This window comes from Engystomops pustulosus, chromosome 6 (assembly GCF_040894005.1).
Source record: "Engystomops pustulosus chromosome 6, aEngPut4.maternal, whole genome shotgun sequence".
NCBI classification, from domain to species: Eukaryota; Metazoa; Chordata; class Amphibia; order Anura; family Leptodactylidae; genus Engystomops; species Engystomops pustulosus.
This window is the reverse complement of record NC_092416.1, coordinates 130,992,286-131,136,464: the sequence shown is the minus strand read 5'-3', so window position 1 is coordinate 131,136,464 and position 144,179 is coordinate 130,992,286. Positions and strand designations below refer to the sequence as shown.

The 144,179-nt window shown below is 42.2% G+C and overlaps 3 protein-coding genes across 5 annotated transcripts; 1 reads left to right on the top strand and 2 right to left on the bottom strand.

Annotated features, from left to right (window-relative positions):
• Positions 1-26,414: 26,414 nt before the first annotated feature.
• On the bottom strand, positions 26,415-34,586 carry OCSTAMP (osteoclast stimulatory transmembrane protein). The gene is made up of 3 exons (XM_072113632.1): positions 34,534-34,586; positions 28,787-29,834; positions 26,415-27,078 (listed from the first exon to the last, which is right to left on the bottom strand). Exons 1-3 carry the CDS (start codon positions 34,560-34,562, stop codon positions 26,779-26,781), a joined length of 1,377 nt encoding a protein of 458 aa, XP_071969733.1. The 5' UTR covers positions 34,563-34,586; the 3' UTR covers positions 26,415-26,778.
• Positions 34,587-43,523: 8,937 nt separating this feature from the next.
• Positions 43,524-76,134, bottom strand: SLC13A3 (solute carrier family 13 member 3). Of its 2 annotated transcripts, XM_072111028.1 has the most exons (13): positions 75,986-76,134; positions 69,415-69,680; positions 66,161-66,324; positions 65,080-65,149; positions 58,922-59,107; positions 57,090-57,215; positions 56,904-56,999; positions 55,415-55,519; positions 51,397-51,494; positions 49,183-49,295; positions 48,880-49,041; positions 44,572-44,709; positions 43,524-44,454 (listed from the first exon to the last, which is right to left on the bottom strand). In XM_072111028.1, the coding sequence occupies exons 1-13, from the start codon at positions 76,094-76,096 to the stop codon at positions 44,281-44,283; spliced, it is 1,809 nt and encodes a 602-aa protein (XP_071967129.1). In that variant the 5' UTR covers positions 76,097-76,134; the 3' UTR covers positions 43,524-44,280. The 2 variants fall into 2 exon arrangements, with proteins under 2 accessions (XP_071967129.1, XP_071967130.1); XM_072111029.1 differs by lacking the exon at positions 57,090-57,215.
• Positions 76,135-103,275: 27,141 nt separating this feature from the next.
• LOC140064290 (proline-rich protein 29-like) lies at positions 103,276-110,296 on the top strand. Of its 2 annotated transcripts, XM_072111026.1 has the most exons (6): positions 103,276-103,437; positions 104,871-104,961; positions 105,201-105,316; positions 106,603-106,802; positions 107,595-107,665; positions 107,759-110,291. In XM_072111026.1, the coding sequence occupies exons 1-6, from the start codon at positions 103,369-103,371 to the stop codon at positions 107,788-107,790; spliced, it is 579 nt and encodes a 192-aa protein (XP_071967127.1). In that variant the 5' UTR covers positions 103,276-103,368; the 3' UTR covers positions 107,791-110,291. The 2 variants fall into 2 exon arrangements, with proteins under 2 accessions (XP_071967127.1, XP_071967128.1); XM_072111027.1 differs by lacking the exon at positions 107,595-107,665 and having other exon boundaries at positions 107,759-110,296.
• The last annotated feature ends 33,883 nt before the right edge of the window (positions 110,297-144,179 follow it).

Sequence of the window (144,179 nt, the reverse complement as noted above, 5' to 3'; positions counted from 1 at the left end):
ATTGGGGCAGTATTAAAGTAGTTATATTCTTGTACATAGAGCACAGTATTATAGCAGTTATATTCCTGTCGATGAAAGGGTAGAATTTAGTATATTCAATATTAAGTTTTGTTCTTGTAATAGTGGTACAGTAGCTAGGAGTACATAGGAGACAGTATTAATCTCTGTTTTCTCTGTGTTATACATGTATGAAACTGAAGAACGGTAATTAAAACTAAAATTTGTTATGTGGCTCTGAGTAACATTTTGCGAACTCCACCCACATCACATGACACTGCCTACTACATTTGACTCCATCCACAACAAAGGGCAACAGTTAGAATTTTTTCTAGTGCCGCTTTCATTTCCCGTTTCACAGACACTAGCATTACACTATCCCTATGAGGGTTCAATGCTGGATTATTTCTCTTATTTTACAGTGTTTTTATTACTATACCAGTTACCATTAGGGGCCTCTCACTGCCTCAAAATGTTTTCAGAACTTACTGGGGCAGATTTACTTACCTGGTCCATTCGCGATCCAGCGGCACGTGCTCTGCGCTGGATTCGGGTCCGGCCGGGATTTATTAAGGCAGTTCCTCCAACGTCCACCAGGTGGTGCTGCTGCGCTGAAGTTCCCTGGAACGCACTGGAATACACCGAGCCGAGCTGAGTGAAGGTAAGTGCAATTTTCGCAACATTTTTTTTTAAAAAATGCGGCGGTTTTTCCGAATCCGTCGGGTTTTCGTTCGGCCACGCCCCCCGATTTCCGTCGCGTGCATGCCAGCGCCAATGCGCCACAATCCGATCGGGTGCGCAAAATCCCGGGGCAATTTAGGGGAAAACGGCGCAAATCGGAAATATTCGGGTAACACGTCGGGAAAACGCGAATCGGGCCCTTAGTAAATGACCCCCTCTGAGTTCAATAATAACTCAATAAAGTCAATCACATTGAACTTCCCTTAGCAATATATTGTAAAAAGTATCAGATTGGCATCTCTAAAAAGTAGTTTATATTGAGAAACTACTCAGCAGCAAAACTTAAAGCTATACTGAAAAATATTGATTAAATTCTCCTTTTGCATTACACCTCTGGCAAGGTGAAATACAAATTGTTCTTTAACAAACATTGGAGCCTCAGAGTGGGCTAGCAGCCGATCAACGTCCCCTGATGAGGTCATGTGGGTATTGCTCAAATTAAATATGGTGGTGTCATTGCCCTTTAAAACCCAAAGTTTTTTGGATACGCAAATCAGTCTTCAAGTGAAATGGAGGCAGGCCCTATTTCCTGTTTTGCCTACACGCAGTCATCAGATGGGCAAAGTCTTAATGTCAATTTCAAGGTCAACCATTTGGGTGACATTTAGCTTCTTATAAGTATGTGAAAAGGTAGCATAATGGCAGGAAGTGGTTTAAGCCGCTTTAAATGCAGGCTACAACAATCCTTTTACAAAATGAAGTAGTGTTCAAATATAAGTACATTTCAAAATACTTAGTCTCAATAGTAGAGGAGCTGAATAAGAAGTAGATCCAACCAAGGCAAGATACAGAATGTGACCCTTTCAACCCTGCCAGCAGCGATCCGTCCTGAGATACAACATGGATTATAAAAAACCTCTATCCTGAATCTTAATGTTTGGGTTATTGATTTCCACAAGAAGCAGACAAACAACACATTGCTGATGAGGCATGCTCAGACCTTCAGAGATAGAATGCAGGCAGCAGATATGCCAATAAATAATCAATGTTTTATGTGTTTGGTAAATTCCATGGAAAGCGCAAACAAACTTCCCAATATGTTCTTTCAATAGTCCATTTAGACAACCAAGTACTGATGATTATAAATGCTGAATTATTTAGCAAATCCAAAATTGCTGGCATAATACCACTGTGCTGCAACCATTATACGTGAAGACTACTTTTCTGTCTTTCATTATTCTATTTTTGGGGAGTTTTCCAGGAATTCTGGAAAACTCCTTGGGCCCCGTTGGAAGTGCCAGGGGTCACAAGACCCACTTTGGCAAATAAAGTGCAACACCCCTGCCAATGCATAGGAAAAGGGGCAGTTGCGAATTAGGCCCTCAACCTGTTAGAACCCATCTAGTGAGTCTGATCAACTCATGAAGGGGTATTGCAGTAAGTCTTAGCTAATTAGCAGCTGTAGATTCTGCCTGAACAGACAATGGTTAAGTGGATGCGATTCTGTCTACCAATTGTATTGCACCATGGACACTGCAGTGTGATAAGAGAGTTAGCCACCATCTGACCAGGTTATAAAAACCCCTGGACAGGGAAGGGCAAGGTAAGTTCTAATCCAGTCAGTTCCAGAAAGAGCTTGGAGCACATGCTCTGACCACAGGCCTCTTAGGCCCTAGCTCCCACTAGAGAGCACATCCTGTCACACAGAGTGAAGAGAGAGAAACAGTGTCAGTCCACCATCAGGGCTAACACTCAGCTAATCCAGGATAAAAGCTGCAGTTTCCACAACTGGACACAGCTCCCTCCCAGCCTGCATCTGCTAGCAAGCTGGTGAATCAGTTCCTGAGGACCACTCTCGATGACCACTCCAGTAATATGGAATCTCCAGTAATCCGGAATCTGTTCTGGCTTGTTGCCTGCAGTTGTTCTAATAAAGAACCGTAAGTTATTTTGCACAACGTTGCCTCTGTCTGCATAAGGCTGTACCACCACGGGCTCCCCATCCATCATCCAGGAACATATCTTACGGACACTCAGGGGTTGCCCCAGGGAGAAACCATTGCATCAGCCTCTCCCTCCATATTTCTTGCACACACCACCTGCTGGAGACCTGCCAGGCTGTAGTTCAGCCCTCCAGTCCCCATACCAAGAACCGTGAACACAGGGTGCCTAGGCCGCAACCGCCAGCCACTCCGATATTCTGGGCCCCAGCTGCCTCCAGGTGGGGGATGTTGGAAAAGGCTATTTCAGCATCCTTTGTTTCTTTGGGGTTAAAAGTGATTGAAGATATCCACCATTTATCTTTTAAGTAAGCTAATATAAATAGAATGGGGGAATGACATAGTAGTCACTTGCCTTACAAAACAGTTCCCTGTTGTTAGAAGTTCATTGCTGTTGCATAATTATAGAGGAATGATGGAACATTTCCCTAGTACAGTGAAATGTTTCGCAAGAAAGTTTCCAGATTTTTTTCCTTCCTATCTTTTTCTCTCTCCTTTGATTATTGTTCTCTAGTTCTGATTTATAAGAGCATAAGTAGATGGAGGTGGAGACTCAAGTTCTCCTTGTCTAAGAATACCCCCATCCCTGTAATAGATGGTACTACCGCCAGGAACTACACATCAACTGGCTCTCCTCAAGTGTGGTGAATGATATCAAACACAACAGAGGGGATTTTATGAGGTGGGGAGAGCTTGACTATCTACAGGATTGACAATAATAACGAAGGCAACAAAGGTAAGACTGCACATGGTATGTTCGTAGTATAAAACAATGGAGACACATAGGGGCTTATTTACTAAGGGTCCATGGATCGCATTTCCATCTGACTCCCCGGCGTTTTTGGGATTTGCGCCAATGGGACAGGTATTTAGCAGGGGATTGTGTCGGATTTTGGCACCGGTTTTCAAATATCTACCAGCATGGCAGTGAACAATTAAAACTAATAACCTTTATTTCACTTAGTTTAAAAAATCACCCATCTGTGGGTGCTGAAACACAAAAAGCAGCACAGGTTATAAATACACATACAGACACCTATAGCCAGAGGTATCCTATATCTGTGATAGATGTACAGGGGTACAAACGTAACAGGTAAGTAGAGGACCAGCAGAATATAAATCGACAGCCTTATACACTCACCGGCCACTTTATTAGGTACACCTGTCCAACTGCTCGTTATCACCGTGTACTATAAAATGCATACAGCATACCGCCATGTAGTATAAAATGCATACAGCGTATCACCATGTAGTATAAAATGCATACAAAATACCGCCATGTAGTATAAAATGCATCCAGCGTGCCACCAATGAGGAAAAAAAGGCACACAGCATGCCACCAAGTATTATAAAATAGATACAACGTACCGCCAAGTAGTATAAAATGCATACCGAGTACTGCCATGTAGTAGAAAATAGAAGCCCTGATAAATATCACAAATGCTGCATATACATACAGCATATATACACATAAACAAACAGTAGATACAGTATATACACATATAAACATATAAACATACATACACATACATATATACACACATACATACACATACATACACATACATACACTCACCGGCCACTTTATTAGGTACACCTGTCCAACTGCTAGTTAACACTTAATTTCTAATCAGCCAATCACACGGCGGCAACTCACTGCATTTAGGCATGCAGACATGGTCAAGACAATCTCCTGAAGTTCAAACCGAGCATCAGAATGGGGAAGAAAGGTGATTTGAGTGCCTTTGAACGTGGCATGGTTGTTGGTGCCAGAAGGGCTGGTCTGAGTATTTCAGAAACTGCTGATCTACTGGGATTTTCACGCACAACCATCTCTAGGGTTTACAGAGAATTGTCAGAAAAAGAAAAAGCATCCAGTGAGCGGCAGTTCTGTGGGCGGAAATGCCTTGTTGATGCCAGAGGTCAGAGGAGAATGGGCAGACTGGTTCGAGCTGATAGAAAGGCAACAGTGACTTAAATCGCCACCCGTTACAACCAAGGTAGGCAGAAGAGCATCTCTGAATACAAAGTACGTCGAACTTTGAGGCAGATGGGCTACAGCAGCAGAAGACCACACCGGGTGCCACTCCTTTCAGCTAAGAACAGGAAACTGAGGCTACAATTTGCACAAGCTCATCGAAATTGGACAGTAGAAGATTGGATAAACGTTGCCTGGTCTGATGAGTCTCGATTTCTGCTGCGACATTCGGATGGTAGGGTCAGAATTTGGCGTCAACAACATGAAAGCATGGATCCATCCTGCCTTCTATCAACGGTTCAGGCTGGTGTTGGTGGTGTCAGGGTGTGGGGAATATTTTCTTGGAACTCTTTGGGCCCCTTGGTACCAATTGAGCATCGTTGCAATGCCACAGCCTACCTGAGTATTGTTGCTGACCATGTCCATCCCTTTATGACCACAATGTACCCAACATCTGATGGCTACTTTCAGCAGGATAATGCGCCATGTCATAAAGCTGGAATCATCTCAGATTGGTTTCTTGAACATGACAATGAGTTCACTGTACTCAAATGGCCTCCACAGTCACCAGATCTCAATCCAATAGAGCATCTTTGGGATGTGGTGGAACGGGAGATTCGCATCATGGATGTGCAGTCGACAAATCTGCAGCAACTGTGTGATGCCATCATGCCAATATGGACCAAAATCTCTGAGGAATGCTTCCAGCACCTTGTTGAATCTATGCCACAAAGAATTGAGGCAGTTCTGAAGGCAAAATGGGGTCCAACCCGTTACTAGCATGGTGTACCTAATAAAGTGATCGGTGAGTGTACACTGGTAATAGAAATGGTATAGTAGTCTTACCAGTTCAGACGCTGTGTGTCATGCATTGATGTTAAATCCACTTGTCCAACAAGTTATGCTCTGTGTTGCCTTGTACATAAAAATGGCCGTGAGTCTCAGGATGCATCCAGGTACGTTCCTGCATATAGTAGGACAGATAGTTGGGTTTGAAATACACCTATTTCTGTCCCTGACCCCAATGTGTACGAGCTCCCGGCCTTACAAGGGCAGTACCAGGTTTTGCCCTGTTCTAATCACCCAGCATCCCCCCTCCCTGACGCGTTTCTTCCTTCTTAGGATTCATCAAAGGGATTTCTGGCAGAAATGCTATCATAAAGTAATAATGGGACACCTATAGTGATCGGAGGTCCCTCGGGTGTGTTATTTAGTGGGTGCCTCCAAGTGTAGGATCACCCTCTAGGTATCCTGTGTGGAGGCCTGGTAACTAATCCCTGGCTGGTCTAGTGGGGATGAATTTCCCGGCTTTCATGCGGCAGGAAAAGGGGGCGGGCCGTCAGGCAATCCGACCGATTCGGACTCAGCGCGGGATTTAACATTCAAATTGTGTCGCATACAATGCACTTACATACACCGGGAAAAAGATGATCAACTCCGGCGGACCTGAGCGGGGAAGCGACATATGCAGCATATGGGGTGCACAATCTTTCTCATCAAACTTCATTCTCATCACACAACGCACATCGGGGAACACGCCAGGGATGGGTAAGTAAATGTCCCCCATAGACTTGTATAGCAACTGTATACTAAAAATGGTGGTAATCTCAATCTATCCACTTAAGGGTGCTCGATTTTTAGGAAAAACTGGGGAATAAAAATGGTTGCAAACATTTCCACATCCTGCCTTGTGGAAGGAAGGACTTTCTAGTTTGAGGAATAAATCAGTACAAACAGGTAATAAACTTTGATTTTCTGTTTTTATTTCTTTATGCAAATTGCTTTCTCTGATCTAAAAATATTATCCAGTTTATTTCAGATCTAAAAGATGGCATCAAGGATAGAACATGGATGAAAGGGCGTCGACGTTGTGGCAGGGAGATAACACAGCGCTCCACTTCCTGCTGGGTTTATTTATTGAGAGTTTAAATTGTAGGATGTAAAAAGATGTTTACTGACTTTTAAAGTCAATTAAAATGGCCAATTACTGATAACAAAATCTTACATATGCAAATAAGATCAGTTATCAATGGCCTCCAAAGGCCCTTGAATGTACATGCTCACAGCACAGTCTCCATAATAACCGCACAGTTGCTATCACTTCTTTCAAAGATGTACTGGCCTATCACAGTTAAAAAAATCAAGTTAGAAAAATCTGAAAAACTCCATTATTAATATGTGTTATGTTACCAATTTGTCCTGTGGTGGTCCCTAGAAATCTTAGCAACCTCAAAGGGGTTAACTGCCTCTTTTGTATCTGACCGTCGGTTACTGAAAACTTCACCTACTGCTAAGAAATTTTTATTTACACGTTATACTGAAGATTGCATTAATTTCTACAGAAAAATATTACAAAATGAATTCTAGCAATAGAACTTTCCAATCTCTTATCCCTGCTTGGCAGAAATTCCCTTCAGGATTAATACCATAAAAATCATTTTTCATATATTTCTACTGTAGTTGTTTTACAGTGATAATCATATTGATTGGTTATACACAGTTTTTACAGAGCATTTCCATTGGGTTCTTGTCACATAGTATCTTGAGGACTCTATTGATTAGATAATTCCTTTATACATTGTGAGGATTAGAGGATACATTGAAATCCTCACAGGCAGTACAGCATTTTGCTGGTGTTAACCTATGTTCTTTCCTGGAGACACGTCTCCTGTATAAAGCCACACAGCATGCACACAGGGTTCAAGGAATCAAATACAGCTCAATGCGGTAAAGAAGTTCTCCTGATCGAAATGTTTCTTGCAGCAATCTTTGAATGCTGTGTTGGAAAACTTTGCTAAGTAAAATCCATATAGAGTTCAGGGAGATATAATTGGATCCATTAAAATTTACTGTAGCTGTTATAGCTCTGTGTGCAAACCTTATTAAAAATCAGTACATAGTCTATGCATACATTGCTCAGTGCAACTGAAAAGTATATGGTGCTCACATATTTAATATGCATCTGCAGCATATAACCTCATTGAATGTATTGTAATACAACAGTAAGAACTTTTTGTCTCCTTATGTAAACAAAAATGTGTTTTGGCTGTGAGTTAGATGCACAAATTCGCCAAAAAATGTGCTTACTGCCTAAATAGGGAAGGTCGATTCCAGCCCATCTTTGTGACCCTGGCAGTCACTACCTATAGACATCTGCTGGGTGAGCAGCGCTTACCCACCAATGTCAGATGGGCAGCAAACAACAGCACAAAGAATAAAAAGCCCACAAAAATGGGTCCTCAGTTGTCTCAATGACATACTTTTGACTTTTGTCCACCAATCATCTTCTTGCTGGTCTTCCTCCTTTTCTTTAATCATCTATGGGGCTAGATGTTGGCACAATAATGTCTATAAAATGACTCTCCAGCCGGGTCAACCTTGTTTTCGAAAAGGTTGGGATTATTTTTTCTCAAGAATCCATTTATGTTTATTTATCAAATTTTGTGACCACATGTTATAAGTGATTGTGACTTGGAGAGGACTATAGTTGTGGGGTCGTCCATTGAATATGGAGATTGTGGGGTATTAATGGCTTTGAAAAATAGTTGTAAGTAGTGGCAGGATTGTCGTTTTAAACCTTTTTAGGGATTTATTCTTGTACTGTCCATTTTACTTCATAAGTATTCCAGACACATCCTCAGAATACATTTCCCAATGAGGTTTTTTTTCCAGAATAATATACATCCAATGGGGACCTCTTAAAGATGGAAAATGCTTTTTCAAAGTGTTTTGGATATATGAAGCACTTCAGCCATTTTCCATACTCGCATACAAAGCAGATATGAATAAATCATGCTCTTATCATTTGCATAAGTAGATGAATATGCAGATAGAAAAGAATGGGGATTGTATGGTTAAACTTACATACAGAGCAAAAAAGGAAATGAATGTTAATAATGAAATAAACAGGCCTCATATAGCTTTTAAGGGTGACTGGGGTCTCCAGACAGTCTTTGCATTTGAAGATGACAATCCATTGTCCATTTTGCTACTGAATCAAAAGTATGAAAGAAGGAATCAGTTTGCAGATTGTCATTAAGAATTTTTTTTTTATAGCTCCTATGCATTTCTGTCACATAGACAGAGTCAGAGTTTGATTCCTTGGGCTAAATAGGTCAAATTATTTTAGAGACCCGCCAATCAGACAATCAATCGGAAATTGGGTTGTCATCTGCAGACACTCTGGGGTCCAGTATTGGATTGGATTTACATTAAAGGTATACGCAAGACCTCACTGAAACCCATTGGTCAAAAACAAAAATTCACTTTCATTAGTTAAATGCTAAAAAATACAAATATTTGTAATCTATCAAAAACTTCAAGGTGGGTTTAAAAATCTACAGCTGGTGTGGAAAATGAATATCTCACTTGTAAGAGATTATAGATGGTGTCAGAATAGATTGTGGTGAACAGTATTGGATTAGAGTATGTTTCCACCACTGGATCCTCTAGTACTTTGGTTCAACATCGCTAAGAGACTAAAAACACAACTTGTGTGGTCAGTTTCTGAAGCCATCCTTCCTTCAACCAAGTGTTACTTTTTGATAACACATAAGAGGACATTTATTGGGTTTTGTAAGACAGCTTTCTAGCGCACAAGCCCTAAAATCAAAGCAATTCCTAGTGAACCGCCAGGAATTACAATCATTTCTCCTTTACCCCACCTCCAAGGTAAATGGGCATGGAAGGGTGTGAATGGGTTGTGCGCCAGGTGTTCCTGCCCCTGAGCCTGCGCACTCGCTATAGCCTGTGACCATTCAGGCCTGAACGGTCGCTGGTAGTAGCGCAATTCTATGCCAGTGTAGGAGCATCATGATGTCTCCAGCATGGTGGAGGGGCGGGACCTATATTATACAATGGTGCATGTTGCACTGGTGTATGTTAAACATCCCGATTGAGTAGGGTTAACAAACTTCATTTATTGGTGATACATGTGGATGCTTTTTAAATTTGATTTTAGTATGGACCATGGATAGATTCATTCATAGTGAGGCTAAGGTTTTCATGTTCTCTGCTCGTTTTAGGAGCAAAGAGAGGCAGGGAGCTGGTGGTTTATTGTGTGTGATAGATAAAACATTTTCTATTGTGAATTGATGGAAAATATTCTCATGAAAAATACATTTAGCCATCAATTTACCTGACTTCCCTGCACACGCAGATGACATGAATATTTTATCAGAAGCCTATATTTCAACACTCTGAGAAGTAGCTGAGAAAGTTGGAGCATCAGTAGTGTACAGAGGAACGATAGAGAAGTTCAAGAGTTACATATCAATTTGTAATGTGCCTCTCAATGGGGTCTTTTTACATCATCAAATCCACTCTAATTAGTCTCAAAATACATACAATGATAATAAGAAAGAAAAACTATGAGTTACCTTGGTTGCTTTTCCTTGTTGCCATAGTGATCAGTCTCATCCCGGCTGCTGACACATGTTTGATAAATAGAATCAGTAGCATCCACAATGGTTGACATGGTGACCAGTCCGTGTCTATCAAGATTGTGGCTTTCTTAACAAATATGCAATTTCTTGCAATTACACAATTTTTGTATAGCCAGGCAGTGAGTTCACTGTTATGTTGTTGCCTAATGCAAATATTGCTTTTTCTCCAACATTTAGCCTTCTACAAACATTCCCCTTCTGTTTTACACTAAGTCTGCAATGTTTCTTTTTCTTAAATAGACCCATAAGTCAACACTAGTATTGCTTTGCTATATCCAATGTACCATCATACAACTCTATATGGTGGTGGCATAGGGGAGTCATAGTATTCAGAGGTGGGTACAAAAGTGGTAGGTCTATAGAAGTGGGGGAACAGAGTGTTATATGTTAGCGGAGAGGGGCACAATTGGGCTACTTTGTATAGGAATGGGTGTCATCAATGGGAACTGAATTGATAAATGTCACTAAGTTTTATACGTGTTAACATTTGCCACATATTATTATAAATACTGATTAGGGATGAGAGGACCTGTTAAAGGATTTCACCAGTGACAAGTCACTGATCTGTTGGGGTCTAAGTCATGAGACCCGCAGATCACAAGAACGCGGGTCCATTGTACCCCAGATGAACAGAAGGTTAAGTTGTGCAAGCTCCGGCTGCTCTGTTCACCTTTATGGTGCTGACAGAGAAAGCCTAGCGTATACAGTGTTATACGTGATTATATTTCACAAATTTCTGTTGCATGGTGTTATACACATGCTGCGCCTCTCAAATACATTTCTCTAAACTTTTAAAGGGTTCCTCACATGGGTTACAATTGACCTTTGGCCCTTTCAGGCTCCAGGACTCAGATGCTACCACAGTCCGTGCACCCACTAGCTTTGGCCTGATTATCACTTTGTTAAGTCTGTTCATCTTCCCCAGTTATTATTCCACTAGGTTTCCAGGAATTCTGCTCTATAGCAGCTTCAAAAGGGCAGCAAAAGTGAGTTTAATTTTATGAATAATATTATTTTTACAACCTTCTGAATGGAGACTCATTTGCATATTGAAATGCAGTGACTAAAAGAATAATTAGCATTTCAAAGAAACATTCATTATATAAACAAACTGATGCCATAACAACAAGATCATATACACTAGAGGCACAGGTTAAAATACTGTGCACACATGGCTGTCAAGCCCACCAGAGTGTCTCCTGCTGTGATATTGGCAGTGCCCTTTGGAGGATCTTCAAATAGGCAGCATGGGTGCGCCCAGGGCCTTTATGAAGATCCGCCATTGGTCGGAGCAGCGGTCTTCATCTTAAAATAAAAAACCTGTATACCTACCTCCGGCTTCTTCTCCCCGTGGCTCTGGCTTCTCCATAGCCTTGCGCATCATTATGACATGGCAGTGTCGTGACTCCATGACTTCATAGTGATGTGCAAAGGTAGGAAGAGGAGAAGCCAGAGCCACGGGGAGAAGAAGCTGAAGTATAGAGGTTTTTTATTTTCAAGAGGACTCTGCTGTGGATATGCATTCTACATTTTACTAATGGTGGAGGGGGAACTCTGCAGTATACATTTGTGTAAAGGGGGCTCTGCTGTGGACTTTTCTGTAAAGGGGGCCTCTGCTGTGGAAAAAAATGTTTCTCATTTTTTTAATTGTGGTAAAATTAGGTGCTTTGGCTTATAAGCGAGTATTTACAATATGATGGGGAGTTCAGCTACAGAGGGCACAGAGGCTGTGGCACCCAAGGGTGGCAGTCCAGATCTCCTGAACTGTCTGGGATATCTGGTCTGAACGGTAGTAGGGGTGGATGGTTTCATGCAGTTAGGGAATGTGATTGGCTTTCCTTAGGATAGATGGGTTATAGGAACAAGTTTGAAGCTCATCATTAAATGACATTTATGAACAGTACTTAAGTCCTAAAAACCAGGCAATTGTTGGTTTGGAAGCTGGGCGGGCCCTAGTCGGGTGAACGGCACATTGCCCATGGGACACTGAATTCTTCACTGGCAGTGCCTTCCAGGACAAGGTGCATTGAACACTGGGGTAACGGAAATGCCCAATAGCTAATTGCAAGGTGGGCCAACAAATCATAATGCCCTGACTAAGGTATTTACTATAGATACAGGATGAGGATAGTAGGTACATTCTTGGCTTGTTAAGAACTATCTGACTTCAACCCCTTAAAGCTCACCTGGGTAAGTAGGGAAATGTGTAGGATAGAGCCTTGTTTTTCCTGCTTGAATTTTGGATGATTCTGTCACTACATATATTTTTTTAACATCTTTTCAATAAAGCTATGATGTTTGGTTTTTAAAATAAATCACCTGGACCATCTTTTGATCTGGAAAGTAATTTTGCATTATCCATTTTTACTACCCACTTTGCAAAATTTTTTACATTTTTTCATTTAAAGAACTGTAAGAAGGCTTGTTATTTGTGGAACAAAATGTACCTCAATTTAATATTTCATGCAATGTACTGAAATGAAGCAAAAAAGATATTTTGAAATGGAATACAACTGTTAAAATAATGCAGCTTTATTTATGTACTCAAATGATATATCTTCTTTGGTTCATAGAAATCTCAAATGTATGCAGGTTTTATTATCTTCAAAAAATGCAGGTTTTATTATCTTCAAAAAAATTAAAGTCTTTCAGTAGAAAAATGTTGCAATATCGGATTGTTCTGACACCCATATTTTTTTTTAAACTTTGTTACAGAGAGCTCTTTTAGATGTTAATGTTTGTTTTTCCAAAGTTTATCGCATTTAATAATTATATATATATATTTATGTATACATATATATATATGTGTGTGTGTGTATGTATATGTGTGTATATATATATATATATATATATATATATATATATATATGTGCGTGTATATATAATTTATTTATTTATTTTTTTATTTTTTTATTTTTTTAATATAAACTCTAGGGAAACAAACCAAGATGGCAAACTAGTAAACTAGGAAAACCACCCCAGATAGCAGATCCATATAAGTGCTGTGGTCGTGTTCAGCCAGGGGAACTAAAAGGTTTGATACTCGCAATCAGTCGCTTTTATATGCAGTGCACATGGAAGATGTCTGCTATGTAAGTGCTCTTCATACAGCTTTGATGTGGCACTATTACATGTTGTTTAGTTGTTATGGGTACCTTCACATATTTAGTATGTTTCTGTAACGGCCCGCCCACTACGTCGGCCATCACCCCCCTTTATGCCCCCTGCTTGCCCACATGGCGTGGAGGTGGTGTAGTCGCTGTTAGAATCATAAATTCTTGCATTGCGCAGGAATTTGTGATTCTTTCATTGCTTCTACGCCAGAAAACTGGCATAGATGCAGTGATAAATCTTCTTCTCTGCGGGCCTTCAATGCCCTCCAGATGTAGGTGAACTATGGCCAGCTAATCCTGCAATCCAATGTCTATATTGGGTATTGCAGATGCATAACATCTGCCTGGGAAGGAAATGTTTACATTTTGACCAATAGGATGTCATGTTTATTAATTGTTAATTCCATGTTGTAAGAAAGTCCCTGGTTGGATAATGGAACTTGACACCTCCAAAGGAAATATAACAAAACCTCTTGTGGCTGGAAAGTTCTAGGTCTGTGGACATTAGATCCAGTGATGAGAGGATGTGTGTGTGGATGTAGATGTAGGCCAGCAGATATCAGGCCTACCTTCAAGAGCCTGCCTTAGAGGACTGTTTTTGGAGTTCCTCATCTCTCCAGCCTGAAGCTACTTAAACCAAGTTGTGAGCACCTTTTGCCAAACATAATCCAACTAGTAACCCAGACCATTTAGACTGTTGCCTTTGTTGAGTTGGTGTTCCGGAATAAAGGAACCGTGATCTGTTTTTTCACATCCCTTGTCCGAGTGTGATTCCTTGAAGCTGAATAACATCATAACCTTCCCTTCTACCATCTACCTGGGAAACCTTACACATACAAAAGCTTCAGGAGAGCCCCAGGAAGAACTGTTTCCATCCACCTGTTGCATCTCTCTCTTTCTTTCAATCAACCTGCCAGACACCTGCACAACGTGGACGAATCTTGTTCCATCTGTACCACGCAACTGTGACCGGTTCTAGCGCTATGCCCCGCCCAGCCCAGCTGGTACCAAGGGAATCCAGCTGCACCCAAGCCAAAAGATCAGGCCCCGGTGGGGGATGTTGCATTTCTTATCAAAGTCTACAACCAAATATGCAGAAAAAATATCTGTATAATCCATATTGTGTAAGACTGGCCTAAAGGTAATTGGTCTAGATTGTGCCCAGACTTCATGGGGAAAATCCACAACCTAATGCAGTACCTTTGAAGTCTGTTATACATAATATAATGTATACTCATATGCAATAAGGTGGTAACCTTTTAAACTTACACTAATGAGCCTGCAGGGCACTGAGGAGTGTTTCCAGAGCCCCTCAGTGCTGTAGCTTTACAGGCTGTTACAATGAGCCCCTCCTGCTGTACCTCCTGCTGCTAAATTATGCAGGCAGAGTGAGAGAGAGAGAAAAAAGGGGATTGGGTGAGACATGTTATGCTCATTGTAACAACCTATAAACCTACATAACTGGGGGGCCCTGGGGACATGGATAACAAATATAAGACAATTAGCAATCACAGTACCTAAATCTATGAGTAAGTGTTCCGGGTTCAATATGCTAGATTTTGATGGTAATTTTCCTTCAAAAATATGTAGCATATCTTTTTTTTGCTGCAGATTTTGTCTGGATTTCTATTGAAATAAATTTCCAGATAAATCATTGATCAGGTGGTTATTCTGATTGTCACATCGGCTCTAAAGGAATTACTTCTCTTATAGTCCTCTTCCCCATTTTTGGCTTATTAACACTGTTAACACTGATTAACATTGTAGAATTCTAATTTAGGCTTTATGGATCTGTCTGTATTTATCAGCCCTTATGAACAACTATATATAACATCGTAATTCCAAGTTCACTAGAGTATTGTAATAGAGACTTAAGACTCAGGGAAGGCAGACAGGACAGTGAACCATAAACTGAGACCCCACACTGTCACCTGCTTGCTTGCCTCTGTGTATCCTAGGAGATAAAGGACAACTTGAAGACAGTCCCTTCTTACATCAAAGTGAGTACACAAAGCAAGACTCAAAAACCATCCACACAAAACAAAGGTCAGGTGTATCAGTCAAAATGAAAATAGAGAATAAGGTATGAAATGAGAGTCAAAAGGAATAGTCAAAAATATGCAAAACCAAGATCAATAAAACAGAAATATTAGAAGTATAGTGAGTAGACAGGACACAGGGAGCTCAGTAAGAAATATAACCAGCAGGGGACTAGCTGTCAATACAATCTACGTAAGTGGCCAAAGAGCCTCCACCTCAGGTCACTGGAGCAGAGGTCTGTCCATCACAGCTATTGCTGGGGCAGCAACACTAGCCACAGTTCACACTGGAATATCAAGCAAAATACACAGTGGAAAGTCAACGCACCCTAAGCCACATTCTGCGGACAGAAGAAGATGATGGCATGGATGTTACAAGTATAGCTGCTTTTTGGAGGAGGGCTTCACTATGACTCCCAGACTGGGGTCATGCATAGCAGGGACCACTGAATGATGTTTCAAAGTGTTAGTAGAACATTTATACAGGTTTTGACCATTTGGAGAAGATTTTTTCCCACATAACCTTGTTTAACTCATGGAACATTCATTTTATACCATATAAAGGTTATATGTATAATATACTTCATGTACAACATGTATAGATCAATATGAAAATATTCTGAAATCCCCCTCCAGATTAGCAGAACTTCCCATGGACATTCATCAAGGTGTTTCACACATGTAGCAATGACACATCATTCAATTTGAAGAACTCAACATCTTTCTTTGTTATCACTATAGGGTTGAACACAGTGGAAATTTATTTAAAAAATTTAAGTAAAGAAAACAACAACATTTTTTATTATAACAGTGATGTCCTGAATACTCAAAGATCATCTTTCATAACTGCACAAAGGAGCATTGTCACTTTCATCATTAACCACACAGAAATCATTCTGAAATTGCCATACAAGATATGATCACCCCTTTAAAGGGTACATGATGACAGGTTCCAATAGCCTCTGGAATGTTGATTTCCAAAATGCCTTTGCCGTGCATCTAAATCTTAATCCCATCTCCATACTTCTCATTCAATGTCTTCCCCCTCCCACAGCCTCTCCCCCGCCCTCTACCCCCACTTACATCAGCTCTTTAATATAAGCAATTCCCGTTTGAACTGCCTTCTCCCAGGGCCAACCACCCACTGCTGGCAGGGAGCCAGGTAATGTTAAAGAAACAACTGAAAAGCAGTGTAATTTTTTAAGGCATTTTTTTTTAATCAGCATGCAAGAGGCTATTGTCACCTGTCAAGTGGACTGACTGAACCACCACGAGCAATAACATAAGCCAACACCTAGAAGTCAGAAAGGAGGTCAGGACTGGCAGCACAGGATCAGAGTCAGTAATGTAGAAGAAGGTCAGGGCAGGCGGCAGAGAATCGAGGTCAGGAAACAAAATGGTGGTCAAAATGGATAAACCACAAGAGTCTCAATAACAATGCTTTCTCTAAGGCAACTGGGCACAAAGATCTTGCAGGTGTCATTGGAAGAGGCAGGCTATATAGCAGGACAGCGGCTGGCCCAGTGGCAATTAGCGGCGCATTGGCCCTTTAAATTTCACATAGCTGATTCATGCACACTTGGAGGCGGGGACATGTGCGTCGGACCACAGGTGCCGTTGCTGAAGCGATGACGGGTGAGTACACCTGCAGCGGTCACAAAGAGGCCCCCGCCACATGGAGGCACATGGGTGCCCCTGCGACCCGTGACCTGGGTCGCAGTAGAACCCTATAATCATGTAAAGATGACCTTCCTGATGACAGGTTCCCTTTAAGGATGTGTTGTGTGTTGGTACATGAATTAATTTGAATTAGAATTTTTTTTTTCTTTTTTCCAAATATAGCACCATACCTGGTATGCTCCATAAAAAAGTGATATAAAAGTGACTTGAACTTGAACTACATAAATCATGCCTGGTATTGCGGCTCAGTGCTATTGAAGTGAATTAGGTGCAATATCAACACAAAACCTGTGGACAGTTGTAGTATTGTTCCTAGAAGAAAGCGACCATGTGTTTCTATTACAGGACTACACCTAATCTGATCTAAGGTTCAACACTCCATGGGAGTTGCAGCTCTACGATGTAATATAAATCTCTTCTTCTCTTCTAGCTCAGCTTATTGTTCCCATTTTATATACTGCAAAACCTTTCCTCCATCTCACTAATTCAAAGGATGAGCTGTGACATTTACTTTGCTTGCATGGATAAGTAAATAGTATATAAAGAGATAATGAATGGCTACGGGGATTTTGCAAAACAAAAACAAATGTACTTAATCGAGACGCAGGGTAGATGGAGCTGTGAGCTACATCTCACACTAATAAACCCATCAAACAGTCAAGAACAAGTCATAAGCTGTAATCAAATGTGATCCAATCAGCATACCCCGAAGGTAATGGATCTATAGGCCATGTTCATTATATGGATGACTTCTTTGGACCTGAGGGATAGAAAGAGCCAGGATTATTTATTTGTCCACAGGGTCTGGTATAGTAACGTTGAACTAGAAGCAAATTATAACTAGGTTCAGTGTGTACTTGGTCTTATATAATGCCATGTGACTGTATGCGGCAAGAACATCTAGTCTTCTGCCAAAGAATAGGCAGGGCAAGCAGGGTCCCAATTTATAGTTCTAGTATCCACCTATGCAAGCACTGGTCCAGCAAAATGTATAGAGAGAATACAATCTGAAACCTTACAATAACTGTAAAATGAAAAACTTAGATGCCTGCATATACCAACCAATACAGTCTTTATGAGTAAATGAACTATTTTTGCACCCAGCCAAACACTGGTTCGCTCTTTTGTTAGCTTTGTGTTTGAATATGAGTTGATTTGACTATTTTTACAGGTTTTTTGTGTAAATGAACTATCTTTGCAACCTTCCAAACACTGGTCCGCTCGTTCATTTGTACCTATACCAACCAATTATGGAACAGTTTTTATTTTGTTAAACATGTATTCCCATTTCAGCAAATTATTATTGTTTTTATGCTAAAAAGTAATACAATTTTCCAATATACTTTCTGTATCAATTTCTTGTGGATTTCTAGATCTCTACTTGCTGTCATTCTATGGAAAGCTTCTATGTTTACTTCCAGTGGATAGAAATCTGACCATGGTCACACAGGTGCACGGCTTGTTATATCACAGTGAGTAATCAGGGCTGTGGGTTATGAGGAGCCGTGCACCTGTGTGACTATGGTCAGATTTCTGTCCACTAGCAGGAAAAATAGAAGCTTTCTATAGAATGACAACTAGCAGAAATCTAGAAAACTGTAAGGACACAGATACAGAAAGTATATTGTATAACTTTTTATCATAAAAAGAATGTCATTAATTCGCTGTAATGGAAATACCCCTTTAAGTGTTCTTGAAAAATAAGAGCTCTTCTGTGATTGGTTGCTCTGTGCAACAAAGCCAGTTTTTCCTTCAGACAGTTTTAATAAATGGCACACCGTAAATGTAATGGTTCAAAAATAATAAACAATAATGTCAATACAGATCTAATAAACACATTACTATATCTGTGTTGTGACATCTATTTGTTATTATCTCTGTACAATGCCATCACAGTGGCATTCTTTGTATTATGACTGTACTGAATTTATTATATCTGTACTGTGACTTCAAAGCTACTAGAGTCATAATACAAAGATAGTAAGCATCAGGGATAATAAGAGAATGATGTCACATTGAAGGGAAAATAAACATGATTATGTTACAGTACAGGGATAATACACACAGTGATGTCATAGTTCAGGGAAAATACAGTGATGTCACATTACAGTGATAATACACTGTGTAATACAGTGTAATAGCACAAGAATCATAAGCAGAGTAATGTAAAAATGTAGAATTAATAGCATAGTGGAGCCATAGTACAAAGATACTAAGTACAAGCACAAACAGTCCAGAAATTATAGCAGTGTCACATTACAGAGACAATAGTGATATCACAATACAGATGCAACAGTCACAGTACCACAATAATAAAAATGCCGAGGTAATCTTCTTATATTTGTCATCCATGGCCTCCTTTCTTCTACAATCAACAATTAAAATTATGCTAATAAGCCCGACGGGCTCTGGGGGTCAGCAAACATTAGACTGTGAATCTACAGCACGGAGGGGTTCTGGTAACAAAATTAAATTAAAAGTTGATTTTTAAAGGAAGCAGTCCATGGATAATAAAAGATTACAACACTTTTAAATTGTTTATCTAAATAGAACGCATAATGGCTTGGTCATGGACACATTAGGGCTGTATTTTTGGCATAGCATTAACATTTTTAAAGAAATAATCATATAAAACTTATTTAGGGACGTTAGATATTATTTATTAGAACTTACATCAAACTACAGGCAGTATCTTTTCTTTCCATTGTGGCAGTGCTAACCTTTAATACACTTACAATTTAACGGGGAGGATCTTCTGACACTTGTGGACAGCAATGACTGGCAATAACAGGGAAATCCATGTACCTGAAAGTTAGAGGAAGTGAAATCAGGTAAAATGCAAGGAAGAAGCACTTTGTTTTTAAACGAGCCATGAAGAACTATGGTCCTGTTTCAGAGAAGAAAAAGTCCCAGTAATTTTAAGAACTTTCCGGGATATAGAGGAGTTTTTGGTTTTCCCTTGGTAAATATAATTCATGAAAAGAATAATTATTAACCAAATTGCTGCAAAGAAGAACCCCCAAAATTGAAATATTGTCTTGAAATTTGAAATGTATCTAGTATTATAACTGATATAAGTACGGAATATACTTTCTATAATTAATGACAGTTTCATATCCATTACCTTCCAAAATCCATAAACATGACAATATATAGTCTAATGTGTAGACTACATCAGGAGAAGTTAAGCAGATTATCATATACACTGTTCAAAAGAGTAAGGGAGCACTTTATAGGTACTTATTGGGGCTTTTGGATGTTAAACCACACACAGGTTCTTGTGGATCAGTGGCTTAGTTTCCATAGTTTTCCATTTTATTCTTGCTACAAATCGAGGCCACAACAATATTTTAACCCCTTTGCGCACCACCAAGTACAATAAAATTGTGGTGCTGAGTTCTCTCCACACCCTCATCATCTATTACACAACTTACACCCCCTCTAACTGCCGCATCTAGTGCTGGCACTGATTGCAGCACTAAAAGGGGTTGTCCACTTACAGCAAATAATTGATATGTTTTGTTTAAGGAAAAGTTATATAATTTTTCAATACACTTTCGGTATCAATTCCTCACAGTTTTCTAGATCTCTGCTTTCTGTCCTGCTTTAGAAAGCTCCTAAATTTACTTCCATTGGATAAAAATCTGTCCATGGTCATGTGATGGACACACAGGTGCACGAGCTGTTATTATCACAGAGAGTAATCAGAGCCGTGTGATATAACGGTTTGTGCACCAGCGTGTCCATCACACAACCATGGACAGATTTCTATCCACTGGAAGTAAATAGAAGAAGCCTTCTATGGAAGGGCAGAAAGCAGAGATCTAGAAAACTGTGAGGAATTGATATAGAAAGTATATTGGAAAATGGTATCATTTTTCCTTACGCAAACCATATCAAATGGACAACTCCTTTAACCTGTTAACTGCTGTTAACAGCTCTGGCTGTGGGCGCCACCATCTCAGATGGTTGGTGAGCCCCCCAGTGACATCATCGGAATGCTCAGATTGGTTCCCATGCCAGTCTCAAAGAGGCTATCTCTAATAGCCTGCTGATGTTAGAGTTTAGCAGTAAAATTGCAGTGCATTGTATGGGCAATAAGACCCTAGAAGGGGGTCTGAAATAATTGGAAATTAAAAAAATAGAACACATATAAAAATTAACAGTAAACATCATAAAAATGTTAGGTATCATTAGCATGTCCCACAAAAAAATGACACTTTACATAGGACCATACACTGAAGTATGAAAAAGTAATTGGCCTCCCTTTTTTGTAGCCCATTCACATTTATAATGCTCCCATTTCAGTTTCTTACATGTTTATGTTTTTCCCTTTTCCATTAAATCTTCCCCGTCTTTTCTTCTCGTTGTGAAAATAAAATGGTAGTTAGCATTCCCCAGCCTCGCCTCTCCTGTCTTCTATGCCTTGGCTATGCACAGGTCTCCAGCTGGTGCATAAGAATGGCAATGACATATGTCCGCCTCTGCTATAAACAGCACAGGATGAGTCTAATGGTGGAGTCGAGAGCCAACAACTCCCTGCTTCCACATCGATTTCAACACCTTTGACCATCCGCGTCCTGCGACAGTCCTGCTAAGTCCAAGCTGGTTGGGAGAGATGTGGATGAGACATATCAAATGCATTTTAATGTAAATGTAGTATTTTTTATTCAGACCCCAGAGTAAGTATAAGGCTATTTAAGTCACTTACAGGTCCTTATGGACTGGTGGCTTGAAGCCTCTGACAAAACCCTTTTACATCACACATTGCATCTTCAGGTTGAAGAATTTTCATGTTCTAAATGTGTAATAAATGGTCAATGGAAGCCAAATGCTTCCACCAAATTAGAGCTGGATTCCAAATCACCCTAAAAATCTAAATAAAAATTACTGTCTAGTTTCTAATGCTTGTAAACTACTGGGATCAAATCTGCAGCCATTCTGCTAGTGTGTGAAGTTACCCTAGCTCTGGGATCAATGCTTTATCAAGAGCTGTGTTACTTTGGTGATATGAATACATTGTAACTGGTGTTTCATCAGAAAGGTTTCACTTCAAGAAGTATTTCAGCTGAACACATTTAAAGCAATATCTTAATTGTCTGAAGAGTCTCTGGGACTTCCACTATGTTTGTCGCAAAATCCATTCAGTAATCAGACTGTGTGAGGGGACAATGGTTCATTTTTCCAACAATCTTAGAAATGTGCCATCTGCTTCTTTTGTCCATTAAATTCATGTCTGTATGGAATTATAAAACCTCTTCAGTAATTATATTTGGAGATTTTCACAGGGGCCAACTATTATTGCAAAAATGACTTTCTAAAGCTAATGGATCCTGTGGGACCCTTCACTTGCTGGAAGTTTAATATCTAGAAATTGCAAAGCAGCTTAATTAGAAAGTACCACAAGTTATACAAAATCTCATCTGCCAGTGTCTGCTTGTACTGTATGGAGTTGGCCCATATCCCATCTTTGGCAATTGAACCATCTGATTACAAGCTATATAGATGCCAATGCATGGGAAGTTATTATATTCCAGAGTTGTTGAACTAAAGGCACTTATTAGACTGAAAGATGAAAAATATCAAGGGCCATTGATGAAGAGATCCAAACTATGAGGGCTGTGTCAAGGACTGATATGGGGACACAATTGCTGTTGATATTAGTTACAGTGTATATAGCTGCTATCAGGGTTGTAACTTCCGGGAGTTCAGAGGATGCAGTCAAAACTGGGCCCAAGAGGCTTAGGGGGCCAAGAAGATGTCACTTGCCCCTATCAGAAGAAGACTAGTACTATTAACCATACATCATAGTTGGGGCCTGGCACACTTCAGGTTACACTTCAAGTCCCAACAAAGACAAAGATTTCTTATTCAATGGGTAGGAGAGAGGGTCAGAGTGAAGCGTAATCAGAGCTTACCAGCGATCCATTTACTCCTACAACCTCATAGAACTTAATGGAGAATTGGTAACAAATATGCTCTGGGACATCAGTGGGGTTCTCAGGTCCCCATTCTTATGAAAAATGGGATACCACCAGTCTCACCAGGGTCGGATTAAGGGTGGTGGAGGTCCCTTGGTGCAAACTGGTGGGGGCCCTCCCCACAATTATTGCTAGTAATAAAAATATCCAGCCCCATATAATATATACAGCCCCCTATAATATTTACAGCCCCCCGTAATAAAAGTATTTAGCCCCCCTAATACCTATATCCAGCCCCCTATAATATATACAGCCCTCCTATAATAACTATATCAGCCCCCTATAATAAACATTTACCGTCCCCCTATATTAACTATATACAGTCCCCATATAATAGCTATATACAGCCTCCTATAACCATATACAGCTCCCCCCATAATAACTATATAAAGCCCCCCCATAATAACTATATACAGCCCCCTAGAATAACTATATATACTCCCTGCACGTGTATATAATGTGTAGTTTGCATGTGTATTATGCAGGGTTCGCCAGAATTTCTGGCACCTATTCTTCATGAATCTGGCGCCCCCAAGACTGCTATAACAGAGGGCACCAATTTTTTTTTGGTGCACATTTAACATGGGGTGTGCAACACACTGTCGGACATTGCACGTTAAATCTGGTCTGACTTAGCATCGGAACACCCCCCAATTTGTGTCGCATGATGACTAGTGCAGTCATGCCACAAAAGGGTCATGTGCGACACAAATGTGGTGCAGACACTTCTTAAATAACTGTGCAAGCAGTTTACAATAGAAAGAACGTGCAAAGTCTGACAGAAAACTGGCACAAAGCCCTTAGTAAATGTGCCCCTGTGTGTCAGACCTTAATGAAAATTTGGATTTTATTCACAAACCATGCAATAGGATGGACAACAAACAGATGAATGTAAAAGCGCTGTTGTGATCACTCCAGTGATGCTGTAACTGGTGTGGGGGAGGGTGGCTGCAATTTAATGTGAAGAAAAAATAATTTCAATATTTTTCACTTTTTTCCTGATTTCAACATCTGCAGTTACTATATGAACTTCTGCTTTCAGCTCAGCTCTGAGGTTGCATTATATTGTTATGAATCTTCTGCAAAAAAACATAGCACTGAATAGCATTATAGCTGTCTAGAAAGCTACCGTCTCAAATCTAATGAGAACGGCATAGTGGGCATTTATTAACATCTAACAAAATGCTGGTCTTGTTTACTGCATAATTCTACACTTTATTATAAAATTATTGTATGTCCTTGTATCCTGCTTTCTTTACTCCAATAAGATTTTCAAATAATAACTAGTAGATATCACATATCAGCTCCTAAAGGGATTGCAATTTCTAAACACAGCCATTTGTATTGTCAGAATATTTACCGTATATATTTGAGTATAAGCCGAGTTTTTCGGCACAACGAATGTGCTGAAAACCCCTTACTCGGCTTATACTCGATTCAAGAAAAAAAACTAAAAGTATACTCACCTTCCAACGACCATCCCAGGCAGGTCCCCTTCCATACATTGCAGCCCCAGCATCGGCTCTGTGTACCAGTCCGTCGCATGCATCGTGACATCAGCTGGAAGCTGACATTCTAATGTGTGCACCGGGATCGCCACACACTATGATGTCAGCATGTGGCTGACATCATGGTACCTGCGACGGACCGCATGGGGACACTGAGGCGATGCTGGAGTCGCAATGGATAGTAGAGGACCTGCCGAGGGGGGTCGGAAGGTGAGTACACTTTTTTGTTTTTTTCCTACAGGCATTATATTGGGGGCAGGGGCTGGCAGTCTGTATACTACAGGGGGCTGGCAGGCTGTATACTACATGGGGGTGGCAGGCTATATACTACAGGGGGGGGGGGCATAAAAAATGACAAAAATCTTATACATTGGTCCAAAACACTTAATTGCATTCCACCACATTTATCAACAGTTTTTAGACACTAATGTGACTGGTATGAATAAAAGGGGCGTTGTCTAAGCTGTGCCAAAAGTGCCATATTTTTGGCATAAACTAAACTAGTTGTCCTAGTTACATGAAAAGTGGACTCCAAAACAGTACAGGACAGGACATTGTGAGGTTCTATGTAACCACCCTGCACTCTAAGCAAGTGTTGAGGATCTTAGGTAGCTGAGTGGGTAGCACTTTTGACTTGCAGCGCTGGGGTCCTGGGTTTGAATCCCACCCAGGTCAACATCTGCAAAGAGTTTGCATGTTCTCTCCGTGTTTGCGTGGGTTTTCTCTAGGTCCTCCGGTTTCCTCCCACACTCCAAAAACATACTGTTAGGTTGTTTAGATTGTGAGCCCCATGGGGACAAAGAACAATTTGACATGCTTTGTGCAGCGATGCGTAATATGTAGGCGCACTATATAAATAAAGAATTATTATAAGCTGTCTTTAAAAGTTGTTTTTCGAGGATAAAAATATTGATGGATATTGTGTCGCATGTGACCGTTTTGTGGTGCAGCTGCACTAGCCACCATGCGGCAAAAATAAGGGGGCGTTCCTGTTCTCAGTCGTATCGTGCGCTAGATTTAACATGAAAAGTCTGTTGCATGCCCTATGTTAAAGGTGCACCACAAAAAAGTTGGTGGACTTTGTTGGGCCAGAGCAGGGAAATGACAGATTCATGATATCTGGTTCTTAATGAATTTGGCACACCCAGCATTATACACTTTTAGTGCAGTTTCCTGCATTCTTAGTAAATGTGCCCCGTTATTTCTTTGGGTATTAAACACTATTCTATGTACATTTCTGCATGTAGCTTGTAGTTACTTTTTAACTTTATCTTATACAGTTAGACAAGCAGGGGTATATGGGAGGTGTACGTGAATAGCCAAACACATAAACTATATAAGCTGAGCTAGTCTTCTGTTAGGCCAAACCTTTTTGCATTACACTCTGTGTATGTGCTGTAGGGACTTGTCTCCTCATACGAGAAAATAAACTCCTGTGTTCGGAACCTTCAATGGTTCGGTCGCTAGATAATTCTATCCTGTGACACTTTAATAACATTCCCCCAATATATTTAACCACATACTAGAAATCATCAGAGGAACATCATCTTAAAAGTTCTACGAGTTTGATTCAGTCAGAGCACCTACAATGTGTCATGTCTAGAGTAGGAGCCTCTATGGCTGTGCCTTCTTTACGTGTCTTAATCTTTCACTTTTAAGCTTTAAACAAATGCTTCATTCTAGATTTATGAGCCATAAACAGAGAGCAAAGTGGATGTTAAGATGCTAATGCCTTTCTAGAGAAGACAACGGTGATAACAGATGTTTCCATTAATGTAAATATGAATTTTAATCAAGATATATGTGATTCTACCACAAGATGCTCTCAGATGCCGGCTGCTTGGACGCTCCCGGGAATTCCAGCTGAGACTTTCGTAGTTCCCAGATGTATGCCTGATGGAAAAATGTGTGAATACTGTACCAAATAGCAACCTCTGCAATGAAAACCCACACACGTATAACTTTATTAGACAGAACTTCATTAAACTGACAAGAAACAGTCTTATATGTTAAATAAACTTCTTGTTTTTAAAAAGAAACACTCTATTTTTTGTCCCAAATTTTTGTCCCTAGTTTTTATTAGATCTGACCTTTCCACAGTTGTATGTACATTACAAATAAATAGGTGTATGCACCCTGGATTGAAATATCAGGATAGAAAGGCAAATAAAACCAATATTAAACCAGTAAATTTTATCATCAAATCGCCCTAGGCAATTGATGCCAAAGGAAATAAATACAAATAACTAGTCAGCATACACATGGAAAATTGGATGGCATGTTGGGGACCACCTCTGATTGAAAGCAAATATATATATACATATATATAAAACCATCTCAGCCTTGAGATTTAGGCATCATGAAGCACTGTTACTTTTTCTTTGATTACAGAGCTGGTCGAACAAGTATGATATCCTTTCCTCTTCTCTTGACCCGTAGAACATGGCTGAGATCTTACGACACAGTCGTAGAGCATACGTTTCCAAAAATACTACAGCAAACAAAATGCAATAGATGAGCACAATTGATGCTGCGACAGAGGCATCTGGAGGGCTTGCACGTTGCTTGCAGTGCTCAGGGAAGAATGTAAAGTTCAGATGGTGTTCCACATTATGTGAAGCGACATCAGGAACCCACAGGGATGACAATAAAGAGACCTGAATGAAAGGAGGATGCAATCAGAGTACATCTATCACTTTGACATTGAAAAGAAACGGCATTATAATATCTAAGCAACTATCCAACAACAGAAGGATGCAGATATCAAAAGGATTCTAAACTAATAGATGAACATCTGTTTAAAAACAAGGGTAAAAAGTTGAGAAAAAGTAGTTGAACCGGCACAACACGAGAGACTCCAAAGGGGAACTGTGCCGGTTCAACTACCATACGGCTATGGATGGATCTTTTCCGTGCACCAGAAGACTTTCAGTGTGTGTACAGCCGACAACTATCTGAAGGTTTGGTGAGCTGGCTTTTCTTTTCACTTTTATCTACCTCGTAGTGGAAGAGGTATATTTTTGTACAAGGGTAAAAAGTTGCAACAAAGAGTATTTCTTCCTACAGTGTACCTGCAGCCATTGTGCAAGGTTATGGAAGACATGCTAGCAAGATCTCCTTTAAAAAAATTGCCCACTTATACCTAACTTCAACAGGGTAAGTATTAGACACTAACTGGGTAATCCACATTATTTAATAACCCGATTTCTTCTTCACCACCGGGAGCAGTGAGTCATGTGACCTACGAACAGCAGGACTGTTTTTTTTGCATCCTAGTGGCTTAAAGGGAACCTGTCATCACAGGGCTGTTTTTCAATGGTGACAGTACCACCGCACTGCCTAGTGATACAGTGTAGCAAAGGCACGCATTCCCAGTGACCAGCGAGGCACAGTGTGCAACACAATCACCTGAAAACAGTCTACTGTCTACATTTGGGAATCTGAATACTTTCAATGGTTTGGCATTTATCCCACATCATATCATTAGGCTTACTGAAACTCATGCTTAATATTAGGGGACTGCCTTACAAGGGAGCTAAAAGAGACATTGTTTTCCTTGTACTGTTTTGGAAAATGTATTTGTACATGATCTAATATTCATATGTTATACTAAATGTGACATATACAACCCCTTTAAGTAGTTCAAATAAGATTTTGGCATTCATGGTTGAGAAGATGGAAAAGGTTTTTTTACACATGAGTGTATTCAGCTTCAATCAGTGGCATAGCTTGAAGCTGATGGGCCCCAAAGCAAATCCTGTGTGAGGCCCCCAACTATCATGTATGCTTTATACACTAGTCTTCTCATATGGGAAAGTGACACCTTATCGCCCCCCTAAGCTTCTTGGGTTGGGTTGGGACCGTACCCTCTGCACCACCTCAAGTTACACCCCTGGCTTTAATGCAAGATTATACATACCAGGAAGGGTATCTGCAATGGGTTTATTGGTGCAAAAAGCCTAAGCTCGATCTGGTCATGTCCTCCACACTTCACGGCAGAATCTGTGTCCCACCGCACAATTTAAATGTTGGGGAGAGGTCAAAAAGTGTTAGAATGGGCCTTTCTTTCCTGGGTACAAATCTAAAACCATTATGGAGGGGCATGTTTTGCCCGTTCCAATAGGTCTCTTCTATACATCATTCCAGTTATGTAATTAAGCACAAGCATTCTCTGGCTTGGCACTAGGATGCCTGTTTTTTTAATCTGAGGTGAGAGAACCATACTTGACCAGGTGTAATAGCCTATGGTTGTGTATTGATAACACCAGAACTTCCACACTAGCAGTCTGGATGTGGCAACTTACACATAGAAATATACTGTAGATTCTTTCTCATTTTCTTTCTTTGACCAGTACTGATACTTACTTTGGCATTATAATGCATATAAAAGGTTACTTGCATCTCTGGCAGATTTTCCACCCAGTTTTCAACCTCTAAAGCAAGCTTGAAAACAATGTGGTCCATGGCTATGATGATCACAGAAACCAAAGCAAAGACTATGCTCATCAGAAGACGAAACAAGATAGAACCAAGCTCCTTTCTTGACATCTTCAATCCAGCTGATTTTATTAACTTCATTGAGGTGCCATTTAAGTCTGTAATATTATTTTTCTGGGCCATCTCCACCAGTTGTCTTGTAATGTATTTGTTGTCAAATTTAATATTAGTTAGATAGTTTCTTAAGTACCAGGTGGAATTAAGGAGAACATACAAGATGAAGCATCCAGCAAAAACTCTGTTTGCCACAAGGTTGAGGTCCTTAAAAACTGATTCCACAGTCTCAACCTCTTTCTTCATGTTGTTTGCTACTTCAGATATTTGGTTAGAAACCACTGAAGTATTTATATTTGCTAAGAGGTTCACCTCAGGATCAAACTTTAACTTAAGTCCGGCCATCACATCTGTCATCTTTTTAACCATGTTCCTTAATTCTCCTGTCAGATCTTGAAAGGTGCTAGTGGAATTTAAGACCCGTTCTGAAGAGTGTTGGGAAATACATCTAATGATGTTGAAAATATTTCTGAGGTTTATAAAGATATTTGGGAGAATGTTAAGAGCCATAAACATAAAGCAGGTGGATAACAGTAGCCGGCGACCTTGCTTAGTTCCTAGGGTTGGAATGATGATGGTCAAGATACAGCGGATTGGATGAATGAGAACAAGGACAATGCATGTAAGGAAGGCTGTAGTGAGCGCAATGACAGAGGCGAAAAAGGACTCATATTGTAAGGAATGAAAGAGCCATATGTAAAGAAAGATTCCAGCTACGGATGAAAAGACAAAGCACAAAATAAAAAGTAACAGGGTTTGCTTCCTATGTTTGGGAACAGGATCAGAAAATGCGCATGAGAGCTCCTGGAGCCAGTTTTGGACTTGTAAGCAAATCTTCTGAACGTCCTGCCAAAATGATAATCTGAAAAGAAAGAATATGAATTGCAATAATAAAAATGTTAAGCATATGGTTTGGTATAAGAGTGTTAAATGTACATTAAGAACATGAATCGCACTTTTACATTAAAGAGGTTTTCCCATCTGGGCATTTACATTTAATTGAATTCAATTGCCATACATAAACATTTCTTCAATTGGATGTTATTAAAAAAATGTTCCTGTGTCAAGATAATTTCTCAGAAATGTAGTCATGTTGTCCCTTAGAAACAAGATGGTTTCCTCGGATACGACCACCTCAAATTTTGGCAGCGGTGGCCAGACATGGGTTATTGAGTCCTGCCTGACCACCGGGCAATCATTACCACAAAATGGCTGTGGGACCTGCAGTAACTCACGGACATTTCCTATACAAAAACCTTTTGTTTCTTTGTGCAATCCCTCCAGCAGTGGTGGCCGTATCTGAGGAAGCAATCTCGTTTCTAAGGGACCATATGACTACATTTATGAGAAATCATCTTTGTACAGGAACATTTATATTTATAACATCCAATTGAAGAAATGTTTACATATGGCAAATGAATTCAATTAAATCTAAATGCCCAGATGGGAATACCCCTTTAAGTCTTTTATTCAAAAGTTCTGACTGAACCATAATGAAATTAGAGTTCTTAGGAATTTGAACTATCTGGGACCTAAAGCCTAAAAGTCGTGGACCCTCTAAACTCTATTCAACATCACCTACACTCAATCTTGTAACATACAATAATATACTGTACATTGAACATCTGGGGGCGGCACAACACTGCCACAAACACATATAAATAACATGTCATAGCCTGGTAGAAATAAAAGAGGAAATACAGGCGGTCCCCTACTTAAGAACACTCGACTTACATACGACCCATAGTTACAAACGGACCTCTGGATATTGGTAATTTCTTGTACTTTAGTCCTAGGCTATAATAAACATCTGAAACAGTTATGACATGTGTCTGTAATGAAGCTTTAGTGTTAATCCTGGTTCTTACGACAACCCAACATTTTTAAAATCCAATTGTCACAGAGACCAAAAAAGTTCTGGCTGGGATTACAATGATAAAATATACAGTTCCGACTTACATATAAACTCAACTTAAGAACAAACCTACAGACCCTATCTTGTATGTAACCCGGGGACTGCCTGTAGTAGGTTTGTCTGTTAGACCAACATAATGGGGCTTATTTACTAAGGTTACTGAGACAGGTAATACTGTGAAATGCAGTTTTTTTTTTAATAACAGTGACCCAGAGAATGTGTTATTTTGTTATCCTAAGTACATTTAAGAAACTTGTCTTCATGGGAATACCTATTTAAGCAGGGTGGAGATGGCTGCAGGAGGTAGCAGCTCCTTCTATCCCCTCATGCGCATGCACTGACGTATGTGACGGTTTAAGAGCCATAACTTCTTTTTTTGTGTGCTACCATAACATTTTTTGCTGCATTTTTTTCTTGAACCTTAAAAGTGGAAAATAGGTGGGTTTTTTTCTACTTTAGTATATAGTTTTTATTTTTAAATTACCAGAAAATGAACTTTATTAATGAATTCCCTATTTTGTCTCAGTTGTTTTAATATGTAATATGTATAGTAATGTGCAAACGGGGCGACTATGGCCAATCCAGTGCTTAAAACTGAAGTGTCAGATATAGGTATATATACAGGTATATAGAAAGTCTAAGAAAGGGTGGGTCAGTCACATTAGCAAGAGGACAGCAAACATGCAGACTGAGAGGAAAGCTGAATATGTACGTCTAGTAATGGCCATAAATCAAGGAACCTCTCATATCTGTACAGTTTGTTAAAAGGTTGTTGAAACATTATTTCTTTGTTGCCATCTCAATTCTCAGGTAGTCCATACCAAAATATTTGGATTGGGTTTGAATCTATTCAGTCTGAACTTTAATTGTCCTGGAATTGTTATGTTATGGAATTGGTAAATTATAGTTTATATTCCCATTTTTCTAATCCTAAACTCTAGGGTAAATGTCAACAGTATTTTACAAGATTTGTCCCGAGAGAAGCAGGGACGTTTTGGAATCAATTCAGTGAAATAAAAATGGCAGACTCGTTCCTATAAAGCAGCAATGAATTTGTCTTTCCATATACTTTGAGGGCATTTAGATAACATGAATTACCTGCTGATGTATTATTAACTATACGTTTTGCCAAAGTCACCCCATCAAGTTACTGTTGCATGGAGCTATACTGAATCTATTATAGACTCACATAAAAATCTCAAATTTCCTTTAAATCACAAAAGGGCGTCATTAGACGTGTCATCATAGCTACAGTTGTGGGTCTATAAAGTGAAGGGCAAGTCTCCATGTTGCTGGAAAGGCCTTTGACAGGGTCTCATGAGTCGTAGAGATTTTTTCCGTCCGTCTGTGTACTTCCTTGACCTTTTAAACACAGGCTCCCACACTGATCACAGTAAATGGGCGAAACACCCCGCAGACATTTTTAGGGGGACAGGACAGGGATGCCAAATTTCTCCCCTCTTTTTTAACTTATCATTAGACTCCCTGCTTTATCACCTGCAAGCCACCTCTAGCTTTAGTGGCTTACATGTAGGGAAAAGGGAAATCCGGGTTTTGGCTTTTGCGGATAACCTATTGCCTGTGGTCTCTGTTCCTATATATATAGAGAGGATATAGAGTAGTACTTAAGTCCTAACATCTGGCCACATCTGGCCACAACCTGGCTTAGCCCCACGACGCCCCCCTTTAAACTGTTTATGGACAAACTTGCTTTTATAATGCGCATGGACTGGGTAGAGGCTTCCCTGAGTAGGTAGAAGTGGCTACTATCTTTCCTTAGTACTTGGGAAAGTTTTATTACTGTACTGTTGCCAGAGATGAGGAAAAACCAGATGAGGTACACACTGCACAGCACATGATCATAGTAGTGTTGTTATGCTACGCCAGGCTCGGGTCAAGGTGGGGAGGCTTGATCTCCGGGGATGAGATAATGGGCAAGTTTCACGTCTCTTTTTTCTGTTTTTGTATTGGTTTGATTGTATTATGTGATTCCCCTTTAGCCCCCCCCCTTTCCATCAGAACTGGGGCAGGATGCACAGACTGCTGAATAGAGAACGAAGGTTCTATCAAATATGAAACAAATTATTGTCGACAAGTAGAGCCATACAGACTCCAGTGAATGATCTAGCCCCCCTCCCTTTCTACCCTTTCTCCCCTCTCCCCCGTTTTTTGGATCTTTGACCTATTGTGTATGTTGTAGGCCCTATGTTGGGGTTGGTTTTATTAATCCAGAAAAGTCAATAAACATATTTAAAAAAAAAAAAAAATATATATATATATATATATATATATATATATATATATATATATACACTCACCGGCCACTTTATTAGGCACACCTGTCCAACTGCTCGTTAACACTTAATTTCTAATCAGCCAATCAATCACATGGCGGCAACTCAGTGCATTTAGGCATGTAGACATGGTCAAGACAATCTCCTGCAGTTCAAACCGAGCATCAGTATGGGGAAGAAAGATGATTTGAATGCCTTTGAACGTGGCTTGGTTGTTGGTGCCAGGAGGGCTGGTCTGAGTATTTCAGAAACTGCTGATCTACTGGGATTTTCACGCACAACCATCCTTGTATCAACGGTTCAGGCTGGTGGTGGTGGTGTCATGGTGTGGGGAATATTTTCTTGGCACTCTTTGGGTACCAATTGAGCATCGTTGCAACGCCACAGCCTACCTGAGTATTGTTGCTGACCATGTCCATCCCTTTATGACCACAATGTACCCAACATCTGATGGCTACTTTCAGCAGGATAATGCGCCATGTCATAAAGCTGGAATCATCTCAGACTGGTTTCTTGAACATGACAATGAGTTCACTGTCCTCAAATGGCCTCCACAGTCACCATATCTCAATCCAATAGAGCATCTTTGGGATGTGGTGGAACGGGAGATTCGAATCATGGATGTGCAGCCGACAAATCTGCGGCAACTGTATGATGCCATCATGTCAATATGGACCAAAATCTCTGAGGAATGCTTCCAGCACCTTGTTGAATCTATGCCACGAAAAATTGAGGCAGTTCTGAAGGCAAAAGGGGGTCCAACACGTTACTAGCATGGTGTACCTGATAAAGTGGCCGGTGAGTGTATGTATATATATATATATATATATATATATATCAAATCAATCTATAAGAAATAGACCCTAGTGGCAACTGCTTGTCTCCAAAAGCTGACAGACAGGTAATTACTGTTATAAACCTTCAAGGATATGTTTCAGGTAGAGAGTAAGGGCTCTTTCACATTGGCATTGTTTTTCACATCCGAGGTTTTGTGATTTCCATGGATGCGTCACAAAGCCATTGATTTCTATAGGTGTTTTTACCATGGCTTGTATTTTCTCTGATCCGTTGTCCATGGAAAAAATTATGAAACATGTCCTATTTCTTTTACAGATGCGTATCACGGAAGGCAATAGTCTATGGGTCCGCAAAGAAAAACAGATACAACATCCGTTTTATTTCACTGAAAATCCAGGTGTGATGTTTTCAAAACAATGTTAAACTTTTTTTTTTTTGCAATGCAAAATTTGAAATGCAAATACATAAGTTCAAATATAAATATAGAAATATTAGATAGATAGCTACATTTAGAGATATAAGATAGACAGATAGATTTGTGTTTTTGTAATTACCTCTTATGAGAAGTATTCTGGAGACCCATTCCCTAGGCTGCACGGACTTGTCAGTGTCAGAAGATATTACACTATACATAAACCACAAGCAGCTGACATTGAGGAAGCAGGGCGCTGCTTTAGTTTACCCTCCTACATCTGATTTTTTTAAGGAAATTTCCTTGAAGTTGGTTTAGTCATTTGAAGTTTAGTCATTTGATTTAAGAGAAGTAAATGTTTATAATTCTGCAAGTCACTAAATAGATGGGAGAGATCACTGCCATGTAATGTGCAGAATATGTAGTGTGAACATAATTGGATCAATGCTTTATAATGAAGTTAGGTATGTCATCATTAGGGCTCATAGAAACAAATGAATTTTGGACTGTGTGCTTGCCATTGGGGCAGATTTATCAAGCTGTCTGAAAGCCCATGGCAACCAATCACAGGTAGGACCCCTGTTTGCATCCCATGAAATTGCACCTAGTGCATGCATGAAGCCTAATACCCATAGTAACCAACCTGCCATCAATCAGTACATGTAAATGAGCTGTTTGGTGAGGTGCACACAGAAGAGCGGCTATACCTCTATCATGGAGTATAAAATGCCGCTACAACCCCAAAATGAAGAGCATGTGGGTCGTGAGGCTCGCCGGAGAGGCGTGTAGGGAAATCCAAGAAAAAGAAAGATTCCTTTGGCATATTGCGATCTTCTATAGTAAAACTTGTACTTTATTGGGAGCATTTAAAATTCAACGGACACAGGAGGTCACATACTTGAGATGTTATAGTGCGCAGTGTTTTAAGCCAATGGCCAGCCTAGCATGATCCATAGAGGCAGTACAAGCAGTCAAAAAAAGAATTATGCGGAGACACAACTCCCAGAATATTCATCTGCCCCCCCCCCACCATTCTCCCCAAACAGGTAGTATTATTTGAGCATTGTATGATGGTGTGTTATGCAGTGGATGACGTTATTATTTCAGAACAGAATTGTAGTATTATGGTATAAATTGTACTGTTACTGGGCACTGTATGCTGGTATTATCCATTGTGATTTTTTGGTGCCCTGCAGTGTATGACTTTATAATGGAGTACTCTCTAGAATGCTTGTCTTCGGCTTCCACATGCAAAATCTAAGACTGCCTCAAGTATACAAATGGAAAAGATGATGTTGTACCATTTAGTAAATTTTCAAGATATTGTAGTAGACCATCCGTATAATAAAGCAAAAAGTAAACCTTAATAACTTTCCTGTGCCTGAATTTAACAGGAGCAGCTAGTATCTCTACCAAAGCTGTATATGGATTAGTTGAAGACCACTTGCCTAAAGTATCATCTTATCTACCCTTGACTAGAGATGAGCGGGTCAGTCAAAATTCAGGTTCAAAGGGCTTGTCCGCATTTCACAACAAAATTTGGTTCGGGACCCAGACTACGGTCCGTATTGTAAGGTAAATACAAACCCCATTGAATTGGCCCGTTGCCCTGCCCACAATGACCTAATGAAAGACTCGAAATAATAACATAACTTGAAAAAATAATTAATTAAAAAATGCAATAAAAAATGTCACAGAGGTTAAATGTGCCCTGGGCGATCAGACCCAGGTATTACCACTCTGTGGTAAAAACAATGGTAAAACCACAAACCCTTTCTCTCACTTATGTTTTACTGCACGCTATTCACTGAGAAGAACAATTTATGATCCATGTGTTACTGTGCGCTATTCTCTGACAGGAGCACATTTATGATCCACAAACTACTGCATGCTTTTCACTGAGAGGAGCACTTTATGATCCACGTATTACTGTGTGCTATTCACTGAGAAGAGCACTTTATGATCCACATATTAATCCCCGTTATTTACAAAGAAGAGCACTTTTATGATACATATATTATTGTGTGTTATTCACTGACAGGAGCAGCTTTACCATCAAGGTATGACTGAAGATGATTTATGATTTTTCTGGAGATGACAGAGACAGGACCTTCAAATTCTTGAGGGATGATACAGTAAATATTCCTGTCTGGTCTCTCCAAGTACTTTAGAGTGTTCTAATAAGGGCAAATATTTCAGATTTTCACTTGTCCCTAATAACAGTATCCTCCTGTTTTTTCAGGAATCCATACCTCTATAATCCATAATGTGACTGACACCCTTTATCTTGTGTGTAATGGTGCCTAGACATGTGACCTTTTCTTATACTGTAGAGTCACATGTCCAGCTTGGCCAATCAGAAGATATGACTGTGATTACTAAGTGACTGTAAGCTGCTTGATTGTCTACTTTCAGCAGTCAATAGAGCAGATTGGCACTTTTTCCCAGTACCAGATCCTAAACAGTAGTGTTTGTTCTTTCCAGACTCAATTTCTGCACTTTGCGTTTGCTCATCATTACGCTTGACTTAGTTTAGCAGTAATAGAATTGTATAGTAAAATACCCAAATCATAGGATCCTACTGCCATATATAGCACAAAATCATCATCAGCTGTATACATTTGCTATTTAATGTGTTTTTCAATGAGCTTTTGACTTTTAACTACAAAGGAGAAACTTGTGTGGGGCATGTGGATTTAGACATTCACTGTAAATATCTCTATGCTGTTATCACCACCTAATGGAGACTGCAGGAAAATCTATTGGAAGCACAAGAAGCAGTTCGGTCTTCCTTCACACAACCTTTACTGACATCTTTTGGGCAATTGATGTAACAACAAGATGTTTGTTCAAGTGATGGTAAATTTTTGTAAAAGATAGGTTGGAATGGGGTTCTATTAAATTCCAATTACTTTATTTTCTGATACAACTCAATTTAATAATCAGGTATATCTTTTCAATTAGTTAACATTAGTAGCCAATTTTCAATCCAGAGCTTTGTAATGTAACCTGTTCAGTTATCATTTTTTTTGTCTTTCTATAGTATATTTTGCCCTGGACAGGTCTCAATGGATTTATTATCAGAAGACTTTACATTATCAGGTGTAGAAGCTGCTTTCAGATCTCATGGTGCTGTGTAGGAGGGAAGTAGCCATTTAACTATACATTTCCATTAGAGCAGTGGTTCTCAACCTGTGGGTCGGGACCCCAGCGGGGGTCGAACGACCAAAACCGGGGGTCGCCTAAAGCCATCGGAGCCGAAATTTTACTGTGTTTTTACTGCGAGTTGCATGGTTTGGGGTCACCACAGCATGAGGAACTGTATTGCGGGGTCACAGCATTAGAAAGGTTGAGAACCACTGCATTAGAGGATTGTGGATAATATAGAACATTACACTTTTTCTGACATGTTCTGTCTGTTTTCCACCTATTTTTCTTAATTTTTGTTACATAATTTTTTGGACACTCAACACCTATGCAATTATTTTGAGGCCAGGTGTGTGAAGTGATACAAGAAATGAGCAAATCGATTTGCAAATTGTCAAAAATAGTTACAGAAGCACTGAGCAGGGTGATATGTATTGTTGTCTTTTCTTCACACATTGGGAGACATTTATCATCAGGCAGGCATTTTAAGATTATTTAAAGCCTGTTTTAAAGTCTGTTGCTCCGCTAGCCATCAGATTTATCATTGGGCTTTGTCACTTTAATAAATCTGGCAGCAGTGTTCTTCTATCCAAGGGTTTTGTGACTATTGTTTTAAAGTCATGTAAAAAGTCACAGTTATGGGCAGGGCCAGCAAGAGACCCTAGGCACATGCCCCCAGTATATAACCAGCCCAAGCACCCATTATATAACCAGCCCAAGCCCCCAGTATACAGCCAGACCCCTGCCCCAGTATACATCCAGCCCCCGAGTATACAGCCAGCCCACCCCCTAGTATATAGCTAGCCAGCCTCCTAGAATATAGCCAGCCAGCCCCATATTATATAGCCAGCCCCATAGTATATAGCCAGCCAGATTCCTAGTAAATAGCCAGCCTCCTATATATAGCTATCCCCCTGGCACTAGTATATAGCCAGCCATCCCCCTAGTATATAACCAGCTAGCCCCATAGTATATAGCCAGCCCCACAGTATATAACCCACTAACCACCTAGTAAATAGCCAGCTTCCTGTATATAGCCAGACCCCTGGCCCTAGTATATAGCCGGCAAGCTCCCTAGTATATAGCCAGCCAGATTCCTAGTAAATAGCCAGCCTGTTGTACAGTATATATCCAGCCTCCTGTATAAAGCAAAACAGCCCCTTAGAATATAGAAAGCTCATAGCCAGTCCTCTGTACATAGCCAGCCCCCTGTATATAGCCAGACAGCCCCTTAGAATATAGAAAGCTAGCCCCTGTATATAGCCAGCCAGCCCCCTGTCCCAAGTATATAGCCAGCCCCTACCCCAGAATATAGTCAGCCCCTGTCATAGTATATACCCTTTATAGACAGCTAGCCCCCTTTATATAGCCAGACAGTCCCATAGTATATAGTCACCCTCCTGTATATAGCCAGACAGCCCTCTTCCCCCATTATATAGCCAGACAGCCCTTTGTATATAACTAGCAAGCCCCGTAGTATATAACAAGCCAGCTCCCTATATATTTCCAGCCAGCCCCAGTATATAGCCAGCCAGGGCCGGTGCCTGCACTTGGCATAACCAGGCAAGTGCCAGGGCCCAGAGGGGCTAGTGGAACCTAAAGCCCGCCCTATAGCCAGCCGCAAGTGTATAGCCAGCCATCCCCCTGTATATAGCCAGCCCCATAGCATATAGACAGCCCCCTTCCCCCAGTATATAGTCAGCCAGCCCCATGTACATATCCAGCCAGCCCTCTAGTATAAAGCCAGCCAGCTCCCAGTATATGACCAGCCAGCCCAATAGTATATAGCCAGCCCTCTGCCCCCAGTATATATCTGGCCCCTGTCCCAGTATATAGCCAGCCCCTGCAATAGTATGTAGGCAGCCTCCTGCCCAATGTATAGACAGTGAGCCCCTGTATATAACCAGCATCCTGTATATAGCCAGCCCCCTTTACATAGCAAGCCAGCCCCTTAGTATATAGCCATGCAGCCCCCAGTATACAGCCAGCCCCCTAGTATATAGCCAGCCAGCCCCCTGTATATAGCGAGCCAGCCCCAGTTTATAGCCAGCGAGCCCCATGTATATAGCCAGCCCCCATGGTCCAAATATGTAGCCAGACCCATTTTATTTAGCCAGCCAGTCCCCACTACCTACTTGCACTGCAACCACCTTATCTCTCCCCGGTGTCCTCTCACTCTTTGACCCAGGTGGCGCCGTAGCGTAAGCAAAGACGTCGGCGGTACTGTGCCTGAGTCATAGAGGGTATTGTCTGCACCAGTAACCAGCAATATGTGTATCTTAAAGATACAAATATCACCGATTGTTATTGAGGGCCAGGACAGTGCCAAGGGTGGTGCCTTATGCGATCACCTACCCCTTATCCCAGCTCTAGTTATGGGCACATCAACTTCACATATGCTGGTGTAGGGGATTGCAGTGGCTTTGCGACCTTTTATGCTACATGCTGAAAAAATGACAAATATGTTGGTTAGTGCTTTTATTTTTGATGTGAAATACCCTTTTTTCTGACTTCCTGACCCTCAAAATGTAACAATAAATCTTCCCCATTGTGTTTGTCATGTAGGCCAAACATTTTAATTTTTTTCCCATCTGACCAGAGCACCTTCTTGTATAGGCTTTCTGGGTCTCCTATATAGCTTTTTTGCAAACTGCAAATATGAATTGCTATAAAAAAATGGCTTTCTTCTTGCCACTCTTCCATGAGGTCAGATTTGTGGAATACATGACTAATAGTTGCCCTGTGGACAGTTTCCCCATCCCGAGCTGTGGATCTCTGCACCTCCACCAGAGTGACTATAGGCTTCTTGGCTGCTTCTCTTTGTCTTGGCTGCCAGTTTATGTGGAATGCCATGTCTTAGTGGGTCAGCAGTTTTATTATACTTCCATGTACACATGATAAATTGTGCTCTTTAAAATATTCAGCGCCTGGGCTAATTTTTGAGGGTCTACTCTCAGTATTAGGCCTGGGATACCTATCATAAAGGGTTATAATGGTGGACATGAAGAATCAGAGGCAACAACATAGTTGTCTATTATGTTCATAGGCATCTCAAGAGCAGTGACAGCTAGTGATGAGCGGATCTGTTGATTTCGGCAAAACTTCGAGAAAATGTTCAGTTCAGGTACTCAAACTTGATGTTGACCCCCATTGAAATCAAGGGTCCTGAACTTTAACATACAAAAATGGCTATTAAATGGAGGTAGTAAACGATAGAGGGCTGCAAAATGGGAGTAATAACAGGCCGATTGCCCTGACAAAAGTGGGCTGCAGAAAGTACTCTAATAACAGAAAATAAAAAAATGAATGAATAAATTAAAAATAAACCCAAATGCCGTCAATGTCGCTGTGCTAGAATATGGTATTAATGCAACTAGGTATCCAGATGCAGTTATTTTTGCTGTGCTATAATAGCAGTATGAGGCTGTGTGAGATTAGACATGTAGTATGGGCATGCCTGTGGTTGCAATGGCCTAAAGATGGCAAAGCCTGCAATGGCTCAGCAGTCTTTGCGGGAGGTCAATATATGAACTAGGGTGTGCCAGCTGAGTGTTCATGTCAAATTCTATATAACACACTCCTTTTCTACATTTTATATGGGAATTTCTTATAATGTTGCATATAAAGGGATTATGCAAAACTGAAGGCCACTATTGGATAAAGAATTAGTGCATGTGGGATATAAATTCTTGAAAACTCCCTCAGAGGACCAACAAAAGTTCCAACAGTAATGAAATGACAATGGAAGGGCCACCACACAAAAGGCCACTGTCAGTTAAAAAGGAATTCTAGACATTTGGATTACAGATGGACACAGTAGTACAAAATCAATAAATGCAGCAATAATTTAGTTTATTTAAACACTTAAGAACTCCCCAATACAAATACATTAAGCTTTGTTCACATTTAATAAAAAAACAGTGCCACTCCTGTCCATTGGTTGAGTTGGGTGTTGCAGCTCAGCCTCAATCAGTTCAAAAGAAGGCATAAGAGGAATACAAATATTGTGGGAGTATAAATCTATTGTTCATGGAGAAAAAAGTGAAGGTCGTGGAGTTCTAGCAGCCGTGGAGAGGTTTCAAACCTTACCGAAAATTTTTTTCTTTACATTTGTTAACAATAAACAATTGTTTGGAACAATATATGATGAAACAAACAGCAGGAGACAGTTTTTGCTACTTTTCAGATCCCTGAGTATTATTGGTCATTAGCCCTTGTCATACGCCACCTTCTCAGGCCGCTACCTGCAGTACCTCTGTATGGTGCCATATTTCAAGACATTTTTCCCATGAAAACCAAAGAATAACTTGTAATATAGTATGTAAAGTTTATATGGAAAATCTGGTATGTCACGTATGGCCATTAGGAGGTACAGTAGGCTCCATAAGATTTTGAGTGTGGCTTCATTTAGCACTGTACTGGAGATAAAACAAAGTAATACATGCTCTGAGATTATATATTATATATTTGGTGATTGGTTACAAATATTTGACTTTTCCCAATCAGGTTGTAGCTTCTATTTACTTGTGTTTTACTTTTACCAATTTTCATGGTCATCAACTCCACTTATTCCATCTGTCAGTTTTCACTCAACTCCACCATTAGGCCTCATATATCAACACATTATGGCTGAAAAGTCTGTATGTTGCATAAACTCCAAATATGGCTAAGCCTATACTGCCATTATTGCTTGCTATAGAAAACAAGGTCAGGGGGGTTTTTTTGTCAGTTTTTCTAACTATGCCATATTTTTTTCAGACATATTGGGGGAGATTTATCATATGCTGGGGCCTGATTAAGTCTGAATGTTTGCAGGCAGTAGTGCAGAGGAGCAGTGCAGGAAGACCCCATGCCAGCCCACTCCACCTGGGGCAATGCCTCCTTCACTGCAATTTGTGAAAAATTGCAACTGTTTCAGTGCTTCTGCACCAAAAAAAAACTGTATAGAAACACTGATAAATCCCCCCCATTGATTGTAAACAATTTCCTATTTTCCATTTGAAACTAATCCAAGGTTACACTGATGGCCATAACACAGCCATAAAGCATCATCTCCACAAGTTTTGTCCACCACAGTTCATGTGAACTGAACCTGGAAAACTAAGTTTGATTCATTTGAAGAGGCAACCAAATTACAGCCATGTAAATGAGGCCTTAAAATTGCAACAAATTAAAATTTACAAAAATATTCTGTGACGCAATCTACATAGCAATATAGAAATATTTCCATCCATTTTACAACATATTAAAATCTTCAAAAAAAATTTCATCCAATATATTACAGACTATATTACAACTTATTATACAAATCTAAATATATTGATTGCATTATTTAGGATAGCTACTATTAAGAGGGCAACCGGGCTCAAAGGTGTCTGACTTTCCGTTAAGAACACAACTTAAAGAGGACCTGTCACCCCAAAAATGACCCCCACAAAACGTGCCCCCCCCATACTCCTCTTTCTCCCCAGACAGTTTTTAAAAAAATGTATTTGTGTTAAATTGCTTTAAAGCGATCAGACCTCTTACTAAATAAGAGGTCGGATTCTCCTATATTCAGCCCGGGCAGTCGGCCTTATTCATTAGGGGGGCGGCCGACACACCCCCTCCACGCCCCCTGTCTGCGGAGACCTTTCGGAGAAGCCGGCAGCATTGCATGTATTGTGTAATCGCTGACGGCTCTCTGAGATGCGGCGCTGTATATAAGCCCGGCAATGTATAGGGGAAAGTCTGTGGCGCGGCCGCATCTCGGAGAGCCGGCAGCGATTATGCAATACATGCAATGCTGCCGGCTTATCCTACAGGTCTCCACAGACATGGAGCGTGTAGGGGGTGTATCGGCCGGCTCCCCAATGAATAAGGCCGACTGCCTGGGCTCAAGATAGGAGAATCCGACCTCTTATTTAGTAAGAGGTCGGATCGCTTTAAAGCAATTTAACACAAATACATTTTTTTTAAAACTGTCTGGGGAGAAAGGGGCTGGGGTGAGGAGTATGGGGGGGGGGAATTTTGAGGGGGTCATTTTCGGGGTGACAGGTCCTCTTTAAAGGTTTTTATGTTTATATTATTATTTATACCATAAAACTAATGATATATTTATGGAATAAACTACCTCAAATTAAATCATCTACCAAGGGTATGCAGCCATTTCTCCACTGCTGCTTTAGGGTTTTGACCTTTTTACTAGGACCTCATCTACAATTACCCTTGTGCTGACCAACCTTGATTTACAACAGCTGATATAGGACCATGGACACAAGTTTTGTTGAGCCCTTTAGCCTTATTCCATGGTTGGTATAAAGACTACTCTGCCTCACAAAGCTGTGTCCTCAGTGCCACATAAGATCATCTATCATCTAGCTGTGGTTTCCGGTCCTGGTCATGGTATCCTATGAGGACCCAATGGGAAGGTTCTTTTGTTGAATGAGTAGTTGAGCAAAGGTTTATGAGACTGAAGCTTTATAAATGACTAATAACTTATTACAATTCTTGAAGAATTGATGCTCTAGAAAATACACAATTGTGTAACAATTAGTAAGAAATAATTAACACCAAAATACAACAGTCATTGAAAGTGACTCAGTGAAGGTTACAAAGCAACCATATTGTTGCAAACCTGTTTCCTCATTAGTGTATGTCCCTATTTCATAGTGTGAACTGCCATATCTTTTTGTGTATGCGTCTTTTTCTTCTGTTTTCACAGTTTCAGTCCATGGTTGATGGAGATGTCAAGTTTCAATAGTTATCCCATGGTCGTAATGTTGTTTGTAGTAGCAGCCAAGACGGTGATATTCTCTGAATGGACATTAACCCAGTCAGGAAAGGTGCCCAGTTGGAATAAACTAGAGGCCCAAGTGTTCATGGCTAAACTAAGAAGAAGGACACCCATCAAGTTCATCAATAGTCCAGTCTTAGCCTATAAAAATACAAAATTGAAAATACTGATTGCAGTTTACATTCTCTATTATTTTAATAATTTTACGTGGATTAATAATCAGACACATTAGGCCATGTGGCATCTGCAAGCACTTACCATGTCTTTCACCATCAAATGTCCAGTGGAGAACGCTATAGAGTTTGGAGGTGTAGATACTGGAAGCATGAAAGCATATGAACAGCCAACAGTACCAGGAATCATTAGGTATAAAGGATTCACTCTCAGACGTATTGCCTTAAAGAGAAAAGTAAAAGTCTTCTTTTACTTTAAAATCTTAATCTGTATATTAGCATTTTCATGAGTAGTGGGTGGGTAGATCTCCTTGATGAATAGGCAGGAACCTTTGTTGAGTTGGTAGGTTTATATAAGTAGATGAGTAAGTGGATTCCAATGATGGTTGGATGTGTGGATTCCTTTGAAAGAAAAGTAATGTAATGGTTCTGTTGGATGTGTCCATTTAGTCTGTGTTTAGATACCCTTGCTGGATGAATGGATTTTTATTATGAGTAAATAGTGTAACCTTTTTTATAGGTGGATGCATTTTTTGTGCAATGGATCCCACGTTAGATCATTGGGTTTCTTTCATGACAATGCTGATTTTTTTGATGTCATGTATATATCCCTTTGATGGTCGAATGTATCCTGGAGTGTGTGAGGGGCTGCGGGGACTTGGGGAGTGTGAGAGGGTCTGCAAGTAGCTGGTGAGTGTGAGGGGTTGCAGGGATTTGGGGAGTGTCTGAGGGGCTGCGGGGACTTGGGGAGTGTGAGAGGGTCTGCAAGTAGCTGGTGAGTGTGAGGGGTTGCAGGGATTTGGGGAGTGTCTGAGGGGCTGCGGGGATCTGGGGAGTGTGTGAGGGTCTGCAGGTAGCTGGTGAGTGTGAGGGGTTGCGGGGATGTGGGGAGTGTCTGAGGGGCTGCGGGGACCTGGAGAATGTGTGAGGGTCTGCAGGGACCAGGAAAGTTTATGAGAGGTACACAGGCACCCATGTGTGTGTGTCAGGAGGGGGGGCTGTAGGTACATGAGCACTGTGTGGGGGAGGGTTAATACAAATTCAAAACATAAGCATTTCCACTGCAAAATACCTGGTGCTTGTTTCTGATTACCTGCATTTCAGTTAAAATGCATATGCAATCAGGCTAAGCCTCTCCCTGTTGTGTTTTAAATTGCCTTTAAAGCAAAATTCAACTGGTCATGGACAGACTGAGTGGATGGTGAGCTGTGGTGAGCTGTGGGTAGTATTTCATTGTGCCACTTATATTGCGGAAAAATATCCAGGGGCATGTGAATGATTGAGACTGCATGATAGCACTTGAAAAAATCAAGTGATCATACATTGTTCTCTAATTTTGGTCTCCAGTGTGTTATATAGAGGAGGCCATGCACCAGTATGAGACCATTAGAATATATAATAGATAGCATGGTATATAATTGCTTCTAATTAATTTGCTGTCTCTAAAAAGGCCTTACCAGAATATAATCAATGAGGTACTGTATAAAAAAGAAAACCTCCAGATGCAAAAGGCTTCTTAATTATGGTAGGTTACTTCTAGTAAAATTCAGCTATTAAACAATTGTAATGAGCAAATTCAAACATAGGGAAATATTTATCATATGAAGTATGCTATGAATTAATCTCTGCACCCTGACACCTGACAAATCTATCAGCTGGCTTATAAATCATGTGGGGGTTGGCCAGGGGCAGATATACAACAGGTCTGGCCTGGCTTGGAATCGTGCCATAGCCTGCCCACAGGACCACTGTACCACCGTGTGAACATTTTACATCTATTAGCTATGGAGGTGGCATAAAGGGGAATGTACCCCTGGAATAGGTGCAATGAGAACCATATAGGCACAGGCCTTAATAAATACCCCCAATCTAGCCAATCACACAAAGCGCTCAGCAGACTGCTGAGCGCTTTGTGTGATTGGCTAGATTGGGGGTATTTATTAAGGCCTGTGCCTATAAGATTTACATTACATATCTTATTTTATTGTCACTTCTATAATAAATTAATATCAAGCTTGTCCCGGGTGCTCCTGTGACCCATGTTCTGGGTCACAGGTGCACCCATGTGCCTCCGTGTGCCCCCTCTCGCCAGCATCCTCACTTACCTAGCCAGGCTCCAGCGATGGTCTACTCGCTTCAGCAGGCGCATCTCCGCCTCCTAGGGCAGGTACGTGCGTGCCAGCCATCTGAAATCTAAAGGGCCAGCGCACCGCTAATTGGCGCTTGCCACCTGACAGCCTATATATGCTCAGCCTCTTCCTGTGACCTCTTTGCGCTTCTATGCCTAAGAGAAAGCTTTGTTCCATGCCCTTTGCGATCATCCTGATTTCCCGTTGTGAAAGTATAGTGTAGGACCTGGCCAACAGGATGCCAAAATGCTCCCTACCAATAATAGAAAATAGCCAACACTTTCTGAGATGTTTCCAATCACTGATAAACACTTCACAAAACACCTCATCTACTGAAGAACTTCATGATACACACCTCATGTGCCACAGAACAGCAGAATATGCATCTCAGCTGCTGCAGAACCTCATAATATATTCCTCATCTGGTGCAAAACCTCTACTTACAAACCTCAACTGAACCACTTAATATACACCTTATCTGCTGCAGTACATCATAATACACACATCCGCTGCTTGCAACCTTACAATACACAACTTAGCTTTTGTGCAACCTCATAATACACACCTTAGCTACCACAGCTACTCTTCATAAGCACCTCAGTTGCCATTGAACCTCTTTATACACACAGCTGCCATGGAACCTCTTCATACACACCCCAGCTCCCATGGAACCTCTTCATACACACCTCAGCTCCCATGGAACCTCTTCATACACACCTCAGCTCCCATGGAACCTCTTCATACACACCTCAGCTCCCATGGAACCTCTTCATACACACCTCAGCTCCCATGGAACCTCTTCATACACACCTCAGCTCCCATGGAACCTCTTCATACACACCTCAGCTCCCATGGAACCTCTTCATACACACCTCAGCTCCCATGGAACCTCTTCATACACACCTCAGGTGCCGCAGAATATCATAATGCACTCCTCAGCTGCCGCAGAATATCATAATGCACACCCCATCTGCCGTAGAACCTCTAAATACACACCTAACAGGCAGCAGAACCTCTTAAGAGACACCTTAGCTTCTGCAGAACCTCATAATACACTCTTCAGCTGCCGCAGAATATCACAATGCACATCCCAGCTGCTGCAGAACCCCTAACTACACACCTAACAGCCAGCAGAATTTCTTAAGAGACACCTTAGCTGCTGCAGAACCTCATGATACACACCTCAGCTGCCACACAGCCTCATAATATACTTTTCCGTTGCTGAATCTCATAATGCACTCCTCAGCTACTGCAGAACCTCATAATAAAAAAAGAAAAGTATAAGTAATAGCGGCAATTCCCTTCTCCTGAAACTTCTTTTACATGTACTCCAAGGAACCTAATATAAAATACTGCCACAGCCGTGATAGATAATCATGAAGCAAATGGTGCTCTCAGTCCAATGGTAAAGTTCATCCAAAAATAGTGGCAACAAGAAAAACGTGAAAAATTAACGGCACTTACCAATCTTCAAAGTATCTTCTTTATTCTATGAAGAAAATATCCTTACAAACAGGAAATGTTTTTTTCATGAAAGAAAGAAGATACTTTAAATATTGATGAGAACCTCATAATATACACCTCTGCTGCTGCAGAACATTATAATACATACCTCAGCTGCTGCAGAACATATTTAGTTGCGCCTTTCTTAAACACCTCCGAAGAACAAACTCCTGTGTTTTACATCCCAAACTACTTGTTCCCTTAATACCCCTGCTGCTCTCACCTGAGGGGACTGACTGCTCCTATTTTCACTGCTATGTCCAGACCTTGGAATGCATGATGGCGGAGGCTAGGGGTAAGGATTGTACAGGGAGTTTTTAGCTCCCTGTACTTCATAGCACTCCGCAGTATTAGTGTCCATAGGATGATGATCATGAAGCAAGAGTTAAGGCAGACAGGATAGATGGGGGAATTCTCCTATTGCTCAATGGTGGGGGCCAAGATGCTCATGCCCTAGGTGCCTTCCCTGTAATCCAGACCTTCAAATACGGACCAGGTCCTTACTGCTATGGGTATTTAGTCCCGAACATCTTCGGAGTTCAGTTGATCTGTTTTCATTTCAGGAACATCAACAATTGAAAACTTTTACTTAAATGTATTTTGAAGATATTGTAGATTTCTATCCTGTGTAGAGTTAACCTATAACAATGCCATAGCAACTTCAGAAACCTCTTCTGGATAATTTAGTAATGTGTGGTCAATGAGATATTGGCCTAATTTAATGTTGCCTCCTAGCTACCCCTTAGAATTAAACAACTCACCAGCTCAGATAGAACAGGGAGGAAGACGATGATAGTGGCTGTATTGCTGGCAAATTCTGTGAATGAGGCAATGAGTATGGTAATGAGGAGGACAGCGACTGGTGGTGGAAGACCTTCAAGTGGTTGCAAGCGGCTTCCAATCCATGTTGATAAACCAGATGTCTAAAAGAAGAAAGATTATAAGACCTGACATGAACCTCCTGCAGTCATAATATATATGATAGCACATCCAGATGGATGAAATGCATGCCAAAATGGTTGCAGGTGGAGATCTTGACAAAGATTGAAAGTGGAAGCACTGACCTCACATCCCTTTGCCATGGCAAATCCTCCTCCCAGAAGCAAGATAATGTTCCAGGGTACACTCTCTTGAGCTTTTTTCCATGACAGTATCGGCTTATTTTCTGTATTGGGAGCTGTGAAGTAATATTCGGTTTTTCAATGCTGAATTATTTTTCTACTTAACAGATCTATTACAACTATTACTGAGTAAATTACAGACTAAAGTAAATTTACATTTACACTGAGTTGCCAAATTCCATTATCATACTTTCATGATATCCATTATCCATGCACTGTAACTAGTAATTTATGCATGCATTGACAATGTTTTTACAGTTTCTCTGCTAGGTATAAGCGGATTTTCTGTGTTGTGACATTACTTTGTGCATTTGGCAGTTGCTGTGATCTTTGTTTTTTTTAACTAAAACATTACTACGTGAAAAGTAAGAATACAAAAGAGATGTGTATCATGGTCCATATATAACTGGGCACATTTACTAAGGCCTTTGCACCGGTTTTCTGTCGGATTATGCACATTCTTTTAAGTGGAAACTGCTAGTACAGGTATTTAAGAAGTGTCAGCGCAATAATTGTGTCGCATGTGACCCTTTTGTGGTGCAGCTGCATTAGCCACCATACAACACAATTTAGGGGACGTTCCAGCACTCAGTCGGACCGTGCACCGGATCTAACATGCAAATGTTGCACACCCTATGCTAAAGGTGCACCACAAAAAAGTTGGTGAACTCTGTCTGGCAAGTGCAGGGAAGCGACAGATTCATGATTTCTGGTACATGCTCTTAATGAATCAGTCGCACCCAGCATTATACACGGGCAGAGCACTTTTACTGAAGTTTCCGACTTTCTTAATAAATGTGCCCCAAAAACATGATCTTTATTGAGAAAAAAACTAACAATAGGGCACATTTACTAAGAGTAGTGCAAACTGCACTGTGTTTACCTATGTATAATGCAGGGTGTGCCAGAAATGTGTTTCAGACACTTCTTAAATACCTGTGCAGCAGTGTGCACTGAAAAGAACAGGCAAAGTCTGGCGCACAGCCCTTAGTAAATGTAGGCTAATGTGTAAACCGATCCTGACCCCAATTTAGGAAAATTAAATTGTAATATACACAGGTACAGCCAATAATGGGTTGTGTTAAGCAAGACTGAGGTGTGAAATATTATTATCAGTGTTATGTCCTTGGCTGGGATAAACAGATACAATGTATGAAGAAATAGTAATGCTGTTAATAAACTACCCAGTGCTGCTGTGTTATAAGGATACTGTGTATTACCATATGCCATGTAAAGGTGAATGAAGGTGTTGGAGGATGTATAAACCCTGTAGGTCTTTAATTTATTTTTGGAGTTAGGAAGAGGTTGCGTTAAAAAAAAGTTGGAATGTAGAGTTTTAAAACTTTTTGAGCAACAGAAAAATAGTGTGACATTTCACCATGTTTATTTGTAGAAAAAGTAAAAGAGGGTAAAAGTAAAAAGGGAAGTGATGTCATTGTAGGCCAACAGATTGATTACATTTAGTGCACAAAACAAGCCTAATTTAAAGCTGAAATCTAAAGCAGCTCTTAGTGCAAAGATGTAAAAGATTCCCCTCTCTATAGATGCGACACTTATTTTAGCAGACAGATATAAAACACAAATCTTGGTAAATAGGCCCGTGGGTGTATCTTCTCTAAGTAGTGAAATTACTTTGTGCATCATTGCTTTTATGTGACATTGCTCTGCCCATTATCCCTGTGAATTGGGCAAAGACTGGAAAATAAATATCCATAAGCTTTTCATGTTAAAGTCCCAACTTTTGCTATGAAACCCTGTGGAATTTTACTACTTCAGACTTGTATGGCATAGCCACAAGATACATCTTAAAAGGACTACCTCTGGGTCCTGCATCTATTTTTGGAGAATGGAGCTTGTCTACTTTAAAGGCTGATAAAGAAACTACAATGGAAATAAATAGAGAGAAGAGCAGTACATCTTCATTTACTGCAAAAAATAGGGGTCTCCACCCTCCATTCTTGAGACACCTACATGAGTTGGGGTTGGGGTTCTGCATCTACAAAATATTGGTAACATTTCCTACAGATAGGTCTGTGGTAAAAGGAAGACCTCATCTTCATTGTTGCCTCAAGCTTCTTCATGAATGTCTGAGACAGAAAAGCTTCTATAACATATTATGATATAGATTAGGACAAACAAAAAGTTTTGCATCTGTACCTTTAAGATCGAACCACCATGACAAGGAAGGCTTTTCAGAGGGGAAGAAGAATAAAATGGTGCAGATCGTAATTCCTGTGACCGCGTCGGAGGTGAACCTACCAGCCAGAATTCATTAAGTTAGTGTAGTACTCAGATTTATGCAAAGAAGATTAACATTTTTAGCAACACTTCAGCAGTGGTTGGCATGCTAAATGCGATTTATCAACTAAGTGAAAATGATCTCAGGTCAGGCTCTGGGGCAGCAACCTATTGCCAAAATAAAGTGTTAATGTTAAAATAAAGTAAATTGAGTCCTAAGTCTTATGGGTGATAAATTGGGAAATTTGCAGATTTCCTGGTTTTAAAGAAAGCCTTCCACCACCTCCATCAACTCCAAATCTTTGTAATAGGCATCTTTTAAGTGATTCTGGCAAAGTTGTCATGGCAAATACTCTCTAGTCCCCATCATTCCTGAATAATCAATGTCATTATTGTGGATCTTTACTGTCAGATGGACAAAAACAAGGTATCTGCTAAAAGCCAGGGCCAACCACCCAAGATACTAATTAGCATATTTTGCAAGTGAAACTTTGCTAACTAAGCTCTCTAGTGTCATAAGTGTTATTCTAGGCTTTACATACCTACCTAGTTAGTGCAGGTGAAAAATAACCAATCAAGTTCAACCAAGGAAGGGAAGGGATTGGATGAGGAAGGGATATAAGGGAAACAATTCTGTAGTATAATAGAACCATCAATGTTATTTTGATTTATGAGGCATTTCCATTTCAGCAAACTAATGTTATTGTTTTTTTGATAAAAAGTTATTCAATTTTCCAATATACTTTCTGTATCAATTCCTCGTGGTTTTCTAGATCTCTGCTTGCTGTCCTTTTATAGAAAGCTTCTATGTCTACATCCAGTGGACAGAAATCTGACCATGGTCTCACGAGTGCACAGCTCATTATATCACAGAGAGTGATCAGATGTTTTTGTTACAATGAGCCATTCATCTGTGTGACCATGGTCAGATTTCTGTCCACTGGATGTAGACGTAGAAGCTTTCTATAGAAGACCAGCAAGCAAAGATCTAAAAAACCACAAGGAATTTTACAGAAAATATATTGGAAGGTTGTATAACCATTCTGTGACCATCTCCTGAGCTCACTATTCCACAGATTCACAGTTCTTATAGCAAAGAAGCCCTGTCTCCTATGGTGATCAAAGGACATCTACCATAAGATTTACTGGTAGACTGGTTGTTATTTAGTAGGGGATGGCAACATCTTTCTTATAGTCCAAAAAAGCCTTTATATAAAAATATGTAGATGATCTGCAGAAGCTTATACACGCCCAGTTCTGTACTTTGCAGACTGCTCCCACAGGTCAATCGTGACGTCAACGGCTGTCTGTGCGATAGTTTGGCGGGGCGAGGCGTGCATAAATATTGAGACTTTTTTTTAGATGAATCCAGCCTTTCCTGGCGAAAAGAAAGACAGTGGGGCACTTTGATCATGCGCCCGATATTCTGCTGCATGTGTCGCTTCCCCGCTGAGGGCCGCCAGAGTTCACCTTCTTCTTCCTTCTTGTATGTGAGTGCATGTCTTGCGACACAATTTGAATTTTAAGTCCTGCGCTCAGTCCCAATCAGTCGGGTTGTCCAACGGCCACACCCCCCATTTTGTGTTGCGATTGCGCCAAAATCCGATCGCGTGCACCAAAAACCCCTGTTAAATGTGACGCAAATCGGAACTAATCGGGAAACCCAACGGAAATGCGGTGTGCGGACCCTTAGTAAATGTGCCCCAGTGAGTAAAGTATGAGCAGGTAAGTTTGGACAGTCTCCCATGAGTAGATGTCTTTAAACCTTGTTTTCTCCAGATGGAGACAGTGCCCCTTGTCTTTTGATTGATTTACAGTGAAAAAAAAATCCCACCATATTTTTTGTATGGACCATTCATATATTTATTCATATTATTCATGTCCCTATTTAGTCGTCTCTTTTCAAGACAAAAAAATTTAATTATTTTAATCTTTCCTCATAACTGAGACCCTCCATACCCCTTATCATTTTGGTGAAACTTCCTTGTACCTTCTCCAGCTCCAGGGCATCCTTTTTAAGGACAGGTGCCCAGAACTGAACGGTATATTCCTTTTTTGATACATGATTGTCTGGCACTACCACATTGCCTGGAACTGTCACATTCCAATTATGTCAGAATAATTGAAGCCACCCATACGAGAAGATGCAGAGAGTTGTGGCTGAGTAAAGTCCTCTTGAACCCCATAGCGCAAAAAGATGTACATGTACTTCTTGTTGCGCAGGGGGGATTACGAAGAGGGCTCACGGGCTGAGCCCTCTTCATACTCACCCGCAGCAATCGTGGGTGTTTGATCGCCGCCGGTGAAGCTTACATTAACAAGCTGGCAGAGCATCTTGGCTCCGATCGTCATTCCCCTTGACGTCATTGGGGAGCGGCAATCCATTGCCATGACAGCCTCGGGTCACACAAAGAGGCTATCATGTTTTAGGCTATTACAATTTGTGATTTGCACATTATAAAAGATGGTGAGCAAAATCCCCATATACTGCCATCAATCAGACAACCTAGGGTTAAAGTACAAAAAATAAAAATAAAACAGTAAAAAAAAAAACTATTATCAAAATGTCGTACAGGCATTTTTGTAAATGTATGAAAACATTATAAACCCTATACAAATTTGGTATCCCCGTGATCGTACTGACCCAATGAATGAAGTAGACATGTCATTTGGTGCACTCAGTGAAAGCCGTAAAATCCAAGCCCACAAGAAATGGTGCAAATGTGTTTTTCCACTGCATTCAGAATTTTTTTCCCGCTTCCCAGTATATGGCATAGAATATTAAATACAACCACTATTAGGTGCAATTTGTTACGCAGAAAACAAGCACATACAGAGCTCTTTACATGGAAAAATGAAAAAGGTATAGATTTTTGAAGGTGGGGAGTGAAAAATAAAGACACACAAAAGGGCCTGGTCCTTAAGGAGTTAAACTGTCTATGTGTGAACAGCATCAACCAGCTCCCAAATCACCCCACAAGCAAGAATTGGATAGTTTTTAGGACATATTCTTTAGGACTTTTAGGACATGCCTTTATGTAATTTTTAGAGAAAATAAAATGTGTACATATAAGAGATATATAAAGGAGCTTCTTGGTAGGGTAGTATTTGGTCCTGCTGGTTTAATTGCTTTGTTATTTCTACACCCCCAAGTTATTTTCTACACTTCCTAAGGCTACATTCACACGGTGTATGCCTGCCGTACCATAGTACGGTGGGCATACATCGGTGCGGGGAGAAGTAAAAAACACACACATAAAAATTAATACATATAAAATAATCCACATTAGTATTTCTTAATAAAAATTGCCATAGTCGACCTGTGTCCTGTACATATCAAAATGATTGACATACAATAGGGAATTAATAGATATTGTTCATTTTGAGTTAATTTGAAAATGTAAAAAAAAATATGCTATAAATTACAAAAAAGTCTTTTGTTAATTTTTAACTAACCCTATGTGTCACAAAAGAAACAACACAATTTTTTTTTCACAAAAGAAATAACGCAAAAAGGTAGTGCTCAAAAAGTGCTTCAAAATGCCATTAAAACCTTTTCAGGCCTGATCATTAAAGGGTTAAAGTTGACCTGTCACCAGATTTTTACCCCTCACACCAGTAATAACTGCTGGTAAAGGGTTAATTGTCTTCCCCATATCACCTAATATTATCTGCCATTGAGGCAGTTTACCTTAATTTACAGCCGTTTTTAAGTTATGCAAATGGAGAGACATGAGTAAACTTCTGAAGAGAAGAGTCACATTTTCTGCAGGCTGCCAGTAAACCACGCCTTCTTCTTTTGGCTGACAGCCCAGTGTCTCTTCAAATCTTGGCCACTTAGCAGCGAGCACTGTATAGGAAAATATAGGTCTTCTCACCATTTCACATACCCAGTGGTGAGTGGGGCCAAATGATGGTGTTTATTTTCATATCTTACCCAGGTCTAAAGGCTGATGCCCATCCAGGAATAAACTTTGGGTCTCTTGTAAATAGGAGGATGGCAAAAAGGCAGAAGAAGAAGAAGACTGCTTTCTCTGCAAAACTAAACAAAAGCAAACCATATTAGTTACAGGGCAGAATGTATTTTAAAGCTGCAAAAGTTATAATTCTGAATGGATACTAGGAAGACCCTGTAGCCTGACTTGAAAGGGCACAAATCAGTCATAATGAGAATGGCGGCCTTTTTGGAATGTTCAAGCAGTGGAAGTGTTGGAGCTTTACTGTCCTTTACAGCAAGAACCAAGTCAGAGTCGGCTCATAACTGTATTTAAGCATTTTTACAGACTAATTCTGGAGTTTGGATTACCCCTGCTCTGCCCGTGATGCCTAATGCACATGTAGCATGTTTAGGGCATGTCTTTCTAAACTAGAAGCACTCATTGTTTGGATAAAGTAGGGCACTATTTTGGACCACATTGCCTGGGAGTTCCAGCATATGTTTGGAAACAGTAAATATGTCTTCTAGTTATACAGTAAATGGACAGGTTACATAAGTAGCAATTTAAGCTCTTACATCTGTTTGCTCTCTGCACAAGTGATGAGGGAGCAGGGGGGAGGGTGAGACAGTGTAACAGTCTGTAAGGGGCTAGTGTAGCTACAATGCTCATTAGCATAACTAGCACAATTTTGTTAAGTTAATTTTAGAAGAAAGGAGACCATGAATAAGAAATATACAGTAAGAACATTACCACAATCACAGTGCCCCTAGACTATCCATTCTCTTAAAAAAAAATGTTATAAAAAAATGAAATAAAAGAGCCCATATTTGATATTAATGTGTTCCTAATGAAATGTTCTATAAAGAAGTTCCATTTCTGGATTTAGATTATTAAAAAGAAAATCAATGATACCACTGAAAATCCCAGCACATCGCAACAAGAAGCCTCAACTAGCAGGAAAACCCCACTGCTCACTGCGCATGACAGTGACAACACTGAGCAGTGCTTAAGCAGATGATATTGCTGGGAACAGGTCCCCTTGGAATTTGTATTGTAAGTAGTTATTTTATAATTGTAACTCCAGAAAATTTTTTTTGTTCCTTCTACAATTCTATTTTCAAACTTTTGTACTGTTATGGGAACCAGGATTATCAATAAAACTTCATGACAACGTACAGCTGATCAAAGCTGCATCGGATTAAAATAAAACATCAAGAGAGCTTCACCAGCTCTGTAACAAGGGGTCGTCTGTAAGTTGGGTGTCCCTAAGTCAAGGACCGTCTGTACATGGAAAAGTAAAAAAGTTGACTTTTAGAATTTGACAGGAGTAAAAAAGGCCACATCCTGAAGGCCAAAAGTAGCTGGGTCCTCTACGGGTCAACTTGTCTTATTCATGGTTTGTCCAGTAATCAAAGAGACAGCAACATCATATCGGGTGGAAGGAAAACAAAAATGTTTGGCTAATCTCCTATATAAGGTAATACTCACACCATGGGTCCCAGTTTCCGGTAATCTTCCCTTATCACTTCCTTGGCTTTAGCTTCTGCATCTGATCTTATCTCTGACTTCTTTTTACTTTTGCAGCTAAGAGATAACAGGGAGAAATAGTTCTCTTTTTTACCAAATATAAAACTGTCAATATTTATTCTAATATTGCTAAGATTTCCATCATACCTAAAGCTGAAAGCTCCATGTAAAATTGAGATCCATAACCAACTAATGATGAGGAATAAAATCATCAACGGAAATGCAAAGATGAACCAGGAGCCAAAATTTATCACATCACAGCCTGGGAAAAAACTTAAAGATTAAAAAAAAAGTTAAGTAATTTTATATGATACATTAAAAAAAAGTTTCAATCACCCCATTAGTCATGTAGGAGCTAATCATTTGCCAGCGTGGTTTATTAGACCCGTTGGGTGTAGCAGACTTCTGAAGGGGTCTTACTTCCCACACATATAGAGCATATACACTTACATACAGTATCATATAGAAACGTACAGCATATATACACAAATAGAGCACAATACAGTATATATACACACATACAGTATATATCCGCACCATACAATGTATACACATACAGCATATATACCTCAGAGATACACCATATTTACATCACATATATGTTATATACAAAATACTGTACAATGTGCAGCATAATATGTATATATAGGGGAACATCCTCTACTTTTTAGTGTGTCAGGTTGGATGATGGGGCCCCCTAACATTGTGGGCCCCATAGCAGCTGCTAATGCTGCTGTCACTCAAAATGGAGTGAGCTTACTATTAGATATTATGTCACACGATGTGATGAGTATACAAACAGGTATAGTATAACTCAGTTAGGTTTTTGCAATTAAAGTTCTAGAATTAGAGGAAATATAAATTGTCACAAACTTTAAGCCTGTGAAACATGATAGTCCTCTCAAAAAGGAGATTTTGTATAAACATGACTTGTAATAACCTGTCTTTGCCTTATGGCTATAAGGAAACCCTCATGAAGACTTCAATACTCCAAATGATTGGTCACAATGATCTATGTTTCACTTAGTTATGCTACAGTCATGGCATTGTCCACAAGTTAATGGAATAGTGATAACCATCAATATGACACTTTTCTCTTTCTTTCTCTTTTCTTTTCTTCCCCTTTGTGGTGGTTGTTCTTTTTCCTTTTTCTTTTCCTCTTCTCTATCTTTTTTCTTTAAGGCCCATTCTTCCTTTCTCCATATTCTCTGTTCTCTTCCCCATCTCTGGTCCCCCCGTTCTCCCCCCGTTCTCCCTTACCTCTTTCCTGAATACAGGGATGCACACTCTTACTCTTACACTTATGGGCAGGTGTACGTGCGCGCACTGAGTGGCGTGGCTCCGCTGCTGTCCCGGCCGGCGGCATTTAGGCGCACTGCGCATTACCGGGTATCCGATAGCGCTGTCGGACCCGGCGCATGCGCGCCAGTGCCGTGCTGCCGGAAGTGGGGCAGAGGCTGGACCTGGAAGCTGATCATTGCGCGTGCGCCAACCTTACCTGCCCGCATGTATAAAAACCGGCCTCCCAGCGTCAGTTTTGTACCCCCTGAAGAAGCGTGGTTGAAACGCGCGTTAGCATACAATGGGTAGGACACTTGTCTGTTACTTTATATTGATGTGCTTATTATAGAACCTAGCAATATACCCTGGTATGTAGTCATGCGGTTTTTTGTCTCACTGGACCTTTTGTTTTGGATTTCCTCTGCATAAAATTCACTAATTACATATTTTTAATAGTGTATGACAGTACAATTTTGTGTTGTCTCGTGCCAAAAATAAAGATTTATATGTATTGATTTTATATGAACGCTGTAACTCCGTTTCTTTTGTGGTAATATACTCCAAATGATTGACTGGCATGTCCAACATAACCATAAACGTGTCATAAACTTAACATATTGCTTAGCTTCACAACAATTTTCTATATAATTTACAATTTTACTTATGTTTCTATACAATATGTTTCACAAATGTGTTACCTCCTCAGTTGTCCAAGAAGAATGAGGTTGGGTGCTGTCCCAGTGAGGGTAGCAGTGCCTCCAATACTAGCTGAATATGGAATGGAGATGAGAAATGCTTTCCAGATCCTATTTTGATATTCACGTTCTTTATCCATTTCCGAATGGTTCTCTCTGGATATTTCCACCTTCTCTGGTGCTTCTATGCTTTAGAAATATGTTTACATATTTTATCAGTCAACATAACCGTTTGAGAAGACATAAGTACACAACATCAATAAAAAGTTTGCATGACCTATCATCTGACCAATAGTAGATGTCATGAGAAACAAGGATTGGCCTCTTGAGTTAAACATGCCCAAACTTTTTTATATTTTCCCTCATACTTTTGGCTATATAAAGGGTCAGTATTGCGTTCCTACACATTTCTGTCCAATATTAAAGGGGTTATCTGAGTTTGTTAAAAAGAAATTTACAGGTGACCTGGGGGGGAGAGGAGTGTAAACAAAAAGCATGTATTTAACAAAATAACTTGTACCTGCCATTTGTTGATGTCAAGCCCCTGTTTGTTAACAGAGGCAGGCACACTCCATTCCCACAACTTCTGCCCGCCTGGAAAGCCCACTCGTCTCCTCTCAGACAACCCCTTTCACAACAATTTGTGCTACAGAAGCTCTTCATAATAGACAGACCAAGCTGTTTATGTTTATTCCTTTGCACAAATTAGCCTTGGGAGGCCATAACTTGGTCACCAGTTTTCCTTGTACTTGTAACATCCCAAAAGACCTTCCATTGTGGAGAGCCAGTCTTCTAGCTCTTACAATTTGGCTGTTGTAAAAGTTGCTCAGAGGCTTACAATTGTCCCTCTTTCCTGCTTTCAACGTGGTCTCTTTAAATGTTACTGTTGAACTGCTACCTAATATAATTGTCACGGGTGCTCCTGCGACCCATGTCCCGGGTCCCAGGCGCAAACGTTAGCCTCCCTGTGGTCCAGGCTTTGCTCCATGCCCTAGGAGGTGGGGACGTGTGCCGTCTCTGTAAGATAGGCACTGGCAGGTCGCCAGCACCTTCCTGTGTCCCCTGCCAGATCTTTGAGCATTGTGCCTTTGAGAAAGGTTCCTACCCATTATTCCTCTTTTTATAGTTATTTCCCCTTGTGACCTTGATTCCTGTTACTGACTCCGATTCTGACTTCTCTGCCGCCAGCCCTGACCTTCTGCCTTGTTCCTGACTCCGATTCTGTGCCGCCTATCCTGACCTCCTGACCCCTATCCTTGCATGCCTGACCCTGACTCCTTCTCTGCCTTACAATTTTGTAATTTGCCTTGGCCACCACCTTGTGCAAAGTCATGCCTGTGGAACAACCTGGTGGTATCCCACCGCAGCAAGTCCAACTCGCTTTGCGGCGAGCTCTGGTGAAAACCCGGGTGCCACTTAGACTCTGCTCCCAGGTATCGGCTTAGGTCATCGCTCGTGGTGGTTCAGTGTGTCGACTACCCCTGACAATATCTCAACCTTTGTCATGTGATCATTTTAAATAAACATCAATGGATTTGCAGCAGTGCAAATTAACCCCACCACAGATTCATGTCATATATTTTAATTATTTATTTTGTGAATAGAAGCGTATTCAGTTTATTTGGTTTAAAGGAAATCAACCATTTGAAAAACCAAAATAATCCTTGATATACTCAACTCCGCTCCTCTGTCCTCTGCTAGTCTTGACCCGCCGGGATCACAAGGTAAAGAAGCTTATAATTAGCAGCATGGGGACAGGGATAAGATGTCCAGCACTCCGGGCTGCTAATTTTTCATCTCCCTTTCATGCCTCTCTCGTGATGTCACCTTGGAGGTGCAGGGGTGTGCATAATTAGCAGCCCAGAGTGCGGGACATCTGATCCCCGCAGTCTGGGCTTCTAACTATAAGTTTCGGCATGTCAAGATTTGTGGGGGACAAGATCAACAGGAGCGGAGGTAAGTATTTCTAGGTTATTTTTATTTTTCAAATGGTTGATTTCCTTTAAATATTATGGCTGATCAGTGTAATCTCTTTTAAATGGATCTATCTGTACCCCAACACTTCATTAACCTTTATTCCACATTTACTCCTTATCTCTTTCTATGACCCATTGCTCAAATGTTAAACATATTTCGTAGTCACACAAAGGAGTAAGATCCATATCTAGATTAAATAGAACCAGTGACTGCTGTTCTAACTCTCTGCCTCCACCAAGATAAGAGAACTTCACAGCCCCTTCTTGTTCCTTATAATCTTCTAGTAAACATGAGTGCTGAAACACAATAAAGGACTCCATCCTGGCGATGTCTTATACCATAATTCCTCAACACTCTGCTTATAAAGATCTGGCTGCACATTGAGGTCTATGGCACCTGGTCACAATGTGGTGAGCACCATTGGCCTACCTGAGCAGCCACGATGCAAAATATAGGACATGTCCTATATTGGGACGGACTTGCAGCTTGGCCACTTGTCTTTCGATGGAGCGGGGAGGTTGAGGAACGCTCAACTCTCCTCCTCCTCGATGTGTGCTATGCCCAGGTTCCATCACGGGGAGCGCAGAGCCATCTGAATGTGGCCTACAGGAGAACTACCCTGTTTCCCCGAAAATAAGGCAGTGTCTTTATTAATTTTTGCTCCTAAAAGGCACTAGGTCTTATTTTCAGGGAATGTCTTATTTTTCCATGAACAAGAATTTACATTTATCATTGAACAAAAAATCAACTTCTCTAACATCCTTATGACTCTCCAAACTCTGAATTGAATGCTGTATTTCTGGTGACTCCATTTCTATTAGAATCATTGGCCCTGGTTTAGTAAAAGCACTTTCCATAAATGAGCCCTTCTTATCCTGATAGCCAGTGATTTAATTCCATGAATTCTTCCCCATGCCACACCCTTCTGCAGCATATAAAAGATTTTCTAATACTAATGTATGGTGTGGGAGGAGCTGCTGCAATGACGGCTGCTAGGTCTTATTTTCAGGGGAGGGCTTATATTTCAAAGCCTGAACAAAATTGTACTAGGTCTTACTTTCGGGGGATGTCTTATTTTAGGGGAAACCGGTATATCTGGTTGAACATGCACTTGCACTCAAAAGGACAGTTTCACTGCTACACTTTATTTATGAGGGATCCTACAGCCAAACTTTTAGGGAGGATTTATCAAGCACTGACATGGCTGGCCGGCATAAAGAGAGCCAAGTCCAAACTTCTGGTACATAATTTAGGCCTGCCCAATTTTATCCATGCCAGTAGAAAATGTGAAAATTCCAAATGGATTCTCCATCTTGTTTTAATTCATTTGAGACAACTAAATGATCACAAACTCATCAAAGGTTGTCCTGAATAGTTTGAGGGGTGCAGTTTTCAAAATGGGATGAGTGGTGGGCAGAGGTTTACAAAATATAACTTATAAAACCCTTTTCAATATGAAATGGCCTCTAAAATAATTTAATCTTCCATTTTCTTGAAAATTTGGAAAATTGCTGTTCAATTAGAAAGTCACCTAATGTCCTAACAAAATATTATAACATTTAAAAAATGATGCCATTATAAAGTAGTATAGATTTATAGTAAATGTTAATTAGTAACCAATTTGAGTGGTTAGGCTAACTGTACAATGGCAATAACATTTGAAAATCAGAACATCACTAATTTTTCAAAATTTTCACCAAATTTCCCACATTTTAATAAATAAATGCAAAACCAAAATATACTACTAAAGTGAAGTACAACATGTCACAAAAAACAATCTCAAAATCACCCTCTAAGTGAAAGCGTTCTAAATCTATAACAGCAAATGCAAATGTGCTCGGACCTGAAGCTATAAAATGGCTTAGTCACTAATATACATTTATATTTATACAAGCAAATCATCAATGCCTCTGCTTTCTGTGCCCAAATAGTCAATTTAGACTATTGTAGTTACACCTTACATTAAACTAGGGGTGCACAACCATTATTCATCTGAGGGCCATACATCATATTTTACCTGCATGTCTCTCAGCCCCCTATGCTCAGAGAATCCTTGTGAGCATACTGCTCGGTATATGTGCTACTTTCGGGGGCTACTGTGACAGGAGACTGATGATATTGGCCCCTCTCACAGTGCAGTCCATTTTAATAGAACTATATGCAGAAACATCCTCATATAAATACCATGTAAATGAATAGCTTCAGACACAGGGCCCAGTTTTGAACCTTTGCATTACTTGGTATGGACAAGAAGTTATTCACTGATGCAGTATATAGCTGTGATAGAAGGGAGATGAAAGAAGTCTCAAATATGCATAGAATTTATTTCAAGCATAAACATGCATTTCCAAGCATCTATGATACTTGTACAGGAGTTAGTGCAACCTCTGTGGTCTACTGACCCAAAGAATAAGGGGGATGTGTCCATATTAAATGTAGTCAGACATAACTGCTGCATCTTCACTGCTTCCTTTATTATGCACAGTCCTGTAATGTAGGAAACCACGCCCCTTCTTTGAGAGGCTCCACCCCTTATTATGATATCATGCCTACAGGAACAGCCCTATTCTAGACAGGATCCCACCAGCAGAGCTGTGCTGTGTTTATTGATGTGCATCACCCATAGCATTATCCAACAGGGAAAAGTCTATTAAGCATTAATGTGACCTCTACCTACAGTTGCTATCAATTGTTGATTGGAGGGGACCTGCCCAGCCTAACATGAATAAGAATTTATCAGATCCTCATTTTTACAGGCACTGCTCCATATTTCGAGTTTTGCTTGTGCTTGAAAACACAGATATGTCCCATTATTTGGAAATGTGTACCCCAGCTTTTAACAAACTGCAGATAAAAGTACAGTAGTGCACTGTATGTATATATATATATATATATATATACACACATTATATTAACATCAGCTTGCTCCATCATGTGTTGGGCACTTCCCCGACACAGTGAACTTGTGTCTATCTTGTTAGCCAGATGGAATTTACAGCAGGTTAAAAATAGGGAGGTTGGTAATCATAGCTCCCAACCGTCCCGATTTTGCTGGGAAAGTCCCGTTTTTCTTACCTCTGCCCCGTGTCACGGGCAGCTATGAGATTGTCACGCATTTTCCCCCCAGGACCCGCATGTCCCGGCGCTGTGTCCGCATAGTAAATACTTTGAAAGCCAGAACCCATAGTACAGAATGGCTTCTGTACACATCGGGCAGGGAATCCTTTTCAGAGAAGTGTCGGGTTAGCGGAGAGCAGGGACCATGTCATCAGGTTCAGATCTCTATCCATATATGGTCACTGCATCTCCTAGGGTTCCCCAGAGCAGACATCGGGCAGGGAATCCTTTTCAGAGAAGTGTCGGGTTAGCAAGCTCTTAAATTAAATAAAGTTTTGCCCAGGCTGAGATTCGAACCTGGGACCCTCTGCACTGTAGACAGGAGCCTTAACTAACTGAGCTATAAGCCCAGTGATACTTTTTAAATTATTATTGTAATTATTGAGACTATTATTATCATTATAAATTTTATTATTTTTATTATTATGGAGACGATTATTAATAATAGTAAAAATAATAATAATTATCTCAATAATAATAATAATCTCCATAATAAAAAATAACAGTCGCAATAATTACAATAATCTCTGAGAAGATCCCTCCCTATATACCAAGGCATTAAATCTGTGTCACAGTGTAACAGTAGTCATAGTTCTAGTAGTAGTAGTTCATAGTTACCAAAATTCTAATCCTTGATAATCACTGAGGTCATAGCTCAGTTGGTTGAGGCGCAGTGTCATTATTGTTCATGGACACTGCAGGTTCTAGGTTCAAATCCCAATGAGGATATATATATATTTTTTTAATGAGAATGACGCGTGCCGCCATTTTGTCCCTCTTTCCCTTTCACAAATGTTGGGAGGTATGGGTAATAGCCAAAGTAAGTGTAAAAATCAGCACTTTGCTTAGATAAGATACAAAAGAGTCTCTTGTATTCACTTATAATACTGATTTATGCAAAGTTTGTTTAAAAGTTACCATGTGACCATTGAATACATTTTCTGACTATATACACTTATACACTTGCCTCCTATGCCCAAGATGGGGGATAAATGTTTGATAGATGGATGTCTTAAAACGAGCTAAATCAGACAAAACATGTTGCCAACTATGAGAAAATTACTTACTTTTCGGAACCGGTGAGCATCTGCAATTCTGTGGAAACTGGGTGTAAACCATTCTCTTGTAGTGTGGTTGCTAAATTGAAAGTTACAAAAAGTTAGTTACCAACAACGGGCTATCAGTTAACAATGTGCTATATGTATATCTATATTTTAAGATTGCAGAAGGCTGGATGTGGGGGGCTGTTAATAAAAATAGTTCATACTGAAAATGTATGACAGCAATTAAAGCGGCTACTTCCTTTTTTTAAAGAAAGAAAGAAGTAAGTTTATGTTCTGTATCTAGCATTACAAGGTAAAAGTCTAACCTTCAGATTGTCTATTAACAACATAGAACAGAACATTACAAAGGACTTTGATCAGAACTTATAGTACCCCACTTGATTCTCAGCATGACTGTACCGTATTTCATAATAGGTAAACAATTTTAGAAAATTTCCATTATGTTGACCTCTACATCTAATTCATGACAGAGACAGTGGGGCATATTTATCAGGGCCTCTGTGCCACGTCAGCTAGCACTTGCGATTATTTGCCCCAATCTGACACCTTCACGCCAGTTGCCAGCTGCTCTGCCTGGCATAGAATAAATGCTGAGCCCTGCCTGTTACAAGAATGCAGGGTTATAAATATCCCCCAGTGACATAGCATCAGAGAGACGAATTTATCACTGCTTGTACTGGCAGACTTTCTTCCCCCTTAAGCCACCTCCATGCCATGTGGGTCACAGTGTTGGTTGGGCCAGGACAGGAATGCCAAATGCAGCTGCATTAGCTATAGCCTGCAATGGTTTATTTGCACTGGGTACAGCCCAATTCTAAGCTAGGTATGGCATAGAATTTATCTGGATGCCAGAGTGTATATAGGGCATCACTTGATGGCTGGGGAGAACTATGTGCTTGATAAATTCCCCCCCCCCCCCCCCCTTCCCCAGAAAGTATCAGTGGTAACATACCTCATTGAACTTCTACTCCAGATGAAATCTAGGCAACCCACAGTAAGAACATTTTTGTATTATTGGTGTTGACCTCAAGGTCTTTAGTATCTAACTGTAGTAGTATTTGTCCACTCATTCCCCTAAACATACCTGGGATGTTGTTGGTGCTCTTAATAGCATTCTCCCTGCTAAATTTCTCACCAAACAAACTCTTAAGAATGGCATTTGCTATAGGAAGCATCATTGCGGTGGAGGCAGTGTTACTCAACCACATGGACAGGAATGCGGTTGTCAGCATCATACCCAGTATAAGCCTGAAATAAAAGGGAAGGATATTTACTCTACTGGGTGTTTGGCAACAGAATATTTCATTGATAAGATTGTGGCAGACTTAACCCATTAAAGGAAACCTACCACCATGGATCTACCTATTAATGTAGATCAATTGGTAGGTGCCTCTATTGGACGTGAGGATAGCCCTTATAAGGATTAATCCTCATGTACCCGCAATCTTTTTATAACTTTTTTGCCTAATATGCTAATTTTATAAAGAGGCTACTGTGGCGTGGAGTAGCCGTAGCTGAGGCTAAGTGGCGCTACTACTCCACGCCCCAGTAGCCTCTTTGATCCCTCTCCACGAAGCCGGAGTTCTGCGCATGCACCGTTAAAAGGGCTATCCTCACGTCCAATAGAGGCACCTACCACCCGATCTACCTTAATAGGTCGATCCACGGTAGGTTTCCTTTAAAGAGGACCTGTCACCCCAAAAAAGACCCCATCCCCTCTCCCTAGCTCCTTTCTCCCCAGCCAGGTGTTTTAAAAATGTATGCTTGGAAAAATGGTTGAAACAGATCCGACCCCTTAACAAATAAGAGGTCGGATCCTAATATCTTGAGCGCTGCAGTCAGGTGTATTCATTAAGGGGGCAGGCCGACACTCCCCCAGCACGCTCCTGGAGACCTCCACGCCCCTGGAGACCTATTAGAGAAGCCGGCAGCATCGCATAGATTGCGTCATCGCTGCCGGCTCTCCGCGCTGCAGCCATGGACCTGCTTATTAACATTGCAAGCCGGCCGCACCGGCTTATTGACAGTATAATGTTATATATATTCGGTCGGCACTTTCAATGCGCTGCGGCCGGCCGGAAATGTTAATAAGCAGCTCCACAGCCGCTGTCAGTGCGGCTGCAGCGCGGAGAGCCGGCAGCGATTACACAATCTATGCAATGCTGCCGGCTTCTCCTATAAGTCCTAGCTGACAGGGGCATGCTGGGGGAGTGTCGGCCCGTCCCCTTAATGAATACACCCGACTGCAGCGCTCGAGATATGAGGATCCGACCTCTTATTTGTTAAGAGGTCGAATCTGTTTCAACCATTTTTCCAAGCATACATTTTAAAAAAACCTGGCTGGGGAGAAAGGAGCTAGGGAGAGGGTTATGGGGGGCACATTTGGACAGGGTTTTTTTGGTGGGTGACAGGTCCTCTTTAAGGAAATAGACAATCTTATTCTAATGTATAGTTTGTATAGTATGTACACTATTTTATTTTTCATATTTATATTTACATAGTCATATGAAAACTTGTTTTTAGTAGGATGAATTTTGTTTTAAATTGTACTATATAATCTAATGAGAAAAGTGGACTGTTTTTGTTTAGTTTCTTTTTTATTTCATTGTTCTACTGCTCATTAAAACTTTCAGGTTAATTTGATGCTGCTGATCAGTGTGATGGCAGCAATACCATACCATTTACGGCATATACTTTTTATATTATGTTTTAGAAGAACTGTTGCTATGCATCAGTATATTCGGACATTCATCAATAAAATTTTGTGTGTGTTTCTTGCAAGGTGATCTATAGACAGATATCAGTGATAAAACAGAGCTTGCAAAATGTGAGCTTGGCAGCTAAAATACTGCCCCCTTATTTACAAGAATTTGACTAATATAATACAGCCCACCATTAATAAGAATATAATCACTCCTGTACTGACACTTTTACACAAGAATATATTCACTATTATCCTGCTGCCTTTGTACAAAAATATAACTTTTTAATTACTGCCCCTATATACTAGAATATAAGGAATATAATAATGCCCCCCTATTCTTGCATCGGTCTAAGTTCCCTAAAGTACAACTGTAAAGTATTAAAACTTTTGCCTAACTCTGAACTAAGCAAAAATAAACAATTCTTTAATTTTCTCTAAAATCTGCAGCTGTTTAGCATCTAGCTGAGGTTTTACATTGCCCCCCAGGGTAATCTCCATTTGCCATGCGAAACCGTGTAGTAGAGCTAGAGATGGCAGGAGGCTTGTTGAGTGGTAGAGGGGCTGTAGGGCCTGTAGTGGTGTCACAAGCATGTGAATTATCACATGCTTCAGGTCAGCCAATTACAAGCAAACTGCCCTGCATCATTTTATAGTACTTAGTTTGATGCAAAGGACCCTCAGTGATGTCACAAGAATGTGACTCATCACATGCTTCAAATCAACCAATTATAAACATGCTGTCCTCTTAATAAAAATCTTTATTTACATAGAATTCCATGTCGCTTTGAAAATTATACCTCTGCCGGTTTCAGTGGGGTTAGCTGATATCGCGAGTTATGGGGAAAAAACATTTGTTTCATTCTTAAAAGTTGGACTTGATGGACTTTTGTTTATATACTATGATACTATGATTCAACCAGGAAGTGCCAACACACAGAAGGAATAGCTGAATCTGAATCTAATGTTATATATATATATATATATATATATATATACTGTATATATAAGATATATCTCAGGCTAAGAAGAAGCCAGCAGAATTATACAGGTATCATTGGAATTGTCATCAGAGACTCTCTCCAGTTGTGCTGACACTATTTTTTGTCAGCAACTTTACAGTTACGGTTTAAACCCTTTCTTGCTGCTGGTAATCATCATGTTGGAATTGAGCCAGGGGATGGAAGAAGAAGTTTTCTTCTCTCTGGGTCTGACTATGTAGAAGAGCTATGTATGTGAGTGAATGGATGTAGCAGGACTGTATGAGTGATTCTGTGTAGGTGAGCTGATGGAGTGAGTGAATGTAGCAAAAGCTGTGTGTGTGTGTGTGTAAGTGGATGGATGTAGTAAAAGCTATGTTTGTGAGTGGATCGATGTAGCAGAGCCTTGTATGAGAGTGAATGGATGTAGCAGAGCTGTGTATGAGAGTGATAGGATGTAGCACAGTTGTGTGTTTGAGTGAAATGATGTAGAAGAGCTGTGCTTGTGTGAGTAAAATATATTTTTCTTTTTTTACGGTTCAATCTGCGGTGTCTTTTATAGTAAGGTGTATCTTATGATCCAAAAATTCATTAATACTGCAGCCTATGTAATATACTGCCCAATTTGGAAAAGAAATAAGAAATCATAGCTATTACCGAGCAGGCTGGACTCCCACCAACATGAGCACCTTCAAAGCAATTCTCCTGTGCAGATTCCATTCCTCGATCGCAGCAGCCATGAGAAGTCCACTAAGGAACAGAAAGTTTGTATCCAGGAAGTATTGTGGGCAGACTTTGCTGGAGGGCAGAATTCCCATGAAAGGAAATAGTACTATTGGCAGCAAAGCAGTAACAGCCAGAGGCAGCGCTTCTGTGCACCAAAATAAAGCCATGACTAGGACAACATACAGGCATTTTCCTTCCTGAAAAAACAACCAGACATTAACTTTAGTAATCGATGAGAAGGACAAATAGCATCAAGAGAGACAAAAATATTGGTACGGCGATAAGGTTTAGTAGTATTACCAACTTTTCCATTCATTCTTTTAAAAGAACTTCCTGCCAGGGTCTGAATCATAGACAGCACTGCTCATTGCCAATCTTTTATCAATGTATACATGTAGTGATATCTATAGTAGAGGCAGAGGTATACCTGACCCTGGTACCGGGTGGCACATTTCGCATGGAGGTCCAGAAACCTATGCGACTATATAAATGTTATAAAAATGACATTTACCGCCTCAGTAATTGATCCTTAAATATAGGGGATTAGTTTTTAATTTGTGGCTTGACTCTTTTGACTATACCCCTAACTAATAATATTGTCAATTACGTCTGTAACCAAAAGCAATGCATTCCCATGGAAATGTACATGAAGGGATAATATAGGGATAATCCATTTTAAACCTGGTTTATTAACATAACTGGATTATAGCCGCTTACTGACACCATCTTACATAAACATGGATTTAGAGAGAACAAGCTGACAGCACTGCTGTGCTCCATGGGACGTTACAATGAGGGAAACCAAGCCAAAGATTTTGATGATGGAAGCAGTTTACACAAGTGAGGTATTGTTCACTAACACTCTATGTTCCTCTGAAGAAATTGGGACAATCTGAAATCTTACAGTCTAATGAGGATGGCAAAGAGCTGTGTGAATGGAGAGTGCCCAACAAGAAATCCCTCTTAAAGGGTTAACTACAAATACTCTAAAGTGCAGCTTCAGTTCTGGTTGACATTACATCCTGACTAGCGGCACTAGAGCTCTTTTTTACACACAACATACTGTTAGGAAAGTGGTACTGCAACTCTTTGTATATTGTCACATGAACTGCTGTCCTTATGACATCCTTTCTAGGACATGAACTTCTAGGACATGAACTTCTCTTTTCTATATAGTCTGACCAAATACATGCCATGTGCTCTGAGCCCAAATTTCTTATATTACACAATACAATAAAAGTACATTTTTCTTCTTTACAGAAAATCTACCATTTGTTTTCATACATTGTGCACCAAACATACCTTGTGAATGATGTAGCAACACTGATGCAGAAACATATCTTGTTTAATCCCTGAACTGAGTGGTTTTGCTCAAAAAACTATTATAAAATGCAGGACCTTTGGAAAGCTGGGTGCCTACATACAGGGCCGCATCTGCCATGAGGCGAGATGAAAATCTCACTACAGGCGGCAGAATGCGGGTCCCTGTAAAGGGCGGTAAAATTTGGCGCTCTAAAGTGGGCGATTCGGGTGTCCATTAACGCCCGAATCACCCACCAGATAAATAAATTGCGCCTGTTTCTTTAAGACACAGGCGCGATTTATATGCGGAGCGACGCATCGCCTTTCCGGCAGCTGCATCCCTCCGTTCTAATCAGTGACACAGGCGTCATGACGTCATGGCGCCTGTGCCACTGTGCGTAGCCGCGGCTCACAGAAGAGCCGCGTGAAGACCAGAGCCGCGCGCCGAGGGAGCAGCTGCCTGCAGGTGAGTATGTATTTTATTATTTTTCATGTACTTTAATTAAATGTGGCTAATAAGTGTGTGGGGAGGTTTCGTGTTATACTGGGAGGGGGGGGGGACTGTATGTATTATGTGGGACTACAAAACGTTTAATACTGGGGGGGGGGGAACTGTATGTATTATATGGGACTGCAAAACGTTTAATACTAGGGGGGGGGGGGGGCTATAATTATTTTATACTAGGGGGGTTCTGTATATATTATTTGGGGCCAGAATCATTTTATACTGGGGGGTGCTATATATTATATATGACTAAGCTGGGGGGCTGTATATGGGATACATATATTACTAAGCTGGGGGCTGTATATGGGATACAGTATATTACTAAGCTGGGGGATGTATATGGGGTACAGTATATTACTAAGCTGGGGGCTGTATATGGGTATATGGGATACAGTATATTACTAAGCTGGGGGGCTGTATATGGGATACAGTATATTACTGAGCTGGGGGCTGTATATGGGATACAGTATATTACTAGGCTGGGGGGCTGTATATGGGGTACAGTATATTACTAAGCTGGGGGGCTGTATATGGGCTACAGTATATTACTAAGCTGGGGGTCTGTATATGGGGTACAGTATATTACTAAGCTGGGTGGGCTGTCTATGGGATACAGTATATTACTAAGCTGGGGGGCTGTACATGGGGTACAGTATATTACTAAGCTGGGGGGCTGTCTATGGGATACAGTATATTACTAGGCTGGGGGGCTGTATATCGGGTACAGTATATTACTAAGCTGGGGGGCTGGATATGGGATACAGTATATTACTAATCTGGGGGGATCTGTATATGGGATACAGTATATTACTAAGCTGGGGGGCTGTATATGGGATACAGTATATTACTAAGCTGGAGGGGATCTGTATATGGGATACATATATTACTAAGCTGGGGGGGCTGTATATGGGATACAGTATATTACTAAGCTGGGGGGATGTACATGGGGTACAGTATATTACTAAGCTGGGGGATGTATATGGGATACAGTATATTACTAAGCTGGGGGGGCTGTATATGGGATACAGTATATTACTAAGCTGGGGGCTGTATATGGGACACAGTATATTACTAAGCTGGGGGGCTGTATATGGGATACATATATTACTAAGCTGGGGGGGCCATATATGGGGTACAGTATATTACTAAGCTGGGGGGGCTGTATATGGGGTACAGTATATTACTAATCTGGGGGGCTGTATATGGGATACAGTATATTACTAAGCTGCAGGGGCTGTATATGGGATACAGTATATTACTAAGCTGGGGGCTGTATATGGGATACAGTATATTACTAAGCTGGGAGGGGGATGTATATGGGATACAGTATATTACTAAGCTGGGGGCTGTATATGGGGTACAGTATATTACTAAGCTGGGGGGGCTGTATATGGGGTACAGTATATTACTAATCTGGGAGGCTGTATATGGGATACAGTATATTACTAAGATGGGGCTGTATATGGGGTACAGTATATTACTAATCTGGGAGGGCACTGTATATGTGGGGCAAGATTTTATTTAAGCTGTAGGGGATCTGTATATGGGAGCTGCATATAATTTAATTGGAGGGTGAATAACCTTTAAATATATGAGATCAAGGCTATATAAAAATAAATTTATTATATTATATAATATATATATATATTCATTAGGGGGTGCTATATATTTTATCAGAATTGCACTGTATGTAAAATCATGTAACATAATAACAGGGTGGGATTAGTTATAGGATACAGATTACTTTGCATGTAAACCAAATGTTGGGGGGGGGGTCTGTATTAATAAATTGGGAGTGTTGTATATTGATTGGTGCTTAGCATGCTATAATTCCAGTAGACTATATATATATAATGAAGGGATGTTTTATATGTGGGGAGAGTGCGGTCAGTTGTGTTGTGAGGGGTATATATTATTTAGGAGCACAGTGTTGTTATCCAGGAGACTTTATACTGTAAGTGACTGTGGTATTTTTAGGGACGCCGGGTGGAGATGTTGCACGGAGCTGAAGATATCTGGCTGTGAATTCAGCAGTGATGCGTCATGGATTGGAGAACCCAGAATAAAGTCCTCCTGATGGAAGAGATTGTCATCTATAAGGTACTAGATGCCACTAATGCCTCTCAGATCCTGTAGTCAGTCACACAGCGGCAGGGAGCTGTCTGTAGGGTTGTTAATTGTTAGTAAAGCATTTACTGAACAGGGAGCGGGTAGAGGAACAGGAGCGGGGGGGGGGGCAGCATTTTAATATTCGCCTCAGGCAGCAAATATGCTAGAATCGGCCCTGCCTACATAAACACATTAAGAAATGGAGCTTCCTGAACTGTCCAGGACTAATTAACCTGAGCTGGATGACTTACACAGCGATTGATTACTTCTGCCTGTCAGGGACAACACAATGATGACATATTCTCAGCTTATGCTGGGCAGGACAAGGCTGTAGCAGTGCATAATTAGGGTGAGAAGTGCCGAGGCAGCAAAAGGCATGAGACACCCTCATTATCAAAATTTTATAGTTGTTTTTTGAGCAAAGCCACTTGGTTTAAGGATTAAACAAGATATGTTTCTGCATTCGTGTAGCATAATGCATCAAATCAAATGGTAGATTTACTTAAATAATGAATTACACTGTGTCATACCAGATTGATTTTAGTGGGTTGCTGCTTTTCCACTGTGGCTTTTGTCATTTTTATTTGACTTTTTATTACTTTTTACTCTTTCACAAATTAATTTAAATTTTTTTTTATAAATTATTGTTGGCTTTTGTACATCTACTAAGAATTTCATCCTGATCAATTGATGATAATTACCTACAATACTGTTGTTATGTTCTATGTTGCTGATGTATGCTTCATATGAAGAGAGTAGCATTATAGTTGGGGACCCCATTAAACAGCTAGTTCAAAATGGTGTTTGTAAGAAGCAGTTTCCAAATCATTGGTCTATATAAGGGCCATGTGATAAGCAACTTTGTGAGCACATCCTCCTGAGTAAACAGAGACATTTTATCAGGCTCTGTAAGAGGCCCTTTAAACAAATATTGATTGTTGTTATATCATTGAACAGAACTTGTGCTGGGAAGAAATCTACCCATGTTAAAATCGCTGACACAAGATTCTTGAGCAACCAAGAAAAGAAAAGCAGAAGAGTATGACAGTCATTGGAGCTTGAGTCATGAACACTAATAATAGGTCAATTTCTGTTCTTTATAGCCACAAATGTTAAAAGCTGACAATCAGCCTAAAAAAAAATAATTGTGAATAATCAATTCACCTCCAAATTCTGAACAGTGTACAGATCTCAAGAATGGCTACCCTCTATATGAAAGTCCGTAAAGGACATCTACCACCAGGATGAAGACTTGTAAACCAAGCACAGTTACATGCTGGTGTGTGCCCCCTCTGTCATTTTCTTTTCTTTTAGCTTCTTAGGACCTCTCGTTATTATGAGAAAAAACAGGTATCAAAATTATGCAAATGGCCCTGTGGGACTCCGGCTCCATAGATGTCATTGGAGCCTTGAGCCCCTCCGGCTCATTTGCATAATTTTTAAAAACTGTATTTCTTAATAAAAATGGTACAAGAAGAAAGGATCCTGCCAGAAGGTGGACACACTATCATGTAAGTGTGCTTGGTTTACAATCCTTCATCCTGGTGGTAGATGTCCTTTAAGACTAAGCTCCGAAAAAGATCATTTAAAGGACATTGGATACCAAACCACCCACAGGTTCTTGTGGTTTAGTGTCTCAAATTGCCCGCTATTGTGCCCGTTATTAAAAAAAACCTTTATATTTACATAATTCCGAAGCTTACACCATAGCTTCAATGTGCATGCGTAGTGGGTATGGCACTTGCACAATGAAGCTGGGGTGTATTGCTCCTGCTTCACTGAATTACTGCACAGACTCTGGGAGCACCAGAGCTGAGTCGGATGTGCCTCATCGGACCCATCTCCAAGTAAGTATAAAGGATTCTTTTTTCAATAGCGGACACAGAGGGACTAGCTAAAGGGCAATTTGGGACACTAAACCACTAGCAGTCCATAAGCACCTGTATGTGGCTCAGTGTCCCAAATCACCTAGGCAGGTCCCCTTTAGCATAACCAACTTTTGGTCCCTAATTATTTTTTATAACCACTAAAATATTCCTATATTACCATATTCCTATAAGTGGGATAGCCAGATCCACAAACTTGACCCTACCTGAACCTATAAGTTTAACTTGGGATACTATAGGCCCCATATGGTTATATGTTACAGAGTTAAATTACCATATGAAGACTATTAGAGCAAAGCAATAATGCCCTTTAGTGTCAATACTTCAAAAGTTACTATACAATAGAACTAGTATTGATTACTAGACAGTGTATTATAAATCAACAAACCGGTATTCCAGTGAATAAGCTTCTGTGCCTTCTCAGTACACAAAGTGCTCCTATGTGTTGTTTTTTTTTTCTATTTTACTTTTCAGGTTATTCTGTATTTGTTATATGAGGTTTTAATATGTTTGACCACATTAGGGCTTGTGCAAGGATATGGCACACTTGGCATTTCCAGGGGTTCCAACAGTGAGCAACAAGTAAAATTGTAAACAGTAAAAAGTCACAACTCCTACATAAAACACAGCTGACTAGCAGATCTTAGATTCTTTACATTACTACTTTGGAGGACAGAGGCTCTAACTGATGCAGTCTTACCTGTGGTGGAAGTGTAATGAGGATAGGACACAGGATCACAGGAGTGACAATCAAGATGATGAACTTCTTAATGCACCAGATTTTCTTCAACAGTGCTACAAGTGTAGACATTGTGCAGAAGGCTGCTGCTGCTGGAGAGCTGCTGGTTATATCAGTGTGGACAGGAGCTCCAGTGTCACTTTGTAATTCAAACAACACACCCCTGAGCCTTGCACCTCCCTCTGCCCCACACAACTAGACCTCAAGTGATTTTTTTTTTCATTTTGGAAAATTATTTCTAGGAATGAGTTATCTTATAAGCCTTAAATAGTTAAAATGGATCTTACTCAATATCCACAGATCTTATGCATCCTGTTAAGTTCTCCCAAACAGGTTATCACCCAGCTTTTCTAAAATCCTGAGTGGCAAACCTGACTAGTAATGTAAGTATTTCGGTGAACTAAAAAATGTAAACAAAGGGTATTTTACAGCTTTTCCCAAATCATGAATCACATTGGGGATTAAATGGGATTAAAAATTTTTGCAATTGTCTATCTACTTTAGGGAGCGAGAAGTCAGTCCTGTATACAATACCTACTATTTATAAACAACTACAATATCCTTATATTAATATAATATGTAATTTTTTTGTTTCTAAAAGTGAATTAATTTACATTTTTCAACTTTATAACCTTCTAGCCTACAATTTAAAATCTAGATTTAGCTAATTATGAATAAAATTGTTCATGTACCCACCTGTACAGACTATTTACTTATAGATCTAAATACCCTAATTTATAGACTAACACAGGCCTTTAACATCCCATAAATACAAACATTTTGTGTCGATTGCACAGATCCAGAAGTTAGAACACATACACCACCAGGGCCAATCCACGTACATAAATATAATACCAAAACCAAGTTCAATACTACAGTATAATTAATAACATTTAATTACAACAATTCTCTGTGAAGCTTTTCCTCATAGGAGAGCAGGGGAGATACAGCAGCATTGTGAGCTCATCGATAATACATGCACTTACACACAGAGGATGTGTTTGACAGAAAAAGATGAAAGAGAAATCCTGCACGCGTGGTGTCGGATATACGTCCCCATAGACGGCTATGGCACCCGACGGCAGTAAAGTGCCCACACATGTGTGGAACCGTACCATGCACAGGGAAAGGATAGAGCATGATCTATTATTCCCCGTGTTTACAGCGGGGCGCTGTGCATCGGTGGTCACCCATTCTCTCCAGCGTGCTGTCGTAAACTTACCCAGCTTTCCTATGGAGAGGGGTAAGTGGCACTGCATAATCTGTCGTACTCTGCACATTAGTGAGACAAACTGCACATGATAAATGTGGACTGCACTACCATAGAATACACATTGGGCCACATTTATTGAACTGGCTGCGCCAGTTTTCTGCCATAGTTTTCACATAAATACATGTGCACAGTGCTTGCCCGTGTATTCATGAAGCATTTGCACCAGTTTTGTGCTGCGGCTGCACAGTGTCCGCCATGACACAAAACTCTGCACCTAAAGGGGCTTTCTGGTGCCGATTCATACTGTGCTCCATATTTTGCATTGAAAGTCTGACAGAAATGTGGCGCACAACCAGTAAACTGAGTCCCCCCCCCAAAAAAACGGGTGTATTCAGTTTAAGTACAACTGGCAGGTGCAGGGTGCACCAGATTATTGAAGACTGGCCCATTGGGGCTTATTTACTAAACGTTGCAGATCGCACTTTCGTCTGCCTGTTCATCGTTTTTGAGCAGCTTTGACAGGTATTTAACAGGGGTCTGCGCTGGGATTGTTTCGCTTGCAATCCGATTTTTGCGGAGTTGCACTGTTTCACAATGCGATAGAATTCAGGGGGCGTTCCATCTGACGATCTGACTGATTCGGACTGAGCATGGGATTTAAGGGCCAAATTGTGTCGCGATGCAATGCACTTACATACACCAGAATAAGACGATAAACTCCGGCGGACCTGAGCGGGGAAGCAACACATGCAGGATATCGGTCGCACGATCTTAGTGAGTCGTCAGACAATGCACTTTCGGTGAACTCCTCGGACCGGATAAGTGAATGTCCCCCATATCTCCATAAAGCACACAATGATATCACTGAATAGAGATAAGTGACAATAGAGATTGTTGTGACAAGGTTGGTACCCTTGTACTCAGGACAAGCAGGGCCGCCGATAGGGCAGTACAACTGGTACTGCCCTATGGGGCCCGGACTCTAAGACACTATGGGGGGGGGGGGCCCGGGGGCCCGGCCGGTGGGCCGCAGACTGTGCGGTCTGTGCTGCACCCCTCTCTCACCTCTATCTGCGTCCCTTCCGGACACAGATAGAAGTGGGTGCTGCAGTGGAGAGCGGAGCCATAAGCTCCGTTCTTCACTGCAAATAGCAGGAGACACGGTGACGTCATTACACCGCGTCCCCTGCTTCTACCAGCTGAGTACAGTCCTGGGAGACGGAGACGCGGTGTGATGACGTCACCGCGACTCGATCCCGCGCAGCCAGAAGAGGAGAGAAGATAAAAGAAGACAGGTGAGCATGAAAGTTTCTTTTTTTAATTGACAGGACATTAATTTAATTTTTAGGGGGGCTGGCAGGCTGTATTCTACTGGGGGGCTAGCAGGCTGTATACTACTGGGGGGCTGGCAGGCTATATACTTCAGGGGGCTGGCAGGCTGTATACTACTGGGGGGCTGGCAGGCTGTATTCTCCTGGGGGGCTGGCAGGCTGTATTCTACTGTGGGGCTGGCAGGCTGTATTCTACTGGGGGGCTGGCAGGCTGTATACTACTGGGGGCTGGCAGGCTGTATACTACTGGGGGACTGGCAGGCTATACACTTCAGGGGGGCTGGCAGGCTGTATACTACTGGGGGGCTGGCAGGCTGTATACTACTGGGGGGCTGGCAGGCTGTATTCTACTGGGGGGCTGGCAGGCTGTATACTACTGGGGGACTGGCAGGCTATACACTTCAGGGGGGCTGGCAGGCTGTATACTACTGGGGGGCTGGCAGGCTGTATACTACTGAGGGGCTGGCAGGCTGTATACTACTGGGGGGCTGACAGGCTGTATACTTCAGGGGGGCTGGCAGGCTGTATTCTACTGGGGAGCTGGCAGGCTGTATACTACTGGGGGGGGGCTGGCAGGCTATATACCTCAGGGGGGCTGGTAGGCTGTATACTACAGGGGGGCTGGCAGGCTGTATACTTTAGGGGGGCTGGCAGGCTGTATTCTACTGGGGGGCTGGCAGGCTGTATACTTCAGGGGGGCTGGCAGGCTGTATTCTACTGTGGGGCTGGCAGGCTGTATACTACTGGGGGGCTGGCAGGCTGTATTCAACTGGGGGGCTGGCAGGCTGTATACTACTGGGGGGCTGGCAGGCTGTATAATTCAGGGGGGCTGGCAGGCTGTATAATTCAGGGTGGCTGGCAGGCTGTATACTACAGGGGGGCTGGCAGGCTGTATTCTACTGTGGGGCTGGCAGGCTGTATTCTACTGGGGGGCTGGCAGGCTGTATACTACTGGGGGCTGGCAGGCTATATACTCCAGGGGGGCTGGCAGGCTGTATTCTACTGGGGGGCTGGCAGGCTATATACTTCAGGGGGGCTGGCAGGCTGCATTCTACTGGGGGGCTGGCAGGCTGTATACTACTGGGGGCTGGCAGGCTATATACTCCAGGGGGGCTGGCAGGCTGTATTCTACTGGGGGGCTGGCAGGCTGTATACTACTGGGGGGCTGGCAGGCTGTATAATTCAGGGGGGCTGGCAGGCTGTATAATTCAGGGTGGCTGGCAGGCTGTATACTACAGGGGGGCTGGCAGGCTGTATACTACTGGGGGGCTGGCAGGCTGTATACTACTGGGGGGCTGGCAGGCTGTATTCAACTGGGGGGCTGGCAGGCTGTATACTACTGGGGGGCTGGCAGGCTGTATACTACTGGGGGGCTGGCAGGCTGTATAATTCAGGGGGGCTGGCAGGCTGTATAATTCAGGGTGGCTGGCAGGCTGTATACTACAGGGGGGCTGGCAGGCTGTATTCTACTGTGGGGCTGGCAGGCTGTATTCTACTGGGGGGCTGGCAGGCTGTATACTACTGGGGGCTGGCAGGCTATATACTCCAGGGGGGCTGGCAGGCTGTATTCTACTGGGGGGCTGGCAGGCTATATACTTCAGGGGGGCTGGCAGGCTGCATTCTACTGGGGGGCTGGCAGGCTGTATACTACTGGGGGCTGGCAGGCTATATACTCCAGGGGGGCTGGCAGGCTGTATTCTACTGGGGGGCTGGCAGGCTGTATACTACTGGGGGGCTGGCAGGCTGTATTCTACTGTGGGGCTGGCAGGCTGTATACTACTGGGGGGCTGGCAGGCTGTATACTACTGGGGGGCTGGCAGGCTGTATACTACTGGGGGGCTGGCAGGCTGTATAATTCAGGGGGGCTGGCAGGCTGTATAATTCAGGGTGGCTGGCAGGCTGTATACTACAGGGGGGCTGGCAGGCTGTATAATTCAGGGTGGCTGGCAGGCTGTATACTACAGGGGGGCTGGCAGGCTGTATATTTTAGGGGGGCTGGCAGGCTGTATATTTCAGGGGGGCTGGCAGGCTGTATACTTCAGGGGGCCTGGCAGGCTGTATACTTCAGGGGGCCTGGCAGGCTGTATACTTCAGGGGGGCTGGCAGGCTGTATACTTCAGGGGGGCTGGCAGGCTGTATACTACATGGGGGCTGGCAGGCTGTATACTACATGGGGGCTGTCATGCTATACACTACAGGGGCTGACTGGCTATATACTGGGGAGGCTGTGACCAATGCATTTTCCACCCTCGGCTTATACTCAAGTCAATAGGTTTTTCCAATTTTTTTGTGTTAAAATTAGGGGTCTCAGCTTATACTTGAGTATATACAGTGATAATAGAATAATAAATAATGTGCAGATACTATGTGTAAATGAAAAAATAGGAGGCAAGTTGTAGAAATGTATAATTGAAGGGATGCTATATGCTTCCTTATAATTTGGAGGGGATTATATGTATACTAAAAATTAGAACACGGTATAAAAACGTATCAGTACATTTTGTATAAAATAATAAGTAGATTGTTATATAACACATTTTTGGTAATTTTTTCTTATGTAGCTTCTTTAGAAGTACAATGTGGGACATTATACTGTATGTAACTGTGGTATTTTTAGGGGCGCAGGGATGGGGATCTGCTTCAAAGAGCTGAGCACATCTGCCAGAAAATTCTGCAACCAGATTTTACGACGATTCTGGACGTGAAGGAGAAGACAAGTCACCTGTCAGGTACAAGATGCTACTTCTGCCTGTGTGAAATCAGTATTGTAGTCACTGACTAACCTTCTAGTGTGAGACAGCTCTCAGCTTATGTACTATTATATCTATAGGGTCAGAGAGACAGGGGTGACTTGTCTGTGTGGTGCGGGGACGCCAGAGTAGAGTTATTGTCATCAGTTCTTGTAAAGGTTTTCAGCATTTCCTTATTGGAAGGTTGGTGGAGTGCGAACACTTACATCCCTAACCACAGTCCTGGACACCAGCAGAAAGCCCGGGACACCAGGGGTAACTCTTTAACTATACCTAACATTAATGCCCTGAGGTAACGTCACCACTGCAGCCCCTGTACACAAAACAAGAGCCGAGCTCTAGCAAAGAGGGAGGGAGAAAGGGATAAGCTTATCCTTTATTTCACTGCCCCTGCTAGTGCTTAGAAATTCCCTTATCCCAGAATATTTCTATGTAGTAGTAGGTGGGCCCCCAAAATCAATTTTACTGGTGGGCCCCAGGCACCCCAGTCCGACCCTGTAGCTACCAGACCTCTGTATACTTGCCTGTCCCCCCTGTATACCTGCCTGTCCCCCTGTATACCTGCCTGTCCCCCTGTATACCTGCCTGTCCTCCTGTATACCTGCCTGTCCCCCTGTATACCTGCCTGTCCCCCTGTATACCTGCCTGTCCCCCTGTATACCTGCCTGTCCCTCTGTATACCTGCCTGTCCCTCTGTATACCTGCCTGTCCTCCTGTATACCCGCCTGTCCTCCTGTACACCCGCCTGTCCTCCTGTACACCCGCCTGTCCCCCTGTACACCCGCCTGTCCCCCTGTATACCCGCCTGTCCCCCTGTATACCCGCCTGTCCCTCTGTATACCCGCCTGTCCTCCTGTATACCCGCCTGTCCTCCTGTATACCCGCCTGTCCTCCTGTATACCTGCCTGTCCTCCTGTATACCTGCCTGTCCTCTGTATACCTGCCTGTCCTCTGTATACCTGCCTGTCCTCCTGTATACCTGCCTGTCCTCTGTATACCTGCCTGTCCCCCTGTATACCCGCCTGTCCCCCTGTATACCCGCCTGTCCCCCTGTATACCCGCCTGTCCCCCTGTATACCCGCCTGTCCCCCTGTATACCCGCCTGTCCCCCTGTATACCCGCCTGTGCCCCTGTATACCCGCCTGTCCCCCTGTATACCCGCCTGTCCCCCTGTATACCCGCCTGTGCCCCTGTATACCCGCCTGTCCCCCTGTATACCCGCCTGTCCCCCTGTATACCCGCCTGTGCCCCTGTATACCCGCCTGTGCCCCTGTATACCTGCCTGTCCCCCTGTATACCCGCCTGTGCCCCTGTATACCCGCCTGTCCCCCTGTATACTTGCCTGTCCCCCTGTATACCCGCCTGTCCTCCTGTAGGCTTGTTCGGTTTTGGGGTGTGTTGGGGCCCAGACACTTTTGCTGTATGGGGCCCCGAATTTCCTGATGGCTGCCCTGAGGACAAGCATTGATCCTCTACCCTCTTAACAGATATCCTTTATGGCGGTCTTTGTTGTTTTGTAAGACAAGGTGCAACCATGACTTTATTGACTTGTCTTGCACCTCCGTATTTCTAATACTGTGATTGGTTCATTATGGGGGGAGCTGCCTCACAAAACACAGCTTGTCCTATGTGGACTTCAGAAAGCAGAGTATTTAAGTGACTAAACCCTGTGCAGTCTGTACTAGAATTAGGACCACTTCTAGTACAGAAATGTTTAGCATTCTTGTTTGGACAGCAAAATGAAGTGTCTTTTGTGTTCTGGCTTGCCACTGCCCCCCTGAGTGACCCTTAGCACAAGAGACATAGTATTATTACATTTATTGGTATGCAATGTTCTGTAGAAGGTAATTCGTAAGCATATCCCACATAAAAAAAATCCTTAAAACATTACATACATGCTAATTTCCTGATAAGATTTTTTTACGGCCTTTGTAAAAAATCCAATTTTCTAATTGGAGCTGATATTTCTACAGTAGAGTAATTCATGAGTATGAGAGGGGCAGTGTTCTGTAAGACAGGATCCTGATGGTCCTGGAACTACAAGAAATTCTCCTATATGGGTGCCTGGAATATACTACACAGAGGGTCAGCTGTATTTTGTGTATAGCAGTGGGGGAGGGAAGGAACATATACAGAATAATATGACGATTCTCACACCAGTAATACCCCACCAGTTTGTAGCTGCTGTAAAACTACTATTCGCAGCATAGTGTTAAAGCTGCAATTTTACAGTATTTGTTGGATAATAATATTATGTATTTATAGCGAACCATTAATTCCATGGCGCTATACAATCAATAAGGGTTCACATGCATTACATTAAGACAAGAACAAACGCTAGTAAAAAAAAACACAAAAGGCAACAGAAGACCCTTACAGTCAATATTGGAGTTTTGATGGAGACACAAGGTGAGGTGCTTATGGTTTCCACTATTATCTCCATATAAACTATGAAAGCAGGATTTCTTGTGTTTCACTTGTTGTTGCTCCAAATCGTGGAACATAACTTCCCAGAAATAATCTGGTAACACCACCCTTATAGGAGCTGTAATATCAAGCATTACATTGAGCTATATCGGGAGTATATTCTGTTATATTCTATGATATACCCAAATTTTGAGACTAAGTCATTGGCATAGTAAGCTCAAATCTATAGATCCATGAGCATGCCCAGAAGGGGTCTCCCTTGTATACAACACACTACAGGTGTGAACTTGGCCCAAACTGTTCAAAAGAACAATTGTTCTCCCCCCTAGAGGGAGCTCATTGCATACTGATTTTTACATGGGGCTGTAAAAATCCATAAGCATGTTGCGCCCTCCAGTGGTGGCTGTAGGCAGTTATCATTTGGCAAAGACACCATATGTAAAACACATATAAAAATATATATGATGTAGTACAAGCAGAAAGTAGTGGCACCAGGTACCCCTGTTCATTAACTATCTTACATTTGTCCCTAACATGAGTTGTCTTTATGTCTACTTCATATTACATGTATACAGCTTAAGCGCTGATACACATGGATTACAGCTGAACACACTGAATCTGAACCGGCTGTCAAAATATTATCCTGTATTTCCTAAAGAGATGTACCTGCTGACAAATCAAGAAGCACGATCGGCGACTGGCAAGATAGTTGGGTCAGTGATCCATGTTTTAACAGCTGCACCAGATATTGGTCTCCCCCGCAGTGATTGTTACCCTCATGATCTGCAATAACAGATTGTTACTCCATTGGAAATTGCCAGCATCTGGAATAACCATTATTATTATTACCATTACTATGGTATTATTCACATGATTGAGATAATGTACAAATCCAAAGAAGACAGTACGTATAGCTATACAGATGATAGAGGTACAAATTTAGTTTATTACTGTAAAGCACCCTTCAAGTCTCTGCATTATACCATTGATTTCAGTGTGCACCATGTAATACTTAATGTCCCCTGTTGTGGCGCTGCAGGAGATTTGTACACTAATTCTCCAAAGATTACTAAATAGATCAGAAATACCAAGTAATTACATTATTTTATAAAGACCTTTCCAATAAACTTTTTAAAATGAATAATCTGTTTAACTCCATATATAGGTCATAGCAACAAAGAATATATTCCAGGTATTACACTTGTCCCATGTCCTACATTCACTATGTTTATGTTAGTTCACACATTTACTAGGTTGATGCTTCTCATGATGTGCTTATGTTAATATGGGGAGAATTAACAAACCACGCGTTTTGAGGAATCCTTGTGCATACTTCATAAGCACAAAGAAAAGCAGAAGGTGTTGTTAGTAACAACCAATCAGAACCCAACATTCACCTATCTATAGCGTGATAGAAATGTGTGCAAATACAGCTGGCCCTCAAGAGCTTTTTCTTTTTACAGTTGCTGTTTAATGAAATGAAAATGTATGGACGTGTAAATTTCAAGCATATATATATACAGTACAGACCAAAAGTTTGGACACACCTTCTCATTCAAAGAGTTTTCTGTATGTTCATGACTGTAGATTCACACTGAGGGTATCAAAACTATGAATTAACACATGTAGAATTATATACTTAACAAAAAAGTGTGAAACAACTCAAAATATGTCTTATATTCTAGGTTCTTCAAAGTAGCCACCTTTTGCTTTGATTACTGCTTTGCACACTCTTGGCACTCTCTTGATGAGTTGCAAGAGGTAGTCATCTGAAATGGTCTTCCAAGAGTCTTTGAAGGAGCTCCCAGAGATGCTTAGCACTTGTTGGCCGTTTTGCGATCATTCTGCAGTCCAGCTCACCCCAAACCATCTCAATTGGGTTCATGTCTGGTGACTGTGGAGGCCAAGTTATATGGCGTAGCACCCCATCACTCTTATTTTTGGTCAAATAGCCCTTACACAGCCTGGAAATGTGTTTGGGGTCATTGTCCTGTTGAAAAATAAATGATGGTCCAACTAAAAGCAAACCGGATGGAAAAGCACGCCACTGGTTCAGTAAACCTTCAATTTTGAATTAATCCCCAACAATGTCACCAGCAAAGCACCTCCACACCCAGGTGTGCACTACGAGACAGCCTCGGGTCTTCGAAAGACGGTAGATGGATGCACATCTATATGGTAATTAGTAGGTCTCTATGACATTGCTCCATGCAAAAGTCAAAGGAAGACATGTTGTCATCAGACTCTCTTAGTAATGCAGCATAAACCGGGATCATAACTAAAAAAAAAAAAAGTGAAAGAAAAGAAACAATGGGGCAGATTTACTTACTCGGTCCCGTCGCGATCCCGCGATGCGTTGTCTGACGAGGATTGGGGTCCAGCGCGATTCACTAACATCGTGCATCCGAGTCCCTGCATGTGTCGCTGCTGCGCCGAGTTCACCTACTTCTTCACGGTGCATGTGAGTGCTTGATCTTGCGACACAAATCCTTTTTTAAATTCCGCGGCTTGTCTGAATCCGTCGGGAACGGCCATACCCCCCGATTTTTGTCTCGTGGGAAACCACACGAAAGTGCGGCGTTCGGATCCTTAGTAAATGAGCCCCAATATCTCAATAAAGGGATTATATTTTAGGAAAGAAACCACCTCCTTTATTGCATATGGATCTATGATATTCTGCATCCACAATCAGATGGGAAGTTACATGACCTGAGCAGGGTCCGCTTGATAAATGTAGCTAAGTCGTTTATTATCCTATGGGAAGATCATAATGAAGGGAGGTTTTATGTAATGCACTTGCAATACAAGTATTTTCTGTGTTTTTCTTGTACCGTTCAGACTTTCACCTTAACATGTGTTCATTTTGGCTCAACATGAACATTATAAGTAAAATAATGATCTCTTTATACCAGACTCAGTTATAAGAAGTGATATTTAACCAAGTTGGCACATGACAGTTCTATCCACGCTTACAACACCTGCGGAGGAAAGGACAACATAAGGCACAGGGGCTATAATACACTGCAAATAGTAAATATCATCCCATACCAACGCTGCAGAACGTACAGTAATATTTATTGTACTGTAATATCACTGTATTTATTATGCCTGCCTATGCACCTGTCTGTGCTTTTTTTAGCTGTGACATCACTGTGTGTGTTATCCCCATACGATGGCACCACTGAGTGCATTATCCCTGTACTGTGAAATCTCTCTGTATTATCATTGTTACCCATCAACTGTGACATTACTGTGTGCATTATCCCTCTACTGTAATATCACTGTGTTTTATTATGTTTTATTACTGTGACATCACAGTGTATGTTATACCAGTATTATAGCACCATTATTTGCATGATCCCTCTACTGTAATATCACTGTGTTTTATTATGTTTTATTACTGTGACATCACAGTGTATGTTATACTAGTATTATAGCACCATTATTTGCATGATCCCTCTACTGTTACATAACTGTATATTATCTCTGTACCATGACTTCCTCCTCATTGTAGAAGGGCCCACTGCAACCGGCTGAGAACAGACCAGCCACCCTATACAGCACCTGTTAATACGTATATTGATATGCAGATAGGTGCAGACAAGAACTGTTTGTCTGCACTGCCCTGTATTCTGTGGAAGATACAGGCAGCAAATGATGACATCATCACACTCCGCCTGCATCCCTGCACGGAGACGCTACCCGGGTCGCAGAAGAGCCAGGAGACATCTCAGTGTGGAAACAGATAGGTAAGTATAAGTTTTATTATTAAATTCATTGCTGTCTCATATTGAGCTTTATATAAATAGATTGTGTGTGGGGGGGGGGGGTGCATACACAGACTGGAGTCTGAGGGCTGTATATAGACTGGGTGGCTTGAAAATAGACTGGGGGCAGAGGGAGGCTGAAAATAGACTGGGGGCTCTATATATAGACTAAGATCCTCTATATAGATTGTGGAAGGAGCTCAAGATTAAAGTCCACATGAGACACCCAAAGAACCTAGATAACTTGGAGAAGATCTGCATGGAGGAGTGGGCCAAGATAACTCCAGAGACCTGTGCCGGCCTCATCAGGTCTTATAAAAGACGATTATTAGCTGTAATTGCAAACAAGGGTTATTCCACAAAATATTAAACCTAGGGGTTGAATAATAATTGACCCACACTTTTATGTTTAAAATTTATTAAAACTTAACTGAGCAACATAACTTTTTGGTTTGTAAGATTTATGCATCTGTTAATAAATCCTGCTCTTGTTTGAAGTTTGAAGTCTCTAACTTATTTGCTGAAGAGATGAAGTCTTCTTCCCGATGGAGCAAATCGTATCCTGTAAGGTACTAGATGATGCTTATGTCTAAGTGTGAGCAGCTCCCAGCACGTGTAGTCCCAGTTATTAATAATGTCGCCAGCTGTTTCTGATCAGGGTGTGGGCGCTTTTTGTCCGTGATTTCATTGGACGAATATAGCAGGGAATCAGGGGTGGGCTGCTGTTTTATTTTTTTGTCAGGGAACTCACTTTTAGTTTTTCCCAGGACCCCACTTTGTCTAAAACCAGACCTGGTAGTGGTGGTAGCGTCACTTGGGAGGTGGTGGTACAGGCTGAGCCAGACGAAGCAGCAAAGGGAGTCTCGCGTCTCAGTACATGATGGCACAGAATGCAAATAACAGGTGTTCTTTCTTCTGCACTCTGGGAGAAACCACTCTGGGAGAAAAAATGTCATGCCACAGACACCCTGTGGGATGGCCTTTGTTTGCTGGTTCCATGGGCTAAGGGCTAATCACTGTGCCTTGGCACCCTTTTGCTTGTCCTGGTGCTTCTTGACCTCCACCTCTTCATCCTGTTGCTCCCATGTAGAGTCAAGGACCTCATTATTACCACTGGTGCCCCATTTCTCCACTAGAGCAGCGAGCAGTTGAGTTTCTTCATTATTGTAGATCTCATCCTTCAAAATTGCTCCATGACTTTTGTGTGAGATGACTTTGCTGTTTTGAAAGGGGGTGAGGAGGACGGCTCTGCACTATCAACAGAGGGTCTGTGTGGCAAACATTATCCCATGGAAGTTGAAGGACTGTTTGTCATGTAATTGACCAATGCCTCAAATTTGTGTGGCCTATTTGGACCTGCTAGTTTATGCTGCACACCCTGGCGCCTGCTTGCACCAGTGGAGACAGAGACAAAACACGTTCTCTCCCTGCAGCACCAGTTCCACCATCAGCACCACCCGCACCTGCACCACTCTTCCCATGTTCCTGTCCCTTATTTCCTGATTTCCTTAAATCCTGAAGTACTGGTAGTGATGGTATAGGTGGAATAATAAACAACACTATAATGTTGTTCTGAATATCGCTAATAAGTCTAAGGCTACATTCACACTGCCGCATGGGGGACGTACAGTATATATATATTTAAAAATATAGTTATAAATACTGATAGTACTAAGTCTTCACTATAGCAGCAGTATAAGATTGTTATGGAACTGCAAACTATAGAGCAACAGCACCTTTAAGATTGTGATGGATATCAGCCTATTAGGAAATATATCATCAAAATCAAACATAAGCCAGGGACACTTACACATACTAACAAATCCAGGTTATGGGAAGTATCCTAAACTTATGCCAGGAGTTTGTGTAACAAACTTAGGCAAGATACTATAGAATCTGAGTGCTAGTTGAATAAGTCTCTGTGTATCCCATGTCATAACTATACTATACTTGTAGTAATGGAAGCTTAATCTGAGAATATTATTTGACATGAGATTTATTGGATGGTAACTGTGGAATAGTATTAGTAAAGTAATAGTATCACATTTGTCATTACAATATTGCTTTAGGTATCTAATATATATATGACAAGCATTATCGTGTTATATACTGATTTTTATATGGAATCCATTTTATTGATTTTATGTAACTTGATAGATTTTTATGGGAATTTAATAAAATGGATTATATTATGTGATGTATAACTCTCTATTTTTTGTGTAAAGAAAAAATAATTGTATGTAGAGGAGGTTTATAATTACCCGGCTGCACCATCAATATTTAACCTAAACTATCACAAGACTATAAAGTTAATGTTAAACTTAAATGTTCTCAAATTTTATGCTTTTACTAGCTAAATGCCTATTAATATAATCAGTTTGTCCTATACTTTGTATATAATTTGCTCATCATCCTCGTAAGCTCTGCTTGCAGTCAGGGTGGTGATCAATCCATCATTCTTCATTTGAGACGTTTAAACTCAAAGAGGAAACTAAATAGGTGATAACTGTTATTTTCTTTCTTATATCGCCCACTGTAATAGCTATAATTGCATATAATGCCAATCCGGGAAATTTAACCCTATGTATAATGTAGCACCTAAGTGATTAAGGTGGGTATCAATGTTTCAGAACTCTGCCCTCACTCCCCATTCACACAGTATAATTGTGGAGTGATGAGGGAACCCTCTAATACTGTAGTATCTTATATGTTTTTTTTTACCCCCGTTCATGCCAAATGTTAATGAATATACAATAAACATTTGACTGTTTAAAAGCATCAAAAATATATGATCCAACAATAAGTAAACTCTTGAATGGCCATGTCCACAGAAGATAGATTTTAAAAGGTGAAGACGAAAGAAGAAAAAAGGTAGAAAAGAAAGCTGTGATTAGAAGTAGAAAATAATTTGCTTCCTTAAGGGTTAAAGACCTCGGAGGCCAAATATGGTAATGACAATGTCTGACATCTTCAGAGATATTTAGCATTTTATTGAGTTCAAGTACACTTATTGAACCAGAAGGTGTCTCATAAGAGGTTGTGATAGTTGCAAGATATGTGTTAAAGTTCTTCAAGTTCTTCTGTGACCAAAGAGTGGAAATTTCCATGTGATCTCTAGTGTGAGGGGCGGAGGAGATGTACGACTTTTATAAGTCTGAGGGAGGCAATGTCAACGCGCTCAATTTTAAGAGGCCACACTAGTAAGTAGCACCCTGGATGCACCAAAAGCCACAGTACAGAAAAAATGCTGCCTCAGTAAAAACTACTGGATAATCCTACATTTATATAATAGCTAATGCAGACTCCAGAGCACACTACAAATACAATGCATAAACCAGGCAATAATAATAACACTGGAGACCCCAGGGCAGAGCTATTTTCCTGGAAATACCCCTTGCAGCAGACATGTAATATTTGAGATCCCAGGGCAAACACATACAACTGGAGACCCATAATACTGGAGACTTCCGAGACCAGAGGTATTATATTGGAGACTCTGCAGAGCAGATATATACTAATGGAGACCCCCACAACAGACCTATAATGCTGGAGGACACCAGAGAAGATGTATAATACAGGAGAAAAAAACAGATCAGACCTATAATACTGGAGACCACCAGAGCAGACATATAATACAGGAGTTCCCCAGAGCAGACCTATTATACAGGAGAGCCCAAGAGCAGATGTATATTAATGCTGACCCCCCAGAGAAGACCTATAATACTGGAGACCACCAGAGCAGACCTATAATACAGGAACACCAGAACAAGAGATACTGGCAGTGGTCAACACTTTTCTTGAGTGTTCTCCGCCACCCAGCCTCCTATTCCGAGGAGTGATGGCAGCACTGGTTGGTCTCTGCGGGAAGCAGCGTGCTGGCCACAACCCGAGGCTTTACTGGTCGCGTTGACCAATTTTCTAGCATTACACCAAACATGTGATAGTCCAGTCATATTTAAAGCTGCAATCAACTATATTATATTATATCATTATATCATCTCAGGTGACTGCAGCTCTGTTGTCACATCATCTCTGATACTCCAGCCACATATCAATTGTTATACAATTAGTGATATTTCAGTCAAATCTAGAGCTGCAATCATCCATCTACCATTATATAATCTAAGATCACTGCAACTCTGGAATTAGATGGATCAATTTGACGTTATAGCATGATTAATACTTTAGTGACACCTCAATCCCATCCAGAGCAGCAGTGTTATCTTTGCTGATATAATCTTTGATACTCCAGCCACATCCATAGCTGCAATCATCCAGTGTCTTGACCTAAACCCAATTAAGCATCTCTGGAGAGACCTGAAAATGGCTGTCCACCAACGTTCACCATCAAAACTGAGGGAACTGGAGATGATCTGCAAGAAAGGGACAGAGGATCCCCAAATTTGGTGTGAAAAACTTTTTGCATCATTCCCAAAAAGACTCATGGCTTTACTAGCTCAAAAGGTGCTTTTACTCAATACTGAGCAAAGGGTCTTAATACTTATACCATGTGATGTTTCAGGTTTTTTTGTTTGATAAATTAGCGAAAATATCCAAAATATCGAAAATATGTTTTAAGTGTACATACTTTATTATTATGTAAATGCAACATCCCCCACTGGGCCTAACCTTTGCATGGTGACCTTGAGGCAGCTGGGGCTCGGAATACCAGAGTGTCTGGCTAGTGTGGCCTTGGGCACGCTGTGGTCACGGTGCTTTGAATGGAGCAGCACTCACCCTCTCTCTTCACTCTGACTGAACCTGAAGACTGAACCAAGTGCTTTGACCCAGCAGAGGTTTTTAAACTCCCTCTGGTCAGGGGGTAGCACCTCTCCAATCACCTTCCAGTTTGCATAACAGACACATCATTCGATAATTACATACAGCAGCAGCAAATACACTATATTCCTAGTTCTAGGAATTCATAACTCCCCCTAACAGGTCTTGACCTGGAGAGGACGCTATTCACAACTACTCACCTCCCTATCCTTTGGCAGGGGTGTTGCACAAATTATATTTATCTCTGATTTTCCTCAATGGTCGATGCAAATGACAGTCAGTATAATAAAAGTCATCACTTGTTAGAGTATAAATTGATTTATTAAATTTATTGAACAAACCTCCCAATGATAAATGGATATTCTTCAAAACTAAAACAAAAATCAAAATACACAGTTGCAAATTATTATGCGCAGCAGAGTTTCAAAACATTTTATAAGTTGTAAAGAATTGTCATTCGGTGAATTTGTAGCAATAGGAGGTCACCTGTACTGAAAACAGAAGCCATTTCAATCCAAAACATCCTAACAGGTCAAGTTACACGTTAACATAGGAACCCTTCTTTGATATCACCTTCAAAATTCATCCATTGAACTTTGTAGAGTTGCTGCTTGAATTTCTCTGCATGATTTTAGAATAGCCTCCCAGAGCTGCTGTTCCAAAGGTTCTCTATAGGGTTGACGTCAGGGAAGATGGTGGCCACACCATGAGATGCTCTCCTTTTATACCCATAGCAGCCAATTACACAGAAATTTATTTGCAGCTTAAGATGGTGCATTGTCCTTCATGAAGATGAAGATGATCTCTTCCCATGATGTCGGCCCAAAAAATTACTCCACCACCCCCTTGCTGACATTGCTGCCTTGTTGGGACATGGTGGCCATCCACCAACCATCCACTACACCATTGCAACACCCCTGCCGATGCAAGGCAGAGGGGTTGTTGCGAATACGTCCCACCATGTAGCTTGCAGCCTGTGTAGGGTCTGATCAGCCCCACAGCATGTCACTACATAACACAGATGAGCACTGCAACGGTAGAGTCTGCCTGGTAAGGCAGGAGTTAATTGCTTTATGTGATGTAATATGTGTCATCCAATCACATATGTTCATATCTTGATTCTGTGACCTAAGATGTAATTGGAGGAGTAGCCACCACCTGACCAGTGGGAGTAACAAAACCCCTGGTCAGGAAACTTCTAGAAGTCAGTTCTCTCTCAGAAGAGAGTCCAGTGTGAGGAGAGAGTCCTCTCTCACAGATCAGATTACAGACTCAGAGGAGTCAGTGCAGCCAGCACACCAGACCAGATCAGGAGAGCTCAGCTCCCTGCCTGAAGAGTGAAGAGTTAGACAGTGAGAGAAAGGGATATCATCCTACCTTTAAGGGTGATATCTGAAGCAACCCCGGACAAGCTGAAGCATCCTAGTAGGACACAGCTATTCCCCAGCCTGCCATTGCATCCAGGCTGGTGATCTACTCCTGTGGCTCCCTCCAACTGCATCTCCAGCATTCTACCATTTGTCAAGGCACGTTGCTACTGTTCCTGTCGGTTCCAATAAAGAACTGTAAGTTATTTTTGCTCAATGTCTGCCTCCGTCTGGTCCCTGCTACCATGGCTGTCACCATCAAAGGGCACCCTGTCCATCACACAGAGACTCATACTCCAGACACTAAAGGGTTGCCCCAGGGAGAACCGCTATAGCAGCCTCTCCCTCATCATTTCTTGCCAACACCACCCTGCTGGAGACCTGCCAGGCTGTAGGACAGCCCTCCGGTCCCCCCATACCAAACACCGTGACACTAGCGTGCCTAGGCCGCAACCGCCAGCCACTCAGGTACTGCAGGCCCCGGCTGTCTCCACGCCCCAAGAAAAGGCTAGGCCCCGGTGGGGGATGTTGCACCATCCATCTGGACCATCACTCATCAATTAACAAGACTGTTTGAAAATTAGTTTTCATGTATGTCTGGGCTCACTGCAACCGTTTCTGCTTGTGAGCACTGGTTAGGGTTATATAGTAGGTTTATGCACCACAGGGTAAGGGTGATGCAGTGCTGCTTTGTGGAACAAGCGATGACCATTTCGTGCGTGTACCGCTTCTTCCGGCTTTTCAATCAAAATGTATTAACAAGCTGGAAGAAGTGCTACACACTCGAAACAGCCATTGCTTGTTCCACAGAGCACCCCTGCATCACTCCCTTAACCTGAAAATGTCTGGAGCACTTCTATAAAAACAATAATGTGATGTTGCAAGTTGGCGAGTGTCATTCTTTCACCATTTTGCATACATTGAAGGATATTATATATATATATATATATATATATATACACTCACCGGCCACTTTATTAGGTACACCATGCTAGTAACGGGTTGGACCCCCTTTTGCCTTCAGAACTGCCTCAATTCTTCGTGGCATAGATTCAACAAGGTGCTGGAAGCATTCCTCAGAGATTTTGGTCCATATTGACATGATGGCATCACACAGTTGCCGCAGATTTGTCGGCTGCACATCCATGATGCGAATCTCCCGTTCCACCACATCCCAAAGATGCTCTATTGGATTGAGATCTGGTGACTGTGGAGGCCATTTGAGTACAGTGAACTCATTGTCATGTTCAAGTAACCAGTCTGAGATGATTCCAGCTTTATGACATGGCGCATTATCCTGCTGAAAGTAGCCATCAGATGTTGGGTACATTACTCAGGTAGGCTGTGGCGTTGCAACGATGCTCAATTGGTACCAAGGGGCCCAAAAGAGTGCCAAGAAAATATTCCCCACACCATGACACCACCACCACCAGCCTGAACCGCTGATACAAGGCAGGATGGATCCATGCTTTCATGTTGTTGACGCCAAATTCTGACCCTACCATCCGAATGTTGCAGCAGAAATCGAGACTCATTAGACCAGGCAACGCTTTTACAATCTTCTACTGTCCAATTTCGATGAGCTTGTGCAAATTGTAGCCTCAGTTTCCTGTTCTTAGCTGAAAGGAGTGGCAACCGGTGTGGTCTTCTGCTGCTGTAGCCCATCTGCCTCAAAGTTCGACGTACTGTGCGTTCAGAGATGCTCTTCTGCCTACCTTGGTTGTAACGGGTGGCGATTTGAGTCACTGTTGTCTTTCTATCAGCTCGAACCAGTCTGCCCATTCTCCTCTGACCTCTGGCATCAACAAGGCATTTCTGCCCACAGAACTGCCGCTCACTGGATGTTTTTTCTTTTTCAGACCATTCTCTGTAAACCCTAGAGATGGTTGTGCGTGAAAATCCCAGTAGATCAGCAGTTTCTGAAATACTCAGACCAGCCCTTCTGGCACCAACAACCATGCCACGTTCAAAGGCACTCAAATCACCTTTCTTCCCCATACTGATGCTCGTTTTGAACTGCAGGAGATTGTCTTGACCATGTCTACATGCCTAAATGCACTGAGTTGCCGCCATGTGATTGGCTGATTAGAAATTAAGTGTTAACGAGCAGTTGGACAGGTGTACCTAATAAAGTGGCCGGTGAGTGTATATATATATGCAGTGTGTGTATATGGTGTGTTTATACGGTATGTATGTTTTTGTACATAACATGTGTATGTATATACTGTTTGACTATGTATGCACTGTATTTATGAGGGTATAATTGAGGCAAAGTCTCTGCACTGTACTGAAAAGATACAAAGACAATGGGGCACATTTACTTACCTGTCCCTTTGACGCCGCTGATCCGGAATGTCCGACGAGGATTCTGAGCTGCTGCGATTCACTAAAATCGTGCGTCCAATTTCCTGCATGCGTCGCTATCCCCGCTGAGGTCTGCTGGAGTTCACCTTCTTCTTCCTGGTGCATGTGAATGTTGATCTTTAGTTTTTAAATTCTGTGGTTTGTTTAAATTAGTCGAGTTCTCCGACGTCCACACCCCCCAATTTGTGTCGCATCCAATACAGTGCCGATGCGCCACAATCCAGACAAAACAGTAAAAAGTTGGGAAACCCGGCGCAAATGTGGTGTTCGGACCCTTAATAAATGTGCCCTATTGAAACAGCATTGCCATGAGTTGGGAGGCTGTTCCTTTTGGAATAGATATACTGGTTTGGCTTTAATCCCACATCATGTCATTAGGATTCTTGAAAGTCATACTTGATGTTAAGGCGGCTGTGTTACAAGGAAGCTAAAAGAAGCATTGTTTTCCTTATTCCATCTTGGAAAACCTATTTGCATATTTCCTAGAATCCCCCTGTGGCTATAAGTCTCCCCTTCACGACCTTAGTTTAAGTTAACTTTATTCAAACAAGTGCTTTGGGGGGCATCACCATAACCCCATCAGCGGCTCTACCTGTTACCACCCCTCCTCCAAACACTGACCATCCTTCTTCCTGTTCCTTCACCCCTCCCCACTCTCAATCAGTGCAGGAAATATGGCAGCAGCATAAAGCTAATACTCTGTGCTGCCGCAAGATTATTGACAGAGGGTGCAGCGAAGTAGGGGATAAAAAAGTATGAAAATTCTCCTGTTTCTGTAGCCTTACTTTCCTACAGCCTTTTCCCCATGTAATGGCTGCCACTTTTGTAGCCCCACAGCCAGACTTCCGACTTATTGTGGCGCTTTTTGCTGTGCAATAAAAAAAAAATCATATACTCATCTTCCCCCATTCCCCGCAACATGGTGCAGCAGGGAGCTGACACATAACATGACACCTATGAAGCCTTAATGAGAAGGAGATCCTGACACTACATTTCAGTTTCATTACATGTTTTCACAGCATTTTCATGCAGCCACCACTAGGCGGAGCTAAGACCCATGAGATATTTTGAGTTCAGTGGTAAGTGTATACATTCAGTACCACCAGTACCACCGCGGGAGATGGTACTAGCCGACACCTGGGACCGGAGTCTAAGTGGCACCTGGTGTTCACCAGAGCCCATCGCAAAGCGGGTTAGACTTGCTGCGGCAGGGTACCACCAGGTCATTCCACAGGTGCGACTAGCCCACAGTGGCAGCCGGGGGTCAAGGTACCTTAGCAGGAGACAGTCTCATGGTCAGGGCAGGCGGCAGAGATGCAACGTCAAGTCCAATCCGAGGTCAGCAATGGGAGGTCCAAGCAGAAGGGTGCGGGAACACAGGCACACAGGAACACAGCAACACAGGAACACAGAGGGACTCTGGTAACACAGGAACACACTGGAACAGAGGAATACACAGGAATACACAGGAACACTGGAGGCACAGAAACGCAGGAGATACAGGAACGCATGATAATCGCTGGGGAGCTTTCTCTTAGGCTGTGAGGCACAAAGATCCGGCAGGGAACACAGGAAGGGGCTGGAAATTTAAGATAATATTTGTGTCCCTCGGACCATTTTCTGTCCCAAGCGTCACAGATGTGTGCAGCAGTCGGAGAATATGCTGGGCAGGCTGCCGAGGAGCCACAGCAGAGGCAGCTATATTTATAGCCAGAAGACGCAGCCAACTTTCTTCACCGTATTATCAGCACCCAAACTGTGACCCTGCAGACTTCCAAGTGAAGGTTTATATTCTGCTAGAACAATTTTGGTCTGCATGGTTGCAGAAATAATCCCAATTTCTTGCATTGTGCATCACTGCTTCTACGACAAAAAACTGGCGAAGAAGCACTGGTAAATCTCCCCCAAGGGAAAAAATCCAAGTTTTATGTAGGAAGCAGAATGGGGAAAAGAAAAAAGAACAATCCTTGACATAAAAATGGGAGGTAAATATGTATGAAAAATTCATAAGTTTGCACATATTGGGAAAAAAGGAAATGCAGATAGATATATATATATATATATATATATATACCGTATATACTCGAGTATAAGCCGACCCGAGTATAAGCCGAGGCCCCTAATTTTACCACCAAAAACTGGGAAAACCTATTGACTCGAGTATAAGCCGAGGGTGGGAAATGCATTGGTCACAGACACCCCCAGTATACAGCCAACCAGCCCCCTATAGTATACAGCCTGCCCCAGTATACAGCCACCCCAGCCTGCCCCCAGTAGTATACAGCCAGCCCCCAGTAGTATACAGCCAGCCCATCTTGCCCCCAGTAGTATACAGCCAGCCCCATGTAGTATACAGCAAGCCCCATGTAGTATACAGCTAGCCCCTTGTAGTATATAGCTTCCCCCGTAGTATACAGCTTCCCCCAGTAGTATACAGCATCCCCCAGTAGTATACAGCATGCCCCAGTAGTATACAGCATGCCCCAGTAGTATACAGCCACCTCAGCCTGACCCCAGTAGTATACAGCATCCCCCAGTAGTATACAGCATCCCCCAGTAGTATACAGCCACCTCAGCCTGACCCCAGTAGTATACAGCATCCACCAGTAGTATACAGCATCCCCCAGTAGTATACAGCATCCCCCAGTAGTATACAGCCACCTCAGCCTGACCCCAGCAGTATACAGCTTGCCCCCGAGTAGTATACAGCCTGCCCCCAGTAGTATACAGCCTGCCCCCAGTAGTATACAGCCTGCCCCCAGTAGTATACAGCCGCCCCAGCATACAAAAAATAAATAAACTTATATACTCACCCTCCGGTGTCCCCGATGTGAAGCGCTGCTCCCCCGATGTCCACGCCACTGGTCTTCAGGCTTCTGCGCCCGTCTTCCTTCTTCTGCGGGGCGCCGCCATTGCTCTCTCCCGGGCCGGCACCTAGTATGACGCGCCGCTGCTGACGTCATGCTAGGCGCCGCCCGGGGGAAAAACAATGGCGGCGCCGAGCAGAAGACAGAAGACGGGCGCGGATGCCTGAAGACGAGCCGCGCGGACATCGGGGGAGCAGCGCTGCGCATCGGGGCCACCGGAGGGTGAGTATATAAGTTTATTTTTTTTTTAAGTAATTTTGACTGACTGACTCGTGTATAAGCCGAGGGGACGTTTTTCAGCACATTTTTTGTGCTGAAAAACTCGGCTTATACACGAGTTTATACGATATATATATATATATATATATATATATATATATATATATAAGATGAAGTAAAATTACATGAGATGAGACTTTAAATTTAGTCCCTTAGCATGTATTAAGTTTCACGGTTCAGAATGGACTTGCTCCAGTCACCCCCCTGATAATCTTTTAGCGTTTAGCAATAGTATGGGTAGTACCTTCAATAGGTTCTGATAAATGTTTTTCTTTTACTTTTCTCAAAGTGCACCCTACACACTGTAGTTGACATTGTTATCAAGTAGTTTATCATGTAGGTAACATTTGTACTTTTACAGCTTAGATTTATTTTTATGTTGCTCTGTTTTTGTGTAGTAATGCATACTAAATGGGTAGATTTAGTCATACACAACAATTATCAGCACATTTACAATTCCCCTTATATGTGGGTTAAGCAGGCTGTGTAATTGTGGATTTGAACATATTAGAAGATAACCTTTGGCCCAAACATCGACCACGTTAAACAACACAATGAAAACCTTGTTGTAAAATTGTAAATAATATGGGGTTCCGATACAAAATCAGAATATTTACTGAGGGTCGCGCTGCTTGCTTTCGTTGGACTGAGCGCCATTTTCCGGGATTGCATGGCTTGGACAGGTATTTAGCAAGTGTCTGTGCCAGGATTACAGCGAAGCTGCGCTGGCTTCCATGCGACGCAAATTGTGAGGGGTTGCTGTCGGACAATCCAACTGATTCGGACTGAGTGCAGGATTTGTGTCACAAGCCCTAGCACTTACATGCACCAGGAAAAAGATAGTAAATTCTGTCAGACCTGACCGGGTGGGTGGGGAGGGGGAGCAACACATGCAGGATATCGGGCGCACAATCTTAATGAATTGCGGCACAGTGCATTGTAGTCGGACAATGCACTTTCTGTGAACTCCAGCGGACCAGTAAGCGGTAAGTAAATGAGCTCCATTGTTTTGCAGTATACGTCTGTTGTAATGAAATTGGAGACTGTAAGGTGCAGAAAAGACCAAGGACTTACATTGTACGTCTTGACTTTGTTTTTTATCATCAAAAAGATACATATATTGGCTATTTGCATCAGAGATATTGGGGCAGATTTATCAAGCTGTCTGAAAGTCAGAATATTTCTAGTTGCCCATGGCAACCAATCACAGCTCAGCTTTCATTTTACCAATGCTCATTAATATTTCAAAGGGGAGCTGTGATTGGTTGCCATGGGCAACTAGAAATATTCTGACTTTCAGACAGCTTGATAAATCTGCCCCATTGTTTACCCTATTTAAGATAGCTTCTTACTAGAAATAGGGGAGATGTATCAGACGTCTGAGGGCAGAACTATTCTAAATAAGTTAACATAGAAAAAGACATGTAGAAATGGGGTCAGGGGGTTTTATGGGGTCAGACTGGTATATCTGTAAAAGAAAGATTTTCATTGTTATTGTTAAGGTAATGTATAAAATGTATCAATATAGCAGCCATTACAGTGAATATAATGGAAAAATGGTATGTTGTGGAGCTACTCCAACAAATTCTATACAAATTCTATGGGGAAGAAGCTCAAGCCCGTTGGGCAGCTCTTCCTTTGTAAAAAGAAAGTTTTATCCAATACAAAACAGTACTGTTAAAATAATAAGTGTACTAATTCCTACGCACTGATGCCCTCTATTGGTGGCTGCAGACAAAATTATCATGAGCTGTTGGAGGGATATTGGGTTGTATGGGGAAAATTCTCAGTGTATATTTGCCAGTTGTCTGGTGCAAATACATGTAGAAATGTACATGTATTTCGATCCAGACCTTTATTAAAACAAACTTTATCAACACACCATAGAAAAAGACAAGTTATACATTGGGTTTTAGCTACAATATCACTTTATACCAATTTGGAAAAAGAAGGAACATTATGGGGGGAATTTAACAATGTGTCTCAGGTTCCGCCAGTTAGAAAACACTAGTCTTTTGTTGCGCCAAATTTATCACTGTCATGATGAATTCTGGTGCAGGATAAGACTGTCGGTTCCTACTTTAGACCTACTTTTCTCTCAAGGCCACTCCCATTTTCTCAAAGGACATGCCCCTTGTTCGGCGAGTCGGAAAAGGGGAAAAAAAATGGTCTAAAAGCCTTGATAACTGTTAGTGTTTTAAGCGCAAAACCACCAGAATTGTGCCGCAAGTGCGTTAATACATCCCCCCCAGTGTTTTAGGCGCAAAACCACCAGAATAGTGCCACTAGTGCGTTAATACATCCACCCCTATGTTTCAATCTAGTATACAATCTACATAGCTGCTACCAGATTCAAATAAACTTAGTGAGACTAATAAGAATATTCAGGGCAATGTTATCAATAAAGTCACATAGAGGTACAATTTCCAAATACAATTCCACTAAATGTTATATTTATATTGTTATTTCCTCCATCCATTACCTTAGTAACATAATATTAAATCCTGACGTTGATTTTGCGGCTGCCAGGTGCCAAACAAAAATATCCAAAATGATTCTCTATTCATTAACTTTTTGGAATGATCTCCTCCCTTTGCGGGTTTACGTGCCTTTTCTGTATTTCCTGCATGTGTAACTCTGAAGTGACAGGTCAATGGGGAAACGGTCACCACCTCATGAGCAACATCTGAAATATGTCGCCTGACGCGGATCCTCAAGGGACAACTGGTGCAGCCTACATACTGTAGTCTGTATTCTGTACAAGCTGCCAAATATACAGTGTTAGGTTACATGCACACAAACGTATGCCCGCCGGGCATACATTCTCCGCGATGTAAAGGAAGAGGGGTGACCCCCTCCCCTCTCCGTAGTGAAGCATAGCGCATGGCACCATAACACGAGGAAAGTTAGGACATGTTCTATCTTTTCCCCATGTGTGGAGTGGTATGGTGCCACACATGTGCAGCACCGTAACACTCTTCGTGCATCCATTGCCATCTATGGGGGACGTATGTACGGCCACAAGCTTGCGGCCGTACATACGCCCCCAACGGTCGTGTGAATACAGCCCTAAGCTGCATTCACACAAACGTGAACGGGACGTATCCAGTGAGCACAAGGTGTGCTCACCTTACATCTGTAGCCGCAAACAGATAGAGCAAGCTTTATCTACGGCCGTGTTGCATTATTTTCAATGGAGAGAGGAAGGGTCAGCACTCCTCCTCTCCTGTGCGGCTCACGTATGGCCACCTACGGGCATACGTTTTCGTAAATGTAGCCTAAGCCATAGTACTTTCGTGGTTACTACTAAACATGCTTGGGGAAACAAATGAGCCAATCATGGCTGCCCTGTTTGCTACAAATGTTACACCATCTGAAAGAAAATCATGCAGGTCATCATCTTGGAACAAAGTCGGTAATTATTTATTAATTATTCGTTTGATGGTATAGTAATTCATGACAGGCACGATATTATAATTTAAAAGAAACTGTACATTAAACTTTTAATTAAAAGGGGGTAGTGTATATATTAGAATTAATTTGGGGTAAGCAATGTGTAAGGTAACTTAGTGGGATAGTGTGGGATACACTATAATCCATACATAAATGATAAATATTATTATGGGGGCTGATTATGCTAAAAATCAGGGAGCATTGTATATATTTTAATAAATTCGGAAGAGGGGGGGGGGGGCGTTTTTTGAGATTTGCCCCGTAACAATTAGTGGTTTTCCTGGATAGTTCTTTACTATCAGATCTGGGCCGCTGCTTAGCAGGTTTGTGACATGATGTCCATCTGACATGTGCCATGGTTGCAGATCAGGGATGTTCTGTGCTTAAGGAACAGAAGCTATATCTGATCACTTCTGTCTCTTTATAGCTGATTTTTCGGATTTCTGATATGGATTCTAAACATGGTGTATTTATTTTGGCTGGGTGCCTTGACCAACGACAACAGTAAATATGATCCTGAGGAATTATCTGAATAAACTTTTTAACAATGTAGAAGATGACAGTGACTCAGAGGTTCGCAGTGGATGTGAGTGCAATGTATTTGCAGTATTTGTGTACACTCTGTCTCCCCAGTAACCAGTCCTTGCCTCTCCCAGTTTGGCCAGTGCTTTGTATTTCTCTCTTACAGCACAGATCTGAATTGCTACTCCTTGCCCTGTGCCCTGGTGGCTCATCCCTGTGGTCAGTATGTTCCAGCCATTGCCTGTGGATACCCCATACTACACCAGCCCAGGAATACAGATTATCTCTCCTACAGTAAGTCCACAGATAACTGAAAAGTATTATTTAAGATGTCTCATTGCAATATCTGTGTCTGATGATTTCACTTTGATGGTTGTACATTGACTGTGATATGCCTACACATGGTCTGTTACTTGTACACAAGGAGTACTTTTTTGACAATGCCATGATAACAATGATGTACATCGATATTGTAGAAAGATTAAACATTACATAGAACAAGCGCTTTGAACACTGCACAGAAGTGAACCAAAGAATCAATGGTGCAAAGGAGACTATTGCTGGGATGTCTCCTTTGGGTTTATTGATGTCCTTTTGGGCAGGGTTACCCCATTTCAGACGGTGATATTTGACATTTTTTGTACTTCACTGCTCTAGGGTACTATTATTTGCATCTCTAATCTAGTATTGGATGTTTATGTATCGTATACCTTTGCTTTGGCTTGTATTTGCCAATTGTTGACTCACATTTACATGTACATCCCTTTTATTACCTTCTTGCTCTTGATTCTTGCCTTATAATTTTTGTTAGGAGAATTAGGATTTGTAGTATAGGTAATTTATAGTACTGATGCTTGTGAACTTGTCTATTTTTAGACATTTTTTAGCATATCCTACAAAGACTTGTGTTATTATATTGTAGTTTTTATTCTTTTTTGGGTATTTTTCCACATCTTCCACATCTTACTGTGCTTGGTCAATACAATTCAGGGGGGGGGCTGCTAAAGGTAGCTTATGATTATGTACTTTTACTATCGCACACAAGTCAAGTCAGGAGGTGTCAGACCAGTGTGACCCTTCTCTTAGCCCATGACTCCCTAGGTCATTTGCATGCAGTTCATTTTCTGTGTAATTCTGTATCTCCAAGAATATAGAAGGACATCATTGTGATAACAGGTTGGTGATGGCTTGTTGGTGCAAATCCTCATGCAGGTTTTCTTTAACCCACTTACCTCTAAGTGGACCCCTAAATCATGAGGTATGTGTTGCTTTCTTCACGTCAAGCCACCATAATTTCAGGGGATAGCCAGTCGCACTTTGTACCAACAAAAGCAGGAGCATACACATTAACAGGGTCAACACGGGGTCCTTTACACTATGCATTTAAGCATAACCAGTGAAGTACCGAATTCACACCCCTGCATTGCTCTTCTTAATAGGTTACAAACATACAGCTAATCTCCGATCCAAGAGATAATTCACTGCTATAAAATCATACTGTATATCCATATCCATTTATAATATATTATCTCAAGGGTCTGATCTACAATCATGAGTGTTGTTTCACCATATTGGCTTGTGGTTATCTCTGAACACTGAGATATGAAAACAAATTCATACATTCATTTATGTGCTGCTTATTCAGTTTTTTCACTTGGAGTCAATATATTTGCCCCCAGATTTATTGTTCATTATTATCCATGTAATTAATACAAATTATATTTTAGGTTCCCCAACAGCCAACAATCATCCAACAACTTCCAACAGATTTCACCCCTCCTCTGTCGCATCCAATACGTCATGGTCGTGCTAAAGAAGGTGAGAGTTGCTATTTCTCCTATACAGTGTTTCATAACCATCCATATGGGGAAGGAAGATCTAAACCTTCTTAACCTCTTTTCTGATACCTCCACAAAACAGATCTGTTTTCCACACTTTTTTATACTATTGTGGTTCATGTTCCATCACTGACATCATAGCTTTGGTGACTATAATCTTTCCCTGGGATGTTTTGTTACCTGTTTTTGTCTCCAAAATTTTCTATGTTTTGTTGACAGATTTGATAGAGCTGATGATGATCCAGAATGCTCAAATGCATCAGGTTATAATGAACAACATGACAATGGCAGCTCTTTCCAGCTTTGGATATGGTTCTACACCACCTAATCCCATGGTATGTGTCATCTAAAGCAGCACATGTTATATTGGATGAAGCATAATGCGGTGAAGTGATAAAACACATATATAATGCATACAGTGTGGTAACCATAGGATATCGTAGTAAAATATAGTCTAGCTCCACATTTAATTATTTACAGCTTCTTTCATAATCACTTAGACCTAATGTATCATTGTAAATGCCTGTAAGATGTTAAGTCCCATAGCTACATAGTTACTATGCCTGCTGTGCTAATGGCTATAAATGAGCAAAATAACGAGTGCAGCTCTGGAGTCCAACGTAGACAGTGGGGCTCATTTACTAAGGGTCCGCGGGTCGTACTATCTTCGTAATACCCGACAATTTCCGATGTGCGCCACATTTAGAAGGGTTTTCATTGGCGCACGGGATCAGATTTTGGCGCATCGGTGTCGGCTTTCACGTGACACAAATTGGGGGACGGGCCGACGGACGGTTCGACAGATTCGGACAATGGGCGGGATTTAACATTCAAAATTGTGGCGCAAGCCATGCACTTACATGCACCAGGAAGAAGAAGGTGAACTCCGGCTGACCTGAGAGGGAAGATACACATGCAGGAAAAGGCACGCACAATCTTAGTGAATCGCGGCAGCTCCGAATGCTCGTCGGTCAACGCACAGCAGGGATCGTGACGGGACGGGTAAGTAAAGGAGCCCCAGTAACTCCTGATAAAGGATAAGTGGTATAATGTAGGTAAGTGACTGAAGCTCTGAAGTATAAAACATGCTGTCATTTGATATAAGTACAGAAATGCTAATGTAATGAATGTGCAGAATAACTCACCAGCTGAATAGTGATTTCAGCTCTGAAGGATAACGCAGGATTAGTACATAATAAATAAAGTCTTGTATATAGTGACTCCATTAGCAGAATAGTGATTGAAGCCTTTCACTACAGACTATAAATCAGGATTAGTACAGGATAAGAAGTGTTATATATGTTACTACCAACAGAATAGCAACTCCAGTTCTGACGTGCTGTATAATGCAGACTCAGGTTTTGTACACGATAAGAAATGTCATGTTTTCACAATGTTCATCATTTTATTGAGACTGTCACAAGCAAATGTGGGGAAATATGCTGAGGCTGATATGTCCCATGGAGCGTGACAACTTTTAATCAAGTCGATCAGTGGGCGTGTCATGAATTTCACTCTCCCGCTGATCAGATATTTATGACCCATCCATAATATAAATCATGCGTATGACAGTCCCTAGAAACCCTTTAAAGAAAATAACAGAAATTTTCTTTCCTTATAGCCAAGTATCCTTCCAGTAGAAATTGAAGACGATGAACCAATGGTCTACCACCATCATTACGAGCCATACCCATCCAGCTATCCATCATATCCAGTGTATCCCACACTGCCTCCAATGGCACCTCTACCTCATCGTGAGCCAACTGTTAGACACATCAATCAAGACACACAGCCAGCTACACCCTCACGCATTATAGACCAGTAAGATGCTAATGTGATGGTAAAAGACTATGAGACATGTCAAGTCATCAGTTTGGCTGTGGTAGATGTCCAGCATTACACGCCTTTTTCTTTATGCAATAATTGGAATGGTTTTTAGTGCATAAAGAAAGGGCATGTTTGCTAAGAAAATGACTTTTAAAAATCTGTAAATGACATGTCCAGGTTTTATTTTATGCATGTCCCTCGCTGTAATCCTACCTCCTGCTCCTGGCCGGGAAGTTAGGAGCCGGCTGGTTACGTCAGAGAGCCGGGGCCTGGAGAAAGCAGGGATTTTGCTCTCTCCTACCTCCTTGGCCTGTAGCAGGAGGTACAATAGCAGCGGGTGGGCGCTCAGGTGGCGTTATGACGTTCTCCAGCTAATTCACATATTTTTTTTAAGTCATTTTCTTAGAAAATGGGCCCATTTTTTATGCACTAAAACAGATACAATTAGTGCATAAAGAAACGGGCCTTTAATGCTGGACATCTACCATCAGTCAAACTGATGGTAGATGTCCTTCCAGATCTTAATTTAATCTTTCATGAAAATGGATTTGTGGTAGATCGCAATACTTGCTGATGTTACCAGCAGCTCATCTGGCATCGCATAAGGCTCCTCACCACGGCCAAAAATACCTGTCTACCTCTTACACAGTCATATTTTTATTTTAATGTAGCACTAATGAAACAAGCACTGGCCACTGGCAACTCCTAGAATTGATGCAGTACAGAGTATGTATATAATATCAGATCAGGTTACTGTATGTAATAAGTTTCTATATGCCCTTACAGACGACCAGTGCCACCACCTCCACCCCTGAGTGCCACTGGCACTGTAGGAGCAGACATTCCCCCGGCATCAGGTAGCTGATCAGACCAAATGAATAAGATTGTATTCCATGCAGGGTGACACGGGTCATACACAGTTCTGATACATCTCTTTTTTGTTCTTTTAGAATATTATGACTTGACTGAAGCAAGAATGTGATTCATCTAAGAGACATCTTTAAAGTCTATATCTACTTATTTAATGTCTGTATTGAAATTCTGTAAATATAGTCTTTACATGTATACATTTGTACAAGTAAATGAATGAACTCCATGTGACTGATTTATTTATCATACAAGCAGACACAGATAATATGTACACCATGTGCCACCAATAGAGCTCAGAGTCCTTGAAGCATGGACTCCACATGGTCATCTTTCCCATTTCTCTATAGTCTAGTGCAGTTCCAGATGGACTAGCCTTTGCAACCTCACACGCAAAAGAATATAGTAGAATCACATCCAGTGAATTACAGGACTATAGTATTTAATATGCATACTTATCTTTGACAGAATGCACAATGCACCAATGAGCTCAAAGAGCAAAGCGGTTGGACTTGCTGTGGTGTGGTACCACCAGGTCGTTCCACAGGCGTGACATGTCCGTGGTGGCAGCCAAGGTCGAGGTACAGGAACGGCAGGCAATCTCGTAGTCGGGGACAGGCAGGAGGTCAGGACGGGAAGCACGGGATCAGAGTTGTGGACGTAGGAATAGGTCTAGACAGACAGCGAAGGAGCGTAGTCAAGAATGGAACTGGGGTTACAATGAGAAATGTCAATAACAGCGCAGGGCATCAGACAAAGCACAAGGCATGAAGATCCGGCAGGGTGTGATGGTTGAGGCAGGTTTAAATAGCCTTCTAAGAAATTGCCAGTGCCAATTAATGGTGCACTGGCTCTTTAAATTTGCTGAAGCCGGCACATGCGCGCCCTAGAAGGCAGGGATGCGCATATGGCCACGGGCAGGAATCAGGAGCTGTAAAGGTGAGAAGTGCCAGGGTCACCCCAACGGGCATCGAGGGGCACCTGTAACAGGTTCTAGTACTGTACTTATGTTTTGAACTTCATGCTGGTGCTGTATTTATATACTAAGCATACAAAACCTACAAAAATATATCTTATAAAAGATTTTTCTATCACTTTATGAACAAAAAATGTTTTTTTTCAATGATGCCCACTCCACCCACTCCTCTTTATACGAGAATGATAGAGAAGAAAAAATCCCTTCCTTTAATCTCCCTTCATATGTCAGTTTTGTATAGGCCTAAGAATCCATGATCGATCACAGTCATCAACTGAACAGATTATGAATCCCTTCATAGTAACTTATATTAAGCGCAATGTTCACTGAGCATACTCCTAACACACAGACCTTTAGATTATGTGGAAATCGACAATTAAATGTAGTTTTCAACCTGTCAATTATTTCTGTAGCAATAGTAACAATAGAACTTCGGGCATCTTCACTTCATATGGATCAGATCTGAATCACTTGGATCGCACCTTGGGCACTTTTTATTCCTATCCTTACCAAAGTGATTTAGCAACTTCGGAGCATAAAATGCTGAGTGTATGACAAAAACTTGGGAAACAACATATGATAGATTTTTTTGTCACCTTTTTAATAATTTTTAAATCATCAACCCATTCATCTATTAGTAAATCCTTTAGTTCAATTTTGATTAACAAATTTGTTTTTGAATTTTTTTCCAGCTTTCCAGTGAACAGCATGGAATTTAACCTACCACCACTAGGAAGTACAATTGGTTACGCATAAAACAAACCCTCATACAGCTTTGAACAAAGAAAAATGTAAAAAGTTATGGTTTTTTGAAGGTGGGGAGCAAAAAAATAGAAATATTAAATGGGAAAAGTCCATATATACTGTTTCCCCCGTAGTAACAATCAGAAACAAGCGCTTGGCAGCTACTCCTGATAAAGAAATTGGTGCTGGTGGCATTTAAGAATGAGGGTAAAACATTAGAATCACTTTGTAGATAGGAGGCAGAGAAGCTCTTATAACAGATCAATATGACAGCAAACAAAAAACTATGTTATAACAATCGTCATGAATGAAGAAAGAAGAAAAATGAAGAGTGGGAGGGAGAACAAGTTTGGGTGGGTAATTTTGCTTATAGAGAATTTATTTTTGTATTCGTTTTAAAACGGTCGAGAATTCATCCATACAGTGCTATTCGCAAGTCGCTTCAAGGAAAGGCCACTTAGAAATCTGGATAAAAATTAGCTTGGCAGAATTTAAAATGTGAAAACGAATTCACCCTCTGTAGAATGTGAGTAATAGATTCATGTAGATTTGCTGGCACAAAGCATTAGAGGAAAATACACAGGATAGAGTCATGCTCCTCCTTTCAGGCCCTGCACAATGTATAATTCAATGAATCATCTGTGTCTAGAGTGTTCCTTTAACTAGAATAAGCACAAAGCCCCCACAGTGACTTACATTATAAACAGAGCACTATTCCGAATAAATTATATTATAAATACCTTAGTCTAATGCGGAAAGAGTGAGCCAGAGCTATAGATGTATCACTCATTATACTCATCAGTGTCATTATTTGCATTCTCTATGGAGTCAAGTGAGTTGCTGTGTTTTACCTACTCAACCTACTCAAATTACAATGTATGTGAATTGTGCAATCTGAACAGTTTGAATAAATCACCACTCAAGTGGCATAAAGCGACATATGGAGGAGTGTTATGTTTGAGCTAAGTAGGTCCTGGAAGACAAAATAAAACAACACACACATACACACACAAAAGGGGGTAGGGGGGCATGCTCGTTGTCCAGGGGATGTGGGGGCCATGCTCGTTGCCTAGGGGGTAGGGGGCCATGCTCATTGTCCAGGAGGTTAGGGGGCCATGCTCGTTGCCTAGGGGTTAGGGGGCCATGCTCATTGCCTAGGGGTTAGGGGGCCATGCTCGTTGCCTAGGGGGTAGGGGCCATGCTCGTTGCCTAGGGGGTAGGGGGCCATGCTCGTTGCCTAGGGGGTAGGGGGCCATGTTCGTTGCCTAGGGGGTAGGGGGCCATGCTCGTTGCCTAGGGGGTAGAGGCCATGCTCGTTGCCTAGGGGGTAGAGGCCATGCTCGTTGCCTAGGGGGTAGAGGCCATGCTCGTTGCCTAGGGGGTAGGGGGCCATGCTTGTTGTCCAAGGGATGTGCGGGCCATGCTCGTTGTCCAGGGGATGTGGGGGCCATGCTCGTTGTCCAGGGGGCTAGGGGGCCATGCTCGTTGTCCAGGAGGTTAGGGGGCCATGCTCGTTGCCTAGGGGTTAGGGGGCCATGCTCGTTGCCTAGGGGGTAGGGGGCCATGCTCGTTGCCTAGGGGGTAGGGGGCCATGCTCGTTGCCTAGGGGATGAGGGGGCCATGCTCGTTGCCCAGGGGATGTGGGGTGACATATATGCTATATCCCATAAAATACATTGGTGGCAGTATATATATTCATAAAATTCATTGGTGGCAGTGGGAGCTGCGCGCCGAAGATCACAGGGTAGGCGGGGTAAAGCGGCTACTGGGGCGTGGAGTAGCCGCGCCGTGTAGCCTCGTGTCCGGCTACTCCACGCCCCAGTAGCCGCATAAGTAAATTTACATATTAGGGGAATAAAGTTTCTAAAACGCTAGCGGGGACGTGAGGATTAGCTCTAAAAAGGGCTATCCTCACGTCCCATACATCCACCTACCACCCGATCTACCTTTATAGGTAGATTCGTGGTGGTAGGTGCCCTTTAAATGAGTTGATATATTCTATATAATGTATATTGCAAATATAATTAAAGACAATAATGATCCCTCAAAAAGTCAATTGTGAAATCTCCTTGAAAACACTGAAAACCGATGTTCGATTTGTAAGCCCCATGACAGCAAAATAAATTACCCAGACATTTTAAAAATTATAAAAACGTTAAGCAGACATATGAGAAATGTTATTTTGAAAATAATTTAGGTTGTAAAACTACCGGTATCTGTCTGAAAACTAGATAATATTGAAAAAAGCTAATTTTTCACAAAATTCATAATTTTTTAAAAAATTTCATAAATAAACACAAAACACACCAGCCAATATTTACCACCTAAATAAAGTACAACATGTAAAAAAAACTAGCTCAAAATATCTTTGATAAGTAATAGTGTTTAAAAGTTATAACCATATAAAGCGATGCATGTCAGAATACAAAAAATGGGGCTGAGCCTTAAGCAATAAACTGACTATGTCCTGAAGGGGTTAAAAAGGGAAGGGAGGGTGGAGCTATTCAAGTGCTGCAGTAAAGAGAAGGGGAAGAGACCAAATGAGCAGCCCTATATACCCTTTACTTGCCGCAGTGGGGGAGGGACTACCCAATGGGGTAGACAGAAGGGTGAGTGGTCAACTAAACACCTCCCATACCCTTCCTATTACAGTGTCAAACACCCCCTTTTAAACATTAACCACTGAACAGCCACCAGTCTAAGGGCACCTTCCCTAGTTGGTCAATCGTACCCTAAAAGCCTCCCTGAATACAGAAGTGTTTACACTAGTAGGTAAGTAGTGACACTCGTTGCTACTTAAAGAAAACCTACCACTTAAAGGTGCGCCGAGATATAAGTTAATATAACTTATAAATCGGCGATAGGGGCTTTATTCTAGCTCTCACACAGATACTAGCTCTCACACAGCCGGACAGCGATAGGTGCCGAGAGCTTGGTGACGTCACGGCTCTCGGCACCCGAAGGAGGACGGCTACAATGAAGGAGGCGGGAATAATTAAAGATCGGAAGGCATTTCCCTTCCGAAGATGACGTAGGGGTAGCACCGGAGGGATATTTTCATAGGTAAGTAAAACATTTTTTTATCTAAACTAACGATCGCCGTGCCTAACTAAAGTATGTGCCGGCATCAGTATTAAATAGCCTACCAGGTGGTCTGCTCGCATGATTTTATCATGCGAGCAGTGGTAGGTTTCCTTTAATGAGTGCAAGTGTTTAGATCTAGAAACATCTAGGTTCAGGGAGAAGATATTCTGGATGCACTTGTGTCTCAAAATGCAATTCAGTTGCATCTTGTGAACATGGCTATGTGTTTTTATTGGGCCTTAAAATACATTGTCATCCCAACAGGAACAACGAAAATCTAAATCTGTGTTTTTATCATCATTAATAATGGTGCGTTTTGCCTGATGAGCCCTAGGTCCCCCTAGGCCAGTGATGGCGAACCTTTTAGAGCCTCACTGCCCAGACTTCAACCAAAAGCCACTTATTTATTGCAAAGTGTCAGCGCAGCAATTTAAGCAGTAATGTATTTCTCCATGTTCATTGACAACTTTCAATCCTTCAGCCTCCTAAGGACACCAATGCAGTTGAAAGGAGGAGGGCAAACTTATCTATCATTGTAGTAAGATTCTGCAGGTAGATTCTTTGATTTCTGTCTGGTGAACTGCATTCTGGGGTGATGGCCTGAGTGCCCACAGAAAGGGCACCATAGGTGCCATAGGTTCGCCACCACTGCCCTAGGCCAATACTGCATATTATTGATTAATTCCACAGTGCAGTACATTTAGTAAGCAGTTCACCTTGCCATGAGGGCTCACAATACGGGAGGGAAGATGTAGACACTTGGCTAGTAAATATTTCTTAAATAAGGTGCACTAAACCTGCATATTAATATAAACAAGACTTCCCCCTGCTGGTTATTGCTCTCCCAACTACAGTACATAATTCACAAGTGTAGATGACTCTCAAGAAGTGTGAAAAAGGAAATAAATAATATTCACCGCCATGATATTAGTGCCACAAAATTGGAAAACATGAATAAGGGACTCTGCAGATATGTGTATACCTATATGTGGCCAGGAAGTAAGACTTTGCCAATCAAGGCAGTCTTGTAGACATGTGGAGACTTACAGCCATTGACGCTCCACTAGAAGATTCTGAGAAAATATGTAAATAAGTTTTCCATTCCCTCTGGAATAGATATACTGGTTTGGTTCAATCCTGCATAGTGTCATTAGGCTTCCTGAAATTCATGCTTGATGTTAAGGAGGCTGTCTTACAAGGTAACTAAAAGAGGTGTGGCTTTTCTTATCCCATCTTAGAAAACTTATTTGCAGAGTTTCCTAGAATCCCCTAGTGAAGCGCCAATGGCTATAAGTCTCTACACGCCTACATGATGGCCTTAGCTGGCAAAGTCTCCACAAGGAGCACTCTTTCCAACCCTAGTCAAAAGCCTCTCACCCAGCCAAACCAGTTTCCTACACTGTACTCAACAGATGCAATCATGAACAGATTGAAACTGTGCCATCTAAAGTTCTGTTCCTTCCGGAATAGATATTCTGATTTGGTTTAAACGTCCAACAAGTCAACAAGGGAGCTGCCCTGCAAGGTATTTAAAAGGTGTGGTTTTCCTTATCCCATCCTGGAAAACTTATTTGCAATGGCCTCACACAATACAGACTGTATATACTGTTATAGGTAAAGCAAGTATATATGTGTTAGATCTACATAATGAGCTGAACACAGCATTAGAACACATGAAGAGTATTTGCTCCATTTGCGTTACTCTTAGAGGCACTTTTTTTTTTAAAAGGCCTGGAAATGGCTTCACAAAGACCCATTAGTCAAGGGATTGGGAAGAAAATGTTTTTGTTTCCCATTAAAGCTAATATCTAGAGATGAGCGAGCACTAAAATGCTCGGGTACTCGTTATTCGAGACGAACTTTTCCCGATGCTCAAGTGCTCGTCTCGAATAACGAGCCCCATTGAAGTCAATGGGAGACTCGAGCATTTTTCAAGGGGACCAAGGATCTGCACAGGGAAGCTTGGCCAAGCACCTGGGAACCTCAGAAAAGGATGGAAACACCACGGAAATGGACAGGAAAACGCAGGGGCAGCATGCATGGATGCCTCTGAGGCTGCTTAATCGCACCATTATGCCAAAAGTATGGGCAACAGCATGGCCATGACAGAGTGACAGAATGAAGCTAGATAGCATCTAAAACATGCAATAATTGACCCTGACACTATAGGGGACTATGCAGAGGCAGCGGCAGGCTAGAGAGTGTCTTGGCAACATACCCCAAATGGACTCAGGCTTAAAACCAATGGGTGGCAGAGAGGAACCAAAGGAGGTGAGCAAGAAGCGCTGAAATAATATTGGTAAATGATAGGTGCTGCAGTTAAAACTATGTTAGTTGGATCTTGGGATGGAGCTGGCGCTCCGCTGCCAGGCGAGCTTTCGCCAATCCAAGCCCCTGTCTCTAGGCTACTCCCCAAACAGCACTTCTAAGAACCTTTTGTATAAGATCAAGTGTAGTAGCGTTCTTATAAGTTTGAGTTCTGGCGGGTGAGGGGAATGTAAACAGATGCGCAAGAAGCGCTGAAATAATATTGGTAAATGATAAAAGTTTGCCAGTATATTTTGTGGATTACACAGCAGGGTGGCGACAAAGTTAACATGGAAGCCATGAAAACAATCCAAAATTCTGCCTGACACAGCTCGTTTGATAAGGGGACCATGTATGGAGGCAGCTATATGGACTACTTTTGGAGGCAGCTATGGTGATGACGTGTGGAGGTAGCAATGGAGACAACGTGTGAAGGCAGCTAAAAAGACGAAGTGTGGAGGCTGCTATGGAGACAATTTAATTTGGATAGTGCCTGTATGTGGCAGTCCAAAAAAGTTTTCAAACCAGAGGAACAGGTAGCTGGTCCTCCAGAAAAATTACATAGATTGAGTGCCTGTATGTGGCACTCCCAAAAATTGTTTAAAACAGAGGACAGGGTAGTTGGCCCTCCAGAAAAATTTAATACATAGAGTACTATAGCCAGAGCCAGTTGGCCCTGGCAAAAAAATAGCCAGTTTCCTCTGCTTTAGTGTACAAAGAGGAGGAGAAGGAGGACAATGAGGAGGAGGAGTGCATACATTATTCAGGTTCAGCTTCTTTCACCTGGTGGAGAATGGAAATGCGGAGAAATCCAGGCTTTATTCATCTTGATAAGCGTCAGCGCTGTCAGTCGACAGGCGTGTACGCTTATCGGTGATGATGCCACCAGCTGCACTGAAAACCCGCTCGGACAACACGCTAGCGGCAGGGCAGGCAAGAACCTCCAAGGCGTACAGCGCCAGTTCGTGCCACATGTCCAGCTTTGAAACCCAGTAGTTGTAGGGAGCTGTGTGATCATTTAGGATGATGGTATGGTCAGCTACGTACTCCCTCACCATCTTTCTGTAAAGATCAGCCCTACTCTGCCGAGACTGGGGACAGGTGACAGTGTCTTGCTGGGGTGACATAAAACTGGCAAAGGCCTTGTAAAGTGTACCCCTGCCAGTGCTGAACAAGCTGCCTGGTCGCCTGCCTCTCCCTCGCTACTTGTCCCGCAGAAGTACGCCCTCTGCCGCTAGCGCTGTCAGAAGGGAAATACTGTTTCAGCTTGTGCACCAGGGCCTGCTGGTATTCATGCATTCTCACACTCCTTTCTTGATTTTGCTTGTACCGTGGGTCCAGGAGAGTGAATACCCAGTAATCGGTGCTAAAATAAATTCTTTGAACGCGAGGGTCACGGGATAGGCAGCTTAGCATGAAATCTGCCATATGCGCCAGAGTCCCAACGCGCAAGAATTCACTCCCCTCACTGGCCTGACTGTCCATTTCCTCCTCCTCCAACTCCTCTTCTTCTGCCCATACACGCTGAACAGTGAAGGACTGAACAATGGTCCCCTCTTCTGTCTCGCCAACATTCTCCTCCTATTCCTCCTCATCCTCCTCCACCTCCTCCGATATGCGCTGAGAAACAGACCTAAGGGTGCTTTGGCTATCAACAAGGGAATCTTCTTCCCCCGTCTCTTGTGACGAGCGCAAAGCTTCCGACTTCATGCTGATCAGAGAGTTTTTCAACAGGCCAAGCAGCGGGATGGTGAGGCTGATGATGGCGGCATCACCACTAACCATCTGTGTTGACTCCTCAAAGTTACTCAGCACCTGACAGATATCAGACATCCACGTCCACTCCTCATTGTAGACTTGAGGAAGCTGACTGACCTGACTACCAGTTCTGGTGGAAGTTGACATCTGGCAGTCTACAATCGCTCTGCGCTGCTGGTAAACTCTGGATAACATGGTTAGTGTTGAATTCCACCTCGTGGGCACATCGCACAACAGTCGGTGAGCGGGCAGTTGGAGGCGGCGCTGTGCTGCCCTGAGAGTGGCAGCATCTGTGCTGGACTTCCTGAAATGCGCACAGATGCGGCGCACCTTCGTGAGCAAATCAGACAGATTGGGGTATGTCTTGAGGAAACGCTGAACTATGAGATTTAACACATGGGCCAGGCATGGCACATGTGTCAGTCTGCCGAGTTGCAGAACTGCCACCAGGTTACGGCCGTTGTCACACACAACCATGCCTGGCTTCAGGTTCAGCGGTGCCAGCCACAGATCAGTCTGCGCCGTGATGCCCTGTAATAACTCTTGGGCGGTGTGCCTTTTATCGCCTGATGGCGCCATGAGCTACCGACTGATGGCGCCATGCCCACGGATGGTAATTCAGAGGAGGAGGTGGAGGAGGGGTGGGAGGAGGAGGAGGCATAGTAGGCCTTTGAGACCTGGACCGAGGTAGGCCCCGCAATCCTCGGCGCCGGCAGTATATGACCAGCCCCAGGGTCAGACTCGGTCCCAGCCTCCACCAAGTTAACCCAATGTGCCGTCAGCGATATATAGTGGCCCTGCCCGGCAGCACTCGTCCACGTGTCCGTGGTCAGGTGGACCTTGTCAGAAACGGCGTTGGTCAGGGCACGGAGGATGTTCTCTGACACGTACTTGTGCAGGGCTGGGACGGCACATCGGGAAAAGTAGTGGCGGCTGGGGACCGAATACCGAGGGGCGGCCGCCGCCATGAGGTTTCGAAAGGCCTTGGTCTCTACCAGCCTATAGGGCAGCATCTCCAGGCTAAGCAACTTGGAGATGTGGACGTTGAGGGCTTGGGTGTGTGGGTGGGTTGCGCTATACCTCCTTTTGTGCTCCAGCGTCTGGGGTATGGAGAGCTGAACGCTGGTGGATGCTGTGGAGGATCGTGGAGGCGAAGATGGGGTTTTCGCACGGGAGGTGTTTGGGCCGGGGTCCTGGGCAGGGGGCTGACTAGCAGATGACACAGGGGAAGGAGCAGTGGTGTGCCCGGCCGGAGGTGAACGGGCTTGGTGCCATTGAGTGGGGTGTTTAGCATTCAGATGCCTGCGCATACTGGTGGTAGTTAAGCTAGTAGTGGTGGAACCCCTGCTGATCCTGGTTTGGCAAAGGTTGCACACCACAGTCCGTCGGTCATCCGGTGTTTCTTTAAAGAACCTCCAGACTTCTGAAAATCTAGCCCTCGCCACGGGAGCTTGACTACGGGCAACATTTGGCGCTGATGCACCAGCTCTGGCCCTGCCTCTCCATCTGGCCCCACCACTGCCTCTTCCAACCTGTTCTGCTATAGGACTCGCCTCCGTCTCAGAAGCACTGTGTTCACCCGGCCTATCAACCCAGCTTGGGTCTGTCACCTCATCATCCTCAGATCCCTCAGTCTGCTCCCCCCTCGGACTTCCTGCCCTGACAACAACTTCACCACTGTCTGACAACCGTGTCTCCTCATCGTCCGACACCTCTTTACACACTTCTTCCACTACGTGAATAATGTCATCATCACCCACAGACTGCGACTGGTGGAAAACCTGGGCATCGGAAAATAGCTCAGCAGCAGCAGGACAAGTGGTTTGTGACTGTGGGAAGGGTCCAGAAAACAGTTCCTCAGAGTATGCCGGTTCAAATGCCAAATTTTGGTGGGAGGGGGCAGACTGGGGGGAAGGAGGCTGAGGTGGAGGAGCTGGAGGAGTGCCGATTACGGTGACATGGGTGGACTGCGTGGAAGACTGACTGGTGGACAAATGGCTAGAAGCATTGTCGGCAATCCACGACATCACCTGTTCGCACTGTTCTGGCCTCAACAGTGCTCTACCACGAGTCCCAGTAACTTCAGACATGATGAACCTTGGGAGTGTACCTCTGCGGCGTTCCCCTGCTCCCCCATCAGCAGGTGGTGTCTCATCCCGCCCAGGACCACGGCCTCTGACCCCTGCAGTAGTTGGACGCCCACGTCCACGCCCTCGTCCTCTACCCCTAGCCCTCGGGTTAAACATTTTCCAAATTAAAGTGTAAACTTGAAAAAAAAAAAATGTGTTTATTTTTTTTTAGTTTTTTATTTTTTTTAACAAAACGATGCTATCCTATTGCTATGGCTAGTTTCTAACCTACACTGACAGCACACAACTGGATTTTGTGCTTTGCAAGATGAGTTTGAGCTATAAAATGAAATAAAGGTAAAAAAAAAAAAAAAAAAAAATCAGCAGACTCTGCCTAATTCTACTCAAACCCCTAATAAATTGTCCCACTTCGGTGTTTGAGGTGGATATGCGTGTCACTAAGAGCTAAACACAACGGTCGCAGGTCTCCTAGCAAATTCCTCACAGTATGGTACTAGCTGCACTACTAGTGCCAGCAAGCCCAGCCACAAGCAAACAAAAAAAAGGAAAATATAACGCTATTGTAGGCCTAAGTAAGCCGTTGGGGTTCTCCTATGGCTATTTTGTAGCCTACAATGAGAGCACACTGCTTTGCAAGATGAGTTTGAGCTATAAAATGAAATACAGCTAAAAAAAAAAAAAAATCAGCAGACTCTGCCTAATTCTAATCAAACCCCTAATAAATTGTCCCACTTTGGTGTTTGAGGTGGATATGTGTGTCACTAAGAGCTAAACACAACGGTAGCAAGTCCCCCTGCAAATTCCTCACAATATGGTACTAGCTGCACTACTAGTGCCAGCAAGCCCAGCCACAAGCAAATAAAAAAAAAAAAAGTATAACGCTATTGTAGCCCTAAGAAGGGCTGTTGGGTTCTTGTAGAATCACTCCTGCCTAACACTATTCTAATAGAACACCCTAACGCTGTCCCTGACCAGCAGCAGCTCTCTCCCTAGCGGCATCCAGACAGAGAATGATCCGAGCAGCGCAGGCAGGGGCTAGTCTATTCCAGGGTCACCTGATCTGGCCAGCCAACCACTGCTATCGGCGTGTAAGGGTACCACGTCATGCTGGGTGGAGTGCAGAGTCTCTTGGCTTGTGATTGGCTCTGTTTCTGGCCGCCAAAAAGCAAAACGGCGGGAGATGCCATTTTCTCGAGCGGGCGAAGTATTCGTCCGAGCAACGAGCAGTTTCGAGTACGCTAATGCTCGAACGAGCATCAAGCTCGGACGAGTATGTTCGCTCATCTCTAATAATATCTTTATTTGATTTCTTTAAAAGTTATAATCAAATGACATTAACAAACAGTGTTAAGAATCTAAGGACAGTAGGACTCATATCGATCAATGTAGTTATGAGAATAATTGTGGCGGTGATATTATGTGTTATGCCTTCTTGGCATGTAACACCAGTATTTGTATATAGGAAGACGTGGCAGAGATTTTTGTCTCTTGTTTGTGACTGAGAGTAATATAGTATTTTTTTATACCCTTGCATCACCATTCATCATGATTTGAATGGGATGCTTATGGTAGTACTTTAGTGTTAGGGTATTTATAGACCCGTGTTTAGATGATGGAAAGGGGAGGAAGGGTCTGCAGTTCGCAGGTAAGTATAGTAGTGGTGTATTTTCAAGCACTAGATGTCACTAGTGAGTGATAGTTATTCATTCTTTAGCTATTACAGATGATACTTTGTTGCAACGTTGTTGATTGATGCTAGTGTCTATTTGTAACTCGCTATCAAATTGTATCGATTTATAATAGCTCCACTTTCTATCTCTGCTGCAATCTTCCTGAATGGTAGTCACCTAAGTCAACACTCGTGTGCCTAAGCACTCATAATCTGTTGCTACTATTGTTTACACACTCACACATTATTTCTGCCACTGAACTAAGACCAACTATAGCAAATTCTATTTGAGTCCTGTGTCTGCTAAGTGGAACCTAACTAGACACTAAAGCCCCCCCAACATGTTTCGCCACATCGGTGGCGTCCTCAGGGGTGCCGGGGCTAAGTGTGAGATCTAGCTGTTCGGAACTGCCACATATAACCTCCGTTTGTGATGTAATGAATGACTGAGTGTGTATGAGAGAGTGGCTATAGTTAGTCTTAGTTCAGTGGCAGAAATAATGTGTGAGTGTGTATGCAATAGTGGCAACAGATCAGGGGTGTAACTAGGATAGACAGGGCCCCATAGCAGACTTCTGAATGGAGCCTCCTTTCCCATTTTAAATTTTGCATATTAAACTCACATATAAACACACACATTTATATACCTTTATACATAAACGTAAAGTTCATACACACACATTTATACACTCTTACACACCACATATACACACATACAGTGCCATATACAAACATACAGCATATACAGTCACCGGCCACTTTATTAGGTACACCATGCTAGTAACGGGTTGGACCCCCTTTTGCCTTCAGAACTGCCTCAATTCTTCGTGGCATAGATTCAACAAGGTGCTGGAAGCATTCCTCAGAGATTTTGGTCCATATTGACATGATGGCATCACACAGTTGCCGCAGATTTGTCGGCTGCACATCCATGATGCGAATCTCCCATTCCACCACATCCCAAAGATGCTCTATTGGATTGAGATCTGGTGACTGTGGAGGCCATTTGAGTACAGTGAACTCATTGTCATGCTCAAGAAACCAGTCTGAGATGATTCCAGCTTTATGACATGGCGCATTATCCTGCTGAAAGTAGCCATCAGATGTTGGGTACATTGTGGTCATAAAGTGATGGACATGGTCAGCAACAATACTCAGGTAGGCTGTGGCGTTGCAATGATGCTCAATTGGTACCAAGGGGCCCAAAGAGTACCAAGAAAATATTCCCCACACCATGACACCACCACCACCAGCCTGAACCGTTGATACAAGGCAGGATGGATCCATGCTTTCATGTTGTTGACACCAAATTCTGACCCTACCATCCGAATGTCGCAGCAGAAATCGAGACTCATCAGATCAGGCAACGTTTTTCCAATCTTCTACTGTCCAATTTCAATGAGCTTGTGCAAATTGTAGCCTCAGTTTCCTGTTCTTAGGTGAAAGGAGTGGCACCCGGTGTGGTCTTCTGCTGCTGTAGCCCATCTGCCTCAAAGTTCGACGTACTGTGCGTTCAAAGATGCTCTTCTGCCTACCTTGGTTGTAACGGGTGGTGATTTGAGTCACTGTTGCCTTTCTATCGGCTCGAACCAATCTGCCCATTCTCCTCTGTCCTCTGGCATCAACAAGGCATTTCTGCCCACAGAACTGCCGCTCACTGGATGTTTTTTCTTTTTCGGACCATTCTCAGTAAACCCTAGAGATGGTTTGTGCGTGAAAATCCCAGTAGATCAGCAGTTTCTGAAATACTCAGACCAGCCCTTCTGGCACCAACAACCATGCCACGTTCAAAGGCACACAAATCACCTTTCTTCCCCATACTGATGCTCGGTTTGAACTGCAGGAGATTGTCTTGACCATGTCTACATGCCTAAATGCCGCCATGTGATTGGCTGATTAGAAATTAAGTGTTAACGAGCAGTTGGACAGGTGTACCTAATAAAGTGGCCGGTGAGTGTATATAATGGTAAATATCCTTTATTGTCAGGTTGGATGATGGGGCCCCCTTGACACTGGGGGCTGCTACCACTGTAGTTATGCCCCTGCAACAGATTATGAGTGCTTAGGCACACAAGTGTTGACTGAGGTGACTACCATTCAGGAAGATTGCAGCAGAGATAGAAAGTGGAGCTATTATAAATCGATACAATTTGATAGCGAGTTACAAATAGACACTAGCATCAATCAACAACGTTGCAACAAATTATCATCTGTAATAGCCAGGGGCGTTGCTAGGGTGGTAAAACATCCGGGGCACGGGCCCCAACGCATATGTATAACATTTTCAGTAATGCCCACTCCTGTACACAACCTATACAAAACACATACAGCTACATAAAACACAGGAGAAATCCCTACTTGTTACATCCAGTGCCAGAAGGTTCTTCCAAGTACAACATATTATAAAAGCCATAAAACCTATATACAGGCGGTCCCCTACTTAAGAACACTCGACTTACATACGACCCCAAGTTACAAACAGACCTCTGGATATTGGTAATTTATTGTGCTTTAGCCTTAGGCTACAATGATCAGCTGTAACAGTTATCACAGGTGTCTGTAATGAAGCTGTAATGATGGCTCGGGGATACAGGGACAACAAACCAGACAGTGAGCCCTAAGTCTGAGCCCCCCAATGCTGTCACCTGCCTACTTGCCTCCGGTATCCTATTGATACGGGACAACCACGAAGACGATCCCTTCCTAGGCCACAGTGCAGACAAAGAACACGACAAACAAACAATACACAAAGGTAGCGAAGTCAGGTAAACCGGGTCACAACGGAGAGAGCAATATATAAGCAGAATCAGAAAGCGAGAGCCGAGGTCAGAAACGAAAGCCAAAGTCAGAATGCCAGAGAAGTCAATATAAGAACAAAACGCTGAAAGGACTGGGGAGCTGAAAATACGAGTATTACCAGCGCTGGGAAACCTGTGCTGGGAAGTAATATAGGTGACTGGGGAACCTCCCCTCAAGGTGACTGGAGGAGGGATCTGTCATTCACAGCAGGTTAACTGTTGCTAGACTGCAGGGAAGCGGGTGTGGTGCAACAATCAACCCTGCAGCAATCTCAGTCTCAGTTCACACACAGGAACACTGAACAACCTCAACGCCTTCTAAGCCGCATACCGCGGACAGAAGACGATACAGGCAAAGACGTAACAGTACCCCCCCTTTTATGAGGGGCCACTGGACCCTCACTATTCCCACCTGGTTTAGAAGGATTTTGGCGGTGGTATATGTTGAGGAGACGTGGAGCATGGAGATCTTTACCAGAGACCCAGGTACGATGTTCCGGGCCATAACCCTTCCAATGGACCAGATATTGGACAGAGTTTTGTACCCTGCGGGAATCCAAAATCTTTTCTACCTCAAACTCTAGTTCACCTTGGACCACCACAGGAGCTGGTGGTTTAGTCATGGGTAACACGGGAGGGATATATTTTTTCAGAAGAGATTTGTGAAAAACATTATGAATGCGAAGAGAGCTAGGTAATTGTAACCTAAAAGAGACGGGATTAATAATTTCATTAATCGTGTATGGCCCAATGAATCGAGGAGCAAATTTCCCAGATGGCACTCTGAGACGCAAATTTCTAGTAGATAGCCACACTCATTCCCCCACATTATATTCAGGACCGGGAGATCGTTTTTTATTAGCCTGACGCCGTTGGGTATCTTGGGCTTTCACCAGGTTCGACAGAACCCGTGCCCAGACTGAGCTCAGCCTTTGGAACGTTGCTTCAGCGGAAGGGTTAACAGACTCAATGTCTTGGCAGGACGAAAACTTTGGGTTGAACCCGTAATTACAAAAGAACGGCGACATTTTAGATGAGGTACTAACCCTGTTGTTTAAGGCAAATTCGGCGAGCGGGAGGAAGGATCTCCATTTCTCCTGGTTATCGGAAATAAAGCATCTTAAAAACTGTTCAAGCGATTGGTTAAGTCTCTCTGTCTGCCCATTAGTCTCAGGATGGAAAGCGGAAGAAAACGAAAGAGAGATTCCCAATTGACCACAAAATTCTCTCCAGAATTTAGAGACAAACTGTACCCCCCGATCAGAGACAATATTTTCTGGTATACCATGAAGACGCAAAATATTGTTTATGAACAATGAGGCCAATAATTTAGCACTGGGTAATTTCCTGAGGGGTACTAAATGACACATTTTCGAGAATCGGTCACAAACCACCCAAATGACAGTTTTCCCTTGAGAGACAGGTAAGTCAGTTATGAAGTCCATGGAGATATGAGTCCAGGGTTTTTTAGGCAGAGGGAGAGGTTGGAGAAGTCCCTCTGGTACTCTTCTGGGCACCTTAGACCTGGCACATATATCACATGCTGCTACGAACTCCTGAACGTCACGTGACCACGAGGGCCACCAGTACAACCTTTCTAAGAGATACTTAGTGCCGGCAATACCAGGATGTCCGGCGAGCACAGAACAATGGATCTCTTCCAAGACCCGGAGCCGGAGATTATGTGGCACAAACAATTTACCCATAGGAAGATTACTAGGCGCAAGATCTTGAGAGTTCGAGATAGCGGTGGCGAGGTCATGGTCAATAGCAGATAACACAATACCAGGCGATAGAATCTTATCTGGGACAACCTCTGGGGTATTGTCGTTACCAAAGCTACGTGATAGAGCATCAGCTTTGATATTCTTAGTGCCTGGACGGTAAGTAACAACAAAATTAAAACGAGTAAAGAAGAGTGCCCAGCGAGCTTGTCTGGGGGACAGTCGTTTAGCATTATCTAAGTATAACAGGTTTTTATGGTCAGTAATCACAGTTATGGGATGTTTAGCTCCTTCTAGGAAGTGTCTCCATTCCTCGAATGCCCATTTTATGGCCAAAAGCTCTCTGTTACCCACATCATAATTATGTTCGGCAGAGGAGAACTTCCTGGAGAAGAACGCTACAGGTTTTAGGTTAGTGAGAGACTTTGATCCCTGAGATAACACTGCTCCCACCCCTACTTCGGATGCATCAACTCCAACTACAAAAGGGTGATTCAAATCAGGTTGAGTCAAAACTGGCGCGGTTACAAAACATCTTTTAAGCTGTGCAAATGCTTGCTCCGCCTCTGGAGTCCAATTGGTCAGATCAGCACCCTTTTTAGTGAGATCCGTCAACGGCTTAGCCACAACAGAAAAATTCTTAATAAATTTGCGGTAATAGTTGGCAAACCCTAAAAACCGCTGAAGGGCTTTAAGAGTGTTGGGATGTTCCCATTTCTCGATAGCCGTGACCTTGAGTGGATCCATACAAAAAGATTAAGGGGTGATGATATAACCCAAAAAAGTAATCTTTTGGACCCCAAACAGACACTTAGACAACTTAGCACATAAGGAATTCTTACGTAATCTAGAGAGAACATCCCTGACCTGTCGGATATGGGTTGACCAGTCAGGGGAAAAAAAATCAGAATATCATCCAGATAGACTACCACATATTGACCCAGGATATCACGAAAAATATCATTCACAAATTCTTGAAATACTGCTGGTGCATTACACAACCCAAAGGGCATCACACAATATTCAAAGTGTCCTTCGGGGGTATTAAAAGCAGTTTTCCACTCGTCCCCCTTTTTGATGCGAATCAGGTTGTAGGCCCCACGGAGGTCAATTTTGGAGAACCAGCGGGCACCCACCACCTGGTTAAGCAAATCAGGGATAAGAGGAAGTGGGTATTGGTTTTTGACAGTGATGTTATTCAGTTCACGGTAATCAATACAGGGTCTAAGTCCACCATCTTTTTTCCCAACAAAGAAAAAACCAGCCCCCATAGGGGAATTCGAGGATCATATATGACCCTTTTGAAGGCTCTCTTGTATATACTCTCGCATAGCCTCTCGTTCTGGGGAAGACAAATTAAAAATCCTTCCCTTGGGATATTTAGACCCGGGAATGAGATCGATCCCACAGTCATAAGGCCTATGTGGAGGCAGGGACTCGGCAGTCTTTTTATCAAAAACATCAGAGAAATCAGAGATAAATTCAGGCAGAGTTTCTTCCTCTGACTGACATTCAGAGAGGAACAGCGTATTACAATGGGAGGAACACAGCGGATCCCATTTAACCAGTTCTCCAGTGGTCCAATTAAATACAGGATTGTGTACAGATAACCATGGAAACCCCAAAATGACATCAGCGGACAAGTTTTTTAAAACAAAAAACACTACCCGTTCGGTGTGGATAGCACCAACCTGCATGGTTATCTGTGGAGTTTTGAAACAAACTCTACCCCCCCTTAAAGGGGTAGAATCTGCCCCCACAACCAGGACAGGAGGATTCTGGTTAACCAACTCCAGCCCTAGGGCTGAAACAAAAGCAGAGTCAATAAAATTAGCAACGGATCCAGAATCAACCATAGCTTGTCCAGATATAGACTTATCATTAGCAAACAGAGACACTGGCAACAAAATTTTAGATACAGAGTCGGAAGATACCTGTGCGCCTGAGTGACACTCCCGATTATCACTCAGGCGCTGAAGTTTTCCGCCTGTGGCCTGGGTCTGGTAGGGCAGCCTCTCAGGAAGTGTCCAGATTAACCGCAGTAAAAGCAAAGACGATTCTTCTGGCGATGCTCTTTCCGGGTTTTGGCTCTCGCCGTGCCCAACTGCATAGGTTCTTGTTCAGATATAGGAGAGACAGAGTTTTTAGGAGAAAGTAAAGGTGACCCGGAGGAGTGACTCGCATCTACTCTATCTTTTCGTCTGTCCCGTAGGCGACGATCAATGCGGACTGCTAAGGCCATGGTTTGCTCCAATGAGTTTGGATCAGGATGACCAATCCAGGCATCCTTTACAGGTTCTGACAGGCCTTTTCTGAAAAGGGCTTTCAAGGACGGTTCACACCAGTTCAAGGTTACGCAGTGTTTGCGGAATTCCATGCAGTATTCCTCCGCAGAGCGGGTACCCTGCGAAAGAGACAGCAAACTGGACTCCGCAAGCCCAACATGATCGGGTTCTGAGTATATGGCCCCCAAGGATTGAAAAAAGCGTTCCAAAGAGGACCACTCCTCTGCGGCTGGAGGTAGTTTCAGGGCCCATGCCTGGGGATCCCCCTGGAGTAAGGAAATAACCACCCCCACCATTTGAGTTTGGGAGTATAACGGGTTAACCCGAAAATAAAGCAAACAGGATTCCCTGAAAGTCTCAAATTTCTCTCTATCACCTGAGAATCGATCCGGGAGTAACATTTTTACCTTGTTAATACTGGGGAGTGGAGGTTGCGGAGCAGCAGGAGACGTGGCAGGGGTCTCTGCTCTAAACTGAGTTAGGACATGGACCTGGTTAGTCAGATCAGCCACAATGCCTGCTAGACCTTCCATGCGATGCACAAGATCCGGGATGGAGCTCATCCTGGCGGATCCGGAAGACGTAGCAAACTAAGGATTTTTAATAGGCTGGTAATAATGTAATGATGGCTCGGGGATACAGGGACAACAAACCGGACAGTGAGCCCTAAGTCTGAGCCCCCCAATGCTGTCACCTGCCTACTTGCCTCCGGTATCCTATTGATACGGGACAACCACGAAGACGATCCCTTCCTAGGCCACAGTGCAGACAAAGAACACGACAAACAAACAATACACAAAGGTAGCGAAGTCAGGTAAACCGGGTCACAACGGAGAGAGCAATATATAAGCAGAATCAGAAAGCGAGAGCCGAGGTCAGAAACGAAAGCCAAAGTCAGAATGCCAGAGAAGTCAATATAAGAACAAAACGCTGAAAGGACTGGGGAGCTGAAAATACGAGTATTACCAGCAATGGGAAACCTGTGCTGGGAAGTAATATAGGTGACTGGGGAACCTCCCCTCAAGGTGACTGGAGGAGGGATCTGTCATTCACAGCAGGTTAACTGTTGCTAGACTGCAGGGAAGCGGGTGTGGTGCAACAATCAACCCTGCAGCAATCTCAGTCTCAGTTCACACACAGGAACACTGAACAACCTCAACGCCTTCTAAGCCGCATACCGCGGACAGAAGACGATACAGGCAAAGACGTAACAGAAGCTTTATTAATAATCCTGGTTCTTATGACAACCCAACATTTTTAAAATCCAATTGTCACAGAGACCAAAAAATTCTGGCTGGGGATACAATTACAACATATACAGTTCCGACTAACATATAAGTTCATCTTAAGAACAAACCTACAAAACCTAACTTGTATGTCACCCTGTGTATATTATATACGTATATTCTGGTTTACACACAGTACATGGTCCCCATTGTGGGGACACTTTATAATAAAGCTGACAATTACTGCCCCACCACATTATAAGGCCCAATAATTTACATTACACCCCCTCAGTGTGCCACCTACCTAATAATGTTCCCTAATCTTGAACTAACAAGTAAGAATGCAATTTGCACTTAACCACTTAATGACCGCCCTATCGGGAATCCACGTCGGTCATTAAGGGTACTTATCGGGTCAGTATAGTGCCAGTGTCGGGCTGTGATATCATAGCCCAGACCCGGCACTAACACCCGGGATCGGAAAAACTCCAATCCCGGGTGTTTAACCCCTTACACGCCGCGGTCAAACATGCAAGTGTGTCCCCCGTGGATCGGACCCCCCCGATGTGCTTACCGGGGGATCCGATCCCTCCTGCCGCTGCCCCGGGTCCCGACGAGTGACCCAAGACTGTCGGCTCCTCTTCTCGCCGGGTTCTGCCTTCCTGGCAGGACCCGGCTGTAAGTAACTGAGCATGCGCGGCATGCTCAGTTACTTACACTATACACTGCAATACAAGTGTATTGCAGTGTAGAGGCTTTAATAAGTGATCGGATGATCGCTTGTTCAAGCCAAAATGTGGAAAATATGTGAAAGTGAAAAAAAAAAGATTAATCTAGAGATGAGCGAACATACTCGTGCGAGCTTGATGCTCGTTCGAGCATTAGCGTACTCGAAACTGCTCGTTGCTCGGACGAATACTTCGCCCGCTTGAGAAAATGGCAGCTCCCGCCGTTTTTTTTTTTTTTGCTTGTGGTTGGGCTTGCTGGCACTAGTAGTGCAGCTAGTACCATATTGTGAGGAATTTGCAGGGGGACTTGCTACCGTTGTGTTTAGCTCTTAGTGACACACATATCCACCTCAAACACCAAAGTGGGAAAATTTATTAGGGGTTTGATTTCAATTAGGCACAGTCTGCCAGTTTCTTTTTATTTTACGTTTATTTTTTCATAACTCAGCGTCATCTCATCAGTGTGCTTTCATACTTGGCTAGAAAATAGCCAAAGGAGAATCCAAACGGCTTACTTACGCCTACAATAGCGTTATATATATTTTATTTCTGGTTGATCTGCTGGTGGCTGTCCTTGCTGCAGTGCATATACTAGCCAATTGTGAGGAATTTGGAGTGAGACTTGCGACCGCTGTGTTTAGCGCTTAGTGACGCACATATCCATCGCAAAGACCGAAGTGGGATAATTTATTAGGGGTTGGATTTCAATTAGGCACAGTCTGGCAGTTTCTTTTTATTTTACGTTTATTTTTTCATAACTCAGCGTCATCTCATCTGGCATAGCAGTGTGCTTTCATACTTGGCTAGAAAATAGCCATAGGATAATCCAAACGGCTTACTTAGGCCTACAATAGCGTTATATATTTTATTTCTGGTTGATCTGCTGGTGGCTGGCCTTGCGGTACTGCATCTACTACCATATTGTGAGGAATTTGCAGTGAGACTTGGGACCGTTGTGTTTAGCGCTTAGTGACGCACATATCCATCGCAAAGACCGAAGTGGGACAATTTATTAGGGGTTTGATTTCAATTAGGCACAGTCTGCCATTTACTTTTTATTTTACGTTTATCTTTTGATAACTCAGCGTCATCTCATCTGGCATAGCAGTGTGCTTTCATAGTTGGCTAGAAAATAGCCATAGGAGAATCCAAACGGCTTACTTAGGCCTACAATAGCGTTATATATTTTATTTCTGGTTGATCTGCTGGTGGCTGTCCTTGCTGTAGTGCATCTACTACCATATTGTGAGGAATTTGCAGTGAGACTTGCGACCGTTGTGTTTAGCGCTTAGTGACGCACATATCCATCGCAAAGACCGAAGTGGGACAATTTATTAGGGGTTTGATTTCAATTAGGCACAGTCTGCCATTTACTTTTTATTTTACGTTTATCTTTTGATAACTCAGCGTCATCTCATCTGGCATAGCAGTGTGCTTTCATAGTTGGCTAGAAAATAGCCATAGGAGAATCCAAACGGCTTACTTACGCCTACAATAGCGTTATATATATTTTATTTCTGGTTGATCTGCTGGTGGCTGGCCTTGCGGTAGTGCATCTACTACCATATTGTGAGGAATTTGGAGTGAGACTTGCGACCGCTGTGTTTAGCGCTTAGTGACGCACATATCCATCGCAAAGACCGAAGTGGGAAAATTTATTAGGGGTTGGATTTCAATTAGGCACAGTCTGCCATTTCCTTTTTATTTTACGTTTATTTTTTCATAACTCAGCGTCATCTCATCAGTGTGCTTTCATACTTGGCTAGAAAATAGCCAAAGGAGAATCCAAACGGCTTACTTACGCCTACAATAGCGTTATATATATTTTATTTCTGGTTGATCTGCTGGTGGCTGTCCTTGCTGCAGTGCATATACTAGCCAATTGTGAGGAATTTGGAGTGAGACTTGCGACCGCTGTGTTTAGCGCTTAGTGACGCACATATCCATCGCAAAGACCGAAGTGGGATAATTTATTAGGGGTTGGATTTCAATTAGGCACAGTCTGGCAGTTTCTTTTTATTTTACGTTTATTTTTTCATAACTCAGCGTCATCTCATCTGGCATAGCAGTGTGCTTTCATACTTGGCTAGAAAATAGCCATAGGATAATCCAAACGGCTTACTTAGGCCTACAATAGCGTTATATATTTTATTTCTGGTTGATCTGCTGGTGGCTGGCCTTGCGGTACTGCATCTACTACCATATTGTGAGGAATTTGCAGTGAGACTTGGGACCGTTGTGTTTAGCGCTTAGTGACGCACATATCCATCGCAAAGACCGAAGTGGGACAATTTATTAGGGGTTTGATTTCAATTAGGCACAGTCTGCCATTTACTTTTTATTTTACGTTTATCTTTTGATAACTCAGCGTCATCTCATCTGGCATAGCAGTGTGCTTTCATAGTTGGCTAGAAAATAGCCATAGGAGAATCCAAACGGCTTACTTAGGCCTACAATAGCGTTATATATTTTATTTCTGGTTGATCTGCTGGTGGCTGTCCTTGCTGTAGTGCATCTACTACCATATTGTGAGGAATTTGCAGTGAGACTTGCGACCGTTGTGTTTAGCGCTTAGTGACGCACATATCCATCGCAAAGACCGAAGTGGGACAATTTATTAGGGGTTTGATTTCAATTAGGCACAGTCTGCCATTTACTTTTTATTTTACGTTTATCTTTTGATAACTCAGCGTCATCTCATCTGGCATAGCAGTGTGCTTTCATAGTTGGCTAGAAAATAGCCATAGGAGAATCCAAACGGCTTACTTACGCCTACAATAGCGTTATATATATTTTATTTCTGGTTGATCTGCTGGTGGCTGTCCTTGCTGCAGTGCATATACTAGCCAATTGTGAGGAATTTGGAGTGAGACTTGCGACCGCTGTGTTTAGCGCTTAGTGACGCACATATCCATCGCAAAGACCGAAGTGGGATAATTTATTAGGGGTTGGATTTCAATTAGGCACAGTCTGGCAGTTTCTTTTTATTTTACGTTTATTTTTTCATAACTCAGCGTCATCTCATCTGGCATAGCAGTGTGCTTTCATACTTGGCTAGAAAATAGCCATAGGAGAATCCAAACGGCTTACTTAGGCCTACAATAGCGTTATATATTTTATTTCTGGTTGATCTGCTGGTGGCTGGCCTTGCGGTAGTGCATCTACTACCATATTGTGAGGAATTTGCAGTGAGACTTGGGACCGTTGTGTTTAGCGCTTAGTGACGCACATATCCATCGCAAAGACCAAAGTGGGACAATTTATTAGGGGTTTGATTTCAATTAGGCACAGTCTGCCATTTACTTTTTATTTTACGTTTATCTTTTGATAACTCAGCGTCATCTCATCTGGCATAGCAGTGTGCTTTCATAGTTGGCTAGAAAATAGCCATAGGAGAATCCAAACGGCTTACTTAGGCCTACAATAGCGTTATATATTTTATTTCTGGTTGATCTGCTGGTGGCTGTCCTTGCTGTAGTGCATCTACTACCATATTGTGAGGAATTTGCAGTTAGACTTGCGACCGTTGTGTTTAGCGCTTAGTGACGCACATATCCATCGCAAAGACCGAAGTGGGACAATTTATTAGGGGTTTGATTTCAATTAGGCACAGTCTGCCATTTACTTTTTATTTTACGTTTATCTTTTGATAACTCAGCGTCATCTCATCTGGCATAGCAGTGTGCTTTCACAGTTGGCTAGAAAATAGCCATAGGAGAATCCAAACGGCTTACTTAGGCCTACAATAGCGTTATATATTTTATTTCTGGTTGATCTGCTGGTGGCTGTCCTTGCTGTAGTGCATCTACTACCATATTGTGAGGAATTTGCAGTGAGACTTGCGACCGTTGTGTTTAGCGCTTAGTGACGCACATATCCATCGCAAAGACCGAAGTGGGACAATTTATTAGGGGTTTGATTGAAATTAGGCACAGTCTGCCATTTACTTTTTATTTTACGTTTATTTTTTCATAACTCAGCGTCATCTCATCTGGCATAGCAGTGTGCTTTCATACTTGGCTAGAAAATAGCCATAGCAATAGGATAGCATCGTTTGGTTTTAAAAACTAAAAAACACAAAAAAAAACAAAAAAAACCACAAAAAAAAGTAAAAAAAAAATTTAAGTTATAACTTTCATTTTCAAAATGTTTAACCCGAGGGCTAGGGGTAGAGGACGAGGGCGGGGACGTGGGCGTCCAACTACTGCAGGGGTCAGAGGCCATGGTCCTGGGCGGGGTGAGACACCACCTGCTGATGAGGGAGCAGGGGAACGCCGCAGAGCTACACTCCCTAGGTTCATGTCTGAAGTTACTGGGACTCGTGGTAGAGCACTGTTGAGGCCAGAACAGTGCGAACAGGTGATGTCGTGGATTGCCGACAATGCTTCGAGCAATTTGTCCACCAGTCAGTCTTCCACGCAGTCCACCCATGTCACCGAAATCGGCACTCCTCCAGCTCCTGCACCTCAGCCTCCTCCCCCCCAGTCTGCCCCCTCCCAGGAAAATTTGGCATTTGAACCGGCATACTCTGCGGAACTGTTTTCTGGACCCTTTCCACAGTCACAAACCACTTGTCCGGTTGCTGCTGAGCAATTTTCCGATGCCCAGGTTTTCCACCAGTCGCAGTCTGTGGGTGATGATGACTTTCTTGACATAGTGGAAGAAGTGTGTAAAGAGGTGTCCGACGATGAGGAGACACGGTTGTCAGACAGTGGTGAAGTTGTTGTCAGGGCAGGAAGTCCGAGGGGGGAGCAGACTGAGGGATCGGAGGATGATGAGGTGACAGACCCAAGCTGGGTTGAGAGGCCGGGTGAACACAGTGCTTCTGAGACGGAGGAGAGTCCTCGACCAGAACAGGTTGGAAGAGGCAGTGGTGGGGCCAGACGGAGAGGCAGGGCCAGAGCTGGTGCATCAGCGCCAAATGTGTCACGTAGTGAAGCTCCCGTGGCGAGGTCTCCCGCGGCGAGGGCTAGATTTTCAGAAGTCTGGAGGTTCTTTAAGGAAACACCGGATGACCGACGGACTGTGGTGTGCAACCTTTGCCAAACCAGGATCAGCAGGGGTTCCACCACTACTAGCTTAACTACCACCAGTATGCGCAGGCATATGAATGCTAAACACCCCACTCAGTGGCACCAAGCCCGTTCACCTCCGGCCGTGCACACCACTGCTCCTTCCCCTGTGTCAGCTGATAGTCAGCCCCCTGCCCAGGACCCTGGCACAAAAACCCCATCGTCACCTCCACGATCCTCCACAGCATCCACCAGCGTTCAGCTCTCCATACCCCAGACGCTGGAGCGGAAAAGAAAATATAGTGCAACCCACCCGCACGCCCAAGCCCTTAATGTCCACATCTCCAGATTGCTTAGCCTGGAGATGCTGCCCTATAGGCTAGTAGAGACCGAGGCCTTTCGCAACCTCATGGCGGCGGCCGCCCCTCGGTATTCGGTCCCCAGCCGCCACTACTTTTCCCGATGTGCCGTCCCAGCCCTGCACCAGCACGTGTCAGACAACATCATCCGTGCCCTGACCAACGCCGTTTCTGACAAGGTCCACCTGACCACGGACACGTGGACGAGTGCTGCCGGGCAGGGCCACTATATATCGCTGACGGCACATTGGGTTAACTTGGTGGAGGCTGGGACCGAGTCTGACCCTGGGGCTGGTCATATACTGCCGACCCCGAGGATTGCGGGGCCTACCTCGGTCCAGGTCTCAAAGGCCTACTATACCTCCTCCTCCTCCCACCCCTCCTCCACCTCCTCCTCCTCCGAATTACCATCCGTGGCCATGGCGCCATCAGTCGGTAGCTCTAGGCACAGCAGCAGTGCCGTCGCTAAGCGACAGCAGGCGGTGCTCAAACTGCTGAGCCTAGGCGATAAAAGGCACACCGCCCAAGAGCTATTACAGGGCATTCCACATCAAACTTGTTAACTTTGTCGCCACCCTGCTGTGTAATCCCCAAAATATACTGGCAAACTTTTATCATTTACCGATATTATTTCAGCGCTTCTTGCGCATCTGTTTACATTCCCCTCACCCGCCATATCCCAAACTTATAAGAACGCTACTACACTTGATCTTATACAAAAGGTTCTTAGAAGTGCTGTTTGGGGAGTAGCCTAGAGACAGGGGCTTGGATTGGCGAAAGCTCGCCTGGCAGCGGAGCGCCAGCTCCATGCCAAGATCCAACTAACATAGTTTTAACTGCAGCACCTTTAATCTACTACTAGTTCACTGCCTCCATACATGGTCCCCTTATCAAACGAGCTGTGTCAGGCCGAATTTTGGGTTGTTTTCATGGCTTCCACATCAAACTTGTTAACTTTGTCGCCACCCTGCTGTGTAATCCACAAAATATACTGGCAAACTTTTATCATGTACCGATATTATTTGAGCGCTTCTTGCTCACCTCCTTTGGTTCCTCTCTGCCACCCATTGGTTTGAAGCCTGAGTCCATTTAGGGTATGTCGCCATGACACTCTCTAGCCTGCTGCCGCTGCCTCTGCATGCCGTCCCCTATAGTGTCAGGGTCAATTATTGGATGTTTTAGATGCTATCTAGCTTCATTCTGTCACTGTGTCATGGCCATGCTGTTGCCCATAGTTTTGGCATAATGGTGCGATTATGCAGCCTCAGAGGCATCCATGCATGCTGCCCCTGCTGTTTCCTGTCCATTTCCGTGGTGTTTCCATCCTTTTCTGAGGTTCCCAGGTGTTTGGCCAAGCTTCCCTGTGCAGAGCCTTGGTCCCCTTGAAAAATGCATCGGGAAAAGTTCGTCTCGAATAACGAGTACCCGAGCATTTTAGTGCTCGCTCATCTCTAATTAAATCATTTTATAATAATAATTACACATATAATGCAAATACAGTATATAAAACAGAAAAACACACAAAAAATGTACATATTTAGTATCACCGCGTCCGTATTAATCTTTACAATAAATCTAAATCAATATTGAACCCGCTCGGTGAACGATGAAAAAAAAAACTACGAAAAACTTCCCGTAATATACAATTTTTCATCAAACACCATCACAAAAAATGTTCTAAAAAGTGATCAAAAAAAGCTACGTTCCCTAATATGATACGAATAAAAAGAACAACTCTTTTCACAAAAAATAAGCCCTCAACCAGGTCTGACAACAGAAAAATACAGAAGTTATGGCCCTAAAAAGTTGTCAATAGTAAAAACAATGCGATATTCTCCAATATTGGTTTTGCTCAGGAAAATTGAGCAAAGATAAGAAAAACTGTATAAATGAGGTATCACCGCAATTGTAGTGAACCAGAGAATAAAGATAAAATATTATTTTTACGTTACGGTGAGCTGGGGAAAAAAAATGCTAAAAATCAAAAATAAAAATTGATGATTTTGTTTGTGTCCCCCTTGAAATAGTTAATAAAATCTCATGAATAAGCTTTAGACTCCCAAAATGAATTATCTATACATTGTATCTCATCCAGTACATAATAAGCCCTCATATGTTTGCATTACCAAAAAAAATAAAAATGTATAGGTAGTACAATGTGACAATACAAATCTGCTGTGAATGGCGCCTCCATTCATTCTATGCCCGGCCGTGCGCCCATACAGAAGTTTACCGCCACAGTATCAGTACACTCGAGAGGAATTGGGCATCAAACGTTGCAGTGCGTTTCATCATTTAATTTATTCTGAAACTGTCAGTTTGGCCTAAATGAATGTATTTTCCAAAAAAATTCCATAGTTTCTAAATCGCAGGTCCATATTGTTTTAACCCATGTGAAACACTTAAAGGGTTAATGGACTTAATAGAAGTTGTTTTACATACGTTGAGGGGTGCAGTTTCTATAGTGGGGTCATTTATGGGGTTTTACTATTATTTAGGCCTTACAAAGTCACTTGGAAGCTGAGTTTTCCCTCAAAATGTGAGTTTTGGCAATTTTCATGAAAATGAGAAAAATCGCACCTAAAGTTTTGCACCTCATAACATACTAGAAAAGTGAGAGGATGCATAAAATATCATCTCAACATAAAGCAGACATTCCGTAAATGTAATTTATCAAGCTTTTTGGGTAGTTTTACTTCCTGTCTGGAAAGCAGAACATTTCAAACTTGGAAAATGAAGAATTTTTACAAACTTTTGCCAAATTTTCACTTTTTTTCAGAACGAATCGCAAAACATGTCACTTAAATTTTATAACTAACATGAAGTACAATGTATCACGAGAAAACATTCTCAAAATCACCGGGATATGTTAAAGCGTTCCGAAGTTATAACCAATTATCGTGAGACATGTCAGATTTGAAAAATCGAGTCTGGTCATTGAGTTGAAAACTAGTGTCGGTGATAAGGGGTTAATAACTGTGGCCTGCCTAATCATGCCCACATAAAGAATCCCCTCACCTAATACCTACACTACGTAATGTCTGCACAGCACACAGTAATGTCCCTCACAGCCCCCAATAACATGTTCCCCAGAGCCCCCTGTAATGTTACCCACAGCCCTGACTAAGAAGTCCCCCACAACCCCCCATGTCATCACAGCCTCCGATGTCCCCCACAGCCCCACTAAGAAGTCCCCCACAGCCTCCAGTAATGTCCCCCACGACCCCCCCCCATGTCATCACAGCCCCCGATGTCCCCCACAGCCCCCAGTAATGTCCCCCACGACGCCCCCCAATGACATCACAGCCCTCAGTAATGTTTCCAAAGCCCCTTGTTATGTTCCCCACAGCCCCCCTACAGCTCCCAGTATTGTCCCCAAAGACCCCTGTAATGTCCCCTACACCCCCCCCCAATGTCTTCACAGTCCCCAGTAATGTCTCCAAAGCCCCCTGTTGTGTTCCCCACAGCCCCCCTCTGCAATGTCTTCTCAGTGTCTTTACTGTCCCCAAAGCCCCCTGTAATGTAATGTTCCCCATAGATACCAGTAATGATACCAGATACCAGATACCGGATCTTTTGACCTAGCGACGCCCCTGGTAATAGCTAAAGAATTAATAACTATCACTCACTAGTGACATCTAGTGCTTGAAAATACACCACTACTATACTTACCTGCGAACTGCAGACCCTTCCTCCCCTTTCCTTCATCTAAACACGGGTCTATAAATACCCTAACACTAAAGTACTACCATAAGCATCCCATTCAAATCATGATGAATGGTGATGCAAGGGTATAAGAAATACTATATTACTCTCAGTCACAAACAAGAGACAAAAATCTCTGCCACGTCTTCCTATATACAAATACTGGTGTTACATGCCAAGAAGGCATAACACATAATATCACCGCCACAATTATTCTCATAACTACATTGATCGATATGAGTCCTACTGTCCTTAGATTTTTAACACTGTCTGTTAGTGTCATTTGATTATAACTTTTAAAGAAATCAAATAAAGATATTAGCTTTAATGGGAAACAAAAACATTTTCTTCCCAATCCCTTGACTAATGGGTCTTTGTGAAGCCATTTCCAGGCCTTTTTTGTGAAAAAGTATTTGAATTGATGAAGACCCAGTCAGAAACTCATGCACAATCTGCCTTTTGGTATTACTCTTAGAGGCACAGCGTGATGGACATAAAAAGCATATGACACATAGTAGAAGTCCTTCCCTATAATGACTGATGCACAAAAAAAGGAAGAAAACAAACAGAGCATCTCGAGTGATACCTCTTAGGAATAGTGTAAAAAAATATAGAAAACAGACCAAAATTGTGGCACTAATGTCTAAATAGTTAACCAGTAAGCCTGATGGAGTATCTACATCAAAGTCCACTTTTACTCTAATATCACTCTGAAGTCAGAATGAGGCTCACGCCTGCAAAAAAGATGGAGACACAATGCGGGAGAATGCAATATACAGAACCCAGGAGATTTCAGAACCCAGGAGAAGCAGGCAATCTGACCTATATAAAACCACCAAAGATAAGCAGTTGCTTAACTCTGAGGTAGAAGATTACGGTTTTCAAAATGTGAAAAATGTGTATTATTGTGAGTAATCTTTGTTGTTCTTTGTAGCACCTGTGATGTCACTTTGCGGAAGTTTTTTTTTTCCGCACAATTAAAGGAATAGAGCCGCTGGCCAGGTCCCCTCCACTGCATTGTGTGAGGTCATATTTTTATATACATATATCTGCTGAGTTTATTACATATGTTTGGTCTTTCTCATTTTTGGAGAAGTAATCTGAGGGCTGATGGATATTAGTTAGTTCTTAGGATCTAGCCAACTGAAGTGGGGCTTCTTATTCAGGGTCAATTCTTTAATGATTACAAAATATAAAGCAATTTTAAGAACAGTTCTAACTTCTAACGACTAGATGGCAGTATAACATTATAAAATAGCAGGAAGAACCAAATTATATACATCAACACTAATTACATGCATTGGGAGAAATCTGCAGAATCATGAAGTGAGTGATTAGCATTAGTATTATACTACTACCCTCAGCCACAGTGGCAGATTAAGACTACCATGGGCCCTGGGCTTTAGAGAGAAGGTTGGCCCGCTACCAGTCTTCTGTTTTCAAATACATACATACAGCTGCTACCTCTAACACTACATCAAGTCCATCAGCCTTACCAGGCAAACCCTAAGCAAACAACAGCACCCTAACCAAAAAAACAACCTCACACAGTGCCCACGGTTGTTATTTAAAAGGAACACTTTCACAGACACCACACATGATGAAGATTACACTTGAACGTCAGTGACTACAGTACTGATCAGTAACAGGCAGGACTCCCAGATGATGATCTGCTCCATTGGGTCCAGAACTTCATGGTGACTTCTACCGGCCTGCAGAATTCTTCCCTAGATGTTTTCAATAACTTTTAATTTTAACTGCGCTACTAAAACTACTACAGTCACTTTATAATGTCACCTTGATAACAGTATGCCTCAACTGACCAGACTGTGACCATATAAATAACATATTAACATATTATTAATATCAATAGGAAATTATTATGTTATACTTCATAAATAAATAAGTTACACTTTAAATAATATATAAAGTGTGGTCAGTAATATAATATATTACCTCCTTGATTAGCAATAAATACAGCACCTTCAATTTATTTTATGATATACAGTGTCCCCCAACCACATACTCTAGCCCCATGTATATGGTATCTCCAGCCCCCAGTATATAATATCTGCAGCCACAAAAATATAGCCCTCAGTACAGTGGGTATGGAAAGTATTCAGAATCCTTAAAATTTTTCACTCTTTATTTCATTGCAGCAAATTGGTAGGGTAAAAAAGGTTTTTTTTCTCATTAATGGACACTCTTCACCCCATCTTGACAGAAAAAAAAATAGAAATGTAGATATTTTTGCTAATATATTAAACAAGAAAAGCTGAAATATCACACGGTCATAAGTATTCAGCCCCATTTGATCAGTACTGATTAGAAGCAGCTTTTGAGCTAGTAAAGCCAAGAGTCTTCTTGGGAATCATGCAACAAGCTTCTCACACCTGGATTTAGGGATCCTCTGCCTCTACCTTGCAGAACCTCTCTAGTTCTCTCAGGTTGGATGGTGAAGGTTGGAGGCGACCATTTCCAAGTCTCTCCTGAAATGCTAAATTGGGTTTTGGTCAGGGCTCTGGCTGGACCAGAGTTGTTGTGAAGCCATTGCTTTGTTATTTTATCAGTGTGCTTAGGCTTAGGGTGATTGTCTTGTTGGAAGGTGAACCTTCAGCCCAGTCTGAGGTCCAGAGCACTCTGGAAGAGGTTTTCATCCAGGATATATATGTACTTGGCCGCATTCATCTTTCCTTCAATCACAACCAGTTGTCCTGTCTATGCACCCCCATAGCATGATGCTGCCACCACTGTGTGTCACTGTAGGGATGGTATCTGGCAGGTGATGACTAGAGCCTGGTTTTCTCCACACATACCACTTAGAATTAACACCAAAAAGTTAAAACTTTGTATCAGACCAGAAAATCTTATTTCTCATAGTCTGAGAGTCCTTCATGTGTTTGTTTTGGAAACTGTATACATCTTTCATATGTCTTGCTGTAAGGAGAGGCTTCTGTCGGCAGACTCTGTCATAAATCCCAACTGGTACAGGGCTGAAATGATAGTTGACTTTGTGGAACTTACTCCCATCTCCCTACTGCATCTCTGGAGCTCAGCCACAGTGATCTTGGGGTTCTTTTTTATCTCTGTTTTAACTGATTTGCCAAGGTCTTTGTAGCTCTATGTTGACGCTATATAAAAAAGGAATTAACTTGGTCACTAAGGCTCTTTTCCAATGATTTTTAGTGTGGCTAGATGGCCAGGTCAAGGAAACATTGGGGTCATCCTAAACTTCTTCCATTTAGGGATTATGGAGGCTACTGTGCTCTTAGGAACTTAGAGTGCTGCAGAAATTCTTTTGTAACCTTAACCAGATCTGTGCCTTGCCACAATTCTGTCTCTGAGCTCCTTGGGCAGTTCCTTAGACCTCATGATTCTCATGTGCTCTCACATGCACTGTGAGCTGTGAGGATTTATATAGACAGGTGTGAGCCTTTCCTAATCAAGTCCAATCAGTTTAATTAAACGCAGTTGGACTTTGATGGTGTAGTAAAAACATCTCAATGAATATAATAAGGAAATGGACAGCATGTGAGTTAAATATCAATACACACAAAATGGGTGAAAATAACTCAAGCCGCATCTAAAGCAAATATGTACATGAAGAGCAAAAGAAAAGAGGATGCGTACATATAGTCAAATAATTTTATTGAGCAAACAAAAAATAGAGTATTTAAAAACACAAATCCAGGTAAAAATACCCACTGTGTGTGGACGAGTATGCAACATAGAAAGCCAATATGAAATGTAAAATGTGAGCTCCATATACAGAAAAATAATAAGAGGTATGTGAATTTCAATGTGTGAGGGGAAAAGACTTGTTAGTGTATAAATGATAAATATTATGTAAGGATAAATGCCAAAAAGTATCAAAAATTACACTAAAGTTAACCCAACACTAATACAGTGATACACATATAAATGGAGCAACACATGGGCAACAGTCTTGCTATAGAACCTAATACATAGAAGGTATTACCAGTGATTGTCCAACACAGAGAAAATGCCCCACGTTTATCGCCTAGCTCGTAGGCTTCATCAGGGGTATCCAATAGAGCAGATGAGCTCACCTTAAATGCGTGAGGCGGCCCTGATGTGGAGCCACGGACCAATTGAAACGGATATATGTGTCATGTGTTGACCCGTCGAACCGGAAATGAAGGCTAAGGTTGGGAGGCGTATCCAACCCACAACATGACGATTAATGGGTGTGGAGGAAGTATGCGTGTCACCTGGTGAAAGAAGCCGCGTCTAATTGTGACACATGGATAAAGCTTGCGTTCCAGGTGGTACTGTGTGACACCGATTATTGGTGCAAGTAAGTGAAACATAGTTAAAGTGCTGATAGCCAAAAATAAATCATATGTACTTAAAAAGGTTGAAGCAATTAAATATCAATGTCACAGAGAGGTTCTGAATACATATGACTATGTGATATTCCAGGATTTGATTTTTAAAAGATTAGCAAAAATACCTACATTTTATTTTTTTCTGTCAAGATGGGGTGCAGAGTGTGTATTTTTTGATCTTACCAATTGGCTGCAGTGAAATAAAGAGTAAAAAATTAGCTTAGGGACCTCCGTAGATTCCTTAGACCCTATACACTCCCTCATTATTAACCTCCCTGTCCTCAACCAAGCTGAACGCGCATGTTTATGAGGTGTAGAAGGGGAAAGAGCTATCATCCAAAGGAGTATGATTACTGTAAAGTAATTTCAAGGTCCTATTGTACTTTTTTTTACATGGCTCCACTTATAATTGGCAACATTTATATACAAATAATGGTTTCTGTAATTATGTTAATGATGAAATTGGTACAGTTGTAGAAAGCGTTTAGTAAATAAAACAAAATCATGTTGATAACTAAGAGTGCAAAAAAGAATTCAATGCCTGTTTCCCTTTAAAGTCATTGCATGGAAACTGTGCTGCAGGATAACAGAGGAATTCAGAGTGTGAATGATTATATGTATTTGCTTTGTGAATTAAGTCTTGGTTAATCTGTGTAAGTTTTATCAGTTCTTTTCATGTTTCAGATTTAAAATGGGGCCACCAACTGCTAGCTGCCTAGATAACACAATCTCATTGTATAGTCAGACATTAGCACGCACAATCCTCTGCCCTCCTGGAGAACTGACACTATAAGGATTCATAGGAAAGATCAGAGTGAAACACATAGGGGGCACATTTACTAAGGGTTGTGCGCTGCACTTTTGTTGGGCCGTGCACCTTCTTCATGGCTAAAACGGTTTGCACAGGTATTCAAGAAGTATCTGTTCCGCTATTGTGTTGCACACAATCCTGTTGTGGCGCAGCTGCGCTGGACTACATGCGATACTAATTAGGGGAGGTGTCGTTAGACGGTCCGACTAATTCGGACTGAGTTCCATATTTAAGTTTCAAATTGTGTTGCACCCCCTACGATAAAGGTGCACCACAAAAAAGATGGTGATCTCTGTTGGACCATTGCCGGGAAGCGCCACATTCATGATTTCTGCTGCACGCAACATTATAGACGGACAATGCACTTTTACTCGAGTGACCTTGTAAGTAAATGTGCCCCATAATGTCACACATTATGGGGCACCTATAGATGCACCTACCTAGAGGACCTATAGATGCACCTACCACCCGATCTACCTTAATCCGCGGTGGTAGGTTTCCTTTAAGGTAAATGTGTCACTAGAAAATGGAAAATATTTTTATTAAAGGGAACCTACCACCACGATTCTACCTTTAAAGGTAGAACGGGTGGTAGGTGCATGTTTGGGACGTGAGGATAGCCCTTATTAGACCTAATCCTCATATCCCTGCTATCTTTTTGAAATCTTTATTGCCCTAATATGTAAATTTTGTAAAGCCTCTACTCCTCCTACCCTGATATAATAATAATTATTATTATTATTACCCCAGTAGCCGTTTACAAAATTTACATATTAGGGCAATAAAGATTTCAAAAAGATAGCGGAGATGTGAGGATTAGCTCTAAAAAAGGGCTATCCTCATGGTAGGTTCCCTTTAAGTTAAACAGTTTTTTTTTTA

Bases quoted from the DNA above. Each gene is read 5' to 3' on its own strand.
- OCSTAMP (XM_072113632.1), bottom strand. From the start codon at position 34,562: ATGGGTCTCCAGAATACTTCTCATAAGAG. The intron at 29,835-34,533 runs GTAATTACAAAA...CTTTCTTTTCAG, and splicing joins CAGAATACTTCTCATAAGAG to ATTATCATTTTGGCAGGACG. The intron at 27,079-28,786 runs GTAAGTATCAGT...CCTTTCATTCAG, and splicing joins ATATGCATTATAATGCCAAA to GTCTCTTTATTGTCATCCCT.
- SLC13A3 (XM_072111028.1), bottom strand. From the start codon at position 76,096: ATGTCTACACTTGTAGCACTGTTGAAGAAAATCTGGTGCATTAAGAAG. The intron at 57,000-57,089 runs GTATGATGGAAA...GTTATCTCTTAG, and splicing joins CATGGAGCTTTCAGCTTTAG to CTGCAAAAGTAAAAAGAAGT. The intron at 49,042-49,182 runs GTCAGTGCTTCC...TTCTTCTTTTAG, and splicing joins CCATGGCAAAGGGATGTGAG to ACATCTGGTTTATCAACATG.
- LOC140064290 (XM_072111026.1), top strand. From the start codon at position 103,369: ATGTTCCAGCCATTGCCTGTGGATACCCCATACTACACCAGCCCAGGA. The intron at 103,438-104,870 runs GTAAGTCCACAG...ATTATATTTTAG, and splicing joins TACAGATTATCTCTCCTACA to GTTCCCCAACAGCCAACAAT. The intron at 105,317-106,602 runs GTATGTGTCATC...CTTTCCTTATAG, and splicing joins CTACACCACCTAATCCCATG to CCAAGTATCCTTCCAGTAGA.